The sequence below is a fragment of the Talpa occidentalis genome, unplaced genomic scaffold, assembly GCF_014898055.3.
Source record: "Talpa occidentalis isolate TD23 unplaced genomic scaffold, MPIMG_talOcc4v2.1 talOcc4.11, whole genome shotgun sequence".
NCBI classification, from domain to species: Eukaryota; Metazoa; Chordata; class Mammalia; order Eulipotyphla; family Talpidae; genus Talpa; species Talpa occidentalis.
This window is the reverse complement of record NW_023601104.1, coordinates 82982913-83127091: the sequence shown is the minus strand read 5'-3', so window position 1 is coordinate 83127091 and position 144179 is coordinate 82982913. Positions and strand designations below refer to the sequence as shown.

The 144179-nt window shown below is 37.9% G+C and overlaps 2 long non-coding RNA genes across 2 annotated transcripts; one reads left to right on the top strand and one right to left on the bottom strand.

Moving 5' to 3' along the window:
• Positions 1-39520: 39520 nt before the first annotated feature.
• LOC129145215 (uncharacterized) lies at positions 39521-45873 on the bottom strand. The gene is made up of 3 exons (XR_008550438.1): positions 45693-45873; positions 42865-43259; positions 39521-40114 (listed from the first exon to the last, which is right to left on the bottom strand). It is a non-coding gene; the product is annotated as an uncharacterized LOC129145215 (long non-coding RNA).
• An 11450-nt stretch (positions 45874-57323) lies between these two features.
• On the top strand, positions 57324-133039 carry LOC129145216 (uncharacterized). Its single transcript, XR_008550440.1, has 3 exons — positions 57324-57568; positions 61496-61576; positions 132885-133039. It is a non-coding gene; the product is annotated as an uncharacterized LOC129145216 (long non-coding RNA).
• Positions 133040-144179: the final 11140 nt, after the last annotated feature.

Genomic DNA, 144179 nt, shown 5'->3' with positions numbered 1-144179 from the left:
TATTAGAAAATCTGTAGTTCTGTAAATTCCAAACAGGAACTTGCACACCAGAACTGACCAATGGTCCACCCAGGTGGACATCCTGCTTCCTACTGTGTCTAAAGATGGATCCGTTAGGAGGAAGACATAACTCTCCACGATGCACCTAACTGAGAAATATAATGTTGCCAAAGACATTTTTGTCTTAACTCTGCTAGCTGGTTAGTTTATTCCATAGTGCCTGAGGCTTGATAACTATTTGTCTTTATACTACTGTTACAGAAAAACTCTTATTTATTCTAATAACAGACTATTAAATTTCTCAGAAGGATCTAATCCTTAATTGAATCTCATTAACCTCTTCTGATTAACAACTCACTACAGAGTGAACAAGTAATCACATTCTACCTTTTAACTTTGCTTAAAAACTTGTAACCAAATGAACATAAAATGGCTCTCTCTCTAAAATAAGGGTTTCTTAATATAACACTCCTAAATAAAAATGCAACCTGCTGGAAGCCAATATAAAAATACTCTATAATTGGGTACAGAAAGTATTATTTGGTTATTAAGATACAAGGAGAGAAAGTTCAATGCGTGACTTGTGAATATTTCAAATGTACTATGTATTATTTGCTTAAACCTTTCAGGAACCCCATATTTCTTTCCTAGGAGAAAATTGTCACCGAGCTAAACTACATTAATATGAAATATGTTTAACAATGTCCTTGCTTGGAAACTACAAACAACGTGTTAACAGTCTTCCAGGACACTGTGGACAGTGTATTTTATTTTTTTGACAACAGAGCTGCGGACCACTTTGTGTAACTCTGTGTAATATTGTTAAGCCTTGTTGGAATGACTGTAAGTAAACAATCCATGTCATCAAAGGACTCAGCGCACTGTCATCACCTATTAGAATTTGAGCAACGCGGGCGAGGTCACCATCATGCATTAGGACTTTGTGCTTCTGTGGGCTTACTACTACTCAGGCTTGGAGAACAGTGATTTTCATTTACTGGCAGGCTCCTTCAGGGAAGTGATATGCCAAAGGAGTGTTCTCATCACTTTTTATACTAGTGTTTATTCAAAGCTGTGCTTGGGTTCATGGTGAGAAGGGCTGGAAGAGACATTTATCCCCATCAATTCTGATTCTTTTTGCAAAGACAGTTCAACTTATCACTTATTTTGAGTGAGAAGTCATAAACAAATCCGAGGTAATTGTAAAATATGCAGCCAAATGCTACAGATTTTTCCTCTGAATGCTAACATGGTAATAACCAAATTATTCTGTGTATTAATATGACTGATATAATTAAAGTGGGTTTTTTTAAATATCATGGACAGAAATTAAGGGCACAGGTGATCCACGTGAATACTCTGGCTTTAAGTGACTAGCCCAAGTAGTCACTGGCTTCCTACAAGTTAACTATCTTCTATTATTTATTTCTGCTATGTAAGGATTAAAACTTCTTCCAGCACATTCTAAAACATTATCCCTATTATTACTACTGTTGTATTTTATCATTTACAAATTATATAATTAATATGAATCAGTAAATTATATAGCAGAACTTGTTCTATAATTAACCTCGTTAATTTTGAAAAGCAATATAAGCTACAAATTGAAAAAAATGAAAGACAGCTTGATAATATCATAGCATTTTATTGTTAGATAATGCATTTTATTGTTTTCCTCATTTAAATCTCACAGACATCTCATGAGAAGTGGGAGAATTATTACAAAATTTTTATAGAAGGGTATTTTTCCCTCTGGGAACCAAGATTCCTTATGAAAATGGCTTGACGCTTCTTTTGTACTTTTACAAAACACCGCTAGCTATGTTGCTTTCCCTCTGAGTGCACTGCACATTTCTACTTGGTTGAGTTTGAGCTTTATATCCTACAAATGTGATCATCAAATTGTTTGCAAGTGGGTATTAGTTTATTTTTTTAATGATTTATTTATGCATATGAGAATTGGGGTACAGGCCAGAAGTATGGGGGGTGAGGGGATTCACCAGAGACAGAGTGGGGAACAGAACAGGCAGATGTACTGAAATACACTGCTGAGGGGAGCAATGAGTGAGTCAGGAGAGGTCTGCTGTGCCATGTAGGTAGCTCCCTGTCCGGGGATCTAATTCATGCTGCAGTGGCTACAGATAGCTCCATACGTTGCATCTTAACCCCTTGCACCACCAGGGAGCCCCAGTGAGTATTATTTTATTTAAGCTCAGATGTGTATTTATGTGTATAAAAGTCCTCCTAGGATTAAAAATTTGACTTGAAATGTTTTCTTTACTCATACTTGAAGTTGCAAAGCAAATCTGCTAAACAGCTGTTATCCCAAGTGCTTAAGAAAAACACAGAAATTCACAAATGTGGAAACTGACAAGGAGTAGTGAATATTTAAAATGGACCCAGTGTGCACTGACTTCATCAGCACGAGCACTTGGGTGCTTCCTGCCACCTAAGTAAACATAATCTCTAGGACTGAAAATGGGTAGAATCTGTCACCTTGTGCCAAATTTACTTATACACAAAAACAGACATTACCAGCTGTTAGGACTGTACAGGCTAACTTCACAACAGTTGAAATTCTAATCTTTTCAACTTTTACATTTACTAAAATTGCTGCATTCCATCATTGAAAGTTTGAAAATAGGGACATTTTGAAAAAAATATACAGCCCATAATTCAGCCAGCCTGGGGATCTTTCCCTCAATGCTATTAATTTTTAAGCAGGTTAATTTTTCTTTTTTTTTTTTTTAAAGATTTATTTTATTTTATTTATTTATTATTTATTTATTTATTTATTCATATAAGCACTGGGTACAGTCAGAAGCGCGGGAGGGTGAGAGCATTCACCAGAGCCAGAGCAGGGAGCAGAGCAGGCAGAAGGACCGAAGTACACTGCTGAGGGGAGCAGCGGGCGGCAGGAGAGGTCTGCGTGCCATGTGGGACCCTCCTCTGGTGGCCGGGGAGCAGCCGGGGATCGAACCGGCGCTGCAGAGGCTGCGGGCAGCTTCGCAACCCAGCGCTCAACCGCTGCGCCACCGGGGAGGCCCAGGTTAATTTTTCTTTAATGTGTGTGATAATTTCTACATTACTTCTATATTTACTTTTTCTATTATCAAGGCATTCACACATTTATTAGGAAATTTCATGAACACTTGCAATATTCTATTGAGTGACTATAAGATGTGTGTGGTCTCTGAGGGCTAGCCTTAAAAATAACGTGAATATGAACATTTTCATTTACTACAAATACTTTTTCCTGGTTTTGTTCTTTACTTTATTATTTTGGCATGTTGTCAAACTTAACCTTATGGAATAAAATCTGACTCTGAAATTAAATTTATGAGTAATTTTAAAAATTGTCTCATTTTTACATTTTTTTCCTTTAGACTCTAGAGTTCAGGGATTTGGAAAAGTGCGTATTTTTCTGCCAGCTGTATATGATTTAATTATTGATGCTCAATTATTTAATCCATATGAAACTATGATAGATGGCGATCCAAATAGTTTTGATTTTTCTTGTTCTTTTTGCTGTTGTTATTTTCCAACAATCACTTTTTTTTTCCTATTTTTTTTCTATTTTTTTTTTTCCAAGATTTATTTATTCAAGCACTGGGTGCATTCAGAAGCACGGGAGGGTGAGAGAGAATTCACCAGAGCCAGAGCGGGGAGCAGAACAGACAGACCGATGAAACACACTGCAAAGGGGAGCAGCGAGCTGCAGGTGAGGTCTGCGCGCCTTGTGGGACCCTCGCCTGTGGCTGGAGATCGAACCGGCGCTGCAGAGGTTGCGGGCAGCTTCGCGGCCCAGCGCTCAACCGCTGCACCAACGGGGAGGCCCACCAACAATAACTCTTGAATAGTTTTCAGCAGTGTGGCCACCGTTTCAGTCCTTCCTCAGTATCCATGGGGACTGATTCCAGGATGGTTAAGTCTGCAGATACTCTGGTGGAGTATTTACATTTAGCTTACATCTTTCCATATAATTAAAATCATCTTTAGATTACCTATAATACCTAATACAATGCAAATGTAAATTCATGTAAGTGAAATAGTTGTTATGCATTGCTTAGAGAATAATGACAAGAATCAAAAGTCTGTCCATATTGAGGACAGAGGCAGTTTGGGTGGGCCTAAACAATGTACCCATCTTCCACCAATATTTGGTTGAATGAGAAATTACAGAATCCACAGATATGGAAAGGAAACTATTCTCACATACTCCAGACTTGTTTCATCGAAAAACAATCTGCCACAAAAGATAATAATTGGTGAGTAATCTGTTCTAAAGTCTTGTGTTTACTAGAAGTAGAAACTGTATTACCTAATGAAATCCAATTAGTGAATGATCTTTACTTTGGTTTTATTCTCTTTATTTTCAGTTGCCTTCACTTCTGTGTTATTGCTCTTTCTCTCTCTGGTTTGCACATGAAACACACTTTGTATTCTCACCTCTATTTACCCAGTATTTTTATCAAGGTGAAATCTTGTTGCAAAGAACATCAGAGGTCACTTTGGATTAGGGCAACAACAATGCTGGAGGCAATAGGAGATAATTGTGACTAGAGGTGGACCCCTTGTGATTATACTTTACAGATATCACCAGTGGGGTGTCAGCTACAGAGGGAGGAGAGGCTGAGGGTCATGCTAACTGCTCGCAATCATGTATCTCAAGTAGTGCTTGTAGACACTTGTGAATATTGAAGAAGTCCCAAATCCTCTGGACAAAGAAGCAATAAAAATATTATAGCTCATCCCTATTTTATAGCTTGGGCACAGATACTCATAATGGATTTATATTTTTCCAAAGATATAAGAGAGACTTTAGATATGCCTGATATTTGCATGTGCTTAACAATGATCCTGGAAAATTATCTTCATTCCATTCAGTCTTATAAACACATGGGAATTTGTAGGAGTATTTTGCACAAATTATTTATGTTTAGTGAGCAGGTGGGCTCACCAAGGATTAATGAGAGTAGCGGGGTAGGAAGCTATATAACAGGGACCAGAAATCAAATCAAACCAGATCTGATCAGGGCCTCCCTGGTGGTGCAGCGGTTGAACGCTGGGTTGCCAAGCTGCCCGGCAGTCTCTGCAGCGACGGTTCGATCCCCGGCTGCTCCCCGGCCATCGGAGGTGGGTCCCACATGGTGCGCAGACCTCTCCTGCCACCTGCTGCTCCCCTCAGCAGTGTACTTCGGTCCTTCTGCCTGTTCTGCTCCCTGCTCTGGCTCTGGTGAATTCTCTCACCCTCCTGCGCTTCTGATTGTATCCAGTGCTTGTATAAAATAAAGAAAGAAATCTTAAAAAAAAAAAAAAGGTATAAAAAAAAACCAGATCTGATCATACTCATCTGCTTTCCTTTAATCAATGCTGGCTGGCAGAGGGAACTGGGATAGAGTTGAGATGTAAATGGTGTAGGCTGCAAAGTTCACAGTATGACTGTGCAGACATGTGCATGTGTGTCTGTGACAGAAAGTGTAAATGGAGGTGAATTGAAATAAATCTTATTACTTTCTCATGGATTATTACATGTTATAATTATAGTAATTCACCCATTTAGGAAAAGTAGCTTAAATTTGTATCCTTCATCATGTATTTATTACTGTCTATCATATAAACTTGGTTTCTCACCTATCTTTGCACACACATTGCATATATCTGTTTCTTTTTTATTACCACTTAACAGATTATTTTGGGGACCAAGAGTTCTGACTTTCAGCCCCCAGATAATGACCATTCCAATAAGAGAAAGAAGTCTTTCTTATTTTATATATACCTAAAATATTATATTTTATATATTCTATAAATATATATATTTATATACACCATCTCAATAAATCTTTGCTCAGTTAAATTGTTGGGAATGTAATAACTGTTTCAGTTACAGAATAATAATAGCTAACATTTACAAATCTGTGCCAACCACTGATTTAGGTGTTTTATACATAAAATTCCACTTAATACCCACAATATTCCCACCACATAAATACTACTATTATTATCATTGATTTCCTTTCCTATGACTTAATGAGGTCAAGGTAATAGACTCTCTGATGCAGCTGGTAAGAAGATGCATTCGGATTTGGAATGAGACCTGATTCTCACTAGTTTTTCTGGGGAGTTATGAAGCCCAGCTTTTACCACATTTCAGGGTAGGGTGAGGGGTACCTGAAGAGCCCCAAACTACCCAGTCTAAATAAGTTTGGCCATCCACCACATCAAGAGAAAACATATTACAGTGTGTAAGACCTTCAATGGAAAGAAACTTTAATAATAATTAGTGTGCAATAAAGAGAATGAGAAAGAATATACTTTCCAAATCAAACACCCGAAGTTACCAGTCCCCTCATGGGTAAATGCCCAGCCAAACAGGGTTGGCCCAAAGCAGGACCACTGAGTCCCAAAAACTTGCCACAAATCTAAGGCACCTTCTGGCGGGGAACCATACAAAAGGGGCAGAAAGGGCCAGGCAAGTCTGGAAGGAAAAGAGCAAAATAAAAACCCAAGTCAAGATAGAGGGTGCCATAGTTAGTCTTCCCATGGATCTCTCATTCATGTCTCTGTCTCTTTCAAGTGTCTCCATCCATGTCCCCCAAGTTCCTGGTGCAAGTCCAAGGCCAAGAAGCAAGCATGGCTTCTTCACACATCTCTCTGCGCCAAGTGCCTCCTCCAGGTCTTGTTGGTCTCCTGCCTTTTTTCTCCCAGGCTTCTCTGTCTCTTCTTCCCCAACCAGCTCCTTCCTTCCTCAGGGTGGTGCAGAGTACCTGGAGCCTCCCTTTCCCCTGGGATTCTTCTGTTACAGTGCTTGCAGCACAGTTCAAGCCATTTTACTTGCTAGTGCATTGCGCAGAGGTAGGACGCAGTTTCCTGAAATCCGGTCTGGTGGTATTTATACTGCACTCATCTCAGAATCCGTATGGGTGAAATCATGCCTCACTTTGTGAAAGTCGTATTCTAGAATTTGGTACAGTACCTCTCCTAGAGTAATTGCTGAATAATGATCTGTTTGTTGCGGTAATGATGCATAAAAAATAAGGCTCCCTACAATTCTCTAATAATTTGATTCCAGAGCAGAGGAGAAGGTTGTGTTAGACATACAACGTCAGGGTTTAGGCCCCTGTTTTTAATGACGCGCATTCTTTATTGCTTTGTAAGCCAATACTTATTAGGAAGCGGCATTTATTCCTCTGCTTAGCCAAGTATTAATAACACACTGAATTAGACTTTGCAGTGATGCTAATGCACGTGTATATCTAGGGTAACCCCCAAGCCTATGCAGTATCTGAATATAGATACCACGTGACTCATTCCTTAGCTGGGCATCTCTGGGGGGTGTCAGGATGGCCAGGATTCAGCCACAAGTAAGTGAGAGGCATTTGGAAATGTCAGAACAAGCAAAGAAAATGAAATATGCAATTGAAAATGCACCCAGAGGCTTCAATGGGCCTAACTCTTCTGAGATCTGCCAGAGGCAGTGTATCAGGTCCTGTGCCACCTCAGCAGCCAGATCAGCACCGGTTTGCTGTGGGAGTGACCATGGGCAGATGATCTGGGGCTACCTGGCAGCAAATAGGGCTTGATTAACATTAGCCTAGGTGCTCGTCTCTGATTTACTCAGCGCCCAATTTCTATGCGGTGACTCAGACAGACATATTTCTCTTGGAATACTGGCATGCATGGCCGTAAGGTCCACCTCATCCACATCACTATCAGTTTTTCAAAGGTGTAAGAGGTTTTGGATGTCTCCTTTGGAGCATTAAGAAACACAAGGAGGGTGATAAACCTGTGCTCTCTATAACTAAAGGCTAAATAAACCCCATTGTCATGTAAGGCACCCTAAATACTAAAATCTTTTTTCTTTTCTTTGTCATTGAGATGGTGATGGTTGGGTTGGGTTTTTGCTAGAACAGCTTATTCCACTGATCCTGGAGACTGTCAGGAGATGTAGGGGAATCATGAGGAGCAAACGAGACAGAGTCCAGAGGCTTGCCATCCAGTTTAGTTCTCAGATTAAGCAGCTCAGTGTTTTCTGTTCTGTGTGGGGATTTATCTTCAGTAATATGAGAATTAAATGATCTTTAAAGGTCTATTTTATCCTCTGTAATTCAATATTTTTTCTTTGAAATATTCAGCTTTTCTGAAAAGATCATTCCACACACTCAATATAATAGCTTTATAGAAAGCTATAATTTCTAGAATCCTATTTTTTGTACGATGGGTTTGAGTAATACTTGCATTTACATGTTGAAATACTTGTCATCTAATAGATGTCCTTCAAATAAGTGTGTTAGATCTCATATTATTTCCTTCTTTCCTCCTCACCTTTCCAATGTATAGTTTAGCACACTGATGTAAAGAGAAAAATATTAAATTTTAACATGAACTGTACAACTAGGAGCAATTCTTATAAAATTTCTGCAACTGGCTAAAGTCATTGTAATCACACTTATAAATCATTTAATCAGTAAGTCATGAATGATTATTATCCATCCACAGATAATATATTTTTTAATTTAGCTATTAAAAATATCAACACATGCCCAAAGAGTCAGAGCTTGAGGGAACAACATACCAGTGAGACATGCACTGTGGTGAGTTCAATGATCTTAAATATTTTCCTTCTTAAAGTCAAGGAAGTCACAAACAATGGGTTAAAATTTTGACAATTTAACAATGTCAGGGAGAAAAAATTAGAAATGTAGCTTCCTTTAAGAAGAAGCTATCCTATCACACGTTCTGGGGTTTTAATTCAGGTCCACAAAGGTTACTTCTTAGAGTAAAAGCACTAGTAGGAAACCAGGCCTCACTGAGACTAGAATCATCTCAACTTGAGAATTGTTTAAAGTGATGCATCATTTAAAGTGATGTATCATTTAGCCTAGGTGCTCGTCTCTGATTTACTCAGCAGCCCGATTTCTATGTGGTGACTCAGACAGACATATTTCTCTTGGAATACCAGCATGCATGGCAGTAAGGTCCACCTCATCCACATCACTATCAGTTTTTCAAAGGTGGAAGCATTGAAATGGAGGCTAAGAGTAGAAAATCGGGGAAGGAGATTATCAGTAGACCAGAAGCTAGAGGTGGGGGTAGAAATGATTAACATAGGCATTAAGCAAGCTACAGAAGGGTAAAGTATCCGGAGGGCAGACCAGGTGGGAATACTGCAAAAAATCACAGGCCCTAGAAATTTCACTCCTGGGTAGATTTCATTAGGGAAGGAGGAGGAAGAGGGATCAAAACAGGAGGAAAGAGTGCAGGAATCTATGATGACAGTTCTGAGGTGTCTTGTTGGAGGTAATTTTATGGGGCCAACACCTGAGAGGTGAAATCAAACATTGTAAAAAATGAACAATGGTGTAAAATATATATAAATAAAAAAATCACAGGTCCTTTCAAATCTACCTGGTCAAATCAAATGTAAAAAAATCCTTACTATATTACTGATATTACTATTATATTACTATAATCTTAATGATAATTAATTTAACACCTGTTAACAATTTCACAAAGGGATGAGCCCTCCCAAGGAGAGGCATACTATACCAGTGCAATGTCTGCCTTGGCAAGATGCAGCCTCCCTGTCTGCCCCTCACATACGGGTGTTTCTCTCTACCCACCTTCTTTGCAAAGCAGCAGGGGCAGCTCCCCCAAGGCCGCCTGCCTGTGACCATGCAGGCCTCTCTTCTAACAAACCTGTCCCTTTCAGGGGCAGCTCTCTCTTCCCACTTGCCTCTGTGAAAGTGTCCTTTCTGGGCCTCCCTGGTGGCTCAAGGGGTTAAGACACAACCTATGAACCTCTCCACAACCACTGCAGCATGAGTTCGATCCCTGGCCATGGAGCTACCCAATGGTGCAGCAGACCTCTCCTGTCTCTCCCACTGCTCCCCTCAGCAGTGTATTTCAGTCAGTCTGCCTGTTCTGTTCCCCACTCTGTCTCTGGTGAATCCTCTCACCCCCCACACCTCTGGCCTGTATCCCAGTTCTTGTATGCATAAATAAATAAATCTTTAAAAAAAAAAAAAAGAGAATACGATGTGAACAGTTTTAACAGAATGGTGGCTTTTAAAACTGATGTTAAATTATAACTAAAACTAATAATAACTAAAGTTTATAATTTAAATGAGCTATGATTTATAAGCTATAATTTATAGTTTAAATGAGCCAAATAATCATCCAAAATGAAGATTAGTGAACTAGAAGCTAAGTAATAACATACACAGTCTGACAGAGGGATAAATGAAAAAATATAGAAAAGAGGTTACATGTAATGGGGAAGAATCGGGGTGCGGCCAGAGGCGTGGGGTGGGTGGTGGTGAATTCTTTCACCAGAGACAGAGTGGAGAACAGAAAAGGTGGATTTATTGAAATACGCTGCTGAGAAAAGCAACAGGAGAGATGGGAAAACTTTGCCCACAAGAAGGGTTTGGGGCTCTGTAGGGACAGGATGGGCACAGGGCAGGGTCTGTATGATTCGAGCAGACCAGATGGGTCAAGGAGAGTCCTGGAGCCGTTGGTGGCTTTTTCAGGCTTTTAGTGAGCTTTTCCATGTAGTGCAGCAACCAGGTACATGGCAGGCAGGGGTGCAGCGGGCCAGGAGACCAGCAGGCCTCCAAGCCCCTGGCAAGTCTTCACCCTGGGCTTCTTTCTCTCTCTCTCTGAAAGATGACTAGCTTTTGATAAAAATTAAATAAAAATAATTTAAATTAAAGGTAATAATAACTGTACAGATTAAAACAGCAACCAAAAAACCCAAAACATTAAAAGGGAAAAGATATGCTGTGCAAGTACAATCAAACATCGCATTTGTATGCTTATAAGGATACCTAATGAGGTAGCTCTGAGTTATAGCATATACTGAAAGATACATTTCATAAAGATAAAATGGTCGGTTTGCTGGAATAATTCACTTAATAATGTATGGCCTCAAAAATTATAAAAAAACAAAACTAACAAAAATAAAAGGGGAAAGGTGAAATCTTAACAATCGGGAGAGATTTTAAACACCTTCCTTAAGTACTAGCCGATGAAGAAGACATAATTTTTTTGGTAAAATATATACATAATATTACAGGTTTAAGTGACATAAATAGAACCGTCAAACTCCACATTGCACAACACACCTTTTTTTGTTTTTTCAATAGCTAAGAGAACACTTACTAAATTGGCCAGTGCTGGTTTGTAAAGCATGTTTCAAGAAATTATAACGTACCATCCATTTAACTTGACAAGACACAGTGGTCTTGGGGAGGAAGAAGAAGTGTACAAAGGGATAAAGTGATTGTGTCCTGGCACTGGCGCTTTGGTAGAGAGCAGGTGATGCATGGGCTCATGTTGAGGTGTGAAGCTGTATCCCCAAACTGATACATTATTGTAAATAAATGGCAAATCAATAAAATTTAAAGGAGTATAAATAAATGCATGCATAAATAACATATTCCAAGTGAGACAGTTGGGCTCAAAAAAAAAAAAGGATTAATAGGTATTAGATTTAGTCAAAAATCAAAATTGCAAGGCATGATAGGCTATATCCATCACCAAGCTTATTTAGCTTTCTTTTTTAAAGATTTATTTATGCATACAAGAACTGGGATGAAGGCCAGAGGTAGGGGGATAAGAGGGATCATCAGAGACAGAGTGGACAGCAGAACATGCAGATCGACTGAAATACACTGCTGAGGGGAGCAGCATCTGAGACAGAAGAGGTCTGCTGTACCACCTGGGTCAGTTGCTTGGTGGGGGATTGAACTCCTGTTGCAGTGGCTACCAATACCTTGAGAGTGCTGTGTCTTTAACCCCTGCACCCCCAGGGAGGCCCATGTTTATTTAGCTTTAATGAAAGATACAAAAGATGCCTACAGCATTAATGGGAAGGACTAGGCAGGCATCTCAAGCACAACACCCCCATCCCGCTTCTGCTCTTAGAATGGGCATGGGAATGAGAGATTGTGCTGAGTGCATGTGAGACCACTGCAGCCTGGACGAGGGAGCCTCCTTGAGATCCTTCAGCTTTTATAACATGCTGGTTACATCCTTTTCTCTTAGCTATGATCCCCACTTCTATTGCAGCTCAATCACACAATTATAAGTTGCACAATGAAAAATATCAACGATAAAGGCAGCAGTGCAGGTGTCAAAACAAAACATTTATGATAGGTCCAGTTTCTTCCACAAATTTCTTGGCTTATTTTTGTAAAGGGATTCTAACAGGCATCACCCTCAGTTGCTTCTGAGTCTAGGGGAGAGAACACATCAGTTGCTCGCTATACTTCCAAAGAAAAGTCATTAGCAAGAAGATTATAATATGCAACTACTGGGAAATTAAACCATAAGTTTCTAAACACACAAACAACAGTTTAAAGGAAAACCAAAAGCAAAGTAAAATGATCAAACCTGTAGGGTATAGGAAAAGTTGTATTCAGAAAGAAAAATATAAAATATAATGATTATCTCAATAAGCAAATAAAATATATTTGGTAAAATCCAATGACCATGGATGATTTGAGAAAAATAAATCTATTTTTTTTTTTTTTTTTTAGAGGCATGTTTTATTTATTTATTTATTTATTCATTAGTTTGTTTTGTTTATACAAGCACTGGGTACAGTCAGAAGCGCGGGAGGGTGAGAGAATTCACCAGAGCCAGAGCGGGGAGCAGAGCAGGCAGAAGGACCAAAGTACACTGCTGAGGGGAGCAGCGGGCGGCAGGAGAGGTCTGCGCGCCATGTGGGACCCTCCTCTGGTGGCTGGGGAGCAGCCGGGGATCGAACCGGCGCTACAGAGGCTGCGGGCAGCTTCGCAACCCAGCGCTCAACCGCTGCGCCACCGGGGAGGCCCAAAAATAAATCTATCTTTACAAAGTATTTGTATATTCAATAACATGCTGCTAGGTTCATATTAAATGGTAAATATAGATCAGTCTTTCCGAGGTTATAGGCAGATCACTTTCATGTAACAGGACACTAGAGATTCAGTTTTTGTAATAAGGTGAGACAAAGTTAATTACAGTAGAGGAAAAATAATAAAACTCATTTGTATATGCATTTTTCTACGTACATAGTTATATATGTAGTAAGTTAATAAAATTACAAAAACAATTGTTAGAAGTAATTTGTCATTTGTCGATTAAGCAAGGTTATATTAAGTACAAGATCATGATAAAAAATAACTTCTAGTTTTAAAAATTAGCAAATAGCAGAAAATGAAATTGAAAAACCAATGCCATTTACAATAGAATCAATAATAAACCTGGTGAAGAGTTGGATGTCACCATAGCACACAAAGAACTTCAAAATATCCTTGAAAATAAATAAAAGTCCTACCTAAATTAAAATAAGATTTACTAGGCCCAATGAGAAGGTTCAATATTGAAAAGATGTCAGATCTCAAATAATGTATGTAATTTCAGTCAAAATTCCAATAATTTTCCTTGACAACCTTATTCCAAAAATTATACAGAAAATTAAATAACCAATCTAGCAAAGACAAAGATGGGGAATTTATAATACCAGATATCAAGATATAATTAGTAACAGAAATTAAAATTACATGGCATTATCACAAGGATAAAATAGATCAATGATCAGAATACAGATTTTAGAGAAATGAGCACATGGATATCTATAGAAATATGATATGTGACAGAGGTGTCACTTCTCTGTAATAAAGAATGGTCTGCTTAATAAATGATTCTGGGATAGCTGGATGATAGGAATGATAATAATAAAAACAACAAGTACTACTGATAGAAGCCATTTGGATCCTATCTTATTTCATTCACAAAATCAAATGCAAGTAACTCTTTAATGTGTATATAAAAGATAAAAAATGATGAGAAAAATAAAAACAAAACTGCCCCCATCTAACTTACTAAAAGCTAACATAAGAAAATGCATTCATGACTTTTAGTAAGCAAATATTTCTTATTAGTGGGCATGCAAAGAACTGGCTACAAAGGAAAAGCTTGGAAAATTTGACCATATGAACATGGAAAATCCCCATTTATCAGAGTCATGATAAGAAGAAAAGAAGGCACAAATTAGGAGAAAGTGTGTGATTTGTCTGTCTTCAATGGTTGTGCATTTTTAAAGATCTCGTTAAAGTCATTGAGAAAGAAAATGCTTTCAATTAAAAAAGAGTACAGCCTGAAAAGTCACTCTACATATAAGTATATTGAAATAACCAGTATTATTTGAAAATATTCAACCACATTTGTTATCTGGCAAATGGAAATAAAACACAATGAAGGTTTTTCACATACTCCCACTTAAATAATGAAATAGCAATTCAGATGTTTTAAAATGCCTTGTATTGGTGATAATGTGTAATTAGAACTTATAAAATGTTAGTGGAGATTTCAATTGGTAAGACAATTTTGGTAAGTTGTTTTGTATAACCTTCAAAATTGCAATACCTGCATGTCAATGAATACACTTCTCTGACTATATTGAATATAAGAGTGTAAATATATATATATGTGTTACACACACACACACATATACACACATTGTAGGAAAAGTCATGACACATTTTTGCTTGAAAAAATACATCATGACTGAAAGGTTCGTGGTGGTAAAGAAAAGGAGAGCCAGGCTAAATTTCCTGAAGGGGGCGGAATTTATTGTGCCCCGGGTGGGATTCAGGGACCCAAGGTGGGGGTGGGTGAAGCCCTGCACATTGTCAGGGGTAGGCAGGCTTCTTTGCATGGCGAGGAAAAGATTGTAGGGCAGGGAGGGGTTCATTGTCTGAATCTTCTAGGCAGGCTTCTGCATTCCTGGCCCCAGGTGGGCTTCCTGGTGGGCTTTTGCATGCTGGCCTCCAGCATCAACCTTTCAATGACTTTTCCAACATCCCAATACAATGGACTTGTACACAGCAGCTTTGTTCCTAACAGCCCACGTGGGAACTACTGTGGCTGTCCCTTAAGAGTAGAATGGAAGATGTGATTTGTGGCACATTTACCTTGACCATTAATTCCATTGTCAACTTAAATACCAATCATATGCATGACTGCCACAGATGCAAAATGAGGGATTGGGGTCCGAATGGGGGGATTGCAATTGTATGGGGAATATAAAAATAAAATTTATTAATTAAAAAAATAAATAAAAAAAATTAGATTACAAGGAGTACATATGCTTTGATTTCTATCATGTAAAGAATAAGAACGAGCAAAGCAAATTGATGGTTGTAAAATCAGAGCAATTTAATCTTTCAGGGATTTACCCTGCAATGCCTGACACAGTCTTTGGGAAGTTGGTAATGTTCTATTTCTCAATTTGGTAGCAGTTACACAGATGTGTTTAGTTTTCAATCCACCTGGACTTGGTTGAATCTCTGAACCTGCCATATTTTAAAAAGAAAGCAACATATATTCTCCCTGAAACAAAGAAATCTGATGTGAAAAGTCATAAAAGCCATTTTCTTTAAATCTGAAGGGCAGTGGTGTCAGGCACTTCAAATCCTAAATGGCCAATTAGAAATTAGAAAATTATCCAATTGTGTTTCTGTGTGAATTGTGGTTAACCAGAGGATTGGGATTGAAACAATGCTCTGAAAATTACAACAGTTTGACTATAGAGGGTCAGCTTTAGGATGTTAAATGGCTTTGCCAAAATTTTATTTTTTTTAAAGATTTATTTATTTATGCATACAAGAGCTGAGTACAGGCCAGAGGTGTAGGGAGAGGTGAGAAGATTCACCAGAGACAGAGTAGGGAGCAGAACAGGCAGACTGGACTGAAATACACTGCTGAGGGGAGCAGCAGGCGATGCTGCACGCCATGTGGTTAGCTCCCTGGCGGGTCGGGCATCGAGCTTGTGCTGCAGAGGCTGCAATTGCCTCACAGTGCGGTGCTTAATCCCCTGTGCCACAAAGGAGGTCCCCACCAAAATTTTAAACAAGCTATCAGATCACTGTAACATAGGTCCAGTCCTCACTAAGGACACTAAGGCCAGATAGAGAAAGAGGTAGAAGTAGACATCAGCTAGGAAACCACACTGTCAGCAAGATCATGTCCAGCAATCATACTGAAGCTCTATCTATCCCACCTGCTGGGTGTGAGGAGAGAACAAAATGTACTCATTCATAACTGTTTATAAATTTAAATCGGAAAGTGTGTTTTATATCGATGACCCTGCCTATACTTAAACCTACTCAGAAAAGTAAGAAACTAGTGGAACCTCATTGTTACCTATCCACAGCTCATGTTTTATTAATCATACTGTAACTGGGTAATCCCCAGGGGAATGGGAGGTTCCAGTTTCCCTGCCCCACCCTAAGGCACAGGAAACTAGAGAAGATGAATAAGTTAGGAAGGAGATCAAGGAGGAGCCAAGAGGAGGCTCAAGGGGCAGAGAGACATGTGAAGAAGCTGCACTTGCTTCTCAGCCTTGGGCTTGTAACCGGGACTTAGGGGACGTGGAAGGAGACACTTGGAAGAGAAAGAGACAGGTGAGAGCTCGTCTGTGGGGAGGCTGACAACGGCAGTCTTTAACTTTTTTTTTTTTAAATATTTATTTATTTATTTATACAAGCACTTGGTACAGTCAGAAGCGCGAGAGGGTGAGAGAATTCACCAGAGCCAGAGCGGGGAGCAGAGCAGGCAGAAGTGTTATAGGGCAGGGAGAGGGGCAGCCCAAACCCCGCAAACCTGCCTATTCTAAATGGGTTCTGCCATCCGCCGCATCAACACAAAACATATGAGACTTTAGTGGGAAGGAACTTTAATAAAACTAGGAAACAATACAGGTAGGGCAAAGAATCTAGTTTCTAAATGAAGCACCCAAAGTTACCCGTCCCCTCGTGGGTAAAAGTCCATCCATATGGGATCGGCCCAGAGCAAGGCCCCAAAGCCTGCCACGAGTCTAAAGCATCTTCCAGTGGGGACCCACAGCAAAGGGTCAGAAATAACCAGACAAGCCCGGAAGGAAAAGAGCAAAATCAACATCAAGATAAAAGCTGCCATTGTCACCTCCCCATGGGTCTCACCCACATCTGTGTCACCCAGTCCACGACCACAAGACAAGCGCAGTTTCTTCACGTGTCTCTAGGCTCCATGCGCCTCCTCCAGGTCTCCTGGCTCCATCCTGCTTCCTTCCTTAGTCTCTTCTGCAGCTTCTCCTCTCCCTGCTCAGCTCCACCCTCGCTTGGGTGGGGCAGGGAACCTCCCCCTTTCCTGGGGACCACCCTGTTACAGAAGGACCAAAGTACACTGCTGAGGGGAGCAGCGGGCAGCAGGAGAGGTCTGCGCGCCATGTGGGACCCTCCTCCGGTGGCCGGGGAGCAGCCGGGGATCGAACCGGCGCTGCAGAGGCTGCGGGCAGCTTCGCAACCCAGCGCTCAACCGCTGTGCCACCGGGGAGGCCCGGCAGTCTTTATCTTGACTTGGGTTTTTATTTCGCTCTTTTCCTTCCCATCTTGCCTGTCCACTTCTGCCCCTTTCCTGCGGGTCCCCATCCAAAGGCGCTAACTTAGACTTTTGACAAGTTTTGGGGCCTCAGTGGCCCTGCTTTGGGCCAACCCTGTTTGGTTAGGCATTTACCCAAGAGGGGGTAGATGATTTAGGGTGTTTAATTGGAACTATTAAAACTATATTCGTTCTCTTCTCTTATCTTTATTGCGCACTAATTGCATTAAAGTTCCTTTATTGAAGGTCTTACGCACTAGAGTATTTTTTTTGAGTTTATTTTTTCGTAGAAGAACTGGGGTGTAGGCCAAAGGTGCAGGTGTGAGAATGTTATGTCTTGGTGTGGTGGTTGGCAGAACCTATTAAGAGTAGGCAGGTTTGGGGGCCTGGGATGCCCCTCACATTTCCCTGTAACAATATTTTACTTACCCATTCATCAGTTAAAGCACATTTTCCTGTAGAAGTCGAGAGCAGGACTATGAATAACATAAGGTCTTAAGCAAAGGTTAGGTCAACAATAAAATCTTGAGCTTGCTCACAGGGTGGTACCTCTGAATAGAACTCCCATTCTCTGATTCTCTAACAGTTTTGATTACCTGGGCTGAGCATTCAGATATGAACAACTTCATTTCAGATATTGATTGGTGGTCTCAGTCATTCTATGTGGTATGAAGAATTTGGTTCCTTTTTCATGTGTGTCCTTTACAGGCCCTGGAAACAGAACATTGCCATTATACTATGATTCCGCTCCAACAACACATTTGTCATAAATACCCATCTCATCTTGAGTTCCTCAGCAAGGGAACAAGAAAGAGCTTGGCTTGGATCTTAGGGAGAAACTTCTAAAACAGGAGGATCTTTCCATACAAAAAAAGATGGATTTAGGGCTGTTTCACCCCATTTGATGGGGCCAGAAAGTAGAAGTCCCAGACAGAGGTGCTCCCCTATTGAATGACTTAGTCTGGGAGGTTGAGCACAACTGAATGCATTTGGGCCAGGGATGCCCATGAGGTTAATGTCCAGGGCAGGGGTCTCCTGGGAACAGAAGTAGAACCGAGCAGGAGAGACAAAAATGGCTAATACTCTCCATTAAAATGAGTGTGCTTGTTTGACATTTATTTTTTTTAAGATCTATTTATTTACGCATACAAAAACTGGGGTACAGGCCAGTGTGGGGGCGGGGGATGAGAGGATTCAGCAGATACAGAGTGAGAAGCAGAACAGGTGGATCCACTGAAATACACTGCTGAGGGGAGCAGCGGGCTAGACTGGAGAGGTCTCCTGGGCCATGTGGGTCACCTCCCTGGCTGTGGATAGAACTCCTGCTGCTGTGGTTGCAGATAGCTTCATAGTATTGATGATTAACTCCTTGCACCGCCAGGGAGGCCTCTGACATTCATAATATAGAAAATTTGTGTTTGTATTACAGTTTTTGAAATGTTCATACATTTTTATATTAGAAATACATTATTGAATTTGCTTCATGAATAATTTGTTTTATGAATTATAAATATACTTTTTATGTTTAACTCTTAAATTCATGTGAATTTATTTTGGAATATGGTTTGATTAGGGACATAGCTTTATAGATTTTTTTTCTTTCAAATAACAGTATTGTTTGATTTCATTCCTGACAAGTTATAAGCTAACAAAAAGAATAAATCCTTAGTTGATAATAAATATATATATTTTATAATTTATAAATATAAAGATATAAAGATAAAAATACTATATAAATGTAAAAATAAAACATCAACATTTTGGTGTCACACAAAATAGATGGAAGCAGGTAATATAAGACACAGCCTATGATGCAATAAAAAAATTGGAAATAGAAGGTAGATTTGTCAGGTTCACTGGAGTCAGTGAAAAGTGACAGTGAATTTGACAGTGATAGAAGAGAAAAAACTATATCAACAGGAAATACAAGAAATAAAATTAAGCCACAACATTAAGGGCAAAACATGATTTCTAAAAGACATTTCCACCAGAGCCTAAATAATTTCGGCAATCATGGTAATGGCCCTGAGGAAAGCGGAAAACATTTATTGCATTTTTTTAAAGCAAGCATCAAATGTGATATCTCTGGATTTATAAGAACATGACTGCCAGATATGTTTAAAAAAAAAAAAAACCTTGCAACATTAAAAATAATTTATAAAGCAATTTTAGGAATAATTGGAAAATGCGCTCATCTACATTGCCCTTTCAAAACAATCTTCCAGCAGAAGTTCCATTGAGTTTTTCTGTTTCAATAAGAGAGACTTCCCTTTGTTAAGGCACTTTTGTTAATTGCATGCTGAATGAGTCTCTGTGGGAAGCCCACCTTAAAAGAGATAGTATTGTATTCCTCAAGGAAGTTTCTTAGCTTTCAAGGGACTTGTGTCCCCAAATGAACCTTTCTGTTTCTGCTAAGACTCAGTGTAGAGACTTGCAAAACTCAACAGAGGTTTATTTCTTTCTGTATAGAGATAATAAAATAGTAGAGACATGTGAAGGTACAGCTTTGGTAATGAGCATCAAATAAGGAACATTTATGATATATAAAAATATCACTGATTTTGTAAGTCTTAGCTTAACTTATTGTAAACAGTTTTATATTATTTGCTACTATATTTCCCCAAGGAAAGGCACCATGGGGACTTCTACTGGCTGAAGAAGTGTCAGCGGAATATAAAGATTTACTAGTGCAGTTAAATGATAGACTTCATCCATCTTAGTTAAATAAGACTGTAACTGAGTAGGTTCTCAGTATTATCTGAATAGATGAATAGAAATTGATGAGCACATCTATATTAGCAAAATCATTTCTGAACATAGTTAACACAAAGCTGCAACACCATAATGAAGACATGGAGTAATAGTAATAGTATTTTTATTAACTGGGGTTGTGAATCCATGTAATTTAGCAACATGCATGGATTCTGTACACATATATTAAAAACTTGTCACATTATAACATGTGCAGTAACTTAAAATTGGCATGATAAAGGAACAATTTTGGGAAGTTACTCTAATAAAAATAAGTGACTTGCAATAATCCCATCTTCATGAGTCCTTCACCCTTTTTCTTAAGCTTATTAAAAATATGCCAGAAAATATGCCAACAGAAAATCTCCTAAAACTACTACTTTTCTTAATATTTTTTCACTAATAAGAGAAAATTCTAGGCAAGTTAGTGCCCACAGGCATTGAATTTCAATTAGGGGAGCCTGAGGCAAGCATTTCTGCTCAAGAGGAAGTACTTAACAATAGTACATGTTCCATTTTGTAAATATCAAACTTATGCAACAATACCACAGAACTGTAATAATTGGGGAGTCAGCACAGACTATTAAAGTGTTTAACTAGTCTTGGGGATACTACTGGGATGTAGAATTGCTGAAAAGAAACTTTTGGAAATATCTAAAGGAAGCACTGAGTGCATTTCTATAGGAACCATCTGGCTGTTGAGACCTCATAATTGCTGGTTACTAGTGTGGTCACTCATCCTCAACTTGTTTGATGGGTGCACTCTTCAAAACAAAGCTAAAGTTGAACAGAGCTGCAAGGCTTTGTCTTTTTACATTCAGAGTTCTGGTTGCTTTCTCTTGAAGTGTAACTTAAGGCAGTTCTGGAAAGTGGGACCCTGGTCCTGCCTGCAAACTCCACAGGTAGAATGAGTTGAGATGCAGGAGATGTCCAAGGTGCAAATATTATCAGGAGCTACTATCAAAGTTTAAAGGGGTCTGGGTAATCGTGGTTCCCATAACGCTATAGCCTTAGCTTATAGCTTCTTAATTTCATGAAAACTTAATTTATATTATCACCACTTTACTAAAGTACAGCTATGGAGCCTCTCGTCATGACAGAATATTTTATTACTCAGAGTTTATTGCTATAACTACTTAGGCACTTCCCAGCTAGAAACCTTTGATCCCCATTTTTCTCATTTGGGGCCTCTAATTTTATTTGCATGTATAACATCTGCTTTGCTCAGAGCAAAAAAAAATATCTATTAAAATGTTGCCGATATTAGGAGCCTCAGGATTTCTATTTACATATATTCCAAAATCTAAAATATACACATTTTACTTCTACTCCATGCAAATGCTTAATAATTACTCTTGAATATTGGCCACGACCAGCTATTTGCCTTTTTGTTCACTATCTTGTTTCTCGAGTGGAATATAAGTGTCACAGAAGGCTTGTAAGTTTTCTTAGAAAGAGATGTTAAAGGTGAGGGAGGAGAAATGTAGGTTTGGCAGTGGTGGTGTTTGTTTGTTTTTGAGAGATTTTTCATTAACACAGTGAGGATGGCAGGACTGAGCACTGGGGAAAACTGACCTGGAATGCAACTGAGGTCTACTTGGTTCTATAGAAAGCTCTGGAGCGAGATGACCTTTCAGAGTGGCAACTACCATGGGTGGGGTGAGGAGTAATATGATCTTAGGTCAGCAGGTTCCTAGGCCAGAACAATTCCCAAGAATGTCTGCAGCTGTGAGTCAGTAGTAACTGGTGTTCCTAACAGCTGGGGCACAGCTATGTCATGTGTGACAGGACACTGATTTTCACTATGGGGGACTTTGTTTTCTTTTTTTTTTTTAAGATTGACTTTTTATTTATTTATGCATACAAGAACTGGGGTATAGGCCAGAGGTGTGGGGGGTCAGAGGATTCATCAGAGACAGAGTGGGGGGCAGAACATGTGGATCTGCTAAAATACACTGCTGAGGTGTGAGCAGCGGGTGAGACAGGAGAGGTCTACTGTGCCATGTGGGTAGCACCCTGGCTTGCCTGGGATCGAACTCATGTTGCAGTGGCTGGCAATAGCTTTATAGTGTTGTGTCTTTAACTCCAGCATCACCAGGGAGGCCCCCTCTATAGAAATATATTAAAATAGGGGTGAGTATAAGGGAATGTCATGATGTCAGGGCAAGCAGAGACTGTGGATATGTGAAACATCATAAGTGTGTCATTTACACAGGGGTAAAATATCAGGTTGGTCAAATTTCTCTGGCAAAAATTAATGTTATAATTAAACATTAATCAGATATTCAGGGCAAAATTGTGTCAGCTATAGAGTGTTTGGTGAATCAAACTTTCCTCTATCGAGTCTATAAGTACTTCTGGACCTGTCAGATCAAGGAATGATTTCCCCGGGATTCTTCTTACAAACACTACTTGAAAGTAAATCACAGCCAGGGCCTCCCTTGGTGGCGCAGTGGTTGAGCGCTGGGCTGCGAAGCTGCCTGCAGCCTCGGCAGAGCAGGTTCAATCCCCGGCCACCAGCGAGGGTCCCACATGGCCCGACAGACTTCTCCTGCCGTGCAACTGCTCCCCTCAGCAGTGTACTTCGTCAGTCTGCCTGTTCTGGTCCCCACTCTGGTTCTGGTGAATTCTCTCACCCTCCCGTGCTTCTGACTGGACCCAGTGCTTGTATAAATATATAAATAAAAATCTTTAAAAAAAAAAAAAAGAAAGTAAATCACAGCCAATTAAAGGATGTCTGGGGAAACAGCATATAGAAGGATTGGAATTGGACATTTGGAAAGTGTTTGCATGTAAAAGTTATAATAAAATAAATGTGTTATTAGGTAGCAAAACAATGTAAATGCCGATTCTATTATGATATAAAAATAACATACAATTTGAGAGAAAAAAGGGGTAAAGAAGTAAGACTAGAGTAAGTTTAGTGTTCCTCAAATCTCTGATAGCTGGCAAGTCCTCTGATAGATTCATAAACTCTTAATAATGGTATTGTATTAAAATAATGTTAAAAGTGCAGAATGAATGCAAGCATTTCTGTATATTAGAGACATCCACAGACACAGCAACAAAAGTTGGCCAAACAATGATACTTACATGATAAAACTATAAGAATAGAAATTATAACCTGAAATTATCTGACAAAACTTATAACAAATACATTACCCATACCATAGATATAAACAGAATAAAAACACACATTTAAAACAAGATTTATAAAATGTGACACAAAGTTAACCCCGTATCTATGTAATGAATCTAGAATATAGTAAAGAGACACAGATAAGACAATGATTTAAGAAGTATAAAATAAGGGAGAAGCAAAAGTCTGTTAGGCAAAAGCACATAAAAGGAAGTGGGCAGTTTGCAGCCTTGTTCCAGACTTTTGCAAAACTCTACACTAGATAGCATGACACAAACATTTATAAAGCAAATATTAAGGGTAAACTTTAGAATTCAGAGAAACTCACTTTTAACAGGAGATTTTCAGACTATCAGTCTATGATGCTTTCTCATGTAAGAAAAGAAAATTTAAAAATAAAATAACCAGAACGGGTTGATATATAACTGATTCTGAAAACCATAAAAATAGAAAACATAACCTCCCTTTAACTATTTATAGAATGTTCACAAGTATTAACCACGTACTAGGTTGTGACAAACTACTCACAATGCCAAATAAATTTTATAAGTTAAAAACAAAACAGAAACAAAAGAACCCTCCTCAAAGCAATTAATATACTAATATACTCTGTATTAAACTACTCTTCACTAAAAGAAAAATGTAGATAGCAGAATTTCAAGAAAAGCAAAATACTACATAAAATATATCATTACTCAGAAGCAATAGTGTCAGGCAAAATTAGTGCCTAAGAAAAAATCAGTCTTGAAAAATAATATTGATGAAAAAATAAAGAAAGAAATTATTGAAACTTAAAAGAAAAGTTATAAAATAACTAAAAACCTGAAAGAAATAATGAAGGATGGAATTAATAAATATGAGAAATAAGTTTAAAAAAAGAGAATGAATCAAATTAAAAAGATAGAGTCTTGCTTTCTGAATAAAAATAGCAAAATAGAATCTTCAAAGCTAACTTATATAAGATAAATGTAAAATCAAAATAATGAACATTTTTAAAAAATAGGAGAGAAAAGAACAAAAGTTGGTTAAAAGGATACAAATGATATGTGACATAAACTTAAATATATAGACAAATTCAAAAGATAGAACTTTGGTTTCTGCTCTGATACCATAAGAACTTGGAAGTTGTCACTTCTGTCTTTATAAAAAGAAAAACTTGGACAAAATGAAAAATTGTAGACTTGTCAGCCCAAAATCTAACAGACGATTCTAGAGAGCCACAGTCAACTTGAACAGAAACCTCGGGAGCACACGTTTGCAGAGATTTACCTGGTATCTTTGCTGCCTTTTTTTTTTTTTTTTAAGATTTATTTATTTATTTATACAAGCACTGGGTACAGTCAGAAGCGCGGGAGGGTGAGAGAATTCACCAGAGCCAGAGCAGGGAACAGAACCGAAGTACACTGCTGAGGGGAGCAGCGGGTGAGACAGGAGTGGTCTGCTGTGCCATGTGGGTTGCTCCCTGGCCAGCCGGGATCGAACTTGTGCTGCAGAGGCTGTGGTTTTCTTCATAGTGTGCTGCTTAATTCCTTGTGCCACCAGGGAGGCCCCAAGAAAACAAATTTTAAATATATCCAAAGCCTCCTCCTTAACAAAGTTATTCTTCCCAGGGGAAAATAATTTATCAAAACTTTGTCCAATACCCATAGGTGTCCCCCCTTTTTCATCTCCCTCTATTTACCAGTCTCCAAAAAGGGAGGGTGGGGTATGAGAGATATGAGAAGAAATACTTCTGTCGGTTGCAGAACAGAAACCCAGGTCTATTGAAAGACAGAACCATGCTTCTCTTGCACTGTATCTTACCACTTTATCTTTTTTAAAAAGATTTATTTATTTATGCATACAAGAACTGGGATGTAGGCCAGAGGTGCAGGGTGTGAGAGGATTCACCAGAGACAGAGTGGGGAGCAGAACAGGCAGATCTACTGAAATACACTGCTGAGAGGAGCAGCGGGCGAGTCAGGAGTGGTCTGCTGCGCCATGTGGGTTGCTCCTTGGCCGGCCGGGGACTGAACTCCTGCTGCATTGGTTGGCGATAGCTTGATAATGCTGTCTTTAACCCGTGTGACACCAGGGAGACCCTTGCCACTCTATCTTGCACTAGAAATATACTGTCTAGACTCCAGTACTGTACCGTTGCATGACACCAGAAATAGTTGTAAGACACAGACTGCAAAGAGGACTATACAGATCTATTCATCAGTTTGGACTGAATTAATAAAACACCACAGACTGACTTAACAAAAGAACTTTATTTGCTCACAGTTCTAGAGGCTGAGTTGCCTGAGATCTAAGTACTGACCAAGTAGGTTTCTGGCGAGAACTTTTTTCCTAGTGTGGGTATGACTGTTTTTTTTTGCTGTGTAATCATATGACAGTGAGAAAGAGCCTGAGCTCTCTCCGGTGTCTCTTACAAAAAGTATAATCCTTGTAGATAGGGGTCATTCTGTGACCTCAAGTTGCCTGAATTATTTCCTTGTTCCAAATAAAGTCACATTGGCTCAGACTTCAACTATCCAATGTAGCGGAGCATACAATCCAGTCCATATCAATAAAGAAACCCAAAGTCAACAGGGGACCTGAAAACAAGGACACTAAATCTCTTATTTTTATAACAATAAGAGAAACAGCAAACATAAGCCAAAACCCCACTCCTTACCAGATGTACATAAATTTTTACACTAGATGATGATGTCCCTCAATTTCCATTACCTGATAGAAACAGTTAAAAACATAACCAGATGAGAAAACAACTATAAAACAATCATTTCTCATAAATATGTATAATATACATATATACACACATATGCACACTGTATATATGAAAACCTAGAAAACAGTGGTAAAAATTTAAAAATCTAAATGAATAATCATATTCTGTGCTTGTGGATTAGTCTACTAAATATTATGATGACCATTCTTTACAACTCAAATTGATACAAAGTTTCCACATAATGCCATTTAAAATATCAGCAGGGCCTCCTTGGTGGCACAAGGGGTTAAGCACAGGACTGTGAAGCTATCTTTAGCCTCTGCAGCACAGGTTCAATCCTCAGCCAGCCAGGGAGATACCCACATGGCACAGCAGACATCTACTGTCTTTTTCTCTGCTCTCCTCACCAGTGTATTTCGGTCAGTCTGACTGTTCTGTTCCCTTCTTTGTCTCTGGTGAATCCTCTCATCCCCCACAACTCTGACCTGTACCCCAGTTCTTGTATATATAAATAAATAAATCCTTAAAAACAAACCCCACAAAATATCAGCAAGCTATTTTGTGGGACAAGGTCATTGTAAAGTTCATTTGGATGTTAAGAATCAAGAATATCAAATCTAATATTGTAGAGATACAAACCTTAATGACTTACACTATCAGACTTCAGAGTTTAATATAAGGCTACGGTAATTGAGATATAATGACGCTGGAAAAGGTATATAGATCAAAATAACAGGATGGAATAATAGACACATCAAGTACAGTCAACTGATAATTGACAGAAGAACAATGGGAATTCAACAGAGAAAGGATTTTCAAGCAGCATTACAACAAGTGGATACACATACACAAAGAATTTATGAACCTAGGTATATTAATTTTTTTAAAAGATTTATTTTTATTTATGCATACAAGAGCTGGTGTACAGGCCAGAGGTGTGGAGGGTGAGAGAATTCATCAGAGACAGAGTGGGGAACAGAACAGACAGATTGATTGAAGTAACTGCTAAGGGGAGCAGCGGGTGAGTCTGGAGAGGTCTGCTGCACCATGTGGGTTGCTCCCTGGTTGGGGATCAAGCTCATGCTGTGCTGCAGTGGCTGCAGACAGCTTCACAGGTTGTGTTTCTTTTCTTTTCTTTCAGATTTGGATTCTGAATTTTTATTTTTTTTATTTTTATATTCCCCATATAATTGCAACCCCCTTATTTTGACCCCAATTCCTCCTTCCCCCACATCCCCCCCAAAGTGCATCTCTGGTTCATAGTTGTTTGTTGATTTTGATTTTTTCTTTCTAATTCTTTTTCCTGGTCCCTTATTTAGGTTTTCTAGATTCCTGCTCTGAGTGAGACCATCCAGTATTTTTCTTTTTCTTTCTGGCTTATTTCGCTGAGCATGATCCCTTCCAGCTCCATCCATATTGCTGCAAATTGCATGTGTTTATCTTTTTTGATTGCTGAATAATATTCCATTGTGTATATGTACCACATCTTCTTGATCCAGTATTCTATTTTTGGGCATTTGGGTTGTTTCCAAAGCTTAGCTATTGTAAATAGTGGTGCTATGAACATAGGGGTGCAGGTGCTCTTTGGAATTAATTTTTCTGTGTCCTTTGGGTGAATACCTAGGAGTGGAATTGCTGGATCATATGGAAGCTCTATCTTTAGTAGGTTGAGGAATCTCCACGCAGCTTTCCATAGTGGTTGGACCAGTTTGCACTCCTACTGGCAATGTGCACAAACAGGGAGGTCCCCTATGTATATTCTTTACATCGTCCACAAGATTGTTTCAAAATAGATTACAGACCGCAACACTAAAAATGCAAACCACAGAAATTCTGGAATGGAATAGAAAAATTTCTACATTAATTTTGTTTGGTGAAGAGATTTAAAATATACTAGTAGGACTGCCCATGCGGAAAAAACAAAAACAAAAACAAACAAACAAACAAAAATGAACAACTGTATGTTGGATTTATTTTAAAGATATATGCATTGCAACTCATAGCTAAAAGAGTGAAATTACCTGTCATAGACTGTGAACTAGTATCTCATGTATTAAAGATACCCAAATACTCAAAGAAACTTAAAAACTTTCAGTGACTAATCTCATTTCTTCTCTATATCATACAGCTTATTTATATCTACATGATTAGGATATATATATTTAATAATGTAAATGTAGGCCTATTTAAAAAGTGGCTATCTGACTTATTTTGGAAATTTCACTGACTCCACCATCAAAAGAATTAAAATGTTTATATATTTAATAACAAGTTTATCAATGTCAAAGGAAAACATGATGAAATCACCAATATTAACAATATAACAAAGCAAAATAATATATTTGGGAGAAATAATGCTTTCTTAGATTTTTTCAAGGTAACTCACCTTAGAACCATAGTTAAGGCCAACTTGTTCTTGAAGAAAAATGCATTATGTCAAGATAGCCTTACTGATCTATTCAAAATATATCTAACATTTTCATTAGGGATAACATTTTTACCACTTTAGGATGAGTCTTTTATTCCTTCCCCTATCCATGCAAAAACTTACTGGTACTAACTGAATGATGTTTTATGATTGAGAAGAACATTTTCAAGATATAGAGAATAGTGGTTGGAAAATACTGAGTTTATTGTCCTTTGGTCAAAAAAGTACTAGATTAAAATGCAATTTCCTAATTTTATGTTTTAATTAAAGCTTGTCAAATGTCCTAATTGTAAAACTTCCACAAGTCACTTTTATTTCACCTTTTTGCAATGGCTTGTGGCAAAGATCAGATTATACTACTTGCATTAGAGCACTTTGTAAATTATAAGGCACCAGATAACTAACTCTAAACTATTATTGCAACATAGTAATTTACTAAATTGTTGCTAAACTGTTTTAAAAACAAAGAATAGACTTTTTTTTAATATTTTATTTATTTTATGTAGAAAAAATGGGGTGCAGGCCAGAGGTGGGGGAAGGGGTGATCAATTAATCAGAGACAGAGTGGGGAGCAGAACAGGCAGATCTACTGAAATACACTGCTGAGGGGAGCAGCCAGGGAGACATGAGAGGTCTGCTGTGCCATCTGGGTTTGCTCCCTGGCCAGGGATCAAACTCAGGCCATCATTGTGGGCCTTCAAGGTGGTAGTGCTGAAACTTAATTTCTAGGGCACCTGGAAGGCCCCACAAAAAATGAAATTTCTAAATAGAAGTTTGCCTTTTATTAAGACAGGGATCCTTGCCACCTTTAACCTTGATATTGACATGTCTGAGAAATGGTCACGTAGAAAAGATGACACAGTATGTGGGAGGTCCGATGAGAGCTGATGGACAAGAAAATTAATATTAAAAATGAAGAGTGGAGGAAAGAAGGCGTATGGTGACAAGAATCTGTATTTTCAGAGTTTTAGACAGAGCTCAACTGTAGAGATTTTCAACCAAGGACATCATTTTTAAAGGTCATTGAAATATTTGTTTGTTGCAGTTATAGAGGTCATCATAGTAACTTTCTAAAATGCATTAGATGTGAAAATTAATGAACTTTAAATCTCACTCTGAGGCACAATGGAATATTATTGATGATAGTAAGTATATAGTATTTGCATGTGCATTTATCCTAATGAGTTAGTTAACTTAGCTACTCTTTCTGGTAAACCAGTCTTCTAAGATTATAAAATGATAGTCAAAGCTGGCATGAATTCTGCTCCCTAGTATTTTATGTTCTTTTGTAGTTTAATATTTTGATTCAACTCTGTGATTACTGCTGTATCATTCTTCTCCCTCACTTTTTTATATGCCAAGGCAGATGCTTTTTCTACATTCAGAATTTGTTCTCTTTGAATTTTTCCCAGTCTTGGAATTGCTGACTATCTTCTTAAGGGTTACTTATTTCAGAACATGAATAAATAGATTCTAATTGTATGAGTTTTTCTGAGGATAGACATGACTTTCACAGGCTTTGGAATTACAGTAATAAATTCTTATGTATATACATGATGTTATCACACCACAGACAAAAAAGAACAAGAGTTGATAAATCAGTACTTCACTCAGTTGATTCACAGCTTTTTCACTAAGATTTGGATTTAATCCAAATTGATCTTTGCATACTTTTCATCAAATCGACTAGAGAAGTTCATAGTAAACAGAGAGAAGCAAAGAAATACTGAAGATAAACGGTTTGTTGCATATCTGGACTAACTTTGGACAATGTCACTCTTAATAACAAATGGCATTACTCCATCTCAAATCCTGGTTGCTGATTTATAACAGACTAAAAATTGGGATTTTTAGCAAAAGTGCTGACAAGGATTGTATGGGAACGTCTTACAAGATGAAATTAACTTGCATTACTGGTAACTGTAAAGGCAGTGTATTCCATTGCATTCTAGTCATATTGCATTGTCTGTAACCCAACATCCAAGAACGTTACAAATATATACAATAAACAACAGGAATTTCCAATTGAGCAAATTATAAAATATTACCATACCAGTAAAATGTGGTTTCTGATCACTCTCTTTATGCAATAAGGCAGGAAAACTTTTAGATCATGGGAAAAAAGGAAAGAAGAGAAGAGAAAGGAAGAGAAGAAAAATCACAAAGCAAGAATTCTAAATTGCCCTGGCAAAAGTCTCCAACAGATGCTTGCTTGGGACTGGTAGTTTTGGTTTTGAAAGTTAATTAGCAGTGAAGGAAGACAGCTGTCATGGATTCCGTAGCCTGGACTACCTCCTTGGACACCGGCCAGTTTATGAGGGTATCTGGGTGAGCACTGTTCTGGACAGTTATCAGTCAGTAAGATCCCTCATATTTCAAATGCCTTACTTATAATGGCAGTGTCAGAATTCAAAAAGAACTCATGGGCTATAGTGATTTTCATTATGTATGTTATACATATAATAATGAATTAATGTATGTATTAATATAATGAACAATCCCATATACAAATGAACATATATAATGGATTATGGGGGCCTCCCTGGTGGCAAATTGGGTTGAGTGCAGCTCTATGAAGCTGTCCACAGCTTCTCAGGGTGGGTTTGATTTCCGGGGGGCAAGGGAGATACCTACATGGCTCAGCAGACCTCTTCTGTCTCACCTACTGCTCCCCCAGCAATGCTTTCGGTCCATCTGCCTGTTCTGATCCCCATTCTGTCTCTGGTGAATCCTATCACCATCCCATGCCTCTGGCCTCTACCCCAGCTATTGTATAAATAAAAAAATAAATAAATATGGATTATATATATAGTACTGAAGAAACTAAGTTCCAGAGACAAGGAATAGAATCCTAATAATGCTTATCTCAATATAATTGTATTATTATTTTTAAAGATTTACTTATTCATGCATACAAGAATTGGGGTGCAGGCCAGAGGTGTGTGGGGGGTGGTGGTGAGAGGATTTACCAGAGACAGAGTGGGGAGCAGGACAGGCAGATCTACTGAAATACACTGCTGAGGGGAGCAGCGGGAGAGACAGGAGAGGTCTGCTGCATCATGTGAGTCACCTTCCTGGCTAGGGATCGAACTCATGTTGCAGTTGCTGCAAATGGCTTGATAGTGCTGAGACCTGACCCTTTGCAACACCAGGGAGGCCCCATTTATCTCAATATTAGATAGTAAGTTAATAGTTAAGTATGCCAGAAACTCAAATTTCTGTGTTCCTAGTTAAGGGTTTTTTCAGTTTTATCCCTATTTCTACAATAAGGGTAATTAATTGCCAATTGTAGTAATTATTAGTATTTATTTTATTTATTTATTTATTTATTTATTTTTTATTCATTTATTTAATTATACAAGCACTGGGTACAGTCAGAAACGCGGGAGGGTGAGAGAATTCGCCAGAGCCAGAGCGGGGAGCAGAGCAGGCAGAAGGACCGAAGCACACTGCTGAGGGGAGCAGCGGGCGGCAGGAGAGGTCTGCGCGCCATGTGGGACCCTCCTCTGGTGGCCGGGGAGCAGCCAGGGATCGAACCGGCGCTGCAGAGGCTGCGGGCAGCTTCGCAACCCAACGCTCAACCACTGCGCTACCGGGGAGGCCCAATTATTAGTATTTTAATGTTAAAACTAGTACTTAAATTTGGCAAACTCTTTAATAGGCATTGCCTCATCAACAAACATGTAAGGTTTGTATTTATATTTTTGTATTCATATTTTTCTTCAGACAATATTCAGAGAATAACTTATCCAAGTCACATAACAAATAAGTGATGCGGTTAAATTGGATTCTACCTTATTGTTAATGTTCCATCTGAGCAAACAAATAATTTGTCCAAGATTAGACAGTAAGTATTAGAATAAAGTTTCAAATATCAGAGTTCAGATTCTGTATCATTTGAATTTTCCATAGCATTGCACTTTAGAATTTTTTCAGAATTTTCTCAGCATTTTATTTATAAAACTATTTTTTTATAAAGCCTTGAAGTTCTGAGTCAAGTATCTTTCTTGATGATATGGATATTTGTGATGAACATCAGCAATTGAAATTTGACAACATTAATCAGTTCAAATGGCTAATGAAATAATATGCAGCTGTACTTTAAGGATGTCTAACATCTCATTGCAATTTTTTTATATGCATACTCATGTACATTAAAAAACATAATTTCTCTATCTACTTACCTATGATCTATTTAATTTTATTTGGATACATGGGCTAACAATGTAAAAGCAGGCAAATTCACTGTCTTTACTAAATTAAATGTCACTGACAATCTTTTGTACATTACCTTCTTTAAAATGTTATTTCTCCTAGAAATAATGCTCAAATTGGTCATATATGGTAGTTTGTAGAGAGCTACACATTGAAATTTCTAAACTTACAATATAAACTATATATTCTTCTGGGTGAAAAAATCCTGAATTTGGAGAAATATTAAGGAGGATAGCCAACATCTCTATCAAAAGAGGTAAAGATGGTTATGTTTTAGCAAAGGAAAGTAAAAAAATAATTGAAGTCCTATTAAGAGTATATTTGACCAAATGACATCAAGACTAGAGCTCAACTGTGATCACACAATTTTCACGAAATCATTATCCATTGTGTATCCACAACAAAGGATTGGGTAAAAGCAGCCCAATATGTAGGAAAAATATAGATTTGGGATTCAAGAAGATGAGTTTTAAAGAAAAATAACTGCATTGTCATTCAAAAATTACTTACCTAAATAGAATATGGACCAGCAAACATAGAAATAAGTCAACATGAAAATTTTGTGAAAAAAATAGTGAAAAATAGGGGCCTCCCTGGTGGCACAAAAGGTTAAGACACAGCACTATGAAGCTATGCGCAGCCACTGCAGCACCAGTTTGATCCCTGGCCAGGAGCTAACCCACAGAGCAGACCTCTCCTGTCTCGCCCACTGCTCCCCTCAGCCACCAGAGAGGCCCCACGTGTTCTGCTCCCCACTGTCACTGATGAATCCTCTCACCCCCACATCTCTGGTGTGTACCCCAGTTACCCCCAGTCCTTGTATGCATAAATATTTTTTTTTTTTTTGTGGGACCCTCGCCAGTGGCCGGGGAATGAACCAGCGCTGCAGAGGTGGCAGGCAGCCTCGAAGCCCAGCACTAAATCGCTGCGCCACCAGAGGAGGCCCAATCTTTTTAAAAAGATGAAAAATAACATCAAAGAGCTAAAATCCCACTAGAAGTAATAGCCTTAAACACAACACATTATAACCTCATGGACACATAGAAATGATTTTGAAGCAAGAAAATGAAAAAGTCAAGAATAAAACTTGAAGATGATTTTAGGGTTGTTGCTGTAATAATGCAATTAACATTTCTGAAAGATTGCAGTATTCCAGGTACCATGCAATGGGCAGTGCATACATTATTTTGTTTGTTTGAATAATATAATGAAAGAGAATATTAAAATCCCAAAGGGCAGTTGAAGAGTCTTAAAAAGTTCATAATCTTTTCTGGGAGGCCATAGAGATGAGATAAGACCTAAACATAGGTTTCTTTTATCCAAATGTTCTTTTCTTTCTTTTATTTTTATTTTTATTTTTTTCTGTAGAATAACTGGGGTTCAGGTCAGAGGTGCAGGGGGTGAGAGGATTCACCATAGAAAGAATGGAGAACCAAATATCTGTATTTATTGACATATACCCGTATACCGGTAAGGGGACCAGTGGGGGAGGCAGGAAAGGTCTGTTGCACCATGTGGGTCATTTCCCAGGGCTGGGATTGAACTCAGGCAGAGGCAGTGATGTAGCTAAGACTTAACCCTTAGACCACTAGGGAGCCTTCCCCACCCAATTTTATTTTCTTAACAGAAATTCTCAACAGTTCCCTCTGCTGTGCCATTGCTGCAAGGGATCCTTTAAGTCATATTGTCCCACACATTGACATGTGATATTTATTCAAATCCCACACAGTAGAGAGTGAATTAGTTGTGACTGATAAAATACACATCCCTTCAAAACATAACTGAATGTATAGTATATTTTATATCATTAGAAATCAATCGTATGGAAAGTTGAGTCACATTTTTTAAAAAAAGCTATACTAAAAAGATTTTTCCTTCTCTTGTCCAATGTATATTTTCCCTCTGAACTCAGGTTTCCTGTTGGCAAAAGCTCCTTGCTGACTCTCAGTAAATGTGGTTTGTTGAGCCTGACATACTGATGCCCTCTCTCATTTGTGGAGCTGGGCTGTGATCCAGATACAGAGCAGTGTGTTTTATCCTCTGGGTCATGGTCATTGTTTGAAGGTTATGATTCAACTTGGTCCAATAAGAACAATCTGATACACCATGGAAAAGAAGTAGTCTTTCTTTCATTCTTTGGTTGCTAATCTGGGGGATTTGGGTGAGGGTAGGTTAAAGAAGACAGACTATCTGGGAACAAGTCAAGGAAATGACATATTTAGGGAAAAACAAACAAGAAAAAACTTAAAAATAAATATAGTGTGTCTCATGCAAAGTTTGGACATACTTGTCATAAAATTATTTGCTGTCTATTAGAAGTTCAAATTTAACTTTGGACTTTCTTTTATCTGATAACTAAATACAAGGGAAATAAAGAAAAGACAAGGTCATAATTTGTGCTTAAACATCTAAAACATGAAAAGTCAACTGAACTTACATGAGTCAAGGAATCATTTTTCAGTCACTGCCATAAGGAGTCACGTCTAAGTTGTTTCAAAAGTAAATAAAAGTCATCTTTATTCCTGCTTGGGCCACTAATATAAATAAAAGACACACAAACCTTAATTGGTAAAATAGAAAAGGGGAGATAGACTTGCACAGTCTATTGAAGTTTGCAGAAAGGGATCTAAGATCCCTTCTAACTCTGAAATTATTTTATATGGTGACAACCTGTAGAATAAAAAGGTCAAGATTATTTTGCACGAGGAATGATTAAGCAGCCAATGGAGAGGAAAGAAATGGTATCCATATATAAAACCCAAAGGAATCCAAACCTAGAAAACACTACATGTTTTATATTAATATCTGGAGAAAGTATAAGATAAAAAATAATACCAATAATCAAATAAAATGCAGAGAGAAAAATACTGCAAATAGATGCTTGGAATAAGTATTGATGAAACTATTTGTAATCATCTTGCATAATTTCTCCCTTCTCTGAATTTCTATACCACTTATCAGTATCATTATTTACCACTCATTAGTGATCATTGTTCAATGCTTCCTCTCATGTGACATATACTCATTTGTCATTAGATTGCAATTTCTACAAGGGCAGTATCAATAGGAACTTTTTAATGTGATGAAGAGCCCATTATGTTGATAGCATTGGCAGGTTAATGACTGCATGGTTCAAATATGTAAAGTTTGTGTACCAAACTTTAATTATACTTGAATACATTTTTAAAGACATGGACATGGCTTCAAGTTACTCAAAGGAGTCATTTCTAGCTTGAGAAGTAGAGAAAGCAATAAATAAGGATGTAAAATAAACTGAGGAATAGTTCATGAATTAAAGGAAAAAAATACAAGCATGGAATTTGGGAAATCATAAGAAAAAAAAGGACATATGAAATAGAAAATGGATACTGCCCAATGCTGTTGACAATTCAGATAAAATAAAGGCAGAGCTATAATTCATCCTTGGCATACTGTACCCTGAACATGAGATTAAAATGTGATTATAAATCTCACCTGATGGTGAAGCTAAGATTATATAATCTACTGCCAGTCTTTGCCAAATTTGCACCTAAAATCTTTGAAGTTGGGAAGGGTGAAGACAAGGTAAGATGAAAAGGCAGAATCATTTCTTCTCTGTGTCAAAGCACTTGATAAATATTTGTTGATTGATTATCATGTCATAGAATCAAGACATTTGCATATGATAATAGGATTGAATATTTCATATGACTCCTCTGAATGAAGGGTAAAATATATGATTAAAGTCTATGAGATTTGTAGGATCTGAATTGAGTGAATTCAAATGCCCTCATTAAGTACTTGATTATTAGTAAGTAGAGTATCTCTTTAGACGTGAGAGACAATTGTGAATAAATGAAGGCAATAAGACTAATGACAGAAAGGTCAATATACTATTGCATCTAACATAGTAAGATTGACTGGACATACAGGTAAGCTTGAAAAAAGAGAGTTATGATATGTTGAAGGATAAATCCCAAATGGACATTTAATCCCATAAGCATTTGGAGATAGTATTAGAATTATAAAGCCCTTACCTCCCCCCTGATGAGCCTAGTGATGGTCTTAATTAACAGGTTTTGTCATTTCTCAAACATTTTCAAGGACGACTATTAAAAAGGAGAGATGAACTTCTCAAGGACTTTGTAACAAAGAATATTTTCCTTCTGTTTGGGAAGATTGTCTTTAAAATCAAGGACACAGTTTCTGAGTGTACTTTGCACTCCAGATCAACTGAACCAAACTTGGAAATGCTTGAATAAGGGATGTTGCAGCCAAATAGCTTTTGCCCACAAATGGAAGACTATAGATTTTCCTTATGGTTGAATGGTTTGAATTCCAAGGGTAAAAGCATCTTTGATGAAGAGAGGAAGGAGATTGTTTCTATTGAAGATCTTAAATTTGCATCCAATTTTTACCATTAAAATGCTTTCCCCCCCAAGAATGTTCAGTTCATTTTGAGATTGTCTTGTACCAAAAATACCTAACAACTTGTTGTATTTCATTGAATTGACCATTTTAAGATAGAAATAATTCAGTTGTCTTTGTTATTTTCAGTCAATGTCATTAAATGATGTTCCAATTTTTAACTTAGTCTTTTATTTGATTAAAAGCAACTTGTAAAATTTTACCTCCCAAGTTATTAAAAAATGGCAGAATTTGGTTCCAACTATCTTTCTTAGTGATTTATGTATAATTTTATATAGATAATTCAGCACAAATGACATTTTGGAAATTTAATATGAAACTTAAGAAGGTTGAATTGTTACAAACCATGTGAATTTAACAATTAGTTTGGTAAAAATCACTTTATGTGAAAGTTGTTTCATCGAAATACATCTTTGAGTTCAAGTACTTCCATAAAAAATATGAAAATGCAAAAACTTCAGTTGACTTGCAATTCTAAATTTTTTTTTCAAGGATCTTGATCCTGAGCCAACATGTGTGAATAACTTCTGTTCTTTAAATACTATGGACAGAAACAGATTCTTACAAAGAGGGTTAATTGTTAGTATTTTATTTGACATGAGTGGACGATGTTTTCTCTCCTTGTCGATGTGCCAGCACCCCCTGGTGGGCATTGGTAAAATTAAGATTTAATTTACTGATAAGAAAGGTTAAAGGTGCTTACACACAACTGTTTTTATTGTGTTGGAATATGTTTACACTATGCAGATAGCTTTGCATTTCTGACTGAATATTGTCAAAAGGACATTATGTTAACTACTGGCTTGCCACCAATTATCATTGCCCCCAAATATGTGTATATTTTAAGAGTTTACATATGCAGTTTGTATTTATGTATATGTATGTTCTTATCTGTATAAACTAATATGAGCTACTCATCATTTATTCATTCAGCTACATTTTTAACTTTAGGTTTGTGCTATATATGTTTGCAATTGTGGATATTGTTTTGACTCCTCATTGGGGTTATGATGGTATAGAAAAAGTATAGATTTTCATATGAGATTGATTTTCTTGCACTGTGTCCCAATTATTATCATTTTTAACTAGAGCAAACTGCCTACCTTTTCTGATTCTAATTTTTTTCATCTGTTGAAACAAGAATCAAAATAGATACAAACTGTGACAAAGCTACTCACTGTTTTTTTAGGCAAGTATTTATTTCCTGGGTTCTTGTGGCATCTGTGTTTAACAACACACATCTTTAAAGTGCATAAAGATGTACACATATTTTTTAAAATTGATCATTTAGAATGATGTAAAAACTAAGGATTTTTAAGCCTCAAGATGTATTGTGATTGTGTTTTGGAATGAAATAAACCCAAAGTAAACATATGAATGTTTTCAGAATAAATTATGCACTCTGTATTATCCAACAATACCCAACATAAGTTAGTTTTTGAGAAATTTACAATAAGTCTTTATCAATTAATTGATATAGGGTGTGCAGAAACTCCAAAAAAGCCAAATCAAATGCTAGAACTTAGTTATGAAATGACATGAGTTGATAGGTTCATATAAATGCTTTTTTGTGTGAAAATATTTATAGATGCAAAAGAAAAGCCCTTTCAAATTCCTCAGGACATTAGATTATCTCTCTAAGTACAATTTTGTAAATTTTGTTTGCATGCAGAGGTGATTTAAAAAGGTAAAATAAAATATTACAATGGAAAGTGAGTGAAAATTTAAGAATATCAAGCAAATTTCCTGAGAGCAAGATTTTGAATACAGTGTTATAAACCAATGTTTCCTTATTTAAAAAAAAATGGTAAAATATTGATTAAAAAAAAGTTTCTGAGGTTCCTTGAATGCCTGAACAAGTTGAAAGGGAAGGATCAGGAGGCACAAAATACTCCAAATGCAATGGACAGAGAAAAGACATAAGCAGCAAACTTATCTTCCACAGCTCTTCCCTGTGATCCTTGGAAGCTACATGGAACCATTGTTTTGGTGAATTCACTTCAGAATTTCATGGTTCCATACTTTAGAAACAATTTGGTTTATGGCTCGTTGAACAAAGTAGATCTTCCCTGACCACAATGGTCTGTGGTCACGTCTTTCACCCATGGATTCCAATATTCATCTCCTTTGGCTATGCCCTTAATTTGCCATATGTTCCATGCATATTAATGTATCTTTTAAGGCTTCTATATTCTCCACTCTGCTAGATGGGAACTTCCTCTGGGCATCAATGTTCTTTTTCCTTTCCATGCCTCATACTATAAATAACCTAGTCGGATTTTCCAATAACTTTGCAGTGATTCTAAGGCTGAGTTTCCTGCAACTGTGACTGTGTGACAGTAAGGACCAACTAGAATAATGTGAAACATATAAATCATCTTGAATTTATCCCAAAGAACTGAATCATAATTTTCCTTTGGGGATGCTAAGGAATCTATTTTTTTTAAATAAGAGACAACCGAATTCATTCTTTTTAAAAATATTTATATGTATGCATACATAATTTACATCATTGTTCATTTTTGTACATTGTTTGATTTCTCCTCTCTTGTGTAGTCCCCATAAAATTCCCACCACCAATTTACCCATGAACCATCAAATTCATTCTTATGGGTATTTAAACATTAGTTCTATTCAATTGATTCTATTAAGAATAAATTTATATAAAAAAAAGAATGTAAGCCCAGAGAGCTCCATTTACATATTAAAAAGATATTAGAAGCTAGTAAATGAACAGATACTGGAATTGTGGTGGTGGTCTGCTTTCCTAAACTCACAGTATCACTGTTCATCCTTTAGAGTAGATATTGAGGTATACGAGGCCTATAAGAGTGGTTTCAGCTATTGATTCATGATCATGATTGGTATCAGAAATTACATTTTAGTACATGTGTACATAATAGGATTTAAAGATGAGAGCAGTTTGAAATAACTGATTGACATTCTATTTTTTATTATTTGATATAATAAGAGATTTTGTAATTGTATATAATAGCATCTGGCCATATTGAAGTCTAGGTTGTTAGTTCATTATTCTGTCCATTAGGGAATTCTGTGAAAAAAAAAAAAAGCAGCATAAATTAGAACATACATTTCCAATTTTGTAATGGTTTTGTGGATCACTAACTTCTTCTTAGGAGCGGTAATTGTGTGGTAGTAGGAAAGACACATTTTTAAGGCCTGCACAACTTAAGTTCAGAAAACTTCTCTTTTCTATGATAAATTCAGGCAATTTAAGTCAAATTTATCTAGATCTCACCTTTTTTTTTTTAATCCAAAATTATGAGATGTACTTTCATAAACTTCAGTGCTAGTGAGTAGTTAAATGCCTAGTATGATATCTGGCTCATTTGAGTTACTTTACAAATGTACATTTCCTTTTATTTCCTTACTAACCTGTCTTTTAGTACTAGTCCTGGAAATTTTATGATTATTACATCCTTGCATTTAAGATGGATGCATAATATCCCCTGAAGTCACTAATTTAATATCTCCATGATATCTCCTGCTATCCTATCAATAAAATTCACACATCATTTTGAATGATAGTTTCTTTTAATTTCTTTAAGAGCTGTAAGGAAATGGAAACTTACTATGTTGGATTGGAGGACAAGGGAGAAGGCAGAAGCTATGACAAAGAGGTAAGACAGGAATAACTTGGGATTCTGGCAATTGTGTGAGTCATAACAAATATATATATTATAATAAATATTTACTTTATCATTGAGCTCAAACACTTTCCTACATGCTTTGGTTTAAATGCAATAACATGTGTGACTTAGTGACCTTTTTTCTCAAATGTAAGTTTTATACTGTTTTGAATAATTCCAAATATTAATATTTTTACTATGCCCTTTATTAAAAAACAGATTAAAAAAGAGATGAAGTTATATCTTCAGAATTGAGATTTGGAAAGTTTTGATTTAACTAATGTTAACTTACAACTGGATTCATTAGAGACTGATTCTGTGAAAACATACATATTAATCTAGCTCTTAGAAACATTTCTTTTTTTTTTTTTTAATAAAGAAAAGAATTTCCCTAAAGCAAATACTCACTTAGAAGACTATTGGAATCAATTTGTCAACTCCTAATTAACATGCCATTCCTGGGGTAGATCCTATACCCAGCTAAATTTGTATTCACATTTTTTTTTAAGGGATGAAACTAGAGACTGACTTTAGCTTTGTAACAAGAGATTAGCCACTGAGGGAGAAAAATGAATTAAATCTTCCCTTGTTTGCAAACCACTTTATATACATTTAGAGAATATAATTTTTTTCTCTGTTGCTACCTTCCCAGTTAATGTACAGCTGTAATTTATCAGACCCTCATGACCCAAAGGAATTATAATACCTTGAAAGGTACCTGAATCAGACCTAAAAGACAAGTTATTTATCTCACAGAACCACAAGATCTGGTTCTCAGTTTGTAAAACACTTAGGCTTGATGTGCTGAATTTTTGCATTATGACCAAATAAAATATTGTGTGGAATGAGAGAAGGGGAATGTGCTGGTTAAATGGATCAAATAACCTCAGTGGATAACCAGTGACTGCCACCTCCAAGGTCTGTGAAGGTAGATTTGATTTCTTTCTCCTGAGTTCCAACATGGCAGGTCCAGGATGTGTGTTAATGGGTAACAGTGATTACCTTACTTCTATGCTCCGTGGCAAATGCATGCCTGGTTTTAGAAAGTTGAAAATTAAACACAGACATCAGAGGATGAGGGTGAAAGGGATTTGTTAGGTGTTTGCAGTGAAATGCTAAAGAACTCCCATTAAGTTACATGTTGTAATAATTAAAACTTTGCTTTGAATTGGTTTCAAAACTTAAGCAGATCCAGAGAAACTAGAGAAGGAATTAAGAACTAATTACATTAAAGTAAGGAAGATCAATTTCTCATGGGTTAGTAGCTTCATGTTACTGTTTCTTTAAAACAGTGAAGGAAAATATTGTAAGAAAATATCAAAGGATGTTACTGTAGGTCTCTGCGTTATTCATCAATATTAAGCATTTTTGTTTGCTTATCTTTGAGTAATATATGTTGCACCAATTAAGTTTTCTTAACAGCAACAAATGCCAAAAGACATTTGTTTATTCAAAAATGGAGGGTGTCCAGTGGATTATGGTGGAGGACTCAGTGTCTTACTGAGGGCATGGTGTGGGAACATACATTTGAAAAGATGATTCAACTCTGAATGAGATATTGTGTTGCAAATTAGTGTTAACATAATTCGCAAACAAACAAACAAAAAACTGGAAGGTTAAAGGCTGAAATTCAAAACAGTATTTTTCAAATCTGAACAGAAGATGATATTCATATAAAATCAAAATAAAATCAGTAAAATCTAATTGCATCCAGTTAGCATTGTTTTTATTCTTTGACTTTCTCCTTCCTAAAGAGTAGCCCTGATATTTGATTGCATTAACTATGTGGTGACCTCCTGCTTCAAAATGAAGGGACTTTCTGTCAATGTGCTTGTGCTTCTCCATGATTTTAAAGGAAAGGAAGAGGGTGTTAGTTAGGCAGGCTGATCTGCCAGTGGAGTGTAATATTACTGTTAATATTGTGACATTATTTCGTGTGCTCCACTGTGCTGTGAGATGTCTCCCGGGTTCTTGAACTCTGCTCTTCCTCTGAAAGATTGGTCCTACTTAGTCAAGTAAGTCATGCAAGTTTGATCCTATTTAGTATGTAAGGTTGAAGGGTATTTTCTAAATGTCATATTGATGACAATCAGGACAATTAATAAAGCGGATGTAATAGTGTAAAGGTTCCTGCTTCCAGCATTGAACTCACCTTGTTTCCCATGGATGGGTCCATGCTAGTGACTGAGCCACGTAGGGATACTCAGGCAAGCTGTTCCTGAGGGACCTCAGAGGCTGATTTTGGCTCATGAACTCCTGATGGTCTTCTCAGGCCTTCCTTAGTTTGAACGCCCTCTAGAACATTCACGACATCGTTCCTCTCTCTTCTTCACTAGTGCATTGCAATGTGATGGTTGTCCAGTAAGGCAGGCTCTCCTGCATTTTCTTTTTCAAGGGTTTCTCCTAACAGTATCACTGTACTTTTAATCTGACCTCAAGAGTCTTGTAGTGCACGTGGCCGATTGCAATCTTGTATTGAAAATTATATAATAGTACTATTTATCAGGCAGAGAGAAAGAAATTAGAAGTATTTTGAAAGGTACATATCTGTAAACAAAAATGGGTTTAATGTTGAGAATAAAATTAAGAAAGCTCAGCTTCATTTGAGTGCTGTGTCCCTATTGTGCTAGCAGATTTAAATTGAGTGTTTCTTTTTCTCATTAGACTTTATTGAGTAAGATCTTTTAGGTGATCTAAATATATTTTGGGGAATATTTAAAGGAATATTGCATTTAAAGTTTATATCTGAGCCTACAGCCAATGCATGAATAACTTGAATTTCATTATATATCCAGTTTATCCCAACTGTGTGATTTTATGTGACTTTTCTTTTTGTTTATCTCTGGCTCAGCAGCCAACCTTCACCAAACTAAAGACAACAAAACCTACTAACAAACAATGTTACAAAAAATTTTCCATTTTGCTTTTTCAAAGTTCTGTGGAATATATGTTCTTCTGTTGAGTGATATGAGTTAGCAAAAGGAGAAAAGGGTTTTAAAATTATTTAAAATCAGAGCTCCATTTACAAATAAAAGTTTATCACTCAAATCTCAAAAGTTATCTAAACAAATTGACTTAAAATATCAGGTAATTAAATTATTAGTTAATTAAATCAAATGTAAATGGAATGTCTATTGTATTTTTAATGGCTAATTTGTTAACAAGTTAAATATTTAGTGAATATGCAGACATGTGAACCCATATATATATATTTGTATATATTACCCTGTGTATGATTTTATACAAGCTATATTTAAATTACACTAAATTTAGGATCTATTTAAAATAAAATTTGAATCAAATTTTAGTGGAACCCTGCAACTCTAAGTTGGAGCTAGTAGATCATAGTTGGACAAAAATCATTGAACTATCTTAGGGCTGTAACACAAATGATGATATTCTTGACCACATAATTTCTTTTAAAGAAAAGTACTCTAGAAGTATGCTCCCACAGTGAAAAAAAAATTATCTAAAAAATAATTTAAATGGGAAATGGCACAAAACACAATAATTCACATAGATGTTTGCCTATATTTTTAAAATATTTTTTCTTTAGATTAAATTGATAAAGTATATTTATTATATTCATATGCCAAACGAAAGTTTGATAGATCTTTATGTCACTGAATCAACTGATTTCACAGAATTGTGGAAATAGCTCTGAATCTAAACTTTTTAAAAAAGATTTATTTGTGCATACAAGAACTGGGGTACAGGCCAGAGGCACGGGGGGTGAGAGGATACACCAGAGACAGAGTGGGCAGCAGAATAGGCAGATCGACGGAAATACACTGCTGAGGGGAGCAGTGGGCGAGACCGGAGAGGTCTGCTGCGCAATGTGGGTAGCTCCCTAGAGGGCCGGAGATTGAACCCATGCTGCAGAGGCTGTGGGTAGCTTCACAGTGCTGTGTTTAACCCCTTGTGCCACCAGGGAGGCCCTGAATCTAGACTTTTGTTAACTGGTATTATCTTTTTTAGATGAGGTCACTTAGACTCGGTAGACAGCAGAATGTCTCTTTGAACTCCCTGAGTACATATTTTATTAATTAGGAAAATTCCCTTCCACATTTAATGTTTATTTAAATACAGAGTGTTATGAACAGCATACATGCATGTGCCTCTGTGTGCGATCTTTATTTTTAAAAATAATGCTACTGACAGTGGTTTTGATCAATGAGTGGATGTGGTTGGGAAAATGTATGCATCATTAACAATGCTCCCACACTGAACATATTATATTGTGGTTGCAGGAACAATTTAAAAAACCTGTTGTAATTTGCTCTTGTCTTTCTCTATTTGGTGTGAAATCTTTACCCAGAAAGAACTAATCTGTATTGAGGTCAAGGCTACTTCTGATAGGGAATTCAGCTGTGTGTCAGTGTAGGACATCCCAGCTGCAGGCAATGCAGAGAGAAGGCTGGTAGGTTTGTTCTATTATTATTGTGCTCAGTCCATCATTTAAATTGCAATAAGGCTTATCAGTAGAATTGATAAAACCATACAAAGCAGTTCTGCAAGTGTATAGCACAGACAGCTTGAAACAGACATGGATCAGAAGGACAAAAATTAACATGATGGGCCTCCCCGGTGGCGCAGTGGTTGAGCGCTGGGTTGCGAAGCTGGGTTGCGAAGCTGCCCGCAGCCTCTGCAGCGCCGGTTCGATCCCCGGCTGCTCCCCCGGCCACCAGAGGAGGGTCCCTCATGGCGCACAGACCTCTCCTGCCGCCCGCTGCTCCCCTCAGCAGTGGACTTCAGTCCTTCTGCCTGCTCTAATCCCTGCTCTGGCTCTGGTGAATTCTCTCACCCTCCTGCGCTTCTGTGCCCAGTGCTTGTATAAATAAATAAAAACAAACAAACAAAAAATTAATTAAAAAAAAGTAACATGATGTTTGTATTTGGTGAAAATAAAGTATGGCTGAAATTCATAATTCTTTAGCTGCTAAATGACACACCTAGTGAATGCACCCAGCAGTTACTTACAGGTTTTCCGTTGCCTTCCATAGGTCATGTTTTGAGTCTTCTGAAAGTCTTTGTTACCGGTGAGACAGTCTTTGGAAGCATTGCTTTTTTCATGGTGCTTTTGGCAATGACTGTCTGTTGCTTCCACCTTTTAAGTCCGCAAAATACGCTGTGAAGATTTACATCCATAACAAGCAGGGGACCCTGGAGGGAGGTTGTAGTTATGAAATTTGCCTCTCAAACCCATAGTATATCTTTGGCAAGGAAATCAGTTACATTAAATTTACCCCCAAACCCTCCTCACCTTAGAGAAAAATAATGGCCTTAATTTTACCAAAGCACTAGAAAAGCCAGGACGAGTCCAAGAATCTGCCAAAGAGGGAAAACTACCAGGTGTTTCAATGGCAAACATCCATGGGATACAGTTGAATGAATAAAGATGAATGGGGATGAAACATTTAGCTTGAAATGAGTTCAAGTGAAAATTAAGCCAGACTATGACAAATATAATTTAATCTGTTCATTTTGCTCTAGTTAACCCCCACATATAAAAATATGTACTGAAAAAACAGCAACTTGGTATAATATATATTGTAAAAACATATGGTAAGTTTCCAAAGAGAAGTGTCAACCTCAAAACCAAGCAAACAAACTGCTCCCAGTGGACACAAATTAGACCTGAGAAGACTGCTAAGTGCACAGCCAGGAAAAAAAGACATATATTATAGGAAATGCGAAAGATAAACCAAGTAAAGAAAGCTAAAATGTAAACTTGCCAAACCTCACGAGACATTTTACCAATACAAGTTTCCTCCTTTCGCAGATAGATAATCATACTTACAATAGAAAAACTAAAACAGCAAGCATGGGATAAAATATTTTCTAGTTTTTATTTTTGCTTTTTTTTTTTTCCTTTGCAAAGAAACAAACTGTTAAAAGAAGGATATTTGGTAAGACGATATAAAAGGACAAAGCTGTCACAGATCATGTCGGTAGAAATATGTTTTCTTTGTTTCTAATGAAAAGTTATTGAGGTGCTAGTCTTCTTGGAATTTTTGAAAGGGCTAATTTTAAATAATTTCTTCTATTTTACACCATGTGGCAGAATTTGAGACTTGAGGGAGTGAGTTTCCCACAAATATTGATCTACTGGAATTTATAAATTACATTTAAATTTTTTCTAATGTTTACCTCTGAACATTTTGTGTCATATCTATTTCAAAATCCAATTATTTTGAGGTATTTTTAAATTTCTAGAATTTTGAAATTCTTGTGTGTAGGGGCAGGATGAGCACAGAGCAGGTTTTCTAAGATTAAAGCACACCAGGTAAAAGAGAGTCTTGGAGCCCTCGGTGGCTTTCTCAGGCTTTTATTGAGCTTTTACACTTAGTGCAGCAACGAGGTACATGACAGGCAGGGGTGCAGGGGGCCAGGAGGCCGGAAGGCCTCTAAGCCCCGGGCAAGTCATCATTCTGGGCTTCTCTGGCGTTTTTTTTCCCCTTCTTTCTCTCCTGCCTCTTCTGCTTCTCTCCTGCCTATTTCTCCTGCCTCTCTTCTCTTGGGGAATATCTCAATACTGAGCCATGGCCCACAGAAGTGAACAACACAGCTTACAACAGTATAACTGCGGGTGGCCCATCAGGCAGGGCAATCCTAATGGTGGGAGGGCAGAAAAGCCTGAAAACCATTTACCCTACATTGTGGAAGTGACTCCTTTTATTGTTGTCTTACCTAAAATATGGCACATTTATAGTTTTTTTTTTTTTATATATATCTCTTTAGGAAAAAGTTCATTTTGAAAATTAATCATATTTGCCAACATGTGTGCCTTTTCCCCTTAAATTCATTTTAAATACAAATTAACAGAATATCATGACTGTGTTTTTATACCTGTGAAATGATTTTTGAAAATTTAGTTCAATAACATTGCTTAAATATATTCTTTAAAAAAAAAAAAACAAAACACATTTTCCCTGGAACATTGTGCCACAACTTTGTTTCAGCCTTAAATATCATTGGCTTATTTCCAAACACCTGACAATTCACTTTAATAAAAAAGTTTCTGCTTGAAAGCTTAAATTTCACATTTGATATAATAACAAAAATTAAGATGAAAATTAGATAATTAGAACGGCAGATACCGTACTTTTGACTCATACACAGCATTGTAAATTGTCATTACCTCAATAAGGAAATAATACAATAAAAACATTTTGGGAAAAAAATTAATGAAATTCTCCAGTTAAATCTCCAATCTAATGACTAAAATTAGATCCAATGCAAAGAGGTTGAGCTTGTCAGAGGACAGACTTACCCACAATTAGCTTTGCAGCTGATGAAGTGTCATATTTGTTCCAAGTTTAGTCTTTTGGATTCGCATTTGCAGGATATGTAGCCTGCAAATATTTCAAAGTGTTCCACATGGTGCTGCCAGCTGCAAATATAACTGCAGATTTGTTATTATTGGATGCACCCTATCTTATATTTTACTTATAGTGGGTAAATTTTAGATATCTTTATACTTGGTGGGTATGCTATGGTGACATGCATTTGAGGAGGTGTGATCTTCTGCTTCTGGATCAGAGTGTTGTAAACCAATGGCACCTCAACATAGGAGAGGGAGGGAGGGAGAGAGAGAGGAGAGAAGACAGGAGAGGAGGGGAAAGAAAGGGAAAAGAGTAAATAAAACAATATTCCCACTTTATGCACCTAATATTTTAATTTAAACATGTTACTACATTTGTTTGGAAAAATAAACTACTAAGGTCAAAACAGTAATTTCAGCTAGCTGTATATTTGTCTTTTACCTTTAAATTTACAAAAGTAAATACTGTGACAGGCTCAGGTAGTTGCTGTTCTTTCTTGAGTCCTGTATATGTTTTCTTAGCCTAGCCGTTTATCCTCTCTTGCATGAAAGGAATCATCTAGTCCTCTCTGTGTTTTGACTTACATGAAACTATCCACCTATCTGAGACTTCTTGCATTTGTAGATACTTATGCTCCTAAGAATGTGCAGCCTAGTGTTAGGAGAAATATGTGCTAATATTTCCCTAATTCTTGGACTGGATTATGTGAGAAGCAATTAGCAGATTTTAGCTGCCCCTGAAAGATGGAGAAACAGATTTCAAAATGGCCACATGGTGATCTTCAAACTTCAGGCAATATGCTTCACCACAATATCATGCTTCTAAATATCTGAACTATTTGGAGTGTCCATTTCTCAGAATAGTTTATGATGATATCCCTTTTAAAAGAAGCTGCCGTTGTGCATATATTGACATGAATACATATGTCCAATTTTCTGCATACTTAGATTTTCCTATCTTTGATTATTGAGTAATAAACCACAGTCATTTTAAAGTGTTATGGGTGAGGACCCCTAGAAGTTCAAGCCTTTGTTCTTGCATCATAGAAATGTTTCTTGTGCACATCTTTGAACAAGTGGTAGAAATATGTGTGCATAATTTTCTAAATAAAAAAAGCTATTGAATTAAATTGTTTTGCTAGATGAGGTGTATGGTGTGATACCTCTTAAGTAGATGAATAGAGATGGGGAGAGATGAGAATTATAGAGAGGGAGCTATTCAGTGAATAGGCTCAGACAAATAGAACTGGAAAACCTAGGAGCTGATGGATAGAAGAGTGATCTAATACAAGACTCTAATACAAGGCACATCCTTGTTTAAATAGCCCCAAAGCCAGCTGTTACCATCTTAAAATAAATGGAAAAAGTTAAAAACATGAAACTCCTGGGTTGTAGTCATGCTAAATTTATTTATTCATCTAACTATTCTTTTTTTAAGATTTATTTTTTATTAATTTATGCATTGTAGGGTAAATGTTTTTTCAGGCTTTTCTGCCCTCCCACCATTAGGATTGTCCTGCCTGATGGGGTACCTGCAGTTGTTATATACTGTTGTAAGCTGTGTTGTTTACTTGTGTGGGCCATGGGAGGGGTATTGAGTCACGGAGAGAAGAAGGAGAGAAGAGGCAGAAGAGAGAGAGAGAGAGAAGCCCAGAGTAAAGACTTGCCTGGGGCCTGGAGGCCTGCTGGCCTCCTGACCCCCCGGCACCCCTACGTGCCATGTATGTGGTTGCTGCAATGCATGTAAAGCTCAATAAAAGCTTGAGAAAGCCACTGAGGACTCCAAGACTTCTCCTTTACCCATCTGCTGGATCAGAAAACCTGCTCAGTGGCCATCCTGCCACTACAGCATAGAAGAACTGGGGGTATATGCCAGATGTGCAGGGGGTGAGAGGATTCACTACAGAGTGGGGAGCAGAAGAGGCTGATTTACTGAAATATACTGCTGAGGGGAGCAGCAGGAGAGACAGGATATCATGGCCTGCTGTGCTATTTGCATCAGCTCCCTGGCCAGGGATTGAACTGGTGCTGCAGTGGGTGGCCACAGCTTGACAGTGCTGAGACTTAACCCCCTGCACCACCGGGGGGGGGGGGGGGCCCAGGCTGTAGTTTCTTTCACAATGAAGCATGGTTCCATTTGAGTGTGGTGTCATGGCAAGTGTTATTACTCTTAATACATTATTGTTGCTCTGTGAGATTGGCTTTTGACATCAAGAGCTGGTTTCATCATTAAAGCAAATACAGAGACAAATCACAAAGAAGGGAAGAAGAAACAGAGTAAGAAGGAAGAGGAAAAAGGCAAAAAATTAAGTCTTGACCTATTGAGGCTAAGAATGGAAAAAACATCATAAACTAAGAGCCAAACAATATTGCATTTAACTGTTTGCGAACACTGCTGTAATGTCCAACTAATGTAAGCATAGACACAGCATTTAAAAAGCCACCATCACAAACATACATGTTTTTACTAACGGGGGAAGCAACTCTGAAACAGACGTTCCTTTACCCCCTTTTGAACAAACATTTTATTGAAATTCTTCACACCAGATTTTACTAATTAATCTGGAAAAGGGAGTGATGGGAGTGGCTGATGCTAATCACAGGAAACAGATACCAAACTGTGGTCCATTTTTCCTGTTTCTGACAGCAGCATCTGGCTCCTTGGCAGGCTCTGTCAACCTTTGCATTCAAGTCCTAGGCGCTGCCTGGGGTCTGTCAGTTTCCTGGGATGTCACCGTCAGGCTGAGGCTCACCACATCATTTTATTTTGTTGTTGGTCACACTGGGTCTTGAAGAATGTCTTCCTTCTGTTTCTGTGATCATAGAAATACTATACATGAATTCAACCCAGGGATGTTTTTCTGTAATCTTGAGCTGTGCATTAGCTGTTTCACTTTTTTTTTTAAGATTTATTTATTTATGCATACAAGAGCTGGGGTGCAGGCCAGAGACGTGGGGGGTGAGAGGATCCACCAGAGACAGAGTGGGGAGCAGAACAGGCAGACTGAGTGAAATACACTGCTGCGGGGAGCAGCGGGTTAGACAGGAGAGGTCTGTTTCACCATGTGGGTTTCTCCTTGGCCAGCCGGGGATCGAACTCGTGCTGCAGAGGCTGTGGATTTCTTCATAGTGCTGTGCTTATCCCCTTGTGCCACCAGGGAGGCCCTGTTTCACTTTTTAAGTTTAAATTTCTTTTTAGATATATTTTGAATTTTAGTCTACAAGGAATGGCCAAATGGTGGACAAAAATATCCTGTATATTTTTAATTTTATTTATTTTTTAAATCCTTGCTCTTTTTTTTTTTAATATTTATTTATTTATTTATACAAGCACTGGGTACCATCAGAAGCGCAGGAGGGTGAGAGAATTCACCAGAGCCAGAGCAGGGAGCAGAACAGGCAGAAGGACCGAAGCACACTGCTGAGGGGAGCAGCGGGCGGTAGGCGAGGTCTGCGCGCCAGGTGGGACCCTCCCACAGCGGTTGGGGATCGAGCCTTTGCTGCCAGAGGCTGCGGGCAGCTTCGCAACCCAGCGCTCAACCACCGCTGCGCCACCGGGGAGGCCCTCCTTTATATTTTTTAAATCCTGTTGTTTTGTATTGAGGTAATGTTGGTTTACAACACTGCACATGACTTAGGGGGAGAAGTAAGTTCCCAAATTCTTCAGATGTATGTTACCACATCACACCCCCCACCAAGGCAACCATATCTGCCATCACAATTAGGACTCCCCGCCACTTTGTGTACCTCTTTCTTCACTCTAGTAGCCTCAGTTCTGCAGTCAGATTTCTAGGGTCTGTTTTGGTTTTGTCTGTTCATTTGTTCTTTTTTATAACTATATCTACATATGAGTGAAATCACCCAATATTTGTCTTTCTCCTTCTGACTTGTTCTGTTTAGTCTAATTCCCTCCAATTCCATCCATGTTGGATCAGATGGCAAGATTTTTCCCTCTCTCTCTCCTTTCCTCCATCCTTTCCTTCCTTCCTTCCTTGTATTTATTCTTTTTAAGGTGAGTAGTATTCCACTGTGTGTGCAGACCACATCTTCTCTATCCACTCATCTGCGGTTGGGCACTTAAGTTGATTCCATAACTTGGCTATTGTAAATAGTGCTGCCATGAACATAGGAGTGCACGTGTCCCTTCAAATTAGTGTTTCTGCATTCTTTGAGTAGACACTAGGAATGGAATTTCTGGATCATGCGTTAGAGCCAAATACCTTTTAGAGCAAGCTAGAAATTACTGAGACATTTATAAGTGATAGAAGACCAAATCAACGAAAGTGAGAAAGAAGTGGAGGAAGTGGGCCTCCCTGGTGGCGCAGCGGTTGAGTGCTGGGCTGCGAAGCTGCCCACAGCCTCTGCAGCAGCGGCTGGTTGGATCCCCGGCCACCGGCGAGGGTCTCACATGGTGCACAGACCTCTCCTGCCGCGCCCACTGCTCCCCTCAGCAGTGTATTTTGTCAGTCTGCCTGTTCTGTTCCCCGCTCTGACTCTGGTGAATTCTCTCACCCTCCCATGCTTCTGACTGTACCCAATGTTTGCATAAATAAATAAATAAATAAAGAAAGAAAGAAAGAAATCTTTAAAAAAAAAAGAAATGGAGGAAGTACTCCAAATTGAAAGTCTCATTCCTGGATTGCTAAGCCAAGGAAAAGACAAAACCAAAGTGGAATCAGATACCATTGATGAAGAGTTAAAAATCTAGTACAGAGGAGAAATGGGACCATTCAAAAGATTTTTCAGCCCCATTTCAAAATTCCAAGTGGAAAACTGTGTGTAGTAAGTTGTATTGTAAACCATTAGCTGCAATCATCTCAAGAAGCTTATATTTGTTGTCTCTTTTATATCATATATTGAATTTACATAATTTATTTAGTGATAGGAGCCCTGCTGGTGCTTTCTGGTAAGAAAAATAGCATGACTTAATGGGTAATTTATTATGAAATATTTGAATATTCTTGTTGCCATCAAGATTTTTGGTTCTTACTCAAAATGTAGACATGCTTTTTAAAAGTGATTACTTTTATTTTTCGAACAGTAAAGTGCATATATTTCACATTATAAAATATTAAAATTGTAGAAAACTAGACAAATAGAATATTTTCCATTCTCTTTTCTTTACAAAATCCCCTCAGAAGAGATACCTCCTGTTAGTCCACTGGCCAAAATCCTTCCTATGCAATTATATGTGTGTGTTTTATACATCTTATATTTTTAAACATAAACATGATCACATGTGTGTTGTGAGGCTTGGTTTTATATTTAAGAAGATGTTTTGGATGCATTTCATTGTCACTTCAAAAAGAATTTATTATTTTAAATGATTGCCTCATATTCTGTCTTATTAAGATTGTATATATTTAAAGACACTTTCCTTTTGATGGACACTTCTGTTGTTTCCTACATTTTAAAATTATGAGACAATATCTCAAAATAAATAATAAACCTCATATTTATATTATTGTGCACATGTGAAAATATTTATCAAAGAATTGTAAAGATGAAGCTTATAAATTGAAGGATGGAATCATTTAAAATTTTGGTATATATTACCAAACTGGCTCATTAAACCTTTGTTAATATTTTATTGACTGGTTAAATCTTGCTTATGTTCAACATGCTATATAGTTACATATAAATTACATTTTAAAAATATGATACAGATGCTTTTTTAAATATATAAATTTATACAGGAAAGTTTTTAATACTTCAGTTTATTATGCAAAATTTTATATTTTGACAAGTGAAATATATTGGCTTATTCTCCTAGGAATTTCCATTTTGGTCTATTGTAGGAAGAATTTCTATGATAGAAAGTAAACCTTTATGTATTTTTATATTTTTTGCTAATAAAATTTATTGATGTATTTTTATTTATATTTTTCTTTTATGTGTAGATATATTATATATATAGTTAATTTTTGTTAATTTTTTGTTACTAATCATTTAGTTTTAAATTCCTCAGTTAGGTGTATATGACATGTGGTTTGGTACCAAATCACTTTTTTCTTCAGTATAGCTTATTTTCTACTATTTGTTGGGTAATTGATAACTTCTCAAATTATTTTAAATTCTCCCACATCCCCATAAATGAGTTAATTGTTTTACTTCATTCTGCTTCATTTATTGATTTGGCATTACTACACAAAATGATCAGTACTGTAATTTTGTAAAGGTGATTATAAGAGATTTAAATAAAATAACATTTTTATCATAAATAATTATCCATTTCTGCCTTTTCCGGTAGAGTTAAAAAAAAAAAACAGTCTTGTAAAGTATCCTATATTCTTTTTTTTTTTAAGATTTATTTATTTATGCATACAAGAACTGGGGCACAGGCCAGAGGCGCGGGGTGGGGTGAGAGGATTCACCAGATACAGAGTGGGGGACAGAAACAGGCGAATAGACTGAAATACACTGCTGAGGGGAGCAGTGGGCAAGACAGGAGAGGTCTGCGCTGCCATGTGGGTAGCTCCGTGGCCAGTGGTCATGCTACAGTGGCTACAGTTAGCTTCATAGGTTGCATCTTAACCTCTTGTGCCACCAGGGAGGCCATGTAGCATCCTACATTCTTATATCTTCATTCATCCTCAGAAAAGTGACATTTCAACAAAAAATGTTGAAATTAGATAAGGTGCAGTAGACATGGTCAGTTAAAATCTGTCTAGTTTTCTTTTGTTATTAATCTGAATCATTTCTAGCAAGTCAAAGAAAGTTTAGATATATCGTGAGTTACCCTTAGTAATTTGGATGTCAATCTATTGTCTTCCTTTTCTGTTCAAGTGGACATGGCTTATGGATATTTTGTGAACGGTTTACACATTAGCTGTGGAGTAAGACAAATGTCGCCATTTCATCACAGATGAAATTTCTGTTAGGGCAACTCTTACCTGAGATGAAACCTCATTGGGTGTTATTCATGTGTGTCAGCCAAAGAGTGACCCAAACTACATTCCCACTTATCACACTCCATTAATAGTAAAATGAAAACACATATCATTTAGATGAATTGCCTTATTTTTTAGAACATTCTCTTTTATATTTATTGGGATGTCACATCAGTTAAAACTAAATAGGACTAATCATGCAAGGATATTTCAATTTATTTTTTCATATTTTTTCATGATGCATTGTTTTGAAAGACACTAACTGAACATCTACTGTGAGTGATAATGTAATCAGGCCATTACAGGATTAAGGGACAAGGGAGCAAATTTGCATGCAAAAGAAAATGATCATAAGGAGGCCAGCACTGTATGTCTCTGTGTTTAGGAGGGGTCTGGGGAAAACTTTCAACTTAATCTTCTGTTCCAATAGCCAAGGGGAGATCTCTGGTACTTCTGGCATTACAAAATAGGCAGGTACATGTCACTAGAAGGGAGTAATGAGTAGCATGGACATGGGCACAGTAGGTGGGTATAGGGCTATGCAGAGATGTGCTCACAGGGAAGATAGAGTTCCCTGCATGCAGAAGCACTTATGTATTTGAGAGATGCACATAAAGAGGAACACCTCAATATGCATCTGCATTAGGTTTTTTTTTTAAATTTATTTACTTATACATACAAGAACTGGGGTGTAGTCCAGAGGTGGAGGGTGAGAGGATTCACCAGAGACAGAGTGGGGAGCAGAACAGGTAGATCTACTGAAATACACTGCTGAGGGGAGCAGCAGGTGAGTCAGGAGAGGTCTATTGCTCCACGTGGGTAGCTCCCTGGCTGGGGATCAAACTTGTGCTGCTTAGCTGCAGATTGCTTCATAGTGCTGTGCCTAACCCCTTGTACCACCAGGGAGGCCCCTCATCTGCATTAGTTTCCTACTGGAGATGTTAAAAAAATGATCTCAGGGCCTCCCCTGGTGGCACAGGCGATTGAGCGTAGCGTTGTGAAGTTGTCCTCAGCCTCTACAGTGCGGGTTCGATTCCGGCCGGCCGACGAGAATCCCACATGGCGCAGCAGACCTCTCCCATCTCTCCCGCTGCTCCCCTCAGCAGTGTATTTCGTCAGTCTGGCTGTTCTGTTCCCCTGTCTCTGGTGAATCCTCTCACCCTCCCACGCATCTGGCCTGTACCCCAGCTCTCATATAAAAATAAATCTTTAAAAAAAAATAACCTCAAATACAGTGGGTTAAACAATACACATTAATATCTTTCATATCCAGGTGTCAGAGCAAAACATGGGTCTCACTGGGTTAAAATCAAGGTGAAAACAGGGCTGCATTCCTTCTGGGGGGGTCTAAGGGAGAATCTGTTCCTTTATCCACTTTCTAAAAGCTGCTTACAATCCTTGGCCCATGGCCCCTTCTCCTATTTCCAAGTCAGCAATGGCATCACTCTGGTCTGTGCTTCCACTCTCACCACAACTCTTTCTGTGATTCAGACTCACCTGTCTTTCACTTGCATTGGATTCACTTGGTGATTACACTGGTTTATCTGTATAATACAGAATCATGTCACCATTCCTATCTCAAGATGTCTAACTTGCATCTACAAAGTCCCATTAGCCATGTAAACCATGGAACACAAGTTGCAGGAGTAAAGATTTGTCCTCTGGAGAGCCATTATTGTGCTGGTGGTATCTTCTGATAATTCCTGTCTTTTCTTAGATCAGCCAAAGTCAGCTCCAGCTGTTTATGATCCAGGATGATAATTAGAACACCAGGGTTTCTAAAATTATATTCAATATACCCAAAGATTGACTTAGACCTGCTGAACTGTATTGTCTGAAAATGGGCAAAGGAATATACATTTTTCCCCAGATGATTGTAATATATAGTAAATATCTAAACCCATGAGTTCATGATGTTAATGTTGCATTTACAAAAGGAGAGATTTTATTCTCTTTCAAGAATGTACCTATAATTTATGGTCTCCATTTAAAGTAGGAAAGTTTAAGAGGCAATGTGGTTTAATGAAAAAAGTCTGAGCTTTGGAACTAGATTTCACTTTGAATTTCGGGTGTCATCCTTTTTGATTATGATCCTCCTTGGTTCTGTCCACTCACACTTCAGATTGATCACCTTCCTTTCCAGCAGTATGTTTTCTTATCCATAATATGGGGCAATATCACCTTTTTCATAGACTAAATAAAAATGTGAAATAAGATCTTTATATAACAAATATTAGTGCCTAGAACATGGAAAGTGTACAGTAAATAGTTCCTGTCCAAAACACAGCACAATGTGTATATTCATTAAAAAATTCCCCCACTGACTTAATAGACTTCTATCCAATAATTTTTTTACTTTCCCAGACTTTTACATTTTCTAATTTTCCTTTAGACAGCACAGAGCCGCTGAGATTGTTTCAGACCCACCTTTCTGTCCAGATGTCCTTTCTCTCTGCATTTTTACGTCTACAACTTTTGGATGCAGCCACTGTCGCCTGGTGATTTTTGTTCAGCGTTTTTGATTAAGAGGTTGTGGCATGTTAATCTCTGTCACGCATTTCTCTGTGGACTTTTCCAGCCTGCCGTTCTTTCATCTGGACCTCCTTTAGCCTTCAAAGCCTCTATTCCAGACCAGATTTGAGGTAGGTTTAAAGTCTGGAATAAATCACATTGGGAGGGCCCTTCCAAAAGGAGAAAAAGAAAGATGATAAGAAATAAAGGGAAGGGGTCCTTGAGCATGAGAAGCATGATGACGTCATTACTCCTGGTGTCCAGCTTCTGTGCTCTTTAAAATTTGTGAGATGTTTAGTATGTCTTTACTATTGTGCTATCTGAGATTCAGAATGTATAATTGTCATGATTTTAATAAATGACCAATTAAGATTGTAGACTTTCTAATGGCATCTCTAAAAATCTGTCAGTTACTTTCATATTTTTGCTCCCAAAATCTTTAAGCAAATCTTAAATTATCACCACAAAAACAACCTGATATACACATTTATAGTTGGCATCAGATGAGCTTATTTTTATAAAGAATAACTGAGCTATATTAGTATTAGGGAAAAAATTCAACCACATTGCAGTAATATATCCAGAAAAATAAACAAAACATCTGGTCAACCAGCTGTATTTTGATATACATAAACCATGAAATTGAATTGACAAATTTTCTGAATCATTTTTCTTCCTCTGCTTAAAAAACATTGATCATAACCCCATTTCCTTTGGAAAATAAATTTTCTCTTCTCTTTGGAATATATATGTATTTAGAACACAGTGTCTATATCTAAATTATGACACGGATTTAAGTGTACCCTCAAAGGTAGGTCTCTATAATAGGTCTGTTGAGTGCTCAGGTTAGATTTTGATAACAGAATACCAGGTAGACACACACAAAAACAATAGCCCATACTTTTTTAGGATGCTTAATGATTCAGTTGAACAACATATAACAAAAGTCACTCTTTCTCTGAAAACAAGTAATCCACACTTCTAGGAAATCAAACTACCCTCATTCCTTTATGTCTTGCCCAGTTGGAATTAATAGATGCTCTTTCTGCTCATCATGCATATAACTGTCTTACATTCCTTAATTAATAGACTCCATTTCCATTATTTTTACATGTTAGCTGCAATATCCACAAAATTGTACTTGTGATTTTAAACCTGACCCTCGGTGTCTTGATTTCAGAGAAATGACACAAATTATTGTTCACATCTTAAAATGAAAAACCTCACCTCTTTTAACTTTTCTTCCTAAAACATTTTCAAAAATGGAAATAGAACTATTAAATAAATATAAGCATATATATATCAGTTTATTATAAGCTTGACAGAATCATGCTTTGAAATGTTCACTCTCCTTTACATGCTTCTGTCCCCTGCCAGCTTATTTTTTCTGAAATATAAGAGATTTGAGACACTATTTAAAAAACCAATAAATTCTTTCCTTAACTTGACGTTTTATTTCCTTTGAAATTATTAAATATTAAGTATTAATTTAGGCCCAACCTAGCGTGGGAGGTAAAGAAAGTTACAAACAAGTTTCTTGTTTTTGAAGAAAGTCATAAATTACCTTCCTTTTCTTCACAACTGACTTTTTCAGAAGTTACTTGGTAATGATTTTGTGATAAGGAAGTAAGGAGTTTGTTCCAGAAGGATAGAGAGGCGTCACCATTCTTTCTTATTTAGTGTGTCACTCCCAAAGTCTTTAACATTCTGCAATTTGTAGTTTTCCTGAGATTGGGATTTTTTTTAAAGATTTATTTATGTATACAAGAGCTGGGGTACAGGTCAGAGATATAGGGGGGTGAGAGGATGCACCAGAGACATAGTGGGGAACAGAACAGGCAGACTGACTGAAATACACTGCTGAGGGGAGCAGTGGGCAAGACAGGAGAGGTCTGCTGTGCCATGTGGGTGTCTCCCTGGCCGGCTGGGGATCAAACTCAAATTTGTGCTACAGAGGCTGTGGATTGCTTCGTAATGCAGTGCTTAACCCCTTGCACCACCAGGGAGGCCCTGAGGTTGGGATTTTAATTGTGAGCAAGGGTTGGAAGGATTGATTTTCCAGTGACTATGAGTGCCAGATACGGTATGGTGGTGTCTGTGAGCAACAAGGAAACTGAGAGAAGAGGAAGGGTCCTGAAGGGTAAGAACATCTTTATATTTCACTTTACTGAATATATTGCAACCTTCCCAGGCCAGGTAGTTTCATGGTCAATTCAAGCAGCTTAAAAGAGCATCTTGGAGCCCTTGACATCATCCCCACAGGATTTTTACTAGTATGCAGTGGAAACAAGGCAGCAGGGAGACAGCATCTTGGGCCCCCTGAGAATCTCCATATGCTCTTTCCTCAGGGCTTTCCCTCACAGCTGTCTCTCATCCTCTCATAACTGTTCTCCACTGCCCGGGCTCTGAGTCACGGCGTCCAGAGCTTCAGCCTCCAGGCTCAGGTGTGCACACTCACATATGCCCACACCATACTCCCACCATCAGGCATGCATGCCCTGTGCCCATGATCCCAAAAGCTTCCTGCAGTTAAGGCTGCAGGTGATAGCCACAGAGGCCAACAGTGTAAAAACCTGATCATCACATTTGCCCTACCCTGCAACAGAGTTGAAGTGGGCTGGACCAGTATTTGGTGTGTTCTTTCCCACCGAAATGCGAGGAAGGCATTCTGTTCAGCCCCACCCTCATGTTGGTGTGGAAACAAACAAGAAGAGGGAATTAGACCGTTGACCAAGAAGCAGCTGAGTTGGGTGAATTGTAGCAGATGCTGGCAGGCGTATTGGATCAGTGAAGGAAGGAGGTCTGGAGGTCTGGGGTGACCTCCAGAGCACCAGTTTTGGGGGAAGGCCTCTGTAGGGTAAATGAAGTTTGTTCAGGCTCTTCTGCCTTTGGCCTCTGTGGCTATCATCTGTGGCTATGAATGCAGAAGGTGCTCGGGAGCGTGGACTCGGGGTGTGCGTGCCTGATAGTGGACGCCTAAATGTGGTGTAGGCATGCGTAAGTGGGCACACCTGAGCCTGGAGGCTGAGCAGATAATGGCGGTGTCAGAGAGGATGAAGTATGGCAGAGGTGGTGGAAAGACACCGGAGCCCAGCTATGAGAGGAAGAGACCACGGGAGAACACCAGAAAGAGAAAGAGTCACAGGTTCGCCGGGGGCTGGGAGGCGTGCCAGTGTCTTTTTTCAGTGCTGCTGTCTTTGAGGTGAATGTGTGCATTTGAAGTTATATCTTAGCATATAATTTCATCTCAAGAGTCAGTAGAGTTGGTGCCCATGGATTTAAGAGTTAACATAGATGGCAAAGATATATTCTAGTAGATTCTATGCCTGTGTTTCATACAGACTTGACACAGGTCAGTGGTACATGCACGCATGATTGGATTTCTCAGTTTTACTAAAATGTAGCCAGTCATTCCTATGATTTTGTAAAACTCACTCAGACACATGCACTTACACTTATTTCTTCTGCCCCAAGCTCAATGGCAAGAGACAAACATAATCATAACACTTTTTGAATGAAAGAATACAAAATACCTCATTCTTAGCTATGATGAAAAGGAAATGTGACGAAAAGGTGAAATATGAAAATACATTGTAACCAAAGTTGGCGAAGAAAAAGATTAAAATGTTGAAAAAATAATAGTGCACTCAAAACTTGAGATCTAAAAGTGATGAATCCTGTGTTTCTGAGTGGTCCTGGTGCTAGCAGCAAAGAACTGGGCTTCCTGTTATTTGCTGAGCAAATTACTGGGAGCTGAAAAATAGGAGGCATGCAAAATCATCTTCCAGCTGACTTGTTCTGCAAAGTTCAGTGGATATAAAGGGTGAAAGCTGCATCTGGCAAGAAATAAGAGAAATTCAGCAGGTTAAAAAAAAAAAAGACTGCCACCCACTGCTGCCTATTAAATAAGTATTACAATATTGTCAGTGGCACCTGGGTTTTACTCAAAGTGGAGGAGAGAATACTGAAGGTTGGCAGATGAAAGCCAACAGCTATGCTGAAAATGTAAACACACATACACACAGAGTGTGTAATTTTTTTCATTTGTTTCTCTTCAGGCAAATTAGAGTGTGGACTTCCAAGCTAATTACCCTTATCCTGACTCCCAGAGAGCCAACCGCCTTCTCAATAACTTACAGGTGACTTCCCCACCCCCCTTGCCAGCTCTGCTCTTTGTTTAAACCTTAAAGGCAGATAACCCATTTGTATGAAATTATGCATGACAGTTTGGGGAGTGGGTTATATACTTCTCTGCAAGGCACAGAAAACTAAGCTATTGAATTTCATTTCCAACACCACTTCAGTTCTGGAGGCCAGGGCTTTTTGTAGTTGTGAAAGATAATTTTTCTCAACTTTATTTGCCTTGTGAAGAATTCTGACATTTACCTCAGAGAGTTTTAAAGCGTATGAGAGAAGTATCCATCCCAAATATACTGTTCCTTAAAGTGAGAGGAACAGAGGGAAGCTAAAGACAAAGCAATAAACAACAAAAAGATAAAAACTAAAGGAAAGTCATAGTGTGGATCATTGCTATTTTAAAATATTTGTATAGGATGTAATTTCCTTTTTAATTTTTGTGCAGGCCAGAAATAAATATTTAAATTACTTTTTAATTAATTTGAGTGCTAGTAATGGGTTTCTTCTAAATATAACCCAAGTAGAGAAAGGCTAGCCAAAGGTCCATGTAGCTTCATTTGAGTTACAATAATAACATTTTAAAGCTATTTGAGTCCATCAAATTTTTAACCATTCAGATTTTTTCCTTTTGCACACCAAAGAATAAATATAACAGAACTTAGTCTAGTATCCTGTATGTGAAAAAAAAAAGAAAAGAAAGAAAGTCATAGTATGGGAAACCAAAAGCTTTCTGCAAAACACCTTCCAGGAAAGATGGAATTGTTTATTCAATTAAGATTTTGTTTTTGAATGCACATGAGGTCATAGGTGTATGAAGTTGACTAGAGCTCTGATCTCCTTTTGGGGTTGTGTGTATCACTTCCTTTGCTCCTGGGCACAGGGACTTCAATGAGCTTAGTGGGTGAGCACCCACTTCTGGCAGACAGTTAAACCTGAGTGGTGATATATTCAGCCTCTACCAGAAACAGAATTTTGTCTCAAAAGGAAAACTGTGTGTGTCCAGGACAGCAGAGCTTTCTCCATCTTCTTAAAAGCTTTATCCAGTCTTGATTTTGATTCATTTCAGAATTGGTTGGTTCATAGGACCAAGGAGAAGGTGATACAGCTTGTACTTTGGAAAATCCAACTGTAGATACTTTTCTGACCTTGGGACACATTCAAAGTTGAAAATCTTTGGTCACATGGTAAATGTAACAGATGGCAGATGGCACATGGGTGTGGGGTATGCATGCCTGATTGTGTACACTTGGATTATGAGTGTGTGAGCCTGTGCAAGTGTGCATACCTGAGCCTAGTAGTAAGGCTAAAGGCAGCAATAGTGGTGGCAGGGGTGGGAGGACAAGCAGGCTTAACTACAGAAGAGGGGAGATCCAGATACCACTCTCAAGATAGAATGCCAGGGAGAGCCCAGAGAAAGCATAAAGATTTGGTTGGGAGGGTGGGAGATTTGGTTGCCTGCCTGCCTCCCCATTCCTCCTGCCTGTCCTGTGCCTGCCTCCTTGCATGCCAGCCTTTGTTGGGTGTGCCTGTGTACCTAATTCTTTCCCTGAGGGAAAAATTCACTGAGGGCTTTGGATGCTCTTTATCCATCTGCCCTAATCCACAGTGAACTTATCCTGTGCTTGCTGGCACTAGACCCCTCTATCCAGCAGTAGAATGTTCTAAATTGGTATGAGTTTGTAGGTTATTTTTGATGTTTGGGAATACTATTACCATTAGATTTTTTGGATTTTTTTGAACATTCCTAGATCCTCAGACTAACCTACCAAATCATACTACACAGTAATGTTGTCCTTTCAGATGCAGGGAACATCTATACCAGGTCACTTGTTGCCCAGAAACGAGCCGTAGTAAGCTCTTCTCTGTTCAGATTTTATTTCCCAATTTTTTGAATGTGTCAAAGACTTTTTCTTGCTCTTCAAATCCAATTAACATGGTTTTGTCAATGCTCTGGACCTGTAGGTAGTTCTGTGTGTTGTGAAATGATCAGGTTCCCTTCCAATTAATTTGTGTCTCAAAGCAAGAGAGCTGGGAAAATCCCAGTGCAAAACAGTTGAAAGCCTCTGTTCCTTCAAAACAAGAGCAATGTAGAGAAAAGAGCACACTTCAGATCAATCAGTGCTTGCCAGGTGTCCACGTTTCACTCATTTGCAACACCAGTTGTAATTGAAGTCTTTATCTGATTATTGTCATTGATAATTCTCTCCTACCTTCCAAAATCTACTGACTTCACCAGCTGAGTTGGATACCTTCAGGGGATGTGACCAGAATCACTGCCTTTGCAAATTTCAAATCTCTGACAGTGGTAGTAATATTTGTGGAATGCAATGATTCTTATGTATGTTGACATGAAAAGGAAGCATGGAGACTTCTGTATGATAGTCTGTTCAGGAAGCTAATGTAGGAGTCTATGAGTTGTTGAAGATTATTTCAGATATGCACTCAAGAACTGGAAGAGGGCCTCCCCGGTGGCGCAGCGGTTGAGCGCTGGGTTGCGAAGCTGCCCGCGGCCTCTGCGGCGCCGGTTCGATCCCCGGCTGCTCCCCTGCCACCGGAGGAGGGTCCCACATGGCGTGCAGACTTCTCCTGCCGCCCGCTGCTCCCCTCAGCAGTGTACTTCGGTCCTTCTGCCTGCTCTGCTCCCCGCTCTGGCTCTGGTGAATTCTCTCACCCTCCCGCGCTTCTGACTGTACCCAGTGCATGTATAAACAAAACAAACAAACCAGCAAACAAATAAAAATAAAGCATGCCTCTATAAAAAAAAAAAAAAAAAAAAGAACTGGAAGAGCAAGCATGTGAGGTTTTTGGAGTCCAACCAGACTTATTAATATACAGACACACATTACACTGTAGTTATTAATAGTCCTTGTAAGCTGCATCTCTGAATCTAGTGACTTTCCACACACCCAGGTGTTAATAGAAGCTAAACAGCCATAGGCTGTTATTGTTTGTTATATAAATTTCTGTTTCCAGGATAAAGTGGGAGCTGATGTTAGTTATAGAAATGGAAGCAAAAGTAGTTAAATTGGGAGGAATCTCATGAAGAGTCACTTTTTGTTGAAGAGCTCATTCAGTGGAAGAGGTCATTAACAGCTTCAAAGAAGGAAAGAGTTTGGTGGTGATAGCATTGCCACAGCTCTGATCGGCTATGTCATGCCCTGTAGCCCTGTTAGTTTTGCAGTTGATCCCTCTCCTTCCTGAATAATGCCTTGACTTTCACAGAAGACATTAGGAGAGCCTGTGTATTTTACTTACTTCAGAATGCTACAAAACAGAGCCTGGAATTTTGTATTTATCTTTATGACTTTATGCAGCTTCTAAAAATCATCATTTCTATACCATAGCCTTGAACAATCCCCAGGTGTGTGTTACTATTGTCTTGCCAAGTCCTCCGGGAGTGTGACATGTCATTTTCAGGTGTGCAGAAACCTATTCACAGCAGTCACTCCACATTCAATTCTTGATGTTTCATGTTTTCTCTTCTGTAGCAGTGGCCACTCAGATTCCTCCCATCAGTCCTCAGTGGGCACATGATTTCTGACTGTCAAAGTGAGAATTCAATGTTCTGTTCCACTTAATATCCCTTTCCTAAATACTGAGTGAGTTTTCACTTAACCAGATGACCAAGAGCAGGTTATCTGATTTCCCCCAAGATTTCTTGTTGGCAAATCCATGCCCTGTGCCAATTTCTATGCCAGTCAGGGTTCTGTTATACGGAAATCAGAAACAGACCCCCTGCTCCTTTAACAGGAAAGGACTTTTTAGGAAATAACTGTCACAGAATCAGGTCACAGAATCCCATGGAAGTCTGAAGAACCAATATCAGATATTGAAAAACAAATTAGGGGAGCTGGAAGTAGAGTGACCAGCTTATTATGGTTTGTCCTGGCCCCTCTGAGCTTTAGCACTGAAATACCCCAGGAAACCACTTAGTCTGTGGCAAACTGGAACAGGTGGCTACTGCAGCTGGATGTCTCTGTAACAGCTTAGGTCATGCCACAGAATAGCCTGGTGATGTGGCTGCTGTGACCTTCACTGGATCTTGGAAACTCATTGATTCCATTGTGATGGCTCTTACTTAAAATTATCCCACTGCTAATATTCTAAATAGTCTCAATTTTTTTTTTGACCATTGCATGCAGATTAAATATTCATCTATTTTTTAATAAAGATTTATTTATTTTTGCATATAAGAGCTGGGGTGTAGGCCAGAGGTACGGGGAATGAGAAAATTCACCAGAGTGGAGAGCGGAACAGGCAGATCTACTGAAATGCACTACAGAGGGGAGGAGCACATGAGACATGAGAGGTCTGCTGCACCATGTGGAACAGCTCCCTGGTTGGGGATTGAACTCATGCTGCAGTGGCTGCTGATAGCTTCATAGTGCTGAGACTTAACCCCTTGTGCCACAAGGGAGGCCCCGTTCATCAATTTTTGTCTCTTGACTGACCTAGTAACTGCAAGAGTCAGGCTTTGTATGATTTTAAACTTTTCTTATTGGACATTCAGCTCCCATCTCATTGGGACTCTCATTAGGCTAGTGAGACAAAGAAAATAAAGAGGATTCTGTTCTAACTGTAAGTAAACAATAAGATGGGTCAAAGGGAGGTAACAATAAAAAAAATGCAGAGGTTATAAAAAACTCACATAAGAACATGGCATATAAAAAAGCCTCACATCAGTTTGTTAGGCAGCTATCAGAATTGACAATACAATTATACTAATATTGATAAATGAGCATAAGGCTGGACCAATTCAACATTCAACCACACAAAGAAAATTCCCAAAATGAGCAGCGGGTGAGCACAACACAGATCATTGACATCTTGGGTTCACTTATTTTAATAGTATTCAGTAATGCTCTTTTCAATGAATGCTGTTTTAACCTCTAGAGGAAAGTAGAATACAACACTAAAATTAAATGGAAAACAAGATATCTCATGTAATTTTTTCTGAAACATTGAATCTGAATTTCTGATTAGTAGGCATTCAAGGCAATCATACAAAGCTGACAGCTTGGAAACACTCCTTCCTCAGATCCCTGGACCTCTGTCTGTTTCGAGTTGTTTTCAGATGTTTTCTCTTCCTTGACCTTCAGTAGTCACATGGTGCTAGAAAGCTGGGAAGGATAGAAAAGCTGTTGGAAGCCTTTTTTATTCTATTTGAACTTCTAATTACTTTCATGGAGTTCTGAAACTACTGGTCAGGCTGAATGAATTGCAGGTTCTAAGAAATAACCTTCCCTAATGGTTTAGCTTTTTACTTTATAAGCTAAAATATAGTGCTGGCTTTGACAAAGTAACTTCAAAAACTCAGTCAAAACACTTGGGCTCAATCTCCACATACATTTCTAAGATTTTTTTTTTATGCTGCCAACTTTAGGAGAAACAGTATAAACATAACAATAATAATGGTATACATGGCAGCAGTGGAAAAATTTCTCTACCCAGCTATGTGTTTCTATCTAGTTCGACAAATAGTTAATTGATAGGTTTAAGCATTATTATTGTCATTACTAATGTCACTATTACTATTTTGGGAATTCAAAAACTGCTAATTTTTTTTGAATTTAAATCTGTAACTTTTATGTACTATTACTACCTATATTGCTATTATTATCAAAATCCCACTGATTCCTACTAGAAAAATTATATATGTTCACAAAAATTATATTGCAAACCAAATAGATTTTGCTTTCCTATTTTTGTTACTATAAAAGGCACATTATCTTAGTAAGCATTTTAATTTTCTTTCATATCCAAGTTAACCTTTAATGTTTATTCCTTTATTGCCTTAATTAACATTGATATACTATTGTTGACAGGTGTTCTCAAAAGAAAAAAAAATTCCTGAAATATGATATCTGCAATTGATTTAATTATTGGATTCATTAATCTAACACCCAGAATTATGTGGCTGCAAAGCAAATAACTTCCAGCAGAATGAAAAAAAGAATAAATTTGGTTGTTAAAATTTCACTGAGTCATGCACTTAAGATGCTAGAGCTATGTAAACTTTCCAGAAAAAGTATTCTGCACTCCTGAACTAGTTTTCTCATACAACCTAATGGCTTATAATTTGAATTTTAGATAAAAAATAATGCATAGATTAAAAATGAAAGTGTGAGTTCACTATTTTGTATAGTTCAGTCCTAAAATCCACTCTCTAGACAACTAAGGAGTATGTAGTATAATGACTACAATGTGAAAATAAGAGAAAAACTATTTTCAAAAGATGTAAGTACACTACTTTAAAGTATTTAAAAAATGTCTGTTTTTTACTTTCCTATCACCACCCATTATAAAAAAATATTGATAAATAAAAGCTTATGAAAGAACAGCTATAAGTGGGTGGTGATAGGTACAGGTGGTTCCTAGGAAGGAAATTTCTGGTCTGCTCTTTTCAAGGTACACTCGGGTAGATTAGTTAATGCTTTTTCATTTATCATCTCAAGCAGACTCAAACCTCTCTTAAATTTTGATATTCACCAAAACTTCAAAGCATCTTGACATCTCAGTTGTAGATTAGCTTCTAGGGTGTCCAGGTGAATAGTATAAAATAATTCTTGCTTGCTCCATAAACTTATCTGGGGAGATTGTAGCCAAGAATTTTCAAGCTACTGAAAGTACGGAGCTCTTTAAAGTTTTGAGACAGAGCATAATCCAGAAGATTTTGCTAAGAGAACACAGAAGACATGTGTGTCTGTCACTGCTGGTGGACAAACCACCAGAATCATGTAGAGTAGCTGATGTCAATGCAGGATGTTTAAGACTAGACAGGATGAACTCCTCAGTTGAGGCCAGCACAAGTTGCTTGAGTGAAATGAGGTGTAATGCAGTGACTCCAGAAGAACATAAAGTATCATAAACACTGTTACCAGAAAAGAATAGATTTTCTACTTCCTTCTCGCTTCTAAGAATTCCTCCCACCAACTCAGTTAATTTGATCACACTTGGGGGGCATGTAAGGGAAAGGGAAAAATGTGTTAAATTTGATTAGTGTTTTTACAAAAATGACTGCATATTAAACTTGGAATTATTGAGGTCCTTAAAGTGGCTTGCTGATGTGTTTTCTGCCATTAGTAAAATGGAGAGTAATTATAGTCACTTACCAAAAAATTGGGAAAATCATATTTCTGGACATCTGGGTTGTAATTACAAATTTTAAACCTGCCAAACATTTATCCCAGTTGATTATCTGAACAGTAATGACTAGTTTGTCTCTCACAGATGATGCTACATGAATGTTTTAAAAATCTCCTAGTTCATTGCAAATATAATAAAATATATGGAAATGTAATATTGCAAATGTTGCAGAATTTCATGAAATTGATGTTGGAGAACATGTAGGGAATACATAAGTCATTTAAATATGTTTCTGTCATTGTTAAAATCAGCATACTTGAGGCATGTTTGAATCATCACAAAGCTCACCTTGTGTCCAGATCAATATGACTTTATAATGTTCAGGAACCAGCACTAAAATCAAGGTCTAGGGCCTCCCCAGTGATGCAGTGGTTCAGCGCTGGGTTGCGAAGCTGCCTGCAGCCTCTGCAGCACCGGTTGGATCCCTGGTTACTCCCTGGTGACTGGAGGAGAGTCCCACATGGTGCACAGACCTCTCCTGCTGCCCGCTGCTCCCCTCAGCAGTGTGCTTCAGTACTTCTGCCTGCTCTGCTCCCCGCTCAGGCTCTGGTGAATTCTCTCACCCTCCTGCACTTCTGACTGTACCCAGTGCTTTTATAAATAAATAAATCTTAAAAAATAAAATAAAATAAAGGTCCAGAATATATCTACCTCCGAGAAAGCACTCTTGTGCCCTTTTGTAGTGTATGTATAATTTAACTAACAGAAAAGTACTTCTAAGTTAAAAATTGAAGAAACATAGCACTCACTAGAAAACAGAATCAATTCAGCAGTAGTGTATGCCAGGTAGCCATTGATAGTGCAAAACCTTAATAGATATACACAAATGCGACCTTGTGTTTTATCGTGCTTGAAATTTAAACCTATTTTTTAAAGATTTTTTTTGTTTATAGAAGAACTGGGGTACAGGCCAGATGCACGGGAGGCTGAGAGGATTCATCAGAAACAGCGAGGAGCAGAACAGTCAGACTGACTGAAATACACTGCTGAGGGGAGCAGCAGGCAAGACAGAAGAGGTCTGCCGTTCCATGTGGGTATCTCACCTGCTGGCCAGGATCAAACCATGCTGCAGAGGCTGTGGACAGCTTCATAGCGCTGCTCTCAACCACCTGTGCCACCAGGGAGGCCATTAATTTAATTCTTTATACTATAACACTGAAACACAGTTTTCAAGACAACTTCATGATAGTCATTATTATCTTCATAATCACTGCATCTCAGTGCTCTCCTAGCATGGAACAAGGGACCTGTGGGGCAGAGGTTAATTATTTCTTGAGCATCATTTCCTACCTCAGTGTCTGGTCATCATGCCAAGCAGACATGATTGACCTTAAAGATCTGATTCAACTTAGAAGGTGCTTCCTTCACACCTGAAGTACAGAAGGTTCAAGTACTAAGACATTCTGTTGCTTTCAGAGACACAATGAGCAAAATGTATACAGCTGTAGAAAAAGAATGCTTGGCAGTTCTGTATCAACCTGTACATAATCTGCTGGTAAACAATCAGCTTGCCCACTTCCGCCACCTGATTTTAGTAACTCCCATCGGTGTTTTGCTATTTTGACTTTGCACTTTCAGATTTTTCCTCTTAGTACTACTTTATTTTTTCTATATTTATTTATTTACACATACAAGAGCTGGGGTACATGCCAGAGATGTGGGGGTGGTGGTGAGAGGATTCCCTAGAGACAGAGAGGGGATAGAATAGGCAGACTGACTGAAATACACTGCTGAGGGGAGCAGCAGGTGAGACAGGAGAGGTCTGCTGTGCCATGAGGGTAGCTTCCTGGCCAGTTGGGGATCAACTCATGCTGCAGAGGCTGCAGATAGCTTCATAGTGCTGTGCTTAACGTTAACCCTTGTGCCCTTGTGCCACCAGGGAGGCCCTGTTAGTACTACTTGAAGCTTCATCTGAGATAAACTGTAATTAGTTCCGAAGACAAAGTGTAATCTTGACTTTAAGAAAGACTACATTTAAAATTAAGATCAAGATCACCTTAGATATAAGTGTATTCAGTTAGTCAAGAAAGGAACTTCTTTCACCACCCTCCATTTAAAAGAAAACTCCCAATACTTATTTGAGAAATAGAATTTGTTGTCACTTTTTCCTGTTTTTTTCCCCCCCATAATCAATTGATGTCAAATTGAAATATAATGAAACTTGTGCGTTTGGGGAGGGGGAGGGAGATGTAACTACCTGCCTTTAGCAAAAGTGATTTTTTACCTTATAAATCTATTTTCAATGTCAAATAACCTATATAATACTAAAATTTCACATCAAATTAATTATTAATATACACAAACATAAAAGTGTCTCAACATAAGAATCTTACAAGATAAGCAACTTTCAATGCAATGTGTCATAGTTTCATCAATTGGTGACATCAAATTATTCTTTCACTAAAATATTGAAGCGGGGCCTCCCTGGTGGTACAAGGGGTTAAGCACCACACTATGAAGCAATCCACAGCCTCTGCAGCACAAGTTTGATCCCCAACCAGCCAGGGAGCTACCCACATGGCACAGCAGACCTCTCCTGACTCGCCCACTGCTCACCTCAGCAGTGTATTTCAGTGGATCTACCTGTTCTGCTCCCCACTCTGTCTCTGGTGAATCTTCTCACCCCCACACCTCTTGCCTGTATCCCAGTTCTTGTATGCATGAATAAATAAATCTTTAGAAAAACAAAATAAAATATTGAATGTTACTTGGGAAGAGAGAACATATTAAAAAAATATAGCACATCAATTTGTGATTGATATGCCTATAGAAGATTTTGGGAAGCCAAAGGAAGTCCTACCCAGTTAAATAACAATGCATGATATAAATTTAAATTTAATACAAGAATCAGGAGAAGGTCACAATAAATGGTTGAATAAGCATTACACCGTGTTTTAAGAAGCAGGTAGGGAGAAATTTACAGAGCTTGTAATGAGCTGAAAACATGACACATGGAGTAGTAAGGATTTGAACTGTCTTGAAGATTGCATCTCATTGACAAGTATCAGAAATGGTATTTGCAAATAAAATATAGGACTTAACAATAGTTGAACATCAACATGTCTTTTCTAATATATTTACTATACAGGTATATTATGGCAGGCATTGTCCTCACTTTTCCATAGAGGATGTTAAGGTTTATCAAGGTCAATTCTATTGCCCAAGCTCTAATGCAAGTTTGTGCCAGAATCAGTTCTGACATATAAAGAGAAACCCCCTCTTGTAGTTATGGCTGCCCTGGGATCCTGAAATAACCTGGTGAAGACAGAGTAAGGTGTGGATTACAGAGTTGAATGTTATTGACCTAAAGTCTTATACTCTAGGATAAGCAATTTTTTAAGGAAAGGAGTGTCTTTTATAAGACTGTCTCTCGGTAGAGTCCATCTGCAGACCTCTCACATCCCCTGCACCTCCTGTGCTCTCTCTGCCTGTAGCTCTTGTAAGGGTGAAAGACTGAGGAGCCCTTTCAGACTTTCCAATCTGTCTCTAAGGGCAGGAGGGACCTTGGTCAAGGAAGATGGTCCAAAGAATGTGTCTGCCTGTTGCCTGGAGAGTTGGTCCCAGCTTATCAGAAACCTCTCACCCTCTCCCCTTGGAATGTGTTTTCAGAAGCTGCTGCCTAGATGTGGTCTTGAGAAAAAGGATGGTTTTGAGACTATCCATGACTGTACCATGACTGAACACAGTTAAAGCCTCTATGTAAATTTTGGAGATTTGGAGTGAGTGAGTGAGTGTGTGAGTGTGTGTGTTTGTGTTTATGCTCTTGTGGTCAACCAAGACAAAGCCTCATAATTTCCCTTGTTCCCTGAAATTGACACCTACCAATTTGGGGTGTTCTGTGTCCCCTTTGGTCTCTTTGCACTCTGCTCAGGCTTCAGGTTACACTGACCTTGGGAGGCTCCTGAATTTGCAGCTCAATAACCCTAGAAGGCTGAGGCATATATCCCTTGACAGTCCTGTGGACTTGTGACATGTGGCTGCGATGTATTTCCTCAGAGGTATATCTGGCAATATCTAGTGCTGTTACCTATGGTATAAGGAATAGTAGGTTCTGGAAGAGTTGTTTGGGTTTGGATTTCTACTCTTTCCTTGCTTTCTGTGTGACCTTGAGTTAGGTTCTTCAACCTCTTTGTGTCTAAGTTTCTACATCAGTACCTACTTTAAAGGTTGATTATATAGAGTCATTCTACCATAAATGTATGTTGGTTACTACAACTCCTAGTACATACTAAAAGCTCAATAAGTATTAGTCAATTTTGTTTTGGTGAATAAATGTGTGAACATTAAAGGGAGTGGTCAGTGTCAACAAACGTATAGGATGACTGATTTATATTGTTCTTCACAAAAAGGGGAAAGAAACAGTTATCTTAAGTAAGAAAAATTTTATTTTATTGATCATCTGAAAATATCACTATGATTAATATCAACCGCTGCCTTTTAATGAATGGTTATAATATGCCTAGCACAATCATGCATGTTACATAAATAACATGCAATAAAAATTGTTATACCTAGATGATAATATTATAATCTTTCTCATATCACATTTGTGTTTAAGAACAAATATGTATGATACGGTTTAAAGAAAGTTTATGCAGATTCATTCTAGCTAGCAAGCACTGCATGGCGCTTATGAGCCGTAACTCCTATTACCTTTTTCTCTGTGGCACAGGACTGTGTACCTGTTGTTTTCAAACACAGATGGTATCACTTAGTGGTGTTTAAAAGTACCTCTCTTCATAAATTCTGTGAAGTACATAAAGATCCTTTCAGAAAAGCTCTAGGTGTATGTTACTCTCTGTGATGGGTGTGAATGTCTACATTTGTTTTTGCTGGAAAGTGACATTTTTCAAGGATGTGTGAATTCATAATTCATTTTGTGGATGAATGATGTTGGTACATTATATTCTCTTTCTAAAATTTACTGGAGGACAAATTAAATTCCAAATCTTAAATCATTTTGAATACTGGAATGTAAAATTATGGCATCTTTAAGTGATGCTTATATGTGGAAAAAGAAATTGCATTCAAGAAAAGTTTCACCTATGTAAGACAGTGGAAAAAAGAATGTCTAAACAGGAATTTTCTGATCTTGATGGTAGTGGAGAAGTTTGATAGGGTAGCAAGGGATATGAAAAGATGATATAAGCTGAAAACATAGAAAAAGTTCTGTTTAGTGAGAAAGCATTAAAATGAATTATAAAATCAGCTTGGAAACAGATTATCAGTTTGCCCACTTTTAAAATAGACATTATTCCAACTGAAATTATCTTCACTATACACTACACTTAACCTGTATCCTCAAGTATGTGCCTGTGTAACAAATGGAATTTTAAAGCTATAATATTCTACATAAGGAGAAAAGGAATTTGAAGTCAATGATTTACTTATTTATTTTAGGATAAAGTAGACAAATTAAGAGTGATTAAAAAAATACCCTATCTATGTACATTATGAGTAGTTTCTCATATCATTAACTATTAAAAGTGCTGGTTCATTAAAAAGTTCATCAATTCATAGTAGAAAAAAATTCAATTTACCACAATAATTTTAGAAAATAGACACAAGGAACATTTTGATATGTATTAATTTAAAATGGTATATAATCTATATATTATATAGATATTTCACTATATATTGATCATAATATGTACATTTATATACAAAGGTAGATCAACTTATGAATATATGTGTGTGCATGTATATGTCTATATAGATATGCAATGTACATAATAACAATTTAAGGTTTATATAGTACAATATGTGCATTTTTTTTTTTAAAGATTTATTTATTTATTTATACAAGCACTGGGCACAGTCAGAAGTGCAGGAGGGTGAGAGAATTCACCAGAGCCAGAGCGGGGCAACAGAACAGGCAGATTGATGAAACACACTGCTGAGGGGCGCAGCAGGCGGCAGGAGAGGTCTGTTGCACCATGTGGGACCCTCGCTGGTGGCGGGGGATCAAACCAGTGCTACAGAGGCTGTGGGCAGTTACGCAGCCCAGGGCTCAACTGCTGCACCACCAGGGGAGGCCCGCATCTTCTAATTTTATTATTTTTAAAAAGATTTCTTTTTTTATGCATGTTAGAACTGGGGTGTAGTCCAGAGATGCAGTTGTGAGAGGATTCACCCGAGTGGGGAGCAGAACAGGTGGATCCAATGCCATACACTGCTGAGGGCAGCAGCAGGGGAGACAGGAGAGGTCTGCTGTGCAATGTGGGTCACTTCCGTGGCCGGGGATCGAACTCATGCCACAGTGGCTAGCAATAGCTTGATAGCGCTGTTTCTTTAACCCCTGTGCCACCAGGCAGGCCCACATTCTAATTTTAAAAAGAATTGTCTTGAATTCAATTTTCAGTTCAAGAGGCACCTTGTCCAGTTCAGGTCACAAGAACAGTCTCAGTTATCAATTAAATAGTGAAGTTGATTCTCTTAACTTGAAGCCCGCTCATCCCCTAGTGTGGTCTTGCTTTGATTCTGCCTGAACTGGGACTCTGGCTTCTTTAGACTTTTTCCTGCTTTCTGCCAACCTCATGGTGTTTCAGCTCTACCTTGCTGGGGTCTAGCTCACCTCATAAGATTCTGAAAATAGAGAGGATGGGAAATTAAAGTGGATGGGAAGTGTTTGCAATAACCCAGGGTAGGGCCTCCCCTGGTGGCGCAGGCTGATGAGCACTGTGCTGTGAAGCTGTCGTCCGCAGCCTCTGCAGCGTCGGTTCCATCCCAGTCGGCCAGGGAGAAACCCACATGGTGCGGCAGACCTCTCCTGTCTCACCCGCTGCTCCCCTCAGCAGTGTATTTCAATGAATCTGCCTGTTCTGCTCCCCACTCTGTCTCTGGTGAATTCTCCCACCCTCCCACACATATGGCCTGTACCCCGGTTCTTGTAAAGGTGGTGGTGATTACTATCCTGGACCAGCTAACATCACCATGCCCTGAAATATTTATTATACTTGTCTCCCTCCTCTACCCCTTTCCCTTTTTCTATTCTCTACACAAGCAGGGTTGGTCCATCTCAAACATAATTCAGATCATGCCACACATGATCTGAAATCCAAAACAAGTTCAAAATCCAAAACAAGTTCCTGTAGAACCAAAACAAGACCTTAGAGGCATTATCAATAAAAGTTCAATTACCTCTCAAACTACTGTCTTCTCACCTCTATCACAGACTGCCAGCCTTTCACACTCTGAATTTCTTGGTTTATTATTAATGATTTAATTAATAACTAGCTGAGACTGTTATTGTGACTGTAACTGGACAAATGTGTTTTTTATTTTCTAATTTCCCAAGAGAGGGAATAAATTATGAGACCAAAACAATATTTCATCCAAGGCAGGGCGGAGGTGAGGGACGACTAGTTTTAGGAGTAAAAGAAAAAATGAGCTTTTTTATCCTATCCCAGTACTCACTCTCAATAGACTGACTAAATGGGGGTTAATTGTATGTGTGTGACACTATGTCCCTTTGTTCCCTTCCAAAAAATGTTGCAAACTTTCTACAATGAAAGCTTCTAAGAGGACTTGTAATAAGAAAACTTTGACTTTTTCTGTATTTTCCAGAATTTGAATATGTGTCCCTCAGAAAATACTTTTGAATATGTTTAGATAAATAAGTAAAATGACTAAAATATTTTGAAACAGACATGGATACAGGAATGCTGGCTCTCCCTAAGGCTGTTTTCCAGAAAATCTCTTTTTGTCTCAAGTCCATGCCTCTCTTGTAAGTAGCCTTTAATATGTCTTTTACGGGTATTTTCAAAGGAGGGCATACAGGCTATAATTTGTATAATCTGCCTAGATCAGAAATGGAAATAAAGTAGGTGATTAATAAACATTGTTCATTTACTATTAGCTAAGCAAAAATATGTATACTATTTGATCTTTTTTTTTTTCCTATTTAGCTGTGGGTATACTTGCTTGAAGTAATTTTACCTCTTATTTCACAGAAAATTATCATCTTTGGTGTATAAAGTCTAGCTATTGATTGAATGTTTTATTTGTTTTTTAATTGAAGTAACATTGCATAGAACAATGTAAGTTTCAGCTGAGTATCATTAAATCAACATGTGTTAACTACCATTAAGTTCATCACTCAAAGTCCAATCCTGTATTCTTCCCTACTCGAATTCAACATTTTTTTTTTCAAAATTTTACAAGTATTATTTTGTGGCATTTGCTTTTACAAAAATGTCTATTTTTGCTTGGGGATACATATGATTTAGAATGCATTACTGTTTCGGTGGTTTCAGTTTTGTATATTGCTTTAATATAACTTTGGCTCTTTTTCTTTTGGAGTGTTAGTTTATCTTGTTGATTTTCAAGAATTATTTGCATAACATGAGTAGTCAGCCCTCAAAAGTATTTGATATTGCAAATATTTTTCTAGTTGGCCAAGTAGGACTTTGCCATATTGCTAAAAACACACCAGCTCTCTGTTTACTATGGAGGTATGGATGAGTTAATTCACCTCTTTTGTTGCTGTTGTTATTGTTTCTGTGTTTGTTGCTATATATTAATTAGAAAAATGGACATAACAATATAACAGGTTTTTGTGAGTTTAGTGAACATTCTGTAGGTGTCAGCTCTTATCATATCTCTTGCTTCTATTTACTGTGTTCTTTGTTGAAAAAAAAAAAAAATCCCTTATTTTGAACTGTAATTGAATGCCCCATAGTTCAATGTTTTGTAGATTTTACTTAGAAAGTCTTTCCCCACTCCTGTATCACAAAGGTGTTTGGCTGCATTCTCTTTTATTAAATGTATCATTTGACCCTTTACTTGTGAACCTTTAATCTATCAGATCTCTCAGGATTTTACTGTAGAATGTAGTATTTGATAAGTATCCAGTTTTCTTTTTCTCCTGGATGAGCCAGTTTCGCCAATCTCAGCTGCTAAATCCCATTGATTTGTGGGGCCACCTGACTATTTATCTTTCGAAAATGTAACACAAACCAAAACTGTAAACTCAAAATAGAACAATAGATTTTATGTGTGTGTTGAAATGGACAATAAACCTTGGAATAAACATGGGCTTATTGTCTGGGTTTATGGCTTAAACCTCTTCCAGAAAAAGGGTTTTGTGATCTACCCTTCCTGATTGTCTAATTTAAATAATGATTTGACTGTAATAAGTAATTGTCTTTATTTAGCTATGGCTTGTCAAAGGAGCTTGATTAAATGTCAAGTAAATAGATGCATTAGGTTGTGGTGTTGCGACTTAGAAGACAATGCTTTGTTTTGATTCTTTCTCTGGCTTCCTTTCATATCACATTATAATATGACCAGATTCAGGTATTGGTGGCATTAATGGTGTTTTACCAAGGGCAGACAAAGAGTGTTCCATTTGTAACTATAGTGGTTGTCATTTGGAGTTGGGGGTGGGGCGTGGGGGGGATGGGCAGGGCCAGGAAGGCACGGAGCAGGTTCTGTATGATCCAGGCAGATGAGTAAAGGAGAGTCCGGGAGCCCTTGGTGGCTTTTTCAGGCATGTTTTGAACTTTTTACACCATTTGTGGTGTGCACCCTGGTATACAGCAGCCACGGGGGCTGTGGGCCCAGGAGCCTGGCTAGGCCTCCCAGCCCTCAGTGAGTCTTCACTCTTTCTGTGCTCTCTGGTGTTCTCTTGTGGGCTCTGTTCTCTGCTCTCCTTTGCTGCTCTACTGGTGTCCTCATGATGCCACCCTTATACACCCAATCTCTGAGCCCAGGTGTGCCCACCTATGCATGCCTACACCCTACTCCAGGTGCCTGCCATCAGGCATGCATGTAGGACTGCAGGGGTCCATCATTAATGCTAATGGCGGGAGGGTGGAAAATCCTGGTAATTTTCTTTTACCCTGGGGGGACATGAGGAAGAAGGGGTAGGAAATAAGGTGACACTGGATTAAAGGAGCGTGATCTTTGAAAGCAGATGCCTTTGGGGTATGGATCTTATTACTATGATGATTCTAAATTTACTTATCTACTCTGCTATTCCGTTTTCTCATCTCTACTGAATACATGTGTCATTTAAATGAGAACATATTTCAAGTTTCTAGCAGTGTTTATACCCCCACTTTTTCTACCTAGTTATACAATTAAAAAGTCAATTTAGGGTCTCGCAGTGGTGCAGGGGTTGAGCGCTGGGTTGCGAAGCTGCCCGCAGCCTCTGCAGCACCGTTCCATCCCCGGCTGCTCCCCGGCCACCAGAGGAGGGTCCCACATGGTGCGCAGACCTCTCCTGCCGCCCGCTGCTCCCCTCAGCAGTGTACTTCAGTCCTTCTGCATGCTCTGCTCCCCGCTCTGGCTCTGGTGAATTCTCTCACCCTCCCGCACTTCTGACTGTACCCAGTGCTTGCATAGATTAATAAATAAATCTTTAAAAAAAAAATGCTACTTTAAAAAAAGTCAATTTACAATGAAAAATGCAAATTAGTTTATAAAAGTGAAGTTTTAAAATGCTTCTACATTTTATAGACTTCACCTTTTTTATTAAGTCATCAAGTAAGAATGGGAAAAAATTGATTAACATGAATTCTTTGCATGTCTGCTTCTGATGAAGACTAGTTTTGTCCAAGGACAAAAACCCTCAGAGTGTGTTTTCCATTCTAGATAACTATTTACATATTGGTTTCCTTAGTACCAGTTAATTAGAATCTGTAATTTGGTTTAAATTAAATTACAGGGTACCCAAAAGCTTGAATCAGTAGCCTTTTAGTTGCCTACATTCAGTGGGAAAATAAAAGATCTTTAAAAATGTGTACACTTTAGGTCCTCTTCTGGTGGCTCAGGAGGTTGACCGCAGCGCTGCGAGGCTGTCCGCAGCCTCTGCAGCACCAGTTCAATCCCGGCCGGCGGGTGAGGGTCCCACATGGCATGGCAGACCTCTCCTGTCTCACCGGCTGCTCCCCTCAGCAGTGTATTTTGTCAGTCTGCCTGTTCTGTTCCCTGCTTTGTCTCTGGTGAGTCCTCTTACCCTCCTGCACATCTGGTCTGTACCCTGGTTCTTGTTTGAATAAATAAATAAATCTTTAAAGAAAAAATGTGTACACTTTAGGGGCCTCCCTGGTGGGCATAAGGGGTTAAGCATTAGTACTATGAAGCAATTCACAGCTACTGCAGCACAGGTTCGATCCCTAGCCAGGGAAGTGAACCATATGGGGCAGCAGACCTCTCCTGTCTCGCCCGCTGCTCCCCTCAGTGTACTTCAGTAGATCCACCTTTTCTGCTCCCCACTCTGTCTCTGGTGAATCCTCTCACCTCCTGCACCTCAGACCTACACCCCAGTTCTTGTATGCATAAATACATATTTTAAAACAATGTGTCCACTTTAAATCTCCTTTATCTTCCCCAGTTTACCCAACCTTAGTAGGCTTATGTATATGATTACAATGTCAACCTATACAATATGCCAATTAAAATTAGATTCCCTCTCAGCTCCTGAGCATGTTATCTTATTTTATTGAACTTAACGACAGAAAAGCGCCTGGCAGCACCTTTCGGTTATTGCTGTGTACCTCCAACTTCCTACCAGGGCTGAGCTTGATCTCCAGCGCCCTCAGCCCGTTGTGCTCTTTTTTCCTTGGCTTTTGTCTATTCTTACTCCTTTCTGTCTTTCCATCTCTAGTTTTTGATGTTTTCTATTTTGGTTGGAGTGTTTCTGATCAGCGTGGGAACTACCCAGGAGTTTTTCTACCTTGTGGAGTTAGTTAATGAGATTGTTGCTGCTTTTACCATTCTAAAAGGGAATTCTTCAATGTTTTGGGTGAGGTTAAAGTCAAAATCAAAAAAGAACTTATGTTTCCATTGAAGCTCCATGAGTTAGTTAAAAAGGCAATGGACTCAGGGTCAGAATACCTGGAAATGAACATAATTCTATAGATTATTAACTATATGACTGTACTTCTTGATTTGCTCATCTATTTATTTTAAGATTTATTTTTTATTTATTCATGCATATAGGAACTGGGGGGTATGCAGAGGTGCAGGGGGTGAGAGAATTCTCCACAGATGGAGTGGGGAACAGAATAGGTGGAGCTACGGAAATAAACTGCTGAGGGAGCAGTAGGTGCGAGGTCTGCTATGCCATGTGGGTTGGCTCTCTAACCTGATATCTAACTCATGCCACGGTGGTTGAAAATAGCTTGATAAAGACTTTAATCCCTGTACCACCAGGGAGGCCCGATTTTCTCATCTATTGATACAAAATGAGGATTGCAACAGCTACTTGCCTGTCTCATGAGATACATGTAAAAACTAAACAGGAAGGGGGGTTGCTCACTTGTTTTTTAGGAATTGGAATTGAGACTAAATAGTTAAATTGCTTTCAGACATTAAAGATTACAAAGGAAAGGAAAGAGTAAACTTTTTTCCTGAGACTTGTACTGGCAGATCCAGTTATCTGATTTCCTGAGCAAACAAACAATCTTGAGCTGAGCGCCAAGGCTGCCTGAAAACGAGAAATGGAAAGAAGGTGCTACCAGAGACAGGAAACCTTGAAAAACCTGAATCCTGACCCTTTTCTAATTGGCTTGGCTAGAGGAGGCTCACTGGCCCCATGGTCACTTGCTGTGAGGTGCTTATCTCTTTTGATCTTTGACCCTCATCTCCTGAATTATTCATTTCCCTTTATCTGCAAAAGACTGAAGCAATAAAGCATCCAAACAATTGTAATTCAAGGATATAAACAATTGAGATTATAACCCTGTGACTGTCTATCTGGTGTTTAGGGAGTCTGTCAGAGTGAATGATCTACTGAATGAGCTCCACCCCCATCTCTACCCTGAGATCTTAAGGACCTTGGACTACAAATCCCAGCATGCCATTATGTTATGAACATGACTTCCTGAATGGGGCACACCTGGGAAGGAGCAAGGTGGATATGCAAATGGAGGTGGAGTAAAGGAGGAAGGAAGTGACTCCTGGAGTAGAAACATATAGAGACACTGGGAAGAGACATGTGGTTGAGACACAAGAGGCTGCTCTTGGTCCTTGGCAGAGACAATGACAGTTGTTTTCTTGACCTCATGGGGATTAATGTGGTGCATTCTTTTTTTTTTTTAAGAGTTACTTATTCATGCATACAAGAACCAGGGTACAGGTCAGCTATGCAGGAGGGTGAGAGGATTCACCATAGACAGAGGGGGGAGCAGAACAGGCAGACTGACTGAAATACATTGCTGAGAGTTGCAGTGGGTGAGGCAGGAGAGGTCTGCTGCGCCATGTGGGCATCTCCTTGGCCGGTCGGGAATCGAACCCATGCTGCAGAGGCTGTGGGCAGCTTCACAGTACTGCACTTGAACCCACTGCGCCACCGGGGAAGGGCCTAAAGTGGTACATTTTGAATTTGGAGTCTCTCCTATCCCAGCTCTATGAGACCTTGCTTAACCTCTTTCTTATACTTTCCTGTCGGAGGATATCTTTACCTAGATTTGTGGCAAAATTTTGGATCTCAGTGGCCCTGTTTCAGACTGAGCTTATTTGGCTGGGCATTTGCCCACAAGGGGATGGGTAATTTTTGGATTTTGAATGGGAAACTATTATTTGAAATACTTAATTTTACCTGAAATTAAAGTCTTAAGAATAGACAAAATTTATCACATAATCAGGATTCAAACCAGGAAGCAGCCCGACAGATTGACTCTGTGAGAACTGTTCAGCCAAACACAAGCCTTGATTTAATATGGTGAGAAACAGTGAGTCATTGGCACCAAGGTTGTGAACAATTCATGATAGCGAGGGGACATCAGGCTGTGGTTGGGTTTGTCCACATCCAAAGAAATGCTGATGCTGGTGGGAAGCTGTGCAGGACCCTTTTCCTCCCTTCAGAGGAATGACCTGCAGAGATGAAGGCTGGGACTCATTGTTCAGTCTTTGATCTGAAAAGACTGACTTAAACCTTCAGGCAAATTAGATTTTTGCATAAAAGTTGGAGCCTATGAAGATGATTGGTTAGCTTGCTTGCAGTGACAAGGGTGGGGTCCCCTGAAAATTTTTCATTATGGTTACCATTAATATCAGACTAAATCAACTTCAATAAAAGAAGCATTATAGGAGAAAATGATGGGTATTTCATAATGACAAAATAGTATATTCTGAAAGAAAATATCACTTATGAATATATATATATATATATATATATATATATATATACATTTATATATGAATCTGTTTGGGTGCAAAAGAAATCATCCTTTTCCCATTCTTTTAGGCTGGTAAATAAACAAGCATCAGACAGATTATAAGAGGAAAAAGCCACGAGAATTTTAACAACTTGATGGCCTTCTGTTTACATAGGAGAGAACCAGCATAACTGACTAACTCCCCCATGTGGCTTCATACACCATCCTAAATAGCATAACTAGGACAAGGGAGATGGGGAAGAAAGCAAATTCATTTTGGCTATTTAATGGGGAAAACAAAGAACATCTGCCTTCTTGGTTGAAGAGATAAAGGGATTAGGTTTTCCTGAAATAGACCCTTAAGAGAGAAGTTTAGACATAGACAAGCAGCCTCTATCCAGTCTTCAGAATCTCTCCCACTAAATAAACCTCTTGCCAAAAATATGTCTTGGGGTAGCAGATATTTGCTGGCATACAAGTCTAATAAAACATGTTCAGTAATGCTGCCCAAACTGGCAGAACTAAGAGAAATTTATCTAAACTCAAAATTATAGCTGGAAACTAATTCCTCTCATTCTGTGATGAATAAGTTAACTAGGCAAAGAACCAGTAAAAGGTTAGATATTTGAGGACACCACCAATTCTATTAACCTAATTTGTATTTGTAGATACCTCATCCAATAACTGCAGAATAAACATTTCTCTCAAGCTCCAATGGAAAGTTCAGCAAGATAGAACATGTGCTGGGCTATTAAACAAATATTAATTGATTTCATTTCTAAGGATTAGGATGTGAAAACCTGCTTTCTGACCACAATAAAATTATATTATAAACCATAAAACATATTAAAAAGAACCAAATGCATACTAAGACATCAATTAACGCATTTCTAAACAACTTGTATGCAATTAGCAAATATTTTTTTAACTGAATGATAGTGAACAGACAATGCATTAATATTAGAGGGATGCAACTAAAATAGTTGTTTTGAGGAAAATGTATAACTTTAAAGTCCTGCATTGGAAAGAATAAAAATTTAGACTTGAAGACAAAAAAAATTTCATCCTTGAAAGTTAGGAAAAAGAACAAATTAAACTCCAGTGGAAAAAAAGAATAACTAACAAAGTCCTGAAATAAGTGAAATGGAATGTATGCAAAGAATTCTAGTTAGATTATTGAAGAAAGAGGGAAAACACAAAACACTGACATAAAGAATGAAGGGGTGGGCCTCCCCGGTGGCCAGCGGTTGAGTGCTGGGTTGCAAAGCTGCCCATGGCCTCTGTGGCACCGGTTCAATCCCCTGCTGCTCCCTGGCCACTGGAGGAGGGTCCCACATGGCGCGCAGACCTCTCCTGCCGCCCGCTGCTCCCCTCAGCAGTGTACTTCGGTCCTTCTGCCTGCTCTGCTCCCCGCTCTGGCTCTGGTGAATTCTCTCACCCTCCCGCGCTTCTGACTGTACCCAGTGCATGTATAAACAAACAAACAACAAACAAATAAATAAGTAAATAAAACATGCCTCTATTAAAAAAAAAATTAAAAAAAAAGAATGAAGGGGCACCACTTCATACCCTATAGTCATTGTAAACTAATAAATAAATATGGTAAACAGATTGATACCTATGAATTTGACCACTTACATGCCAATTTAGATGAACAATTTTCTTTCAGCAATTGTTCATCTAAATTGGTATCGTTAATATCAGAAGTACAAAAAGGCACACTTTTGGCTAAAACCAAGTATCAGCAGGGCAGTTGTCTTCTGGAGGCTCCAGGGAAGAAAGTTTCTTCCTCTTTTCCATCTTCTGTAGGACACTTTAACTTCTATAGAACACTCTTGATCTGTCTTTAAACTGAAAGATGGTCAATTGAGTCTTTCCCATTTTGTTCAACTCTGATACTGGCACTTTGGTGTCCATCTTCTATATATACCTGTTGGAGGGACAGTATGCCCTGAATGAGCTCCACCCACTGGTGTTTTACCATCTCCACCCCTACCCCCACACCAAAGAGATCTCAGGCACTGAGGACTACAACTCCCATAATGCCATGAATCTGACATGACTCTTGACTTCCTCAAGGAAGATTACTGGGAACTAAAGGTGGAGTTAAGCAGCTAAACTTGGTATAAAACTGAACATAGTGGGCTTGCATGCTCCTTTTTATTTTCCTGCTTTCAGTTGCACCTGGGTCTCAGCTCAGATGGTGTTATTGGTAGGATGTAGGACATATTGACTAATCTCTGTTTGCGTTTATCCCTCTTCTCATTTCCCTTGTAAATAAACCTTTTATTAACTTATCTCTGTGTGTCTGCTCTTGAGTCTTGTCCTGAGTTCTTAAATGTGTGGGTGAGGACTCATACTCAGGTTTCTCCATTTCACCTTGGGATTGCCCTGTGATATGGAGACCCACCCATGTGATTACATTCTGTCTATGTGTATAATCCAGGATAATCTCCCTATCCTATTTTCAATTGAACAGTAGTTTCCATGTTAATTCTAAATGTTTCTAAAGAAACATTCAATTTTCAGCAAATGCAATGTGGATATCTTTGAGAGATTATCTGTTCTGCCTACCATAGCTCTGTATCTATTAAATAAATTTAAAAGTCTAAAACTTTAGTTCACAGAATTCTAAATCCAAATGTTTTCATGGGTAAAATATATTGAAAATATATTCCATCTATGGAATAAACAATACCAATTTTACAAAGAAAATACCAATTTATATATATATATATATATATATACATTCTTATAATATCATCCTGAGATTCAGATAGACATATTGATTATCAGAAAAGCATAGTGAGCACAGAAATACACTTATGGTCTCTTGATTTTTGACAAGGTCCCGAGGCAATGAAATGAAAATAAAAAAAAGCAAAACATTATTCTCAAACAACTTTGTTTTTATGAGAGCAAAAAAAAAAAAAAAAAAAAAAAGATGAACTTTTTCACTCACTACTTCATATCATACACAAACATTACTAAATATAAAAATCAAAAATGTAAAACTTTTTGAAAAGAAATCAGGAAAAATCTGAGAGCTCAAACATTATTAAAAATATGGAGTATAAAAGAAAAAAATTGATAAACTGGAATTAATCAAATTTCTCAATGTTTACCATTTGAAAATTTTATTCCTGTAAAAAAAACAGACAAGCAAAAGAGAAAATTGTCACAACTCATATATCTGATAAAGCACGTTTTCTAAAATATGTTAAACAATAATATATAAAACTCAGGAATAAGATGACAAATAATCCATTAAAAGTAGGCAAATGTTTGAACAGACACTTCACTAAAGATAATTCAACAAAATGAAAAGAATAAAAACAGCCTAATTTAAAACATAGGCAGAAAAATTAAAAAGCTACTTCTGCAAAGAAGTCAAGCAGATAGCTGACAGTCACGTGCAGTTTCCCACCATCATTTGTCATCAGGGAAATGCAAATCAAAACCAACATGAGTTACAGTCTCATACCTGTAAAAATGGCCTATATATCAAACAAACAAGGAACAAAAAGTGCTGGTTAGGGTATACGGGTAAAGGAGCCTTCTGATGTAAATGTAAACTGATTCAGCCCCTGTAGAAAACAGTATGGAGATTTTCAGCAGTTCAAAGTTAGAGATAAGAAGGAAAATTTAACTTCTCACCCAGTATCATCAGGCAAATCTGATAGAATATGTGATTCTCATCTCAATGTCTGTGAATATGTCAAATTCATGAGAAACTCAAAAGGCAGCATGCACTTGATGACATGTGAATACAGATAGAAGGCATATTTGTATTGCCTATTCTGGGCACACTTATTTGTGTATTTCCTGGCCAAGTCACTTTCCTCTGCATTTATGATTCCTCTATGACATGAAAATTTTAAATGACAGTTGCCAAGAGCTTTCTATATTTTGATACTCCTTTTCATGACATCTTGACTCCAGTGACACTAAATTTACCCTCATTTACTTGAAATACCTTGCATTTTTTAAAAAATTTATTTATACAAGCACTGGGTACAGTCAGAAGCATGGGAGGGTGAGAGAATTCACCAGAGACAGAGCGGGGAACAGAGCAGGCAGACTGACGGGGTACACTGCTGAGGGGAGCAGCAGGCGGCATGAGAGGTCTGCGCGCCATGTGGGACCCTCACCCTTACCCGTTGGCCGGGGATCGAACCGGGGCTGCAGGGCCTGTGGGCAGCTTTGCAACGCAGCGCTCAACCACTGCACCACTGGGGAGGTCTGAAATACCTTGCATTTTTATGTATTTTGGTCCTCAGGTTTGAAAAGGACAATATGTTGAGGGCTTGAAGATCTTTTTTTTGCTCTGTTTTAAATGGGTTCACATAAGGTTCAATCTTTATTGACAATCTTTGACATATCCAGGACAGTTGCATTGTATGGTGACCAGGATGTCCCCATAACCACTGTTCCATGGAGTGATAGACATATTTCAGATTTCAAGTTACAAAGTTTTTGTAATGTTCTCACAAGTGCAATTGAATGACTCCTTTTTTAAACATGTAAGGTATTGAGAGCATAAGGAGATTAAGGAATTCTCACAGATGATTAGAAAAATTAATGTGAACTTTTGAAAGTTTCAACACCAAAGGCTCATAAACCCCATGTTGCCAACATCTCCTCTTAACAAAGTCTATAAAATGGCGACAGGAGGTAGGGAGAAAAATCTAATTGCTAGGCATGATAAGACAATGGCCAATGTCTTCCTTCACCCAGCCATGACCATGTCTTTGAATCCTGCTGATATCTGCTTCCACTTACGGCAGTTTAACTAAAAGAACAAATAGGCCCAACATATGGTCGGCCTAATTATCACTGGGCAAACTAAAACTCATGAAAGCTTTGATAATATATACTTTAAAGGAATCTGCAGACCAAGGCAAAAGGAAGTTATCGCTTGATGTTATAGAAATGCAATATAATAACTAATAGAGGTATAACATTTTCTTATTAGTTGGGACTGTCTAGCGGTCGCTGAGGCTAAAATAATGTCCAACTTCATAATCAAACATCTTTTATTCTTGGGATTATTTTAATTTTGGGACAAGCTATGAATGTCACTCCAGTATGCCTCCCCATTCTTCTGAACATCTAAGTCGGTCTTCTATTTAAAACCAGCTCAACTGTTCACTGGGCTATGAAGACTTGCCTTGAGTCCTATTGAATTGAAATCTTCTCTTTCTTTTTGGTGGTAACAGTCTAACAGTTTATGGTATGTTCTCTTGCTTACCCCTTAATTCACGAGCATATATTTTATTGTGCTAAGCAGATTAGGCATGCCAATTAGCCTCATGCTAATTTTTGGTTGTCTAGAATGCTGTGCAATTATGAACTTTCTTCAATGATCATTTGTTAAAGATGTTACTAGGGAAAAAGGGGTTAAGGAGTTGGTAGAAGACATTTCACAGAATATTTGTATAGCTGTCCAGGTAACAACATGTTTGTTACAGTTCTGGAAATATTGTCATGGTCCTCTGATATTTGTATACTTCTTAGTAGTACTAATTCTGAGATATTTTGTTTAAGTGAACAACAGTGTGACATAATGATGAAGAAGGTAGTAACCAGCCAGCCGACTGGTGTAAACATAGTTTTTCCTTTTATTCTCTGTGTGAGGAAAGGCAGATTACTTAGCTTCTCTGTGTCTCTGTCCGTCATCTGTAAAATGGTCAGGATAAAACTGCTTTCCATATGAACAAATGGATGCAAATAAAGACTCAGTACCTGGAAAAAAGGCACAAGGTCAGCAAATATCAGCTATAATTACTACGTTGGGATTTGAAACCAAAAGTTTTTTCCTGGTAAGGAGTATGAGACAGCTTCTGAATGAAAACTGTAGCAGTTGGTGAAAGCTTTCTACAGGTCTGACCACCTCACCTCGCCTCTCCTCTGACACTGAAGTAGTTAGAGAGTCCTGGACAGAGATCGTTCAGTCACTGTCCTCGCAGGCTATCTCCACTCCCCAGTGACAATGTTCCCATAGAAGCTGCAATGGGGTGCTCAGACCTTCTTTATGTCAACACATGCATGCCAATGAGGGTGTTACTGTCCAGCCTGCAAGTGTTTTAAAAGACCCCTTTGTACAATGTCTGGTTCCCGGGTTCTTTTATTGGACACCTACTTTTCCCTCCACCCTATGGAGGATATTCTTTTCACAGTGGTGTTTTCCAGTCCTGCTGCACGTACCATCCCTTCCCTTCTGGCAGAATTAAATGTGCTTGGAATTTGGTTTCTCTGACATGTGTGCCCTGTGTCCATGCTGAGAATGGTCATATCCACATTTGTTCTATGCCACGGACTACATCATTTTACCACTCACCAAAGACTTATTGAATAACCCCAGATGCCAAGCCCTGAACTTGGGGTTTTGGATACAGAGGTGAGCAAGGGCAGAGAGTGACTTTAATGCTAAGGAGAAGAGGATAAACCTCAAATTAATATGTACTTAAAGGAGAGACACAAACCACAGGAGATGATAATCAGAAAGTCTAATTTCAATAGAGTTTATTGTGTTAAGAGAGGATGTTCAAGGCCTCCCTAGTGGTGCAGGGGGTTAAGCACCGCACTATGAAGCAATCCAAGCCTCTGCAGCATGAGTTCAATCCCCGGCCAGGGTGCTACCCTCGTGGCACAACAGACTTCTCCTATCTTGCTGGCTGCTCCCCTCAGCAGTGTATTTCAGTCAGTCTGCCTGTTTTACTCCCCACTCTGTCTCTGGTGAATCCTCTCACCACCCTGCACATCTGGCCTACACCCCAGCTCTTGTATGCATAAATAAATAAATAAATCTTTTTTTTAAAAAAAAAGATGGATGGAGAAAGAAGAGACAGCATGGAAGATAAAGAAAAAAATATGTAGATAACTGAGGACTATCATGTTTCACAGGTGATAAAAGAATTTGTGCCAGGAAGGAGTTAATTATCAAGAATCTTCTAACACCTGAGAACACTTAGTGGCTGAGAAAGAAAAGGGTAGGTAAGGTTGAGAGTTTACTGGTAATCTTACTGTGGCAGTAGAGATCAATTCCAGATGAGAGAGAATGAAAGAGGAGAGCAGGAAGGGAGAACTAAAAGTAAGCGTACAAAAGTGTGGCAGAGAATGCTAATCACCACCTCATCTCCTTTCTTAGAAATTGAACCCTCAATTTGACAAATGCCAGGATAAAGTGTAAAACAGACATTCCCTCTCCCCTTTTCAACTTAGTAACTTGCTAATAACTAGTAACTTAGTAAAAGTAATCTGGCCCTTGACTCATAAAGTGGGTTGAATGGGCAGGGATTCCTTAAAAAGCTCTGCCAAATCCTCACTGATGTCCTCTCTTTTATCCTGCCTTGCTTCTTGTAGTCTGAAATGAAACACAATGGCTAAAGCTGCAGCTGCTGTTTTTGGTGAGCTGAAAAGGGCCACACCCACTGATGTTACTCTCGTGAATTAAAAAGAGCTGCTTCCTTAACAAATTCATCAAACTGCAATGCTAACCATAAACTATCAGTCTTCATATTTCAATATTTCATTTCAAAAGACGGAAGTCAATTTTTATCTGGAAAACCACCCTTATTTTCTACTCTACAAACTGGAATTAAATATTAACTGAGAGAAGATGCTTGGCTACACAGAGGAGCACAGAAATTCTACATTAAAAAGCTAAAACGAGTGGGCCTCCCCGGTGGTGCAGCGGTTGAGCGCTGGGTTGCGAATCTGCCCGCAGCCTCTGCAGCACAGGTTCGATCTCCAGCCGCCAGGCGAGGGTCCCACGTGGCACCCAGACCTCTTCTGCCGCCTGCTGCTCCCCTCAGAAGTGTACTTTGTCAGTCTGCAGGGGATGTCTTAAGAAATGCATAGAGACAAATGCTTAACAGTAATAGAGGAAAGGAAATATTATGGATTCAGAAATAAGTAGGTTTATAAATTTGATTTTTGGAAAAGGAGAGTTTCAGTTTGATAACTCCCATCCTTTTAAGGAAGTATTTAGCTAATTGATATAGGAAAGACTTATGAGAATAAAGCAGGTATGACATTGTTAGTGTAATTCCACTCTTAAGAAACTCTAAAGAGGAATGAGAAGAATACTCAGTGACAATCACTGTTAATTCCTTATTTCTTAAAATATCCTCCACAGCATGTGAAAAAATATTTAATTCCCATCAGGGAATTGATCAATTTTGAGGAAAGTCTGAATTATTGGCAGATCACTTCCCCAATAAATAAGAGATTTTCTCTTCTATACATCTTGATAAATTCACTTTCCCAACAATGTCAGTGGACCAGTTACTTTCTGGAACAGCAGCTATTAAAAGTAGATGAATTTTGTCTTATTTTCTTTTTCACTGCCATTACATGATTGCATTGATGGACACACACACACACACACACACACACACACACACAGACAGTTTTATTTTGAATGAGTACTGAATATCAGAAGATATATATATTTCTTTGGATTAAATTAGTTATAATGTTCCAAAATTTAAAATGTGGAAAAATTAGGGAGAAATCCTATATTCAGGGATTAGGGAAGTATTATATAACCTCTTTTTGTGATCTTTGATAGAGAGAAAAATGTAATGAATATCTTGGCTGCCTTTCAGTTGATAATGCTACATAATCAGCTCATCGGCTGAACTAGTGGTTTTTGTTTCCCTTGAATTGAGTCATTCCTTAAGCCTCAAACCTATTTTCTGCATACACTGTTCCTGAATTATTCTCAGTATTGTCAGCACCATGTAATATAAAGAGTTTGACTCATATGAAGGGTCAGGGAAAATGAAATAGGTTGATCATAATGTTCTCTTTTAAGCCCTGAATAAATATAAATTGTGAACATGTGCTTTAATTTGGAGAGTTAGGTTCAATCTATTTTCAGTGGGAATTGTATTATCCCTGTATTTCTGACGACTGAAGATAACAGAACATTAAGTAAAGAAAATTATAATAATCGAGCACTTAGAACAGGTTTTTTTGAACCTAATTATTTAAAATTTTAGAGGGAAAGTGTAGCACCAGCAAGGCAAGGAGCAGTTTCTCTATAATCCGGGCAGATGAGTGTAAGGGGCAGGACTGGACCACAGTGCAGGTTTTCTGATCCCATGCAGACCGGGTAAAGGAGGAGCCAGAGTCCTCAGTAGTTTTGCAGGTTTTTTATTTGGGGTTCACCAGGCATATGGCAGGCAGGGGTGCTGGCTTCAGAAAGTCTTCACTCTATCTGGGCTCTCTAGCGTTCGTTCTGCTGCTTCTTGGTTTCGGCTTCGGCTTCTGCTGCTGCTGGCGTCCCCCCGTGATGCCACCCTTAAAAAGCAGTCTTAGCTCAGCTGAATCCCATCTACCTATGCCCACACCCTATTCCAGGTGCCCGCCATCAGGCATGCATTCAGGACAAGGATCCATCATCTATCCTGATGGCGGAAGGGCAGAAAAGCCTGACATTTTCTTTACCCTACAGTCCACCCCCTCAGGGTTTTCTGCCATACAGTCTATACATATATATATATATATATATATACAATTTTCTAAGCAAACAAACAATGCAGCCATGGCCCACAAAAGCAAATACATCAAATATAACAAAATACAATATAACAAAATACAACAGAACACAAATAAGTCCAGGCAGGGCACCAACCTAGAGCAAAAGACAATTATTGGTACCAGCAGATAAGCCACCAAATCTGCTGCCGAAGGCACCACTCATACGAGGGAGGGGAATCACTCACGGCATCTACTATATCACACCAGGAGCCGTCAGGCTTCCTGGCCTTCTCTGGCTGTAGTCTCGGCTGCAAGGCACACACAGCATCCACCCCCAGGATGCACTAGCTCTGGGATTGGCAATTTTATTCTGTTGGGGGTAATCGCCAACCCTCAGGGTTTCTGTCTGCAGTCGCTCCAACACTCGGCCTTCACAGCCACCCATGCGACTCGCAGACCCCTGCACTCAAGCCAACCCACTGCACAAGCACATGGGTTGGGGATCAAAACTCTACATGTGGCTTGGGCTCCACCCCAGGCCACGTTCCCCACCCGTCCCCCAAGGACAGGTTCCTCAGCTCCTCACCCTCACTCAAGAATGAGCAGGGCATCACCCACAGGTGATTTTACGAGACTCACAGGTCTTCAGCATACCCAGGCTGCTTAACAGCCGCTTAGGGCTTCTCAACTTAGCATCAGCACCAGCTTTTGCCTTCTTAGTTGGCTTTTCTCCTCCACCTGGCTGCTGGGCATGCACAGGCTGCTTTTGGCCATCTAGGCCCACTGGCCACCCCTAGATTCCCATCTCCTGGGGTTTACAAACAAAACTGTTCCACCCCCAGGGTCCCAAAACATATCAACCTGCAAGGTCCTCCGCCTTCTGGCAGGAATGTCAGTCCATCAGTCCATCAGTTCAAGTCCATTGGCCTCTCTCTGCGTCAGCAGCGGCCTGCTGCCTCAGGGGTCATTGGCGGGTCCTTTCCGGTGTCGTTGGCTGGTCCTTTCCGGTGTCGTTGGCTGGTCCTTTTGGGTGTCTCCTTCACGCCAGGTCTCGTCCTGCAGCTCGTGGAAGTTGTCCACCTTCTGTGCCGCCATGGCGCCTCCAGCGTCATCACAGGCAAACAGTCTGTTCTCCTTAGTCCCTCCAGGTCTTCGGAGGGCTCCAATACCCGTCTGCATGGATCTTGCCGACTTACGCCAATTGTAAGGGGCAGGACTGGACCACAGTGCAGGTTTTCTGATCCCATGCAGACCGGGTAAAGGAGGAGCCAGAGTCCTCAGTAGTTTTGCAGGTTTTTTATTTGGGGTTCACCAGGCATATGGCAGGCAGGTGCCTGCCTGCCAGCCTCACAGCCCCCAGCAAGTCTTCACTCTATCTGGGCTCTCTAGTGTTCGTTCTGCTGCTTCTTGGCTTCGGCTTCAGCTGCTGCTGCTGGCGTCCCCCCGTGACGCCACCCTTAAAAAGCACAGTCTTAGCTCAGCTGAATCCCATCTACCTATGCCCACACCCTACTCCAGGTGCCCGCCATCAGGCATGCATTCAGGACAAGGATCCATCATCTATCCTGATGGCGGAAGGGCAGAAAAGCCTGACATTTTCTTTACCCTACAATGAGTAAAAGGAGTCCTGGAGACCTTGGTGGCTTTTTCAGGCTTTTAATGATCTTTCTGCACCATTTGTAGTGAGGCAACCAGGGGCAGGACAGGCAGGGAGGCCTGAGCTCCTGGGAGGCTGGTAGGCCTCCCAGCCTCCTGGCAATTCTTTACTCTTTCTGCGTTCTCTGGTTTTCTCTTGTGGTCCCTTCACTGATCTCCACTGCATTCTGCCGCTCAGTACTCTGCTGCCTTCTTTTATCAGTCTCTCAGCTCCGGTGTGCCCGCTCACACATGCCCACATCACACTCCAGGCACTCATGTAAGACCACAGGTATCGATGACTGATGCTAATGGCAGGAGGGTGGAAAAATCCTGATAACTTTCATTTACCCTACAGAAAGCAAATATAATAAAGAGATTTCATAATGCAAATATTTCACCCTGGAAGTTTTAGCCTAGCATCAGCATGGTCCTCACCTTTGCCAATCCTGGAATTAATCATTTCAATCAAGGGTTGTAATTCAGGGCAATTAAGTTAGCCAACTCATCCTGGTAAGAGACCCCTTTAATAGAATGCTGAGTAGTAGTTTTTGAAACTTTTCTAAATAATTACCATAATCAGTAGGTAAATACAGGCAAAATGTATGTCTTGGGTGGCTACAATCCTGATTTTCTAGAAGAATGTGTGTTTCTTTTACATTTTTAAAGGTCAGGTTTATTAGTAAAAGAAGAAAGAGAGGAACCTAGGCAGGAGAGTTGTCACTGCTGTTTTTCAAAAGGAAAGGGTTTGTGAAAAGAAACACCTGCATACTCACAGGCAGGCAGGAAAGCTGCCACAAAGGAGTAATTAACTCTTAACATTCTAGAAGCCATCAGGCTAATGTTCATTTATGGTATCTTCTTGAACTATTAGTTTTCCAATTTATTCATATACTTAACATTTACCAATTTATTCATATACCTGAAATGTTTTCTTTATTAAAAACATAGCATTGGACCATGAAAACTGCAAAATTACCCAGCAATACCACATGAAATGACAAATACCCCACTGACAATATTTTTTTCCAGAATTTCAAAGGAATAATAGGTTTCCTTGAATAGGATTCATTAGGAAAGTTTTTTCATTTAAATTATTAAACATTAACATTGAGGACTACCATGTACTTACTAAATCTTGAGGGCATAAAACAGGATAAGACATGGCAAGTAGGAAGAATGTGCAGTTGCTTTTTTATTACAGAGATTCTACAAATCCATAGCCCAGGTGACTGGCGGACTGGTCCTTTGATGGCACTCAGTTTTGGGTGAAGAACTAATAAATGTCTGATAGTGGTGTTGAAACCATAACACCAAGATTTTCATTTAAACCTGGGGATATGGTCCAAAAACCTGGATCTTTGGAAAAAGAACAATATGACTTCTGTAAAGTAATTAGTATTTTAATAGAAACTCATGTCGGTGTACTTGTCCCATAATAAATAAAATAGAATAGCCTGAATGTATTTAACACTATGACCTTGGTAATGACAGGGAAAGCAAGTAATGAATATATGTTTTATAAATATAAAAAGTGATGTAAATATCCAGTGACAGTGAATTTCATTGGTGCATCATTCTTGAAAATCATACCTGGCACCCAAATCTCCAACCTATATATTGACTTTCCCCCACATACATCAGTACCTCATTTTTGGAGAACTAGTTACATCCTCTGTACACATGTTCATAGTGCTCATGTGTTCTTTCTGTCTCCATCTGTACCTGGAAATCATGTGTATTAGTACAGATTATTATTTGAAGACAGTAGCATCCGTTTTGGCTAAATTAAAAAAAATGTAAAGAGCTCTAGCACTCTGTTTTTTTTTTTTTAAATAACAAAGTCAACAACAAAGTTATTGAAAAAGTTGAAGAAATAGATTCAAGGCTGATCTTTCAGAATCCAGTCTTCAAGCTATTGATGGATGAGAAATCTAGCCACCAAGAGAGCTATTGCTTCAATGACTCTATGAGGTCAATTACAGAATGAGAGGCTGGTGCCACCATTCTTGGTTCTATAGACACATTGCCTCTTATCTGACCTGGGCCAGCAATAAGGAGTTTCTAGCTCTGCCTTTCTCCTCCAAACATATCATTGGCGAAGTGGCACAGAACTGAATCCCATCTACACTCAAGAGTGACTCTGAGACTTCTCAGATTCCCAGGTCTGACATCTTTGAAAACAACTGGAATGGGTTTTAATGAGCCAATAAAGTGAAGTATTATTATATTTTTTAAAGATTTATTTATGCATGTAAGAATTGGGGTACAAGTCAGAGGTGTGGGGGAGGGGTGAGAGGATTCATCAGAGACAGAGTGGGGAACAGAACAGGCATATGTACTGAAATACACTCCTGAGGGGAGCAGCGGTCGAGACAGGAGAGGTCTTCTGCACCATGTGGGTCACCTCCCTGGCCTGAGATTGAACTCATGCTGCAGTGGCTGTGGATAGTTTCATAGTGCTGTTTATTAACCCCTTTCACCACCAGGAAGGCCCTATAATAGTATATTTTCAATCCTTGCTTCTTCAGATCCCTCATGACCCACCCAGATTCATTTGTTTATTATTGTTCCCATCATTCAATCACTGTTTATTAGACACATACTATGTTGGCTGCACAGGAACTCATAAAATAATTTTCTTTTTTTTTTTTTTTAATTATTTATTTATTTTTATTTTCTTTCTTTTATTTATTTATTTGTTTTGTTTGTTTTTGTTTATACATGCACTGGGTACAGTCAGAAGCGCGGGAGGGTAAGAGAATTCACCAGAGCCAGAGCGGGGAGCAGAGCAGGCAGAAGGACCGAAATACACTGCTGAGGGGAGCAGCGGGCGGCAGGAGAGGTCTGCGCGCCATGTGGGACCCTCCTCCGGTGGCCGGGGAGCAGCCGGGGATCGAACCGGCGCCGCAGAGGCCACGGGCAGCTTTGCAACCCAGCGCTCTACCGCTGCGCCACCGGGGAGGCCCAATAATTTTCTTTCAGTTATCACTTAGACTGTTATTGTTTCTATTAAAGATTTTATAACAGAGTATTGGAGTTGTCTGGTAATTATTTGATTTGCCTTACTCTGGCCACCAAGGAAGCTACTGCTTCCCTGAGCCCAATTACAGAGTGAGAGGCTGGTGCCACCATTCTTGGATCATTCAGAAAAAAGAATCAGCTCATTCAGGAAAACAGAAGCCACTTGTTATTGAAAAAAAAAAAAAAAGAAAACTAGGAAATACATTGCATTAGAAACCCACAAACTACTGAAGGGCAAGGATAAGCAAAGGCCAAGGAAGTTTCTTCTAGAGTCAAAGAGTCATAAAAATAGGAAGGGCCAGGACTTAAGGGATGATTCTGGGAATGAGAAGCTTCTCCCTAGACCTTGGTTTCTTACAGCTGTGTCAGGAGGGCCTCCGAGCTTGATCTAGAACTTCTGAAAGTCTCACATCTTTCTGCATCTGTAACTTGAGAATAATGATGTCTCTCTTTCTCTACCTTCCAAATGTTACTGTAGTATTCTCTTTAGCATAATCACTCAGTGCTGGCAGGAGTGCTGGAAAATAAATTGCTGACTTCTTTAAGATGAACTGATGGGGCCTCCCCAGTGGCGCAGCAGTTGAGCGCTGGGCTGCGAAGCTGCCCACAGCCTCTGCAGTGCCGGTTCTATCCCCGGCCTCAGGGCGAGGGTCCCACATGGCGTGCAGACTTCTCCTGCCATGTCCGCTGCTCCCCTCAGCAGTGTACTTTGTCAGTCTGCCTATTCTGCTCCCTGCTCTGGCTCTGGTGAAGCCTGTCAACCTCCCGCGCTTCTGACTGTACCCAGTGCTTGTATAAAAATAAATAAATAACTCTTAAAAAAAAAAAAAAAGATGAACTGATGGAATTGAGGGGAGAAATATGTCATTCCGAGTTGATAACAAATGTTACAGTACACTCCACCCATTTGTTATCTCAGGCATTCCCTTCCACAACATTAAACTTGGCAAAACAATAATGACAGTGATATCATTTCCCCCCTTAATAATGATGCAACTATCCTCACTCCTCTGAAGAGGTGATTGTTCTTTTCCCAAAATAGTGTCTTTTTTGGAGATGGTTATTCCTTTCCTAACTTGATCACAAACTCTCTAGTTATAAATGTAATTATAATGAAACTATAAATTCTAATTATAAATATAAATGCTATGAATAAAAGCTGATTAAAAGAAGAGACATAATGAAGAGGACAGTAGTTAATGTGAGAGATATATCATAACATATCATATGATATCATAATATATCATATGATAAGACAAAGAATATACTTATGTACCTTTTCCTTATTTCGTGCAACTTGTCTCAGGGTTGAAGTGAATATTAATTACTTCCTTCTTCCACTATGCATTCTCTGTCCACTTCTCTATAAACCAGAACCTCAACTGTTTGTGGTTATTTACCAGGTCGACTGACCCAAGCTTCTTTCTGAAACATTCTGAGTCATTACTGGTTGTGCTAGAATTTAGTTACTGTCATTTTCCATTGGCATTTCCTACTTGTGATCATTGTGTAAACAGGACCCTAGAGATTCTCCTCAGAGTCACACATGTTCCTTTGTGCCTGTCAGATCAGTCACCCTCAGATATCGGAGGAGCCTGGTATGGTCAGGTGGAAAGCTCAGGTTCCAAGTCCCTGTCACCTATCTGTCCCCTGTGGAAGTACCTCACCTTCATGCAGTCAGCCTTCTGACACAAGGAGAGCCAAGGTTGCAGAGATAAGTGGCAAATGTGTTTGGTTTCTAGACCTCTATCTTCTAAAAGATGACTGTGACAAACCAGGATAATCTCCCTACATCAATATTATTAATGTAATCACATCTGGTGATTCTCTTGTCAAATAAAGTGGCATGCATGGGTCCTGGGGGCAGGAGGTGGAGGATTATTGGGGATATTTAGGAAGATTATCCAGTCCACCCAGCAGGTTAGCATGGAGTGATGATTATTGCTTCATTAGCTTTGAGAGGAAACATATTTGAACTCCTGGATAATCTCTATGTCTGCTGTCAATATAACTTTATGAGCCTGTTGCACAAGGGAGAGGTTATGTCTATAGAATGAGCTCCCTATCCATGATTTACTTCAGTGAATCTCTTTTTGGGTGGCTTTTGTGAGGAATTAAATAGCACATAAGATCATCACACACAATATTTCCATTCACATACATCATCTCTAGAGTTTTTGTTACTAAAATTTCATCTTGTTCTTACCACTTCAATGATCATCTAGACAACATCAGTCATTCATATGAATCAAAGTGAAACCTTTTTTCTATTTTTTCCTTTCATAGAGAGGGGCTAGCTGGTTGTTCTGCTTAACTACTCCCTCTGGTTTATTTTTCTCCAGTGTGCAGTTATGAAGTGGAAATAGACTACTTCAGGAAAAGGCCATCTTTTGTTTTCTTAGTGTTTTTTTTTATTCTCTTGTTAATAAATTCATCATAAGGAACTCCCCAAGATTGTGTTAAGTAAGTATGGATGAAAGGAAAGATGGCATTTTTGCCAGTTCTATAGCCTTAAGAATCTAGGACAATTGCTAATGTAACTTACTCATACCTCATTTGCTGATTAAATACAGTATCATATATACCATTTCTATTTTGCTGTTGTAGTTCTGTGGTTAATTTTAAGGTTTGGTGGATCAGATATTGGTGGGCAATTCAGTTCCCATAGATGTTTGGGGTCTCCTAGAGAAGCTTGCAGTCTTAAATAAAACTCATTTGTCCTGGTCCTGAAGCCCCTTCTATCTCTTTGCATTTCATAGTGCAATTAGTTCTTCAGCACTCCAAAATGTATATTTGACCTCCAAACATATCCCAAGAACCTAAGTATCTGTCTCCTGCTTAGATGTAGAATTCTGAAAGTACCTCTTGCTTGTCATTTTTAACAATATATCTTAACATTCTACACACCACCACATACTTGAAACTTTAGAAGATAATAAGAATCTTAATTTGTTTTAGCTCATCTCTTAATACTAGCACACACATCTTATAGTAATCATGTAAAATGCATAATTTTGCCAACAGATGCAGAGAAAAATAGAAAAGAGAAAGTATTATACCAGAGTACCGATAGACAATCTGCAGTTCAGGGACAGGAAAATTCATTAAATCTGTGTTCTTAACCTAAAGCCAGGGCTCAGATGAAAGAAAAGAATAAATGAGTAATCATTTTATAGGTCAATTTTTGCTCAGTTGATATTCTTGGAGAACAATGAGTGGTCATTCTAAATTGCCTTCTGTAGGACTCGATCTACAGCTGTGAGTCAATGATTTTATCCCAGTGTTTACAGGTGTAACAATTAAAGCACTCAACCATGACAGCTCAGGGCCTGTGAGAACACCTAGATGATGATTGTATTTTCACTTTGACATTTTGTCAATGTCTGTCAATCTAAGGCACCTGGGTCAGCTGTTGAGTTGCAGATTCATTCTTTACAACAAGAGGATTTCATATTTAATAAGTTAGAATCTCTGGGCCTGAACTCACTTCTTGCTATTTTACCATGTTTTGACTGGTTGAAATGGATTCGAACAAACATGCTAAGGTACTTTTTAAATGCATATTTTACATCATTCTTCCTTTTTGCACAACATATGCTTTCTCTTCTCAGGTTTTGTCCTCACATAATTCCCACCACCAATTCACAGTTCACCCGTGCACCATCACCTTAGTCCTTTGTACTCTTCCTTCCCCTGTTTTTATACCTTTCCTTACACCTCCCCTCAAGAGTGTCTTTGATTTATAGTTGCCTATTAATTTTGTTTTTTCACTTATTATAAATTTTTCCTGATCCCTTATAAGAATGTATAGTTTCCGTACATCCCTCCTATAAGGAAAACCATCCAATATTTTTCTTTTTCTTTCTGGCTTATTTCACTGAGCATAATCCCTTCCAGCACCATCCATGTTGCTACGAATGGCAAGAGTTATCTTTTTTGATTGCTGAGTAATATTCCATTGTGTATATAGACCACACAACCTAACTTTTATCATGCCATCAATTTTTAGAGGCTTGTAGAAATTGGGACCTGCTGGTGCTCAGTTCCTCATTTAACTATTTGTTGTATCTTCCAGCTTGCCTTTTTAATACATACTTTGAAAAAGTCACTTGACTTCAGAGTAGCACAGTTCCCCTGAGGTGTTTTACTAATTATTTTTTTAACCTCACATTGTTATGGGCAATAAAGAAGACTAAAAAGTTTCTTTCTGATAGTCTGTATTGAATAAGAAGAAGTAAATTGAATGAGTGAATAATTTAAAATGTTAAAAAAAATGGCATTCCAGATAGCTATGTGTGTTATGAGGGAATTTAAATTTAGGTAATAGGATAGGGGATAGCTTTATATTAGTTCTTCAGAGAACTCTCCTTAGGGCAATATAGTTTTGCAGAGAATCTGAGTGAATTATAAAATAATCTATGTAAAGCTGAAGAATAAGAACATTCAGAAAGAGCAGCAGGCATAGGTGTTGACAAGCTCTTTCTATAAAGGAACTGATAGTAAATATTTTCGGCTGTGTGGGTCAAACAATTTCTATCATGACAATTCAATTCTTTTTTAAAAATATTTTATATTATATATATTTTAAAGATTTATTATTTATACAAGCACTGGGTACAGTCAGAAGCATGGGAGGGTGAGAGAATTCACGAGAGCCAAAGCAGGGAGCAGAACAGGCAGACGGATGGAAGTACACTGCTAGGGGGAGCAGCGGGCGGCAGGAGAGGTCTGCGCACCATGTGGGACCCACGCCTGGTGGCCGGGGATCAAACCGGTGCTGCAGAGGCTGCGGGCAGCTTCGCAACCCAGCGCTCAACTGCTGCGCCACCAGGGAGGCCCCAATTCAATTCTCTTTTATAGTACAAAATTCATCATCAAAAATACAAAACTGAAGGGTGCCACCTTGGGCCAATAAAACTTTATTTACCAAGTGAGGTAGTAGATTGAATTTTACCCTTAGACTATAGCTTGTCTACTGCTGAGCTAGCAGTAGGATCCTAAAGTGTTTACTAACCAGACGTGTTAGAAGAACTTAAAGAACACCATGATTGCCCCTGTATAGGTTAGCTGAAAAGTGTTATAAAATTAAGTGGTGGGACAAATAGGAAAACAAACAAACAAACAAACAAAGAGATTGGATCACATTTTAAAGTTATAGTAAATTATGAATCTGGCTACAGATGTTACTATACAACCATCCATATTTTCTATATCCATTGTGCCCAGTTGGGTATTAGGCTTAAACTGTTCTTATTCACTTTTATTTTTTTCTGCTTTTAGAAGGGCTATTTTTTTTTCCTTCATTAAAAAAATGTTTTCAATCTGGCTGTTGTTCGAGAAACAGTGATAAGAGTGAAAACAGTGACTGACTTGTTCAGGCTGCCCCAGTAGTATATATATATATATTGAAGAGTCATTTATTTATGCATACTAGAGCTGGGGTACAGACCAGAGATGTGGGGAGGTGAGAGGATTCACCAGAGGCAGAACGAGGAACAGAACAGGCAGATCTACTGAAATACACTGCTGAGGGGAGCAGCAAGCGAGACAGGAAAGTTCTGCTGAGCCACATGGGCCAGCTCCCTGGCTGGTGGGGGATCAAACTTGTGCTATAGTAGCTGGCAGTAGCTTCATAGTTCTGTCTTTAACCCCTGCACCACCAGGGAGGCCCCATCAGTAATTTTCAGATAGTAAGTAAACTGGTGAATTAGAACGGGATCTTCAATACATTACCTAACATAAATAATAGCTAAAAAATATTACCATTTGATTATGTTTCTCATTTACAGGTAGGATTTCTAGATTCCTCACAAGTTCTCTGCTTTAAATAGAATGCCAAGGAAAACTCCCTTAAAGAAATTTTTGATTTGATAGTAGATTCCATGTTTAATACCAAAATGAGCTGTTGCAGAGGTCTAACCACCGGACAGCTTGAGCTGACATATCTTCCTGACACTCTTCACACATGGACATAAGATATAATTTTGGACAACTGGATATGTTCCCTCAGTCACCACTTCTGTAAGTTCGTAATGCTTTTTATTAGTTGTATTTGCAACTCAATCTATGTTTGTCTGATGAAATGACACATCTCGAAACTCTGAAAATGATCAAGTGCTCTATTAATGTTAGGATTCATAGCTATTATTTGTAATAGAAGCCAATGGTAGGGAGGAAGACAAAGAGCAGGAAGTGATGATGTTTGGTGTGTTTCCTTTTTGATTTAATGAATCACTGAGTATATTTAGTTACTGTTTCTTTTCTTTAACTTGAGTTTTCAACTTTGCTACTCATAAGTTTAAGTCTTATAAAGTGTTTCCTGCTGAAATGCCATGCTGACTGGAATTCAGCAGCAAATAAATATCGCTGTCCTCACTAATTTGAAACAGTATGAGTTTTAAACCTCTAGCTGTGGGAGATTTATTAAGATTACAGTTTTCATCACCATCCCTTCAGTCCATCAAGATAGGTCAAAGCTGTGTATATATTTTTTTAAGTAGCAGCAATTTCCATTCTTTGTAGACTATACTTTCTGAGCCAGCAATATTGTTTCAATTCTAGCTTGAAGTAAAATGAAACGTATATCTACATATCTTTGTAAATAGTTTAACCTAAACTATTTTGGTGTGGAATCAAAATTGTTGACTATTTCATTTAATTATAACTCTCTAAACACAAAGATTTTCTTGGTAAAAGACATGATTGCTAGATATGAAATTATTATGCTTTCTTTTAATACATTTTTTAGTAACTAAGTTAAAATGAAAGTGTGCAATCTTGTCTTTCACTCTGGTAAATAAATATTCGTAATGCATACTTTTGAACTGTTCTTATTTTCTAAGTTATCTTTTAAAAGAATCGCCTAATTACTAAATTCATTAATTTTGAAAAATTGAGCTCTAGTAAATAATTCAATGGTCAATACCTGACTTGCTCTGAGTTCATTAATAACCATACAGAATGTGTTTCAGAAATACTTTAGTATTTATGTTTATAATGAACAATGCATGAGAATATCTTGAGAAAATTTCTAGAATGTTTCAAGCAATTCAACTTTTGGAAGAAGAGGCAGCACTTGAAATGACCCCTCTCTGGTTGGGTGGATTTAAATTTGCCTTCAGAGTGTTAGTACCTTGTCTGATAGAGAAAATTGCTATTCATAATCATAAGATTTTGTGAGCAAACTGGATCATTATAACAAATCAATTTTTAAAGGCATTTATTGAACAATTTTTCTAAGATCTCATAGTGAATAATACATTATAACACAAAAACAAAAAATTAAATCCCTCCTCTAAAGGTAATAATCAATTAAGTATTCCAATAACTCTGGTATACAATAAGTTTTCAGTCAATATTTATTGGTTGAGCAAATAAACCTGTTTTTGTAAGTATACATTTTCACATTGGACTTACTCAATTTTAGTGATATATACATATTTATGAATATTTATGAATGGGAGTATGTATTGGATTTAAAGAAAATTACCTTATATACTTTGTGAAACGTAATGCTTTCATTGTCCTAACAAAACTTCCAATAAATTTATATATTTATCAAGATCTTTTTTACCCTAAGTATTAATTTCTCCCCTGAAAAAAAAAAAAGGTCTATTTTTCTAATTTTGGAGATATCTTTGAAAAGTTGAAAAATCACTGAAACATTTTGTCACTTGTGGTCCTAAACAAATTAGCATTTTATGTCTTCTTTGCTGCCTCTGGAATGTAATTGAAATGATTTAAAATCTATGTGTCTATGTGATCAAACTCTTCCCATTCATTACACCTTTACTTTCTTCTATCTATTGCTTCATAAAATCAAGACATGGATATCACATCACTATTTTTTGTTTCCTAATTGCCGAAAGCCCCCTCTTCCTTTATAAGTTGACAATCCAAAATGCTTTCTTGAGCTGCTCTGTATTTTCTAGAACTGTTGCAGGACTGCAGGTGTTTATTTATTTATTTATTTTAAGCTTTATTTATTTATTTATACAAGCACTGGGTACAGTCAGAAGCACGGAGAGTGAGAGAATTCACCAGAGCCAGAGCGGGGAGCAGAACAGGTAGACTGACGAAGTACACTGCTGAGGGGAGCAGCAGGCTGCAGGAGAGGTCTGCGTGCCATTGGGAACCTCCCTGGAGGCCGGGGATTGAACTGGCGCTGCAGAGGCTGCGAGCAACTTCGCAGCCCAGCACTCAACTGCTGCACCACCAGGCATTTATGTTTATTTAATCAAATTATTTCTGAGGTCAAGCAGAGAGGAAAGCAGGTTGTGGACACATCTTCTTTGTTTCTCACTTTGCAGAGAATCAGTGTTGAAGAATAACAGTGTTTTGGCCATTGATCTCGTCCACTCTTTGGGGATCCCAGCACTGGGGTGCTCTTCTCCCACTGTGGATAAAACAGCACATCATATCTGAGTCAAACTCTTCTCTTTCTCTCTCTGTCTCTCTTTCTCTCCTTCACCCCCTCCCATCACCTTCTTCCTCAAAGTATAATATCTTCACTTGTTGGTAATGTGTCAACACTGCCTTTCATCCTGGTCCCTAAAGACATTGCATTGAACATGAGATACCAGCCCAGATTTTTTCTTTATTTCACCATATATCATGAATTCTTGTTTGGGTTCATCATACTTCACACCAGCTTTATATCCTGAAAATCAAGAGAAGGTGCTTTCTGTTTTAGGAATTTCTGAGCTCCAAGGTAAATTGAGCTAAGGTTGCATTACCTTTGAGTCTATGCCAATACTAGTGAATATTATCTGCACTAAAGATTTATTTCAAGGGGACCTCAGTCACACCACATAGGACATATGGTGTTTTAAGTAATCCCATCAATGTCTATTTCATTTAATCTTTCTCTTACATAGGTATCACAAGAAGGTTTAGATGTTATTTTTATTGAGATAATCAGCTTCTCTCTATGTGACATACCCCCCAATGATATGACACAGGGAGAAATGAGTCCTTCAGCCAATGGTCATGTTCATCTGCAAATGTGCTGAGTCTTTGCAAGTACAGAAAATGATTGCTTTGTCATTATTGAAGGGTAGAGTATGCAACTAATCCTATTTATGTTCTTATTTTCAGGGTTTTAATTCAGTGACATTTATTTTTAAATTCAAATAAGTTTTCAAATTCAAATAATATTTTCTTAGTGTATCCAGTTTACAGAATATTAATTTAAAATTACTAGATAATTCCTGTAAACTAGTAAAGATTTTAGGTCCAAATACAGCAAAATGGTCAGTATAGTAATAAGTAGTCTTTAAAACAAAATCAATTATTTATTTTCTTCAAGAAATGATTAGGACCTCCCTGGAGGCACAAGGGATTAAGACACAACCTATGAAGTTACCTGCAGCCACGATAGCATGAGTTCGATCCCCGGCCAGGAAGGTGACCCACACGGGCAACAGACCTTTCCTGACTCACCTGCTGCTCCCCTCAGCAGTGTATTTCAGTCCATCTGCCTGTTCTGTTCCCTACTCTATCTCTGGTGAATCCTCTCACCTCCCACATCTCTGGCCTGTACCCCAGTTCTTGTATGCATAAATAAATCTTTTAAAAAAAGAAATGATTATACTTGACTATAAATTATAATTTGAATATTTCAGATATAGTTCAGAAATATTAGTGAGGAAAATAATAGTTACTTCTCTACTTTAAATATGTAAATTTAGCTTCAACACATGTAAAAGTCTCTTGGGATTTTACATCCTACTATTTTTGGCCTTCAACCAAATTTTTCACCCATAGTTTCATTTTCATTTCTTAAGATGAATATGCTTACTTTCTACTTCTGGTTGAAAGACTGTCTACTAACCCTCTTCTATTCCTCTCACTATGTGCACACACTACTTCTGGCAAATAAGTGTGATCTATTTCTGCTACACAATATATCTCTACAAGGATGGTGCAAAAAGGTTCCCAGAAAATAACATGAGGAAAAGACGATCTTTTGTGTGTGGGTACGTGGGAGGGGGCATAGAAAGCCTTCAAATGGTTAGCTCTTCCTTTCGAGTCTCCTTCCAAATGAGTCATCTTCCCTTGTTGGCTGTGCTGGGCCCGCTCTTCTGTTCCAAGATTAAAAATTTGATCCTTTCTCTGACTCCCTTCTTTTACCAATCATTCAGCAAAAAAATATGTGGTATGAAGATAATAGCATTCAAAAAAAGATTGTGAATTTTCATCCCACCATTTACTGTAACCTGACACAGGTTTTTACCTTTAGACCCTATTCCATGTTTCTACTAATACCTCATTTTATAATTCTTCTATATTAGACACCAGTCTCTTTATGTGATGCTACTACATTTATTATGAACATTTATATTAAAGGTCTTGACCCATATTTAATGTTCAATGAATGTTAACTGAGCATAAATCGTATTGGCAAAAAGGTATATAAATGAAGATAATTATGTTTGAAAATAGATTATTGTGTGTGTTGTGAATTTTGAAAAGTTTCTAACTATTGTATTGAATTTTAGTTCAGTTTAAACTTATTGATGTTTATCAAATATTTCCCAAGTCTCCAGTATTTATAACATTTGTTAGCTTCAAGGCATAGGGGACTGAGGTTGGAGATGTGTCTACGAACTTTCCAAGCTTTCTTCATCAAGATTTCCTGCTTAGTTCTGCTTTCTTTACTATTGCAATTTGAAGTTAAGGATTGTATTTGATTTACTGCTTTATTCCCAGTTTTTGTCATGTAACATTTTCTCAGTTAAATGTGTGTTACAAGATGGAATATTTATATAAATCAGGAAGATTTTAAGGGAATAGCTGACTTAAGAGCGATAGTTGGATGCTTAGGCAATACTGACATGTCTCAAGATTTTCCCCTAAAATGGCTCGGTTTTTCCCCTCTATCTAGAACTTTAGCCCCAATTCTATCACTATTAAATAGAGCATGCTAGAACATGATATATATATATATAAATATATATATGATATATATATTTAAAGGTTTATTTTAGGGCCTCCTTGGTGGCCCAAGGGGTTAAAGTCCATACAAGTTCTTGTGTGCAAATCCATGCAGGTTTTTGAATGCAAATCCATACAAGAACTGGAGTGTAGGCCAGAGGTGTGGGGGTGGGGGTGAGAGGATTCACCAGAGACAGAGTGGGGAGCAGAACAGGCAGATCTACTGAAATACACTGCTGAGGGGAGCAGTAGGTGAGTTAGGAGAGGTCTGCTGCTCCATGTGGGTCAGCTCCCTGGCCAGGGATCAAACTCATGCTGCAGTGGCTGCCCCTAGCTTCATAGTACTAAGACTTAGCTTTGCACACCAGGGAGGACCTAGTGCATGATATTTTGAAATAAATTGACTTGAGAATGAACCAAAGGCTACTGTTCTCCTTGTAACAATAGAAATTCATGATTTTTCATGCATTTTCTTCCCTAAACATGAGGCTGCAAAAGTGTTTGTTGTAATTAAAATAAATTTAGTTTGTTTTCCTCTGACACCAAAGCAATGGGTGTCTAGGGAGGATATTAAGGCTCTTTTGAGACCCTTGAGACCCTTGAAATAAATGTGTGGGCTTTACAGTGAGCTTGAATGGGGTACTACATTTGATTGATTAAGGCTAATGAAAATATTTTGCAAAATAGATTTTGCCATAATGTCTTCAGATACTAATTACCAATAAAAAGCATTGAATCCATGGAAACAAAAATATGTTCCAGAGTTTTAGTTACTGTGGATTGTTTTAAATAGTAACTTTTAATAGAATTTTATTTCTCTCAGAGGCATAATGTTATATTTTACTTTAGGAGATTGGAACTATGCATGTTATGTGATAATTAATTGAAAAAAGTAAAAGTGATTGTTAAATATTCAGTAGTTATCAACTGCCTAAAATCTTCTGAGAAGTTTAGTTTCACTTTATAGTCCTTTAGTTCTCGGCAAGCTCTTATAAGATTGGTAAAATTGTACCTATTCTGTAGAGGAATAGTTCTATAGAGGAACTATCCTAAGGGGATTTGGGAGAGGAGCTACAGCTGATAAATGGCAGAGCCAGAATTTGAAAGCAGGTCTTTAAGGGTACCTCAGCAACATTCCATTACACTGAGGCCACATTCATCTATCCATCAAAGATGGCACAGGCACCATCTTTGGGTCTGCACAGTGGTGGGCAATGAAAGCATTCTTATTCTTGCAGAGAGCATGAAGGGAGAGAAGTTACACAAGGGGACACACAAATAAGTATGTATTTGTTATTGCTCCCCATTATACAAAGTAAAAAATTATTTGTGAGAGAAAAACAGAGGCAAATGATGTAAAGGATGAGAATTGAGTGGTCAAGAAAGACTTCTTGGACAGGCTTGATAGTGAGAGCATAATTTGAGGAGGCTCTTGAAGGATAAATATGAAGTAGTTAGTCTAAAGGAAAGGAAAGGATTTTTACAAGGACAAATAGATAAAACATCCATGTGAGGAAATGAGTTTGCTGCTCTCCAGAGACTGTGATTAGCCTGTGAGGTTTTACAAGTGCTCAGTCACTTACTAACTATAGTATCAAAGACTTTTTCAGAACTCTGGTCTCTACTTGTCTGCAATCCCTTCTGTGGAGGTCCTTATTATTATTTTTTTAAGATCTATTTATTTATGCATACAAGAACTGGGGTACAGGCCAGAGGTGTGGGGGATGAGAGGATTCACCAGAGCCAGAGTGGGGAACAGAACAGGCAGACTGACTGAAATACACTGCTGAGGGGAGCAGCGGTTGAGACAGGAGAGGTCTGCTGTGCCATGTGGGTAGCTCCCTGGCTGACTGGGGATTGAACCTGTGCTGGATTGGCTGCAGATAGCTTCACAGTGCTGTGCTTAACCCCTTGTGCCACCATGGAGGCCCTGTGGATGCCCTTATGCGTAGAGTTAAAGCTGCCTAATTTGACCTACTCCCATCTCGCCTCCCTGTATTGAGCAAAGTCATTCCTCCAGATTTCTTGGAAGTTGTCTCTTACAGAAGTCTCCAGAATTCAACAGGAATTTTTCCAACAAAAGTTTTTTCACAACATTTTAAAAAGAACAGATCAACCTCAATTTGTTTTTTACTAAATTGTTCCATTATCCATTAAGTTTTGGGAAAACATGTATTTAATGGTTTATACTCCATAGAATATATGTTTATATTTCACAGAATAAAATCCAATAAAAAATTGGTTTGGAGATTGTTGTACATCATACCACCCTCTGAGGCTGTGGCCTCTAGTTACATAAAAACTGATCAAACCCCAGCAAATATCATGGTTAAATTTTTTACAACTCAGCATTTCCCAAGCTCATTTGATCATGGAACACTTTTCTGCTGCTGTTGAGGTTCTTTAAGGACTTTCTCTAATTCATAGTTTAGGAAAAGTGGCTTCATCTCCACCACATAAACCATAATATGTATAACTCTGAATAACACATTTTTCTTCTTATGTTACACTAGAGAAAATCAGATAGGAGTAAGAGCAGCTAATATTTCATCCACATTGATATTTTGTTGGCATGTAATCAAATCAATTTACATAGTTCTAAAAGACTATTCATATGCTTAATCTCATCCCTCACTTTTGTATTATTTTAATTGGTCCATTCATTAATCAATTATTGAATGGGAAACTAGTCCTATTATGGGTAACATTCATACTTGTATTGTATTTTTTAAAATGTTCTCCCAAGACCAAAACCTAAGTATTACTATAAAAAAATTTTTTTTCTATACCTTGTTTATATATACCTTAATATATAACTAAGGTATATGAAATATGTATTTTAAAATACACATTTTCAAATTTCAAATTATACATTTTCAAATATATTTTCAATTTATCTTGTCTAACATTTTAAGGAAATGATTTTTAATATATTAATCCTAAACTATCTTTTTGAATGTGTAAATTATTTCTTTTTATTCATTGCCTCTTGAGGTTTTCCCTAAGATTTACTCTGAATAACCCTACACTCTTCAGGCTGGAATCATGTGTTCTTTACTCTAATTTGAGTTTCTTAGGTCTTCTTTGACACTAATTTTTTATTGAAATAAAAGCACCACCATTTTGAAATAGAGAAATGAAGCTTTTACTTTTTGTTTCTGTGAGAATTAATCATATTCTATATCATAAGTTCTTTCTAGTTCACATTTTAGTGAAACAATTAGGGGACTGGTATTTGTTCGGAAAGGAAAAATGATACCAATTTTACTCAAGAATGTATCAGAATCCCCTCTAATATAGATATAAATTTGGGACCCCAAATTTCCTTGTTTGGGATCAGCCAAAAGAAGCAAACCCTACTTGGAACTCAGAGGTTGTATGAGTGCAAGTATGTGCTCATGCATCTCTTCCACAAAACCTCATTTAATTAACAAAATGCCAAGCATGACTGAGCTTGGTACTAACTCATGCAAATTTTACTTTTCATGATTTTCCAGATGACTCCTTAATAGCCCAATTAAGATCCCAAAGGTGAAATGTTACACCAAGGATGGGTATATGCATGAAGGAAGAAAAAAAAATTACTATTATACAAAGACAAAACTGATAAAACCTTTAACAAAAGGTATTGACTAATGGCAAAATATGACAATTTGTGTTTTAGGCACAATGCATTTGGATTTGCAACCTATGCTTTTTGTTTAACTGATCTTTTTTTCCTACTTGGGGTAGGTTATCATCTTGATTTCTTAGTTGTGTGTGTGTGCATGGGTATATATGTCTAAGAAAGACAGACAGAAGTTATCAGGTAGCACTCTTTAATAAATGAGAAAATATATAGAGCATTTAAATTTGCCTAACTTAAGAGAAAGACAAATCAAGAGATGTAGTCTCTGTTTAATCCACATCTGTGTATCACCATATTTTCTACTGATAACTTTTTAATCACTTTGGCCAATTATGATAGATACAATTTATTAATTTTCTTTTTTATTCAACATATGTTGATGGGATGATTACTCTGAACCAGACACTTCTATGCATTGGGGCAATGCAAAAACAAGACTAAAATTGTCCTGGCCCTCATGAAGTTTACTTTAAAGAGGATGTAAATAGCCAATAAACTTATAAACAATTTATACTCATGAAAAGTGATATAAACTGTTTTATCAGAGAGTAAACTGTTGGATGACATGGATGGAGAGACCCTAAGAATGAGAATAAACTAGTCATGTAAAAAACTTGTTGGGAATAATTCAAGTAAGAAGAAACAACATGTACAAAGCTATAGGCCAGAAACCCCCTAGGCATATATATTTTTAAAGATTTATTTATGCATACAAGAACTGGGGTACAGGCCAGAGGTACAGGGGGTTGAGAGGATTCACCACAGAAAGAGTGGGGAACAGAACAGTCAGAATGACTGAAATACACTGCTGAGGGGACCAGTGGGGAGTCAGGAGAGGTGTGCTGCATCATGTGGGTAGCTCTCTGGCCAGGGATCGAATTAGTGCTGCAGAGGCTGCAGACAACTTCATAGGCTGCGTCTCAACCCGCTGTGCCACCAGGGAGTCCCCTCTAGGCATATTTTAAAGGGCATAAAATAAACCAACTTCTTAAACTACAGTGAGCAGGAACAGGCATGATAAGAAGCAAGATCAAACATTGTCATTCCAAACCCTATATTGTCTGGTAGACTACAACAGAAAGTTTTATTTGTATTTTATGTGCAAAGGATAGCCCAGGTTTTTAGTAGATCGAAATTTTATGAATAGTAACCTGGTTGAAATATATAGAAAGCTGATTAGAAGAATTAAGGCACAGTCAGTGCTTTCAACTAAATATTCCATTTGCCAACTTCTTGCAGTTGAACTATGCTGTGTCACTAGTGTTCTTAGCCAAACTGACTCAGCAATTCTCCAATCCCTCACTTATTGTGCAGTGACAATGGAGTAGCTGAGTGTTCCAGATGCTGCTTCTACAACATAGTGGAGGCTCAGTTAACTTCCATAAATTACTACATACAGCAGAGACCCTTCAAAATCTGTAAAAAGCATATGATGTGTGCATGAAATGGGAACTGGTTGTACTAAGACAGTACAATTTTGAGATTGTAACCACGATATAACCAGATTTAGGATGAGTAACACAGCATTGTGGAAAGAAGTAAACAAGATGAATACTGGAATGTAAAAAAAGAAAACAGTGGAGGACCTCCTGGGTGGCACAAAGAGTTAAGCACTGTGCAGCCTCTGCAGCCCAAGTTCAATCCCTGGCCAGCCAGGGAGAGACCCACAAGACGAGGCAGACCTCTCCTATCTCTATCTCACCCGCTGCTCCCCTCAGCAGTGTATTTCAGTCAATCTCCTGTTCTGTTCCCCATTCTGTCTCTGGTGAGTCCTCTCACCGCCCCCGCATCTCTGGCCTGTGCTCCAGCTCTTGTATGCATAAATAAATAAATCTTAAAAAAAAAAAAAACAACAACAACGGAGTTTTGAATTAATTGTCCTGCAGTTGACAGAGATCAAACTGAAATGGATCTGAATTACATATTGTAGGCAAATCATATATGACAAGAAGGATCAAGTTTTCTTACTGCTTTCTATGTGGAATTAGCTTATTATATGAATCATCCATTATAATCTCAACTCATTCCCATACTGTCCTCTGATATTGCCTCTGTTGCAAGAGCTGGAAGCTTGGAAATTACATTCTCCAGACTCTCTTGCTGCAGTGTTCTAATTTATGTCCTGCAAATGAAAAGCATGTGTTAAAGATTTGTAAGGATGGGGGTTGATGAAGAGTTGCTTCAGTAGAGTGCAATACTTTGGAAGATAGCAGACAGGAGATTTTGTCAGTTGATTCCTGGTGTCAAAATGTGACTCATCCTCCTTGGTGATAAAAGTTTCATTTGTAGTTGTCACTGCTGCACATCATGGTGACTTCACTCGATCTTCCAGCCCCAGCTCACCCAGCAGTTTCAGTTTCGTAAACTTCTAATTCTTTGTATTATGTCCCTTCTTGATGGAAAGAGACAGTGTTGTTTCTGTTTTCTACACAAACTGCTCATTATCCAGTCTAAGCTAGTATATTTCCTATTTTATAGCAACTCTTTCAATAGCCAAACGAAACTGAGCCTCAGAATGTTAAGGTATTGCCCCAGATGCTTTCTCTGTAATTGGGACAACTGGCCCATCACTGGCTCATACCTTATGACTCATTACTTGTGCCCTCCAATTATAGTCTGTATCTCTACATCTTACTGTTTCCCTCTATCAAGTGTAATTTTAAACAATTCCATTGTAAATTTATACATTCTTACTCCAGCAATGAAGTTTCTGTGTAGAAGGAAAATGACTCCTACTGGTCCATTTTCTGGGCACATTTTTATGTCAGCTTCTTTTCCATCTGATTGTCATTTAGCATAATGCCACCAAATCAGATTTTATAATTTGAAACTCCTAGAATTTGCAGGTTTAGCTTACAGGTAAATGATACTAAGCAGAACTGCTGTTATGAATCCAATAACACCACAGTAGGAAATGAGAAAATAGACATTATTGAAGAAGTGAGGGAAACGGGTTTAAGAACTGATTTTCATCTCAAATGCCTTTTATTACAGAGACCATGTATATTAGGGAAATGCCTAAGGTAAGCAAAATGTTACAGTTGTATATTTTTTTCTTCTACAAATATATTTTGCTCAAAAGTCCTGGGAACTTTTTTTTTTAAACTTACCAAGATAAGCTAACTTTACTCTTTCTTCCTCATACTCAGTAATGTCCTTTTTTTTTTTTTTTTTTTAAAGATTTATTTATTTATTTATACAAGCACTGGACTGGGTACAGTCAGAAGTGCGGGAGGGTGAGAGAATTCACCAGAGCCAGAGCAGGGAGCAGAGAGGCAGAAGGACCAAAGTACACTGCTGAGGGGAGCAGCGGGCGGCAGGAGAGGTCTGCGCGCCATGTGGGACCCTCCTCCCATGGCCGGGGAGCAGCCGGGGGTCGAACCGGCGCTGCAGAGGCTGCGGGAAGCTTTGCAACCCAGAGCTCAACCGCTGCGCCACCGGGGAGGCCCCAGTAATGTCCTTTTTATGAAAGCAAAGCTTCAGCTACAAACAGAATGGGCAACCATTTGGTTATACAAATAATTGATTAAGCAAAGAGAAGTAAATACAAACTCTTAAACAGACGCCATGAGTAAATTGAACAGTTAAGTATATCTGGAGGAAAATGCTTCATGTTTTAGATTTTTTTGAGATACAAACCTCTTTTCCACATTTTAAAACAAATTGTGAGATTATTTAAATGTAGCCCTATTATCTATAACATAAGCAGTGTATTGATCTGCTCAGATTGCTATGACAAATTGTTGCAGATTCAGTGGCTTCAATTTTTTTGACCTAATTTGTTCTGGAAATTGGAATTCCATGATCAAGAAGACATCAGGATTATGTTCAATGAAACCTCTCCTCCTGGCTTAGAGATGATGCTGTCTGACTGTCTTCATGTCATTTTTCTCTGCCACATGGGGAGAAAGCTTCTTTGGTGTTTCCACTTCCTCCTGTAAGGACGTTGGTACTGTTCAATCAGTGACCCAATCCCTATGAGCTCATTTAATCCTCCTTAATTCCTAAAATTTCCCATCTCCAGGGAGTCATATTGGGGATTAGGGTTTCAGCATGTTGTTGAGGGGGAAGACACAATTCAGTCTAAAGCATACAGATAGCAAGAACACAATAAGTGTATGTAGAAATGAATTTGAGATGACATATTACAGATGGAAATTATGATTTTTTATTACCCTATCAATTTCCAAGTGACCATTACAAAGGGTCTTCCTAAAATGTGGGCAGGGATACTTGAATTTCAAAGTCACATAGATCAAAAAGGAAATGCCATTGCTGTGCTTTAACAAAACTTAACATTTTTCTTTTTCTATTCCTTCACTGAATTTGTTAATGAAGCTAGTGTTTTAATCATCTGTTAGGCAAGTTCTCATTTTCCACTTAAGATACAATTTTAAATAAATAAAAAGGCATTAACATTGCTATCCAATGCCTTTGATTTCTGGGAAAACAAGAGGTACATTTAAGCTTTAAAGTGAAAGAAACCAAGAAAGGACAAAGCCTGAATTAGTCTATGTAAAAATTACCAAGATCTGTGAACAATTTCCGATCTTTAAACTGTCCAATGTACTGAGAAAAGAATATCATAGGTTAACGGATGGATGGAGAAATAAATAATAGATGGAAAGTAAAATTTATGTTAATGGTTGAATCTGAGTAAGGGGTATATGGAGACTCAATATAAAATACAACTTTGTTGTATGTTTGAAAATTTTTATAATTAAATGTTGAGGAAGCAGCATAGGAAGGATAATAAATTTTGTTCCATGATTTTTTTATGCATTTTAAAAACACACATGTACAAAACACCATTGCCTATTACATTACAATGTGAAAGAACATATGTGAAACAAATTAGAGTGGGTGCCTATGTTGGGGTTAGGAATAAGAAAAGCGAGTGGAAATAATCAAGTCTGGTGGTCAAGAACCCGTCAGCATGTCCCAGAGACATGCTGAGGGATCAGTGGTGGAGCAGGTTTCCAAAGACATGACTCTACTGCTCTCTGAGCAGCACTCTTGCTATTTATTAGCAAGCATGAACAAGCATGATTGATTGTGTGACAATGTCAGGAGAAACAATGTCCAGGGGAAGCAAAGGGTAATCAGCTTTATGGGGAACAGTGGCGGGGGTCGGGGGACATGTCGGCCGGCCATGTATACAGGGAGAACTTCCTGTTCAGGTGCTTGGTGTACTTTCTGAGCTATACACACAGACCATCTCAGACCATGGCCACACTATCAGTCAAAAGTCTCCCTAAGTGTCCCTGGCTGCCTCATGATGTGGGCCATTGTCTTAAGCCAGTCAGTAGGAGTGCCTTATCCAGTTCTTTCACACACATACAGGTACATAGAGAGGCCATACACTCACAGGTGCAAGTGTCCTAAGTGGAGAGGCCACAATCAGGGGAGAAAGCATACATTTCCTAATATAAATTGGAGATGGTTGAGATCAGTGACTGAGGAATGTGGTTAGATCAGCTCTTCAGCATAGAATTCCAAAATAATGAATATTTTGAAAACCACTGAGGACTAGTGTTGAGTGAGACATTTTTATATCCACTTTCATCTTCTGTAACCAAGTCACGGGTAAGAACAGGGTGTCTGCTCCATAATAGTCTGGTATAAAATGGCTGAATGTACTTTCTTGTCCCATGTTCTAGGAACCAGCAATCTCTGTGATGGTTCTCTTCTGGTTCTATATGGAACCTTTACGTTTCTATGTATGCTTCATATTAAGTAATGCTATCAAAAAAATGTGGTCCTCAGATGGAGTCAGAACACGCATATTCAAACCTGATATTACTGTGTGACTTCCTGTACAATCAGGTCAATGCTGGCTCAAATTTTCTCACATACAGAACAGAAGGGGTGGTATTGAATATTTCTAATTCCTTTTTGTAACTGCATCACTTTCCAGGAAATCATTAGAACAGAGGTAGTGTAATATTTTGAAATTAATCAATTTCTAATTCAGTGAAATAACTATGGGCAAATTACTTGATTTCACATAGACTATTTCCTCATCTATAACATGAGACAAAATGCATTCAGGTTTGGAGAGCAGTAAAAATTAAACAATAATATAGGTCAGAGACTTAGTAGTAGATTCATCATAGAATATGTCTTCCACAAAGGTTTTTTTTTGCTAATAAATATTTCTATCTAGTTTTTCTCTGTGAATAGTTTTCCCAGATCATCAAAAACACATATTAACCTTTTAACTTATGTCTGATTTTGACATGCCTTGAAGAACTCAATAAACACTTTGGTATTAGCAGTTCATTAGATATAATTTTTCTCCTGCTTCAAGTAAGTGGAACCTTTGTTCTGAATCACCTGACAGATGCTGAACTCCCAAAGAGAGGCTTGTTAAACCTCCAGCCAACTGGAGCATTTTTTAGTTCCAACTGCAAATGTACCAACCAAACAACCATTTGTTTAACAAGGGGCTCAAAGCATTTGTTAGTAGTTGCCATCACCAGAATCCTGGCACCATCTTTCTGCCAAAACCAACTCATTCTTCCCCAAACTCCAACCCCAAGCCTCCCATATTTCCTTCGCTCTTAATTTTTTTCTTTAACATTTTTCTTAATTTAGTTTTAACATGCAAGAACAGTTTTATCAATGGTGAGCTTTATGTAGTGCTTTTTTTCCTTCTTCCTGGTGTTGAAAGAGTGCTGAATGGAAACTGACAGCCAGGTACTGGAAATCAAAAGGTTTTTGTTTTTGTTGTTGTTGTTGTTGTTGTTTTTGTTCTATTTTGGATTGTGTTGTTATGTAGCTAGGTCTATTTAGTCTATCACTCATCTTCCCAGGCTGGATGACTATCCTCATCTTTGAACAGCAGACCCATTGTGACCAGGCTCTGAAACAGAGGTTTTGTTTCTCAATGGACACTTTTGTGCAAAGTAGAAGGGCTGTCATGATATCCATTTCTTGGCTGCCCTTGCAGTGCTGTAAGTCACAATTGATGAACGTGCAACTCTTTGTGATCGGATATAATTTACTGTGAAGCCACCATCCATTTTTGACACTTAAACTCTGCTTGCCAATTTGCAAGTCAACTTACACACTGGCCAACCTTGGGGTCAGATAATTATTCCGTGGGCCATGGTGAATTCTCTGATATGGTTGCTGTCTTTGTGATTTGATTAAAAGGTCAGTGTGAGGCCATATACATACCCTCCTTAACAATGAGCAATTGGTAGCGAGGGTTGCCTATCTGCTATGATATTAAGGACCTGGCCAGTTCTTCTGTCCTTTTCTTTCTCCTTTAAGATAACTCTCTAAATATTCATCACCTAAATCAGTTTAACGTGTAGAAAGATCACTTTATTGCACTGTTAGAGATTAGTATTTAAAAGCCAGTGCTTGTGAGTTAAGTAAAAAGATTGTATAAAGTAGTTTTGCACTGAATTGGATAAGGTTATCTCTCTTCTCAACATTGATGTGCTTCTTGGAACCTCAAAATGGGGCTTTGTTGGGTAATAGGTTAATTGCAGATTTAATTAGGCAAGATGAGGTCATATTGGAAAAGGGCGGACCCTCAATTCGGTATGTCCTTTCAAGAAGAGAAGAGACATAGAGGAACACAGAGACAACATATGACAATAGAGGCAGATTGGCGTGACTTATCTATAAGCCAAGGACACCAAGCATTACTGCAACAACAGAGGCAAAGAGAAACACACCAAACATATCTTCCCTAAGGTTTTCAATGAAAGCAGAGCCTTGCTGACACTTTGATTTAGGGTTTTTAGCCTCTAGACCTGTGAAACAACAGATTTTTGTTGTCTTAGGATACTCAGCAGCCTGGTTCTATTGGAATTTTGATAACATAAGGACACAATCTTAGGGCAAAGAAAGGTAGAAAAGGTGAAGACATAGCAAAAAACAACCCTTTATCTGATTATTTAGCAGATTTTGAAAATCTTATAGAAATGGACAGAATCTAAATGTCAGTTCTAAGAATGTGATCCTTATCTTCCTGTCCCTTTTATGTCTGCCATCCCTGTGTCTTTCCTATCTCACTTGAGCACCATCATTTTCCTCCATGTAATCTTCTGGCCACTCTATACCAGGTTTAGATTTATTTTTATTTATTTATGTATATAAGAACTGGGGTGTAGGCTAGAGTTGGGGGAGGGGTGTGAGGATTCATCAGAGACAGAGTGGGGAGCAGAACAGGCAGACTGACTGAAATACATTGCTAAGGGGAGCATCAGGGGAGACAGGAGAGGTCTGCTGTGCCATGTGGATTTGCTCCCTGGCTAGGGATTGAACTCCTGCTGCAGTGGCTGGCTATAGCTTCATAGCACTGAGACTTTAACCCCTGTACCACCAGGGAGGCCTCCTATGCCAGGTTTTAACAATTACTGCCTGTAATTCTTTGAGCCGTCAAATAGAAATATCCCTGTGGTCTCATTAATCACTAAAATCCTTTAAACAAAAGAAAATGCTTCATTTAGTTTTTGACTGTCAGTGTGAGTAAAACTTTCTTGTGATATTTTGAAGAAACCATTTATCGTGGCCATTTTGGTGTAGACCTTCTAAGGCAAGATAGTTTGATGCCTTTAAAAAATAAAGCTTTCATGCTTAGCATTTACAATTTTTAAAATAAATATTTAAAATATTTTAATATTTAATTTTAACATGTAAACTCATTCTTTTTCTGACTTTTGTTAGCATCTTGATTTCCCATAACTCTCTGTGATCCTCAGCCAGACAATAACTGGGATTGGACTGGAGACAGGAGAACAGAACAGAATCCTCACTGGGTGGCCAGTCATGGATGTATTCAGCCAGGGAGAGCAAAAAATAGAGACATAGATTTTAAATGTTGTGCTTGATTTTCATACAATTCTAAAGAGTTAAAAAACACATACATCCAGGGCCTCCCCGGTGGCGCAGCGGTTGAGCGCTGGGTTGCGAAGATGCCCGCGGCCTCTGCGGCGTCGGTTCGATCCCCGGCTGCTCCCCGGCCACCAGAGGAGGGTCCCACATGGCGCTCAGACCTCTCCTGCCACCCGCTGCTCCCCTCAGCAGTGTACTTCGGTCCTTCTGCCTGCTCTGCTCCCTGCTCTGGCTCTGGTGAATTTCTCACCCTCCCGCGCTTCTGACTGTACCCAGTGCATGTATAAACAAAGCAAACAAACAAACAAATAAATAAATAAAACATGCCTCTATAAAAAAAAACAAAAAAAAAACATGTGATTAAAAAAACAAAAAACCACATACATCCAAAGTGAATGTTGCTTTTTTAAAAGTGAATGTTGCTTCTATATCATTTGAATGTTTTACAAAGACCATGCTTTGCTTACTTTAACATAAAAAGCAAAAAAGAAATAAGTAGAAACTATGACCAAAGTCAAGTTCAATTCATTGTACTGTTATTTAACATTCTGGACTTTAGTTATACTGAAAATGTATATTGTAAAGAAAGTAAAAAGGAGGTAAGGAAGAAAGGAAGGTGTCAAAGAAGAAAGAAAGGGAGAAATGGAGGAGATAATAGGAAGTGCTACAGGATATATTAATTGCTTCTGATTTGGTTCATCATGCAACTATTGACTCAGAATTCAGTTTTGTAAAATTTTCACGACGAGTTGTATATGCATATTTAAATGAGATGTCCTAAAATTATAAATTGAATTATTTGAGTAGATGTTAAAATCACAATTTCACTTTTCTTCTTGGAAATATTAGTCAAAATAACATCTGTAATATGTTCACAAAATGAGTCAGTGGTCTCCCTGGAGCAATTCTACTTAGGTTCTCCAGTAATTGGTAATCATTTATAATTGACTTCCTCTTAATTGTATAATAGTTTTATTATTCAGGAGCAGCATATTTTGCAATGGTGTACACCAATTGACCATCACAGGTCCTCTTCCATGTCATGGATTTTTTTTTTTTTTTGTAAGAGAGAAAATAAGAACACATTCTTGAAAGTTTTGGGATTATTATTCATCATTATCAAAGCTTTGGATGTGTTATGGATTTAAAGAGACAAAGTCTGATATTGAGATAAGGAAGGCAAATCCCAAGTGGAAATTTTGATCAGGATTAGAATACTTAGCAATTCTTTGTCATTTGAATGCAATTTCTGCACTTTGCTGATAGTGAAAAAATATGGGTTTGACTAAGGAGTGTGTCTTTCACTTAATGGGTCTGTCAGAATTGTGAATAAAGGTACTTATCGGTAATGGAACAAGTGAATATGTTTTATTTTCTTCTGTAGATGTGTAAATGTGGCTGTCCTTTCTAAACATGTATAAACTGTTTCCCCAATATTGTGAGCTTTGCTTTTTAAATGGCATCTAGAATACAGTATCCCTATCTGTGCTTGAGCTTATCCAAGACTCCATCTGAAGGAAGCCATATCAAGCTAGGAGTGCTATAAAATGTTTATCTTCCAAGCTTGTGGGGGAGAAATACCACAGTGATTATGCTTTATCTAATGTCTTCATAGCATTTGTCTGATCTCTCAGAAGGAAGAAGTAAGAATAATGAGAATTCAAATTTTTGTCTTATTTGTTATCCCCAGCCACAGATAGTTGGGCTGGAGATAACATTTCCCAAATGTTTTTATGTTTTGGGCATTATTTCATTTGTCCTTTATTATTTTAACTAAAGTATAAAACTCTTAAGATTTCTGTTATTGAGGTGATCTTTATGTTTGAGTTTAGCAATTAGCTGAGAAATCCCCCAAACTTTGGTGTTTACAATTCTTAATTGCTACTTAAGTGAAAAATTATTATAATTTTCTATTAGTACAGATATTAATGAGCTCCAGATGATAAATGTGTTAATGTTTATTATGTGTGTGTGTGTGTGTGTGTTTACCATATCTATGTTATATGGGTGGGCGTGGGGAACTAGGTGGCCAGTGTAAGGACTGAAACTGACAATTCACGGTATACAGTTAAGTTTAACTCATAATTTGAGGTTCATCAGAGTCATCCTCCCATGTAATCAATTGGTAATTACCATTTCACATATAAAATGAACTCTCAAAAAATGCCTAATATTGTAGAATATTAATTAGTGTATAAATTTACTGTCCATATATTCAGACCAAAAATAACTTTGATTTTTCTCATATTTTATATGGTCCCTTTAGAACTAGGCATCTAATATTCAATTTATTAGCATTTGTTAGAATATTAGCAAATAACAAGCTTGAAACAATCTACCTGAAAGTAAAGTCTACAGAATTAATGGAGGGTTTGCAAATCTTGAACAAACTTGGTTCTGATAATCTATGCCAATGGAAGGTACAATTTTGATGACCTGGAATCACTGAACCCATCTGGGATAACATAAGTAATAAACTGTTTATAAAATCTCAAAATATAAGAGAAATTAAACATTTATCATTAAAAGTACTGCATAGATTACACAAATTATCTCGTCTCTTGGATTTTGCCAGAGATACACAAGTGACTGTGGTGAAACCAGTTAGCTTTTTATCTTCAAAGCCTTGATTACTGACTATGTAGCACTCTTTGATGATAAAAGAGAATAAATAGTGATAAAAATACATGATTTTTTGATGAACAAAATCTGTCCATGTAGGGTCTACTGAAGGAAAGCAGCCAGAGCTAATTGTTAACATACAACTAAAGCTGAGTCTATACAACATTTGTGATATATACAGATAAGAAAAGTTACTAAGAATTTTTTCTTTATGGACCAGAATAAAGCTTGAAATAACAAACAGCTTGAAATGAAATAGATTAGAAGAAAAATAGAGGCTTTATTTAGCTGCTTCTTAGTCTTTGAGCTGTATTTTATCTGAACAGTGTCTCAGAGACTTGTTAAAATCTAGAATGTGAGAGTAGAGATAAGCATAGCATTTCTTTCTATGAAGGCTTACTCATGGACAATAGTGAAACCCCACTTTTCCAAGAGGTTTGGATACCATTGCATCTGCTCAATCTCTGTCTCTCTTTCTGCCCTTCTCATCTTGTCATTTCATTCCATTAGTCTAGAATTCTTAAAAACTTACATATGCTTTTATCAACTTTTTAAAAAATATTTATTTATGCCTACAAGAACTGGGGCCAGAGGTGCAGGGGGTGAGAGGATTCACCAAATACAGAGTGGGGAGCAGAACATGTGGATCTACTGAAATATATTGCTGAGGGGAGCAGTGGGTGAGACAGAAGAGGTCTGCTGCACCATGTGGATAGCCATCCAGGGATCTAACTCATGCTGCAGAGGCTGTGGATAGCTCCACAGTGCTGTGTTTAACTCCTTGCACCACCAGGGAGTTCCTGCCTTTATCTATTTTTATATGAACTTTAGAATAAAATGTCTTAATGCCTTCACAGTTTTCCTATAGAAATTTTATAGACACTATAATGGTCTTATACAAAAATCTAGAAAGAAGGAATTTTAATTATTTCAACAATTATCTCCTGTTCCCTTTGTCATTTGGTTTCAACCACATCTTCGTCCACCTTCAAGGTGGATTTTTCTACCCTGTAGTCATGGGGTTAGAAAAATTTTGCCTCCTCTAGGAAGTACTGTGTTCACTTCTTTCCAGCTAAAAGAAATCTGTCCTCTTATCTCACAGAGATTTTTAAACATTTTTAAACAATATGTCTTACTATTTTATAGATTTTATGGTTATATATATGTGTGTATATATATATATATATATATATAAAATTTGCTACTAAATTAGAGCTCATAGGTTTAAATAAAAGCAGATGCCAGGTAGAAAAATGAATGAAGCACTCATTGTGGGCAGTAGGGAGTGGTGAAGTCTGTGGAAATGAAGAGGGTCTTATTCCCATGGCCACAATCAGGCGATATTTTGACAACATGTCTAGTGGTAAGTGCTGACACCGTAGTTTCACACTAGGTCTTTCAGAGACTAAGTACAATTTCTAGGCTGAATTGATTGTGGATAAAAAAAAAGTGGTATAGCTAAGAAGAACTTGTTTAAAAAATTGTTAAAAATACTTTCTTATGTCTAGAATCAAAAAATTGATATTTTTTCAACACCTAGAACTTACTAGTATTTTTTAATCCAACCTTAATTAATATATCAGAATATGTTTAGACATTTATTCTTACAAAGGTTAAAAAAAAATCTCTTGAAAATGTACTTTTTTTTTTTTGAAGAGTACGAATTATGGGGTCTTTTCTGATTTATCAGAGAAGAAAAAGTAATTTCTATTCTATTTTGCTTCATGGTTTATAGGTGTTTCCACATATATAACTTTATTTATGTCTCCTAGACTTGGGAGATCTACCAGAGAGACATTATAATTCTCATTTTTTATAAGGAAACTGCTAGTTAGAACAGTTCATGATTTCCTCACATGCAAAGATGTGGTAAATGAGGCTGAAACTGATAACTTCAACTTATTTCCTGATGCAAGGGAACCAGGATTAAAAATATGGCCTGTGTGTGTCCCTGTCCTAACTTCTTAAAAGAAGGTCAATTTCAGGGCAGTTCTTAAAAGTCTGGAAGATTTAGTGGAGCATGACAATGGCTTATCTTAGTTGACTTGTTTTGGTCATCCATAACAATCATTGAAGACAGAAGAGATAAGGCTGAAATGTAAACTAGAACTTTAGTACCTTGGGCCAGCACAGTGCAATCCTTGAATACTGAGAAAACTGAGTGGCAAACAGCCAACAAGAATTGCCAACTCAACATCTTCTGTGAATTGAGGATTCAGAAGACTGCATGTATGTGTGTGCATATCACACCAGGGAGAATTCTAATATTCTACCTTTCATTGAATGCAAGTTCCTAGTGAGATAGCAAGACCACCTGGAAAAATGTTAGGACAAATTTTATGGAGAAAAATAATTTTTATTATGTCTCAAGACTTAAAAACATTAAGATAAATAGAAATATAAAAAAAAGAGTGAAGAAGCTGAGGTTTTAAAAAATTCTAATTAACACACAGATAAGGCAGCTCAAGGAAGATAAGGAAGCTTAATGATATTGCTGAGTAATATTCCATATTGTGTATGTACCAAATCTCCTTAATCAAGTCATCTGTCATTGGGCACTTGGTTTGTTTTTACAAACTGGCTACTGTAAATGTGCTGCAATGAGCATAGCTGTGTATATTTCCTTCAAATTAGTGTTTTGCATTTGTTGAATAAATACCAAGGAGTAGAGTTGTTGGATTATATCATAGCTCTATTTTTAATATTTTGAGACATAGCCATCTTCTTTCCACAGGGGCTGGACCAGTGGAACCTCAACAGCATATGAGGGTTCATTTTTCTCCACTCCCTCTGCAACATTTATTGTTTGTGAACTCCTGCCATTTTTGACAACATAGATGAAAATGATGTAATTATGTTCATTGACATAAGCCAAAGGGAGAAAGACAAATATCAGATGATTTCACTCATAGGTGTAATATAGAGAAACAAAACAAAGGAACTAACAAAACTAAACTAAAACAAAGTCTAGAAATGACTGTAGAATGGAGGCTGCTAGAGTGGGAGGGAGGTTTTGGGAGAAAAATTAGGAGGGGCCCATGGTATATGATAGAAGGGATATGGGTGCTCTGGGGTGCATGGGGTGTGGAGATATGCATCTCAGGGAAAAAAATAAATTAGCATATTTTTATTTTATGTAAAGTTTACATGTCCATATAATAAAAGTCAAAATAAAGTAAAAAGAAAAAATATATATTATTTCATAAATTATTTGCCAGATAATATTTATGGAGGTTTATCACATTTGTCTTTGGGTATGTCACTGCCTAAAGACAAAGAGTATTTGAATAGCAGTTAAAACCAATAAAATGCCTTTGGTCCCAATCAGAATAATTTCATCAAAATTGGAAACCAACATTTCAAGGACATTTTTTGAAATGAGATGCCTAATAAAAGCCTATTAACTTCAAATTTGAAATTCTAATTAATGAGCAGATAAGGTGTAAAATAACCCTAAAGTAACACACAACCAAAGGTAGGTGCCTTTAAGTCAGCAGTTGGAAGGCTTTCCATACTGGAGAGGGTGGGAGTGTTTGGTTTTTTTTTTTTTTTTTTTTTTTTTTTTTTTTTTTGTGTGTGTGTGTGTGTGTGTGTGAAAATGATAAAACCAGGCAGTGGTATTTTGGTTCTTGGTTCTCTATTTAACAAGGATCAGTGCACAGAGGGTGGAGCCAGCAGGATTCTAGTTGCCTCTGCCTTCCAGAAGTCCCAGTTTTGTCCTCTTGTGACCCCTCTATCTTCCTCTTGGAGTTAGGGACCAAGTGCTGGATGCCTAAAGCTACAGTTCTTTACACAATATTAATGGCAGATTTAATGTTGAAAGATCAATCAGGCCCTACTGTGTCAAGTAAGCTTGGGAAAGCATCAGTACTACAGTTCAGGTTCAAATAGTTTGAAGAATAATCAGTATAGAAAGCTGTTAGAGAGTTTTTAAATTATAAAATATTCTAGACCAAACTTGAAGCTGAAACCATGCAATTCCAAGGAGACCCCTTCCTTGAATTCAGCAATGTTGAAATGTGTATTAGAAAATAAGATGTTTTGAAGCTGTTTCAGATTGAAATCATAGTTACACCTGTCTTTGTTGTTGGCTCATATACAGTGACAGAAGTGGAAAATGAGGTCGCCTAATTCAGTGCCACTTATTATTTAGAAAAGTCCTTCTTGGGCCCTCCCTGTTGGCACAGGGGTTATGCACAGCACTATGAAGTTATCTGCAGCCACTACAGCTGAGTTTGATCCCCAGCCAGGGAGCTGCCCACATGGCACAGTAGACCTCTCCTGACTCTCCCGCTGCTCCCCTCAGCAGTGTATTTCAGTCAATCTGCCTGTTCTGTTCCTCACTCTGTTGAATCCTCTCACCACTCCCTCTCCTCTAGCCTACACCCCAGTTCTTGTATGCATAAATAACCAAATCTTATAAATAATCCTTCTTCTTATTATTTTTCCTTTATTTTGTGTTTGATCTCTGAAGTTCATCAGGAATTGCTATTCAACCACTTCCTAGGCAACATAGACTTGTTTAAAACTATTTGCATCTGGCCGTGATACAACCCTACTCCTAGAGATAGAGTGACAAACTCAAGTCTGTTGTACTTCTTTACAATAAATTAAACTACTGGCCCTGATAAGCTTTTGCTGAGTAGTTCACCCCAGTTATTAAAATGTTGTGATTTTGGACTGTCCTCTCCAAATTTACAGTGTTTTCTCATCCACAAACAGGAATGCAAAGATTAATTCTCTGCCAATGTTTTTGTTTCATGTCATCTAACAAACTTATGTTTAATTTTAGTTTATAACTTACAAAGAGGAGCTATTTTTCTTCTTCATTTTCAGAAATCAGAGTAAATGCATGTTAGCTGCTTTCAATCAGAATCAAACTAAGTAATACATACATATTTGGTAATACGTATTGCTAATTGAAATAAACTTTCACATATTGAATCATCTTATAAATTAGAGGCATTTCTTAAGAGTAACTCTTCCAAAAGTGAGATCCCTAATTGAAAAACCTATATAGACTTCCAATAGTATATTCTTTAAAAAGTAGTATACATTATTATATCCTATAGACATATTGGTTAATAAATTACATTAATTTATCTTTAAGTTACAACGTCTACTCACTGCTGTGATATTTGAGGGCCTCCCTGGTGGCGCAAGGGGTTAAGACACAACCTATGAAGCTGTCCACAGCCACTACAGCACAAGTTCGATCCCCGGCCAGGGAGCAACCCACATGGCACAGCAGACCTCTCCTGACAGGCCCGCTGCTACCCTCAGTAGTGTATTTCAGTCAATCTACCTGTTCTGTTGCCCACTCTGTTTCTGGTGAATCCTCTCACCCCCCATAGCTCTGACTCCAGCTCTTGTATGCATAAATAAATAAATCTTTTAAAAAATTAAATATATTTGAAATGTTTAATGAAGGAGTTGTGTCCTGCACTGGGTATGCAATAAGGAAGCCAGGGAGGAAGACTCCTCACAAGAGAACATTTGATTCTATGTGAAAGTTCCATAAATTTATTTAACAGCAGTTCTAGGTAGTGCTTTCACATCCACTTACTGATAAATTTTGCTTAGTCTGTTTCTCTCTGGACACCTTGACAGCTGAGTGGAACATTCTTCCACCCTCTCTAATGGATATCCATATTATTCTTTTCTATAGCACACTCTAGTACTAACACCACTGGCATCATTTCCTGCTATTTTAAAAGTTCTTTGGTCAAAGGGTTGCTTATTATTTGCTTAACTCCCTGGGAACTGTGCACTCAAACCATAAAAACCCTCTCTTCTAAACAGAGCCTTACACTGCCACCATTGCCAAAGGCCAGAAGGATTTATTTTGGTGCCACATCATGCATTTGAATGTGAACTGACACAGATATATCACACGGTTTGGTTGAAGTAGTTGATGTTGTCTGAATGATAACTCTTGACCTAAGAAGTTCTGAAGTAATAAAAGAAGGATAAATTTGCATGATTTGTGCCATAAGCAATATTTATAATGTAAGAGGGCTTTAAAGATTAATACGTTCCCAGAGCAGCACATAAAAGAGACAGGAAAGGTTATCTAGTGATCATCCAAATGCTGTATTATTTGCAATGCTTTCATGTCAATGATTTTCATAGCTTTTTTCCTGCCCCCTCTGTCATTAACTTAGTTTACCAAAAGGCCATTCTTATCTCCCAATTTCAAAATGTGTCCTGCAAGTTTAACTCATTGAATCAAGGAGAGAAGGCCCAATACTGCTTGAAGAAAAAGTGAATTGATGACCTCTCATTAGTCAATAAGCCTAGAGTTCTCCGTAAATTCTTATGTCATTAACTCCTGATTTTGAGAATCAAATAGCTTGAAGTATTTTCCACACATACTTGCATTATTGTTTCATGTGATCATCAATTGGAAGAAGGAGAAATTGATTCTCAAAGTCCCTAAAGTGTGTAATTACAAAGTTTGAGTATTAAAGTGTGAGATTGACAACACTCTTTAGAGATAGTCCTCAGACTAATTTCTTCAAAATTACTTATCATGCATGTTTTTCCATCCAAAAATACAGAAAATTTTCAAAGTGACTGACTTATTTTTTTTTCATTTAAAAAAAAGATTTATTTATGCACTCAAGAACTGGGGGACAGGCCGGAGGTGCGGGGGGTGAGAGGACTCACCAGAGACAGAGTGGGGAGCAGAACAGGCAGATTGACTGAAATACACTGCTGAGGGGAGCAGCAGACAAGACAGGAGCGGTCTGGGGCACCATGTGGGTCAGCTCCTTGGCCTGCTGGGGATTGAACTCATGCTGCAGTGGCTGCAGATAGCTTCATAGTGCTGTGTTAACACCTTGCACCACTAGGGAGGCTTTATTTTTCCCATTTTTAAAACCAGATCACACTAGATGCAGTGCTAAAATGAAATGATTTGTAAAGAAAGGTATTTAAGAGAATGTTCCAGAGAATTTTAATGTTTAAATCAATTTTGATATCTATATACATTCTCCTTTTACTTCCTTTGGCATGTGACAGTGTGATTGTGTGGTTGTGTCTGCATATTTCCCCCCATAATTGAAGCTAATTGAAAAGCAAAGAATTTCATCAGTTTAACATTAAATGCTCTTCAGAGTGCCAGACTGCTTTCAGTAAAGATATAGAATGCACTGTTTATTGTAGAAATGTGAACAGAGATTGAGCAGCCAGTAATAAGACTGGCTTGGTGTCTGTGTCTACCATTCTGTCTCATTCTGGCCTGATTTCCCATTACATAGTTTCCATTCTTTTTTTTTTTTTTTTTTTTTTTTGGGCAGATTGGATCTCAGTCAGAAAAGATGTGTGGACATTATTATAACTTACTTTATAATATTCCTTTGAGGGAGAAATAATTTCATTCTCCCTTATCTGCTATGTCATGAAGCATGATATAATATCACTTCCATTTTACAAATGAGCAAGGTTATTTAGGAAATAGAAGAAATAAGCAGGACCAGGACTAAAGAATTCTGTAACTCCCTATTTTATATATTAAATGGTGCTTTTTCTTTGGTGTCAATTGCTGATCTTTTAGGAAGTTAAGGGAAAATGTCTCTGTTTTTCATTTAGAGGCATACAAACATGAAAATGACAATTATTTAATGATAATTATTTGGATTCATTTCAAGCTGTGCAAGAACAGTTAAGATTTCTCCATCCAATGTAAGAATGTAATCAATATTTAAAAAATATAGGGAATCACATTTATTCAGATGAAATTTTTTTCCAAAGATGATGGTCTTGACATTATAATCAAAATGTTGTTTTCCAGAGATAATCTGTTTCCCCAACAGCTTTGAAAGGTAAGTTACTGTGATTCCCTGCCACTAGGAAGACCTACTTTGAATTGAGCACCATACACTCATGACACACTCATTGGAAAGATCTCTCAGCCTAACTAACCTAAATTTAATAAGCACATTAAGTTGCATTCTCTTTCCTTTGTTTCTCTTACACCTGATAGTATATGTGTAACTAACTCCAGTCTGTTGAGTTAATTAGGGTTCAATTTTGGTTCTAAAGCTTTTATATGTTTGCTGTGTATTGGGTATGCCACTGCCCTCTTCAAGCAGAAACATGGGCCTCTTTGTAAAAGAAGGGTGAACTGGGGCCTCCCTGGTGGCGCAAGGAGTTAAATCTCAGCACTATGAAACTATTAGCAGCCACTGCAGCACAAGTTCTATCCCTGACCTAGGAACTGACCCACATGGTGCAACAGACTTCTCCTGTCTTCTTGCTGCTGACCTCAGCAGTGTATTTCAGTAGATCTGCCTGTTCTGCTCCCCAGTCTGTCTCTGGTTAATCCTCTCACCCTCTTGCACCTCTGGCCTACATACCAGCTCTTGTGTGCCTAAATAAATAAATGTTAAAAAAAAAAAAAAAGCAAAGCAAGGATGAATTGGTTTTTGTGTTACAGAATTATTGTTAGGTTGTGCATTATATAAAGCATAATGAAACCCTTGATATGAGGTAAGTGTTCAAAATATTTGATGTCATGTTATTACTTTTTCAGTATCTCCCTGTATCTTGAAAGCAAGTGGGGGGTAGATTATGTTGAAAGCAGAGATAGAAAATGCATCCAAATGATATCCTCTGTGAAGTCTGTTACACCACTGCAGGCATGAGATTTCTTTTCAACATTACTGTGCCTATTATTGGCTATTAATTTACCAATGACTGGGATTCCATGTTACCATAATTGTGTATTTGTTCTCTGCTCTAACACTGCAGTGAGTATATTGAGAGAAGGTGTCTAGACTCCTAGCTCTTTGTAGATATGCATTCTATGTATGTAATAATACATAGCATGTAATATATATATATATTTTAAAGATTTATTTATTTATACAAGCACTGGGGTACAAGCTAGAGGCGCAAGAGGGTGAGATAATTCACCAGAGACAGAGCAGGGAGCTGAACAGGCAGAATAACCGACATACACTGCTGAGGGGAGCAGTGGGCGAGACAGGAGAGGTCCACCATGCCATGTAGGATTCTCCGAGGCCGGCCAGGAATTGAATCGGCACTGCAGAGGCTGTGGGCAGCTTCACAGCACTGTGCTCAACCCGCTATGCCACCGGGGAGGCCCTAAAATATGTTTTGAATCAAATAAATCTTCAGCAAACATTTATTTGAAAGGATAGGCCATGTAACATCAGAGCACCTAATTTCCGGTAAGGTTCTGACACTCCAGAAGCTATTTGTCTTAGGCAAGTTAGTCACTTGAGCACAAGGACTGGTATTACCCTCATTTGCAAAATTGTGGTCACACAATCTCCCTTCCCCTTAGAAAAATGTGAATAATTTAAGGTGATGCAGAGGAAGATACTTCAAAATTTAAACACATTCCAGGTTAAAAGAGTTCAAGTTCCAACTTCAAAATAAGAATGAGCCCTGACTCGTACTGTGATCTCTCAGTGGGGAGACATTCAGCATGGAGTCACGTGTCTGCTTAAAATGACAATGTGCTTTAGGAAATACATTAAAAAAATAGTATTTTGCAGATGAATGTGATCTGCTTATAAACAAGAGCTACTGTTATTACTACTCAGTTTCCTAAAGTCTGCTGCTGAATGTCATGCAGACCTATGCACAGATATAAAGAAAACTGTCCTGAAAAGAGAATCACTTGCAAGAATGTCATGTTGCCCCCCCCCCCACCCCCACATAGATCCCCGTCAAGAATGAGGAGGTCAGCTGAAGAAGAACTGAAATGGGACAGGAATCATTTTTGTTATTTCTTTTGATTCCCACACTGACTTTTTGCCCTTCTGGAAGAACAGTCTTGAAATTCAAACTCTCTTCTAGGGTTTAATAAACATAGACAAGGTTTGTTTCCATTTCTTTCAGAGGCTGGAATGAAAAATGTTGAAATACCACATGAAAGACCTTGCTTTGGGGTTTCCAACTGAGACTAGAGGCTGAAGTGCTGAAAATTCTCACAAGGGATCCAGACTTCATGATATTTCCAGACAGATCCTGTACCCTCAGAGACAGGGGTAAACTCAAGGTGAGTGTCCAGAGCCTCAGGAAAGTTTTAGGTAAGTTTTCTTAATGATAGTTTGCATTTGTTTGTGAGGATTGCTATGCTTTGAGTAGGAAAGAAATGGACATTCTTCACTTAATGTCAAATGTTAACTGCATTATGGAAAGTTCAGTTTCTTCAGCTTCTTTTTTTGGTGCTAAATGACCTCTCTTCAACAAGAGGCCGGTGGAAAATGAAGCGTTACCTATCTTAATAGGTTTCAATCTCCTGCACGGGCTGCTTCAGTGATATTTTGGAGTCTATTAAAAGGAACTCAAAATTGCACAGCAGGAAGTCACCACCAAATATTTCCTTCAAGTTCTGTTTTCTAGATTATCAGAAAGAAAAATAGCAGAATTATGCTACTTATATTTTGTTGTCGCTCTATTGATGTTAGAGATGCTCTTTCTTCACCACTAACAACATACCCAAGTAAATGGTTGTAAGTAATAAAAAGAAACTGAAACAAATGATGATTATTAAAATAATAACACAGGAAAAAGTCTTTAGTTTGAAAAGTCAGACATTCTGTTGTAAGAATAGCTCAAGAGGGCCTCCCCGGTGGCGCAGCGGTTGAGCGCTGGGTTGCGAAGCTGCCCACAGCGTCTGCGGCACCGGCACCAGTTCGATCCCCTGCTGCTCCCCGGCCACTGGAGGAGGATCCCACATGGCGCGCAGACCTCTCCTGCAGCCCGCTGCTCCCCTCAGCAGTGTACTTGGGTCCTTCTGCCTGCTCTGTTCGCCGCTCTGGCTCTGGTGAATTCTCTCACCCTTCCATGCTTCTGACTGTACCCAGTGCTTGCATAAACAAACAAACAAACAAACAAACAAACAGACAAATAAATAAATCTTTAAAGGAAAAAAAGAATAGCTCAAGATATTTTGTAAGCCTTTAAAAAAAAATCTAGACAGCTATGCCTGAATATCTCATTTTATTATTTTGTTAATTCATACATTTTTTAAAATATTGTTATTAAGGTGCCATTATTTTATGTCCTGGCTAGTGTTTTGACAGTAAAGGATTCCCCTCCCTGCAGGTGTGGTCACTAATAGCACTACTACCCTCAAAGTAGCTATAGTCCACTGTTGTGGGTCTGCTGGACTTAAATGGCCTGCTCAGCTGGCATTTTGATTATGAGTGGTTCTGCATTCCTATACAAGGTCAGAACAGCCTGGTCAATCAGTTGACCAGAATGTGATATACTGGATGGTATAAGGCTCCTTTCAAATTAAAACAAGAGCAGGACACTTGATCACTCTGGGACTATGGACATACATCACAAGATATGATCGGGGACATGGGATGGCTGTTGACTGATGTGTGACTTTTCACCTCAGAGTCTGATCATTGGGATACTTTGTCGATAAGGTTGGAACCATGGGGTATGGTTTCCATTACAATACTGGGTCATCAAGCAAATAAAAAATACCTGGCCCACAGACTTAGTGCCCAGCTGAAGCCCTACATGAATGACATTAGCACATTTTCAGTTTCATCCACCCTTTTCCTTGTTCTCCTACCCTGCGTAATTGACGTCGTATGGTTATTCTACTAATAAAAAGGCTAGAATCTTGCTCTTTCAACATCACCTTGCATTGTACAGCCTGTGCCACAACTCCCATTTCTTTGTCAGTGTGGTATTGCGGACACAACACAGGGTTCTGAGGCCCTCACTCCCCTGTTTTCACTCCTTTCCCCACAGCTCCCTCTCTGAAAGTTGAAGGTCTATGGTGTGTTTTCAACAGTTGGTTTTAAAGTTTGGCTGACCCTTTGCTTGATTTTTTCTATATTCCACATATCAGTGATGCCATCTGGTGTTTATCTTTCTCCTTCTGGTGTATTTCACTTAGCATAAGCCCTTCTAGCTCCATCCATGTTGCTGCAAATGACATAAGTTTATCTTTTTTGATTACTGAGTAGTATTCCATGATATATATGTCACATCTTCTTGATCTACTCATTTGTTTTTGCTCACTAGGTTGTTTCCATATCTTGGCTATTGAAAATAGTGCTGCTATAAACATGGGAGTTCAGGTTCCTTTTGAATTTGTGTTTTTATATTTTTTGGATCAATACCTAGGAGAGGATTGCTGGGTTATATGGCAGATCCATTTGTAGTCTTTTGAGAAATCTTCACACCGCTTTCCATAGGGGCTGGAGCAGTCTAAATTCCCACCAGCAGTACAGGAGTGTTCCTTAATCTTCACACCCACACCAGCACTTCCTGTTTTTGGTCTTTTTGGTATGTCCCATTCTCACTGATGTGAAATGGCATCTCATTGTGGTTTTCTTTTGTTGAGCTATATGAGTTCCTTCTAGATCTTTGATATCAGCCCTTGTCAGATGTGTGGTGTACAAATATTTTCTCCCATTCAGTATGGTGTCTCTTCATTTTAGTTAGTCTCTTTTGCACTATAGGTTTTTAGTTTGATATAGTTCATATTCATAAACTACTTTTTAAAAGAATAAAATAAGTCATCATGTTCTTGAAATGATTGACAAAATTTTAAAATAAGGTGATGTGGAAAATGAGCACATACGATATTTAAATTCTTTTAGATGTATATACCCTTACCATATGATTATTTGTACTGCTATCTCATATAATAATGCTCCATCACTGCCTATATGTTGATATCATTATGTACAAAGCTTTTAGTAAAAACAGGTCTTCCCTTTGCCATGCATGTTTTGGATATAAAATAAGTTATTTATCTTTTTTCTTCAAAAAGAAATGCTTGTCAATAAAACGAGGCACCAATTTTCATATGGATATTCACTACATAATATATAACTAAATTTTGCCTTTTAAAAATATTGTTCACTTCCTGTTTTATGTTGAGTTTACTCTACCACATTCCTGATTTTGCCTCTCTGATACAAAATTAAGCTGAATAAATATTACGATATTTAAACTACATTGTCTTGTTTCTATGGGAATCATATGAGTAAAAGGGTAGTGAGTAGTATCACATTTTTTACATTTAGCTACATTAATATTTATATCTATTGATTGATCTCTCAATCTATCTAATTTTTCTATTTACCTATAGAATCACTTTGTGATGGAAATATTTTTCTTGTTTTAAGCCTTCTTTCACTGTCCTCATCATGATTGATAACTGATTTTGGCCAATGAATACACAAGTGGAAGTTACTTATTGAATGAAAAAGCAACTTTATTTATTTTATAACATTATTTTTAACTCCCTTTTTGTTCATTTGATTTCCATATATCCTTCCCATTTTACCTCATTGATTCAAATACTAGCTCTCATAGAATTTTCATGTTTATTTCATTTTGAAAATGTTAATATAATTGGGTGACCAACAAATTTAACAGTTAACTGAGGGTTTTCCTGACATATGGAATTCTCAGTGCTAAAATTAGAGCCATCCCAACTAACTGTTTTGTTTAGTTAACCTAAATGTACATTGTAGAAAGCATGTGACTCCACATTTCCTCGGGTATAATTCAGTCTCAGAACTTTGCAGTGCAGGAGGTTCTTATGTCATATTTTGCACTATTTATCACATTTAGTTCTAGTCTACTCCTTTTATCTACTCATAATGCTGCATTTGACTGCTCTAAGTTTGATCTAGAAAGAGTAAAATGGTCAGTGTAGATTGGTATGGGTGAAATCTAGCTCAGTAAGCACATAGAAGACTTTGCTTTTTTTAAACCCTTGAAATCAATTACACAGAATACAAAGGAAATATCTCTCTCATATGTTCTTTTTATTACTTGCCTGTAATATATTGAGGATTTGGGGAAAATGTCTGTATTTTTGTCTTGTGATAGCTTATTATTCTCAAGATTAGGAGATACAGTGCAAAAAAAAAAAACAAAAAACAAAAAAAAATTATATTAGTCCCAAGGTATGCTTCCCTAATGTCATTCTCCCCTAAGACCTCACAATTGAGATAATGTTGAAACCATTGTAATCATTCCCTTGTTGATGCTTAATTATTAATTTGAAAAAAATACATTCGAAGGGGAAGGAGAAGGGAGAAAATGATTGGAGAAAAGTGTGGGCTCCCAGCAACAATTCCTCCATTAGCACAAAAGAGAGTCTCCTAGATGTGGTTATACTGCTTTTCATTGGTTGAAAAAGAAACGTCGATAACTAATTAATATAAGTGAGTCGTGGACCAATGTGGGGTTTGATCATCTAGGAAACTCACCAACCTTGGACAGATTCATATTTTAAATTATTGTCTAAGATATCGATAGCTTACTTTTGGAAACAAAGCTCCATGGACAGACAAAATAATCAAGTCCCAGAAGCCAAAGGATCTCCTTATTCTTTCCTCTTCTGTCTATTCACTTCCCTTCTGAATTGTTTCAGAATGTTACCTTCTTATTGATTGCTTCAATTACTCTGCCTTTACAAATCCATAGTACTTCTCAAAGCAGTCTGTATTCATCATTGAATATGAATCTCTTTGAAAAGTCAGATCATATCCTATTAAGAGTGAATGAAAACTAAGATATTTACTTCTATCCAGTGGGGAAAAGAGAAAATGTTGGCTTATTTTATTGATTGCATTATACTTCAATCAATTTCAACTCAAGTTTTGACCTGTTTCTGTATTTGTGTAATTCATTTTCAATCATTACAAATATTGTGTACTATAGGAAACTGAATAACATTTTATAAAAATAGACATAATTTCAAACTAATTGTATATACACCCATAATTTGGTTCCACTTACTTCTTACTGTTCAATTCTTATCACAAAATATGGAGATGCTTGTCTTTGGTGAAAGGAACTGATGCTCTCATCTGTGAAATATGCTTAAAATACGTAGGGTGATTATTTTTTTTTCTCTAAACCAAGGAAGTTTTAAAATGAAAATGTATCACTAAAACATGTAAACTCAAATAATTTTTGATTAGTCATTGGCCAACAACTTGTTTTGATATATTGTAGACATAAAATATAGTTCAAATAAAATGTCACTTGGTAAGTATGGTCCATGCTTAGCAGCGGAGCTATGGGTGTGTGTGTGTGTGTGTGTGTGTGTGTGTGTAGAGCAAGGGGGGATGGAGAGAGACAAAAAGAGACAGGGAGAGAGAAAGGGAGAAAGTGAGTAAGTATCCAGCATGAAAATCTATTTTTTCTAACCTAATCTATCCTAAACAGTATACATTGTATACATTGTATCTTTTCTAACCTAATCTAGTATACATTGTATACTAATCTATTGTATACTAATTTTTTATTATTGTATTGTATACTATACTATTATTTTATTATTATTATTTTTTATTTTATTTTTTATTTTTATTTTTTATTTTATATTTATTTTTATATTTTATATTTATTTTATATTATATTTTATTTTATATTTATTTTTATTTTTATTATTATTATTTATTTTATTATTTATTATTATTTTATTATTAGTATACATTGTATACTAATCTATTGTATACTAATTTTTTATTATTGTATTGTATACTATACTATTATTTTATTATTGTATTGTATACTATACTAATACTAATAATATTGTATACTAATCTATTGTATACTAATCTAGTATACATTGTATCTTTTCTAACCTAATCTATTCTAACCTAAAATCTATCTTTTCTAACCACACTCTTTTTGAGTGTGCACTGCCATCACTTGTCACACTGAACGACCTCCATGTGGCGAGGACTATGTCTGCGTGGAAATACCAGGAGGCAGAGATCACTGGGAACATTTTTGGAAACTGAGTCACCTTAGAGAAATAATGGCTTAACTTTTAAAGTAGATGTAAAGAAATGGAATATTCTGGATTTCAAATAATAGATATCACCACACCTACGTGGGATACAGGAAAGATTAATTTTTTGTTTGTGCCAAATACACATTGAAGAAACAGCAATTCAGTAATTCATATTTCTCAGATATTCAATTTTATTTTCTTGAATTCATTGCTATGCAAAGTTTCTTTAAAATAGAATGTGTTGCCACACATGAAATAAATGGCTGTAGATGGATGCCAGGTGAGGAATGACATACAGCATTATAGCAATAGTGTTTAGCTAATTCTCTCTGCCCTGCAGCTGAACAACTTGGCCTGTATTTCCTCATTTTTCTCAGTGAAGACCAGGCTGAGATTGTTTATTTTTACCACTGACTTACTGAGAGGCGTCCAGACAAGCTTGGGTACATTGCAGGCTACTGAAGACAGTGACATCAATGGTTGTCACCAGTGACCAGTGAGAGTACACAGATGATTCCATGGCTTCCTGTGTCCCACTGGTTAGCCCTCCCGAACTGCTGGTTTCTGAGATCACTAGTTCTTTTATTCAAGTATTGCATATACTCTCCTTAAATAGGAGTTTAGTATTTCTGCATGAAGAAGTAGCAGAGGAAAGAGAGATGGCTCTTTCAGTAATCATCTTTTAGATTTAAATACCTGTTAAATTGAGAACTCTATTTAGTGAATTTTAGTCTCACAGATTATTAATGGACACCATGTGAGAAACTGGGAAAGCTACCAAGCCCATCTTTATTTATTATAGTGCAATCACAATAATAAAAATGCAATAATGTAATAATAGTGCTTTATTTAAAGAACAATAAAACTCAACAACAAATGAATAGTCTACCAGACCAACAGAAATAAACCATGATTGCTCTGGCAAACTCAGTGTGTGGGTCACCTTAATACCTTCTGTTTAGATTAAAGAGTGAAGAGGAATGCAGGTTACTATATTTGATATAAGAAAAATATTCCCAAACATTTCACGGTAATCAGAAATCTATCACCACTCTTTTCCCTGGTAAATGCATTGTCAGAAATTGGAAGTAATGGGAAGACTAGAAATGATTTTTGTTTTCAAAGTCCTAATTTTACCATCAGTTTCTATCGAAAATGCAAAAAAAAGTCATCCTTATTATATTCAAGTTGCCTCAAAAATAGATTCTTTCATACACTGACAGGGTACTTGTTAGTAAGAGTGTAAATAATAGATGAGTAGACAGATGGTAAAACAATTTCAACAAACAACAAGTAATAAATGCCTATTTTGGCAAATGTTAATTACATACCTATTTCTAACATTTTAAGGAGTACTTAATAAGCCTGGAGTTATTTTGAGTAATATCCAAAAGCATCTTAAGGCTGTTCCAAAGAGGAATTATTATTCAGGGAGCAGGGCTTCTAGGCACGTGGGGTAATCAGATCTGGGACACAGTTTCTCTCCAACATTGCAGCTCATTCAGTCAAGAGATTTCCATATTTCCGTCATTTCATGGTTCACAGATTTAAAAGGTTTTGCTTTTTTTTTTTTTTTTAAAGTATCAAGCACAGGGGCCTCCCTGGTGAAAGGGTTAAGTCTCAGCGCTATTATCACTACAGCCCAGCAGTGGAGCTGACCCACATGGCACAGCAAACCTCTCCTGTCTCGCCCACTGCTCCCCTCAGCAGTGTATTTCAGTGGATCCACCTGTTCTGCTCCCCACTCTGTCTCTGGTGAATCCTCTCACCCTCTGCACCTCTGACTTGCACCCCAGCTCTTATATGCATAAATAAATAAATCTTTGGGGAAAAAAGTATCAAGCACAAGGAAAATCTTTACAGACCACTCAAAAATGTGGAAATTAGGGAAATTGGCGGGGGTGGTGGGGAGAGGTGTTAGTTATGAGCCTTTTCTATATTATTACCTACTAAATTGGTCTCTAGTATACATTGTTCTGGTACATTCTTCCTTGGTACTTCTTGAATATTTGATTCTTGTATTTGGTACAGTGTTGTACTAATTTGATTATATATGATAGAAAAAAAATGATCATATCCTCATAATTAAGGGTCCGCAGGGTTCTTGTTTTTAAGTCATGACTGTTCTTATCCTTTACATAATTTTGTTGACTTGATTATATTTTTCTTTATGTATAGAGATTTCTTTTATGTTCTATGGTAATTATTTCACCCAAAGCATTTCAAATATCTTTTCTAAATCTGTAGCTTATTTTCTAACATCGGATATACTGTCTTGTCAAAACGAACTCTGCAATTTTAATGTTGTCCAACATGGCAAATTTTTTCTCTATGATTTGTAATTATATGTTTCTCTTTGGAAATTATTCCTTCTGCTTTGAGGTCATAATATCTTATCACCTGGGCTTATAATTTTTTATATTTTACATTTATAAAATTATTTATTTTGATATGTACTTTCTTTGAGTACAAATGGACACTTTACTATGGTTAAGCAATTTCTCGTGCATCACTTGATTTTTTTTTTCCCAGTTTAATTGATATAATACCTACAGGCAATGGAAATGTATATACACCCTGGTCCCTGGTTGAACGGAGCTGCCTGCAGGACTTTGTGCTGTAGGGGGCGCTGCTACACAGCCATGGTCGTGTCCTCGCACAGTCAGCCGGTCATGGATGCACAGACAGGTTGTCCTCCCACCGAATCTCTGCCAAGCCCCTTGCCCGGTGGGTCCCGAGGAGAGGTAGACTGCCTGGGTGCTGTTTGAGAGGGACCACGATGGAGTCCTAATGCTGCTTCAGGGTCTGCAGCCATAATTGAAATGCGGCTTTTACATTGACTGACTGTCTCCCACTGGGTCCTGGGCAAGCAGTGCCCTCCCTACCATGACTGGGGGGCAGGAGTGGGGGTCGGGGGCACTGGCATGGAGGATGCAAGCCATGCAGCCTGGGGGTGTGTGAATCTGTTTGTCTCCTCCTGGGATGCTCTGTGGGTGTGACTGGCCTTAGACTGCAGCTGAGCGGGGCTGCAGCCAAGACAGGGACTTGTCAGAATCTGACCCTTGTTTGGTGGGTTTATCTTCAGGGCATCCTGGACTGTGGGCAAGAGAGACCAGAGCTGGGTCCCAGGTTACTACTTCAGGGTCCACGGCCAGGTATGCTGTCTGTGTGCCTGTGACTCCTCCCAGATCCCTTGTCTTTTAATGATGGCAAAGGATCAAAGTGAAGCAGGGTGATTGATGGCCAAGTCCTACCTGGATTATAGATCTCCTGCCTGGATCCCAACACTCCCACCAAACCTTCTGTGGATGGCTGATAAATTATTGTTGCTAAATGTGGATACAAATGAGGGATTTCTTATTCCACCATCTTGCAGATGTCCTACCCCAGATATAACATTTTGCTTCGTCTATAATTTTCTTAGTGCTTTGTGGATATATAGTTACTATAATAGAGCATTGCATTCACATCTGATATATGTTCAGTTTTGGATTTTCCATTCTGTTTCATTCTCTGTCTAGCTTAAAACAACGCCATATTGTTTTAAATATCATTCCCCATAAAAAAACTTTGAAATCTGGTAGAGTATGTGTCACATTCTTATTCTTTCTTTTTTTCTGGGCAGAAGAGAGTAAATATATTGTTTTTTAATCTGTACCCTTAGCTTTTTATTTTTCTATTTGGATTTTAGAATCAAGTCAAGTGTCATAACAAATCCCTGTTCAATATTAATTGGAATTGCATTAAATTTATAGGTTGATTCAGAGAAAACTGTTATCTTTATAATGTTGATTATTTTCATCTATAAGCACAATGATTTTCATTGATTGCCTTATATTAAACTATCATTTCTTTCAGAGAACTTGTGTAATCATTCTGTTAGATTTATTACTAGTTAATTTCAGATGTTTTCTCATTGTGGAAAGAGCCTACTTTAAATCACATTTTCTAATTTGTTTTAATTCACTTTGTTTTTATGTATTGATCCTGAACAAACATCCTTGCTGAAAATATTATTAGTCATAATTTTTTCTGTAGATGCTCATGGGTGTTCAGTGTTAATAATCATGCTTTCTACAAATACTAGCAAGATTATTTTTTCCTGTTCTCTTCCTCACTTCTGCTCTTTCTTACTCCACTGGCTAGAACATCAGCTATGATGGTAATGTAGTGGAAAGCTGATGTTTCCCTACCTTTAATGCAAGACTTGTAAGATCTTACTAATTACGCAATATCTGCCACATTACTTTGGTTGATATTTTTATTACATTAAAATATTTTCTTGTGTTATAATTTTAGATATTATAAATGGTTATTGAATTTTAAAATTCTTTATTGTTAATGATGACTTATTAATCTTCCAGTATTTTATTACCATTATTCAATTTTCTTTGTTATAATAGTATTTTAGGATTTTCATATTATTCTTGAAAAATATTGATGTCAATATGATGCGAACTACACAGAGCTTAGAGCAGAATAGCCTCTCTGGTAATTCTCTGGTAAAATTTGCTGAAAATATATAATCAGTTCTCAAAAATTATCCCTATGCATCCTAGTTGCCTCATTAGATTTTAATCTAGTCTTTCAGATTTTTTTATCCATATCCAAATTTGTTATTTGTATTGGCAATAACCATTTTCCTTAATTTTTAGTCTATTGTTATTGTTATTTAGAAATGTTACTTTCACTATTATTCTTTGCATTGGATTCTTATCTTGAATTCACAGATGATCTTGTGAACTTCTTTAAACAAAATGTTTTGTCATAAGCTCCATTTTTGTATATATGAAAAACTGCTAATTTTACTCCCATTCTAAACTAATATTCAAATTGGCTATTAATTTCTAGATTGATATTATTAAATTCCTTATTGAAACTATTATAGATAAGAAACCAATAATTTTTCATCATTGTTTCATTGGAGATACACATTCATCATTCATTTCTTATAGGGATATGTCAGTAATATTTGGCATTTTTTTATTTTTAAATTTATTCTTGTAGTTATGTTATAAATTTGGTATTAAAGAACCAGTTTCTAACAAAATGCAATGTGGACATCTTTTGATTATAGTTTTGATCTCTACTTTCAGAAGTTCAAATTAAGTCAATCATTATCAACCATTTTTTTATTTTTTAAAGATTTATTTATTTATGCATACAATAACTGGGATGTAGGCCAGGGGTGCAGGGGGTGAGAGGATTTACCAGAGACAGAGTGGGGAACAGAACAGATGGTTCTACTGAAATACACTGCTAAGGGGAGCAGCAGGCTAGACAGGAGAGGTCTGCTGTGCCATGTGGGTCAGCTTCCTGGCCGGGGATTGAACTCATGCTGCAGTGGCTGTGGATAGCTTCATAGTGCTGATGCTTATCCCCTTGTACCACCAGGG